The 144,179-nt window shown below is 46.4% G+C and overlaps 4 protein-coding genes, 1 long non-coding RNA gene and 2 pseudogenes across 6 annotated transcripts; 3 read left to right on the forward strand and 4 right to left on the reverse strand.

The window, feature by feature from the left end:
• Positions 1-23,564: 23,564 nt before the first annotated feature.
• On the reverse strand, positions 23,565-25,204 carry LOC120666284. 2 transcript variants are annotated; one of them, XR_005671644.1, is made up of 3 exons: positions 24,933-25,204; positions 24,302-24,557; positions 23,575-23,826 (listed from the first exon to the last, which is right to left on the reverse strand). It is a non-coding gene; the product is annotated as an uncharacterized LOC120666284 (long non-coding RNA). The 2 variants fall into 2 exon arrangements; XR_005671643.1 differs by lacking the exon at positions 24,933-25,204 and having other exon boundaries at positions 23,565-23,826; positions 24,302-24,920.
• Positions 25,205-45,167: 19,963 nt separating this feature from the next.
• LOC120663453 lies at positions 45,168-46,381 on the forward strand (annotated as a pseudogene).
• A 4,680-nt stretch (positions 46,382-51,061) lies between these two features.
• On the reverse strand, positions 51,062-51,952 carry LOC120663454 (zinc finger protein ZAT12-like). Its single transcript, XM_039942270.1, has one exon. It carries the CDS (start codon positions 51,674-51,676, stop codon positions 51,167-51,169), a length of 510 nt encoding a protein of 169 aa, XP_039798204.1. The 5' UTR covers positions 51,677-51,952; the 3' UTR covers positions 51,062-51,166.
• Positions 51,953-57,153: 5,201 nt separating this feature from the next.
• LOC120667927 lies at positions 57,154-59,828 on the reverse strand. The gene is made up of 2 exons (XM_039947907.1): positions 59,417-59,828; positions 57,154-57,260 (listed from the first exon to the last, which is right to left on the reverse strand). Exons 1-2 carry the CDS (start codon positions 59,826-59,828, stop codon positions 57,154-57,156), a joined length of 519 nt encoding a protein of 172 aa, XP_039803841.1.
• A 2,545-nt stretch (positions 59,829-62,373) lies between these two features.
• LOC120663462 lies at positions 62,374-74,340 on the forward strand (annotated as a pseudogene).
• Positions 74,341-98,873: 24,533 nt separating this feature from the next.
• Positions 98,874-99,617, reverse strand: LOC120667929 (disease resistance protein RGA5-like). Its single transcript, XM_039947909.1, has 2 exons — positions 99,052-99,617; positions 98,874-98,886 (listed from the first exon to the last, which is right to left on the reverse strand). Exons 1-2 carry the CDS (start codon positions 99,615-99,617, stop codon positions 98,874-98,876), a joined length of 579 nt encoding a protein of 192 aa, XP_039803843.1.
• Positions 99,618-112,512: 12,895 nt separating this feature from the next.
• LOC120666286 (xylanase inhibitor protein 1-like) lies at positions 112,513-113,567 on the forward strand. Its single transcript, XM_039946102.1, has one exon. The coding sequence runs from the start codon at positions 112,517-112,519 to the stop codon at positions 113,531-113,533; it is 1,017 nt and encodes a 338-aa protein (XP_039802036.1). The 5' UTR covers positions 112,513-112,516; the 3' UTR covers positions 113,534-113,567.
• The last annotated feature ends 30,612 nt before the right edge of the window (positions 113,568-144,179 follow it).

Consider the following 144,179-nt stretch of genomic DNA (forward strand, 5'->3'; position numbering starts at 1 on the left):
GAGGCTGCGCAGACGTTGCACCCTCCGTTTCTGTGACTTGGAGAGGCCGTCGGGGGCACCACTGTGGGAGGTGGCATTCTTCATGCTTCTTGGTGAGGTTCTTTCGCTGGTGCTCCTCGGGTGACACGTGGTGCTGACGAGGCGAGGATGGGCGCCTCGACCTCTGGAACACTGAGGGATGATGATCACTGTGACGCCTACCGGAGCATTCCGGACAATCCTCGGGGGTCGGGAGTCACTCCATCCCTTGACTCCAGCAATATTGGAAGAATGGGCACTCCCAGTGTGCCCGGAATTTCTCGCGATCAAGGATATTGTGCTCCTCGTCGCGTCGCCGTTCGCGGCGGAGGTACTCTTCTTGCTGATATCTTGGCTCACGGCGGCGTTCCTCGCCAGATGAGCGGTGGCGTGGGATGCGGCGATCTCTGCTTCTTCTGTCTAGGGTGTCACGCAGGTCATGACGATCCTCACGACGCCGACCTTTGCAATGCTGATTCTCGGGCCTTGCATATAGTCTGATCAGTGCCCCCGAGTTGGGGCGAGATCGGCAGTTGAACTCCACTTCCCTGGCCGACACGTGACATTCCGACCTAAACTTCAGGAGACGATCGTCGTTAGGATCGGCTTTTTCCTTCCCCTTGGCACTGCGTGATACTGACACCATGTTAATTGAAGGCAAGGAAAATGGACTGTGCTCACCGCGCATGCCCCTGGTAATGACGCGCCTTTGCTCAACAGCAGTCCGAATATGCTGGTGAGGGGTGGACGGTCTGCTCGGCGAAGAGTGATGCTGACCAGGTGCCACTTCCACCATGTTAACTTGCGGGAAGGGCGTCTTGTTGACTTTAATCTGGTTGCGCGTATAGACCAGACGCCCTTGCTCGTTGGCCTTCTGAATCTCCTGGTGCAGAGCATTATAGTTGACGGTATTGTGGGAGTCGACCGTGTTATGCCACTTGCAGTATTTGCACCCCTTGAGCTCGTTGGCCGAAGGAATCTGATGTCTGGTCGTCAGCTTGAGCTGCTTCTCCTTGAGGAGCAGGTCGAAGATCTGCTCCGTCTTGGTGACGTCGAAGTCGTACCCCAGCACCACCTCTGGTCGCTTGAGCCAGGAACACGACAGCGGTTCAGACGCCTTTGCCCACTGGACGACGGCGACCTCAGCCTCATCGACCATTTCTTCCTCGGACGCCTGCTCATAACCCGCAGGGTTTCGTGGCTTCTCTGCGTAGAGGTCAGGATGGAGGTGTTCATATACAGATACCTTCGACAACAAGTGGCCGATGGAGTTGAAATCCGTCAGCGCATAGATGCCCTTGGTGACTCGAGAGAGGCCACCGTACGCGAGTTCTGCCAAATTCCTCTCTGATAGGTGCAATGAATAGCATCTGTTCCGCGCCTCGCGAAAACGCTGAATGTACTGCTGCACAGTTTCGCCGCCGCGCTGGCGGAGAGCTATAAGATCTGATAGCGTAGCCTCATCAGAGCCGGAGAAAAATTGAGCGTGAAATTGCTCTTCCAGCTGTTTCCATGACGTGACGGACCCTGGCACCAGTGAGGTGTACCAGCCAAACGCCGGCCCGGTGAGCGTAAGAGAGAAAAGGCAAATCTTCATATGTTCGGCGGCGGCTGCTACGCCGAGCTGAGCGGTATATCGGCTTAAGTGCTCCACCGTGCTTGTATTATCATTGCCACTAAACTTCAAGAACTCTGGCACTTTGAATTTCAGCGGCAGTGGAAACTGATCGAATACCTCCGGATAAGGTTTCGAGTATATGATAGTGCCCCTTTTCGGGGTGATCCCGAACTGATTTTTCAGGATTTCGGCGAGTTGATCTTGGAAGTTTAGCACTCCTGCGCTGAGATATTGGGTGGCCTGATTATTTGAAATCGACCTAGTTCTGTACTGGCTCTGCCACGCCAGTAGCTCTTGGTCGACGGGTTTGCCCTTGCCAACAGCTTCATGAGCGCTTACGCCGGTCGCTTGGACCGGCTATTGACGCCGATAAGGCTCTTCTCCTGTACGCAGAGGTCTGTACCGGAATTCACATGTGTATCCCTCTGGTATGAACGCAGGCAGATCTTCGTAGCAAGTGGGTCTGTCATTCTAATCCTGCGGCACGTGGAGGATTAACTTAGCCTTTGTCCCTTCTGGAGCATTGATTTGTGGGACTTGTAGTGGCCGTGTATAGAATCTCTTTTCTCCCACGTGAGGGTTTATTGTTGGGCCGATGTCTTGGGTGAATTCACCGGCCAGTACATTCTTGACTACCCGAGCCACCACGTTGTCCATTGAGTTCAGGATGACTTCAATCTGCAGGAGAAGAGCGTGGTGGATCATGTAGTTGATTTCTTGTCGCAACGCTTGACTGTGCTCCTCCGATGGCACAGAGAGGTCGATTCCCTGAAGAGGCGATTCAGGATCGCCGATGTACCTGATCCCCCTGGAGCGAGTCTAGGTGTACTGCTGGAGAACTTGCGCTGCCAGTTCCTCCATGACTTGGTCATACTTGCACTTGTGCTCTGGCGTGAGATCTTGCAACGTCGACTGAGCAGTCTTCCCCTCAGGAAGGAAAGTGCTATCTTGGTCGCCGACTTTGGAAGTCGACGGCATGTTGATGTTTGCCTTCTCGTGTCCCACCGGGCATGCCAAAAATGTGTTGCCGCGGGAAATTGACGGACAAATATCCGGCAATCAACAAATCAATGAGCTGGGAGATCGCGCTGCTGCTACCCTCGTCTCTCCTCGTGCGGCTCATATTTGGCTACGGTGATGTTCAGGGCATGCCACCTGGCTTGACCTACAGCCAGGAAGGGGTGAGTTGTGTGACTTTGTCTCCTGCTTTTCCTGTATCAAACAAAGGTAACACATCAAATTCCTGCCGGATCGCTCGGATCGGCACCTATCAACCCCAGAGTCTTGCATCGGCAAAGATCAGCCGATCAGGGGGACGTTCTCAGTCATATCGGCACTTCTGCCGATTGCAGATGCATTTAATAAATAATAAATGAATGAAGCAGGAAAAGCATCAATAAGTAAACCTGTCCCGTAACATGATATAAGCAAATCTGTCCGTCCGGATCGGCTCTTGCTACACGCAACCTAGATCAATCTAAGCGCGCATGAACATAACCTAGGATCTCCAAAGAAATCCGTCCATACGAATAGATCTAACTTAAGACATATCGGGCAGGGTGCTCGGCACATGCTATTCTATCGGCAAGTCGCTTGCATGTGTTGCAGCGCACATCGTGGATTATAACAAACGGTTAGAAAACATATACCGGGCGGGTACATTGTAAGCAGACAAAACAACCTTGCCGATCGCACAGATCGGCATGACAAGGTATCGGCAAACAAGCCGATATTAAGTATATTACAAAAACTCGATAGGCAAAAAGAGACTCTCCTAATAAATGCACTAAATCAATCTATCAAGAAAGGATCAAATAAACATAAACCAATTTAGATCGAAGATTAAGTAAAAGGCCCAAATAAACAGCACGCGCGAATATAGGAACATCCTCAACGTAATCCACGAAGCAAATATGGAAGATGAACATGTGAGCGCCTTTTTTGATAAACCGATCTACTACACACTAGTTGACAAAAGATGTGCAGAGATAAACATCTTGCGAAAGTCTATTTGCCTATGACGTGTCAATCTACGCACTCGTATTGCATTAATCGTGAAGAGAAAACAAAACATACGAGGCAGGATACATGCGAACCGATCTATTAGATGAAGCACAGATACATAAAAGATCGATAAACATGTAGGATAACTAGTAAAACTCGCCAACAACAACGCTTAGTACGAGTTTTACCATTGATAAGAGCAAGTACCCTGATCGCTTGCATGATCTAGGCCTAACGGCACTTACTCGGGAAACCCTCGGAGGCTAGGGTTTGGCGATGCGCCAGGTTTGCTATGGTGGAGACACCCGCCGTGTGTAAACGAATGTCGTCTCTTTTATTCAGTGAAAATAGGTACATATTTATAGTCCATAGACTTGGTAAACAATCCATAGTAAAACCCTAATGCTAGACGCATAACACTAACTTATCTCTAATTAAACAGATAAATGAAGCCCATCGGCTTCAAATACGGACTGCAGTCACCACTTCCTTGGACGACCCAATCCAGCCCATAACACAATTTGGCCCACGTCCAATCTGGTCAAATTCTGGCGATAATAGGTCATAACACATTCTAATGAGGAAGATGCCTTAACCAAGACTTATATCTACACCTCAAGAGGACCGAGCTATACCCCATTAACGCACTCCCCTCTTGCCCTTTCGGTAAGACCATTACAAGCTAGAGTTTCTAATTAATTAGCCAAGACTAGAGCCATTATAGTACTGTGGTTGTACTATTTTCTTGGGTGGTTCTCCATGTTCCGATTAAACAAAGTATTCTTGTAAATAAGCATAGATAGAAGGATGGTTAGGGTCACTTGCCTTTCTCCAACAAAAAGCTACTCTTACTGTCGTTTAGCTCATGCTCACTTGGAAAACTTGATCTTCAAGCTTCGAACATCGATCCTTCTACTCGAAGCAATCATCGAGCAACCATACAAAGCAAACAACAAGTACAACTACGAACAATACACCAAAACAAAAGAAAGGTTTTAAAAAGTGTACTAATGGATAAGGCTCGATTCTATGGATTATGGGAACGTAAGAAACGCTAAGACGGAACTAACATTGAAAAGAAACAGCTATCGGAAGATTTGAATTATAAAACAAAATAAAAGAACTATAAGCTTCATTTATTTTATTTCTATTTGGGAAATAGATGTGAAAGACATTTAGAAGAAATATCCTGAATTATAGTTAACTCATATTATTTTTTTAATTTGCAAAGGCGAGGTTGAACTTAGTCCAGTGTTAGTTAATTATCTATGTACAAATTATACTAATTAAACAATTTATTTGTAACGAGCCGATCCCGGAGTCCGAAGGAGGTGATCAAGAAGCCCAGGTGAATGCCACTACACTGATTGAAGACCCGGACCAAAGTCCGGAAGAGCCCAAGGCTAATCTAGCTAGTGACTACCGAGAAGGAAAGCCCCGGACATAAACACAGTATTCCTAATTATGCACTTTATATACTACTTACTTCTGCATTTATAGTTCTTAGGATTTGAATTGAAACCCTAGATGCATGATCTTATGAACCTATGTACTGAACACTAGACTTGAGTTCGAGTAATTGCTAGGCTTATAGGACCGGTAAAAGTCGAGTGATTGCCTGTCACTCGCGAGCTTAATAGGAGTTGTTCGTTTTCCTTTATCTGCAATCACTATAAGGATGTTCGATATCATGACCTTGGGTGAGACCCCGTCTGTGTTGATGAATTCTGCTAAGGTTGCGGTGTGTGGTAGCAGTGGTTAAGTGTTTGAACGTACTAGCCACATGCTGTAAATATGGTACACGGTAAGCCTAGTAGCTGATCGGACCGGTGAGTGGATATACCTTTCACTCTCTCTTAGAGATAGGTTTTTATTTATGTTTATGTTGCGCAACACCACGGGTGCAGGAAGGAAGTTGGTGCCCTGTAGTCGGGGAGAGTAACCCTATCCACAAGCCGGAATGAAAGGTCAACGGTTGTTTGGGAACGACCCGACGGTGTTGCAAACGTGTGTGTTAGGTTTACCTTGCATGGTTGGAAAACCGATTCGAATCATCCGTCTCTCGCGGATATTGAGACTGCTTGATCCCTTTACCACACAGAGTAATAAGAGTAATGTTAGTATGATCAATCTTGATGTTTGACTAAAATTCTACCATGGTCGACTAGAATTAGTTGCTTACCTAGAATGGTTAATTAACTAGAATACTGCAAGCTAAAATGTGAAATTAAGGACCTACTCTTTATTGCTTTTCAGCAAAAGGAAAACTAGAGCCTTACAGAACTGTGCATAGTCTAGCTAAGTGGACTAAGTATATCCGTTGACGGTTAAGTCTTGCTGAGTATTAGTGTACTCAGCCTTGCTGTTGAATCCTATTTCAGGTATGAGTTTTGAGAACCAGATCGCTAGTCTGACCTGGTCCTGCTCTTTGCCCTCTGGCTAGTCCGTAGAGTGGGATCCATCTTCGGCCGGCAATGACCCCGACGAGTGATTCCTTGCTTGGGCTAGCTTGGTATCCTTTTGCGACGTGTTGTAGCCGTCGTGTTTTCTTTCCGCTGCTTAAACTCAGAACTTTAAACTTATGTCTTGTATAACGTTTTACTGAGTTTGGACCTGTAATAATGTTTTAAACTTGTTGTAATAACTGCTATGCCTGTGTTGTAAAATATATGGTTGTAATATCTTTGAACTCGCCTTCGTGCGGGGTATGCTTGTTCGATCTGAGATCCGGTGGTGGTATCGGGACATTACCCGACAGACCAAGAATTGTTCCGTTTGAAGTGCGGTTGAGTCGGTGTTGCCTTTATGGTGATGGCCAGCGCACTTGAGCCGGGATAATTCAGGTGGTTCTACCACAGCTGGTATTAGAGCTGCAAGTGTACACCAGAGGTGTTGGAACCTTAAAAATTGATTTCCATATAAAATTGGACCAACAAAGTATTTATAAAAGTACGTTGGTTTCGTTAAGGATTGTGCATAGAATGTAAAGCCCTAGGGAAATTTAAGGGAGTTACTAGGTGGCTATCTACTTATGGTTTATTTATATCTGACTTCCAGCACTTTACATTTCTGTCAAACTTTACTTTTGTGCACAATCAACCTTTTAAATTCTGTAACGACGCACCTATGCTAAGGTAAGAAGGTAAGGATCCTCAGTCAGCTGAGGGAATCTAACCTTCCCGTTGGTGATGCGAGCCGAACGTTGCCCTCAAGTAGTAGCTTACTTGAGATACTACCAATATACCAACTATTAGTTGACTATATTGGGAGTAAAGTTTACTCAGTCAGTTGAGGGAGTCTGACCTTCCCGTCGGCGATGCGAACCGAACGCTGTGCTCAAGTAGTGGCCTAGTTGAGCTACTGCCAATATACTGACCATCGGTCGATTATATTGGGAGTAAAAGTACTCCGTGAATACGTTGCTCCGGTAGTATATGAGCACTGTCCATGCAGTGCTGGACGCATGGATGCTGCTTCTATAGTGAGCGGTAATGTATGGGAACACTTTCATGAGTGCTGGCATGAAAGGTTTAATGCATATATATGTTCTGTCAATCTTCTGCAGGTACACTAACCGCGATTCGATAAGTTAAGAACGGTTAGAATTTATCGACTAGATATTATAGGGAGAGACGTATCTATGTTATGCCACCGTACTAACCGCGTAAGCCCGACAATAGTTGGCAATTGTTTATCTTGTGAGGGTGAATAGATCGTGCATGCATAGTTTGATGATGTTTGATTTGATTCCTAGAATTGGAATTTGTTACATAAGCCTTTTTAAGGAAATTCTAGCGTGGATCTTCATGAATATGTCTTAGTATGCTTAAAACAATAAGTTGAGTTATAACTTGATTTTAGGAGCATGTTTGTGGAAACACTTGGACTTTCTTGGAGGTAAAAGATGGAAATGAGTCATGCCTTCATACTTAGTCCCATCTTGATGTCATAATGATCTTTTCGTTCCATAGAATCTCAAAAGATGAACTAGTACCAATTGTAGTTTGTTTACTTCCTGAGTTTTGTGAAACCATATAATCTTTTGAATCAGAATCACATTTTTCTACAGTCTTCTTAAAAGCTTTATTTGAGAAGCCTTGAGATAATCATATAACTCACATTTGAATCTTTTTTATTCAAATGGCGGACCTTCCGAGTATCTTCTAGGATGATGATGGATATGGTCATACTGATTGCCTGTACTGGGAGGGCTTTCCTAGGATTTTGTGGGATACGCTTCGTATTTCCCACTACCCAGAACCACCTCGGTACAAGGGACGATAGTTTTTTGAGGATGGAGTACAGAAGTGTAGTGCCACCATGACCATTTCTCAGCACCCTACTTTTGCTTGGCCGCCTATTGAGATTGAGGTGGTTGGATATCGCCTTGTGGATGCTTTTGAGACAGCAACCCTCAAAGCTATTACCACCATCTGTGAGCACCATCCGAATGAAGTGGCCGCTTATCCTATTGGCTTGTTTCCGGCAGTCAATGTTGGCAGCGCAGAGTGGCTCTTCAGGACCACCCACTTTGGTCACTTATCTGGAGATGTGGCTGATGAGACTATCCAGGCGGTGATTAGGTATATGAATGCCCAGTACCGCTATCAGGTCCTTCAGCAGAGGTACATGGATCAGGTGATGGACTTGGCCCAGACTTTTTAGCGAGATATTAGCCTGAGAGACACTCAGATTCAGGGGCTTAATGAGGCTATTGCTGGTAGAGATAACGCCATTGCATAGTACGAGCTTCAGGTTCTGGAGCATGGTGCTGAAATAGTGCAGCGCAATATGGTGATTGCTTTTTTTCAGGAGCAGGTTCACGAGCTCCAAATGGAGCTGGGTGATGCTATAGGTCATATTGGTATGCTCCATGAGCAGCCAATACCCCCAGTTGTCCCAGCCGAGCCTGCAGTAGAAGAAGAAGACCCAGAGGAGATTGAGATAGTCTCAGAGATAGATTCCGAGCACGCGCCTGCCGAGCCTAACCCTCAGCCGGACGACTTTTCCTCTGGCAGTGCTTCCTCTATGGGCAACCTCGATGACTTCTAGGCATCTTAGGATTGTCCTAGATAGCATGTGATCTTCCTTGTTGTAGTATATGTAAATAGGAAATGAAATGTTGTAAAATAGCCCTAGGAAGGAGTACCACTTGTTGTAGCATATGTGGTAAGGAAGTGTGATGCTATGTTTGTAATATAAAGACTACCTTGGATGTAATATAAGTAGTGACTACCAGTTTGTAAATCATGACCTTTCTGCTTGCCGAATTTCTTATCTCTTCATTTGTGCATTTTTAGGCTGTTTGATGAATACCAAAGTTGTTGCAAATTTTATAACCTGGGTGTTCACCAAATTTTAGCCTATTTGGATCTGTGTGGCTATATTTATAGTCAAAACAATACCATGATCCCTGCTGAAAAACAGCGTAGCACAGAATGATGAAAAGTAAATTTTTAGGTTACCTTCCTTACTGATTTGCTTCTGGAGTTGAATACTGAAATGGTAGAGTATAAAGTTATCTAACAACTGACCAATTTTGAGCTATGTTGGTTGAGCAAATGTGTGTCATGCATATTGTGCTACACCACATTTTGTTAAATTCTACTGATTTTGTTTTGCTATCCAATGTATGATCATTGCACATACCATTGATTTTAGGAGCAAGGATAATGTCTCTAATGGATGTCTTCCATAATTACAGATGGTTGGTCATACCTGTGGATCGTCCGAAGGCTTCTGCCGTGAAACTGGCAGTGGATCTCAGCAGCCACCGCCACCACCGCCGAATCTGGCCGAGCTAATGGCCATGCAAACTAAATTGCTTCGTCAGCTGGTACAAGGGCAGCAGAATCCGCCACGCCAGCAGCAGCGTGGAGGACGTGATGAGCAACCAGCGGGTTACTAGGAATTCTTTGGTACCCAACCCCCACTTTTCAGCCGGACTGATGAACCATTGGACGCCAATGCTTGGCTCCTTACTATTGAGTCCAAGTTTGCCTTGCTAGCAGTACCTTGTGCTGATGCAAACCAGGCTCAGTTCGCAGCCCAGCAGCTTCGTGGCACCGCTCGCATTTGGTGGGATCACTATTGTGCTATGCAGACTGCTAGACATGTTATCTCTTGGGAGGAATTCCGGAATGCTTTTAGGACACATCATATTCCCGAGGGACTGATTGAGAGGAAATTGAATGAATTCTTGGCTTTGAATCAAGGGACCCGCACTGTTCTTCAGTATGCACAGGCCTTCAATCACCTGTGCCAGTACGCAGGCCATCATGCAGATACTGACGCAAAAAAGCACGACCATTTTCGTCGTGGCCTCAACACCAAGCTCAAGGAACGCCTGAACCTTATTCAGCCAGATACTTATAATGAGCTGGTCAACATGGTCATTACTCAAGAAGATTGTATCGCCGTGCACCGTGCCGAGAAAAAGCAAAAGGCACCAACGGGACCCTCGAGTGCTCAGCCACCAAAGTATCGTCTGGTGCAGAATACTCCACCAAGAGCTCCACAGAGAAATGCCCCAATGGGCAGGTTTGTTTTTAGACTGCCTCAGCAACAGGGAGGATTCAGACGTCCAGTCTTTCAGCAGCTGCAGCAGTTTGGCCCAAGGCCAAATGCCCCACAGTTCAATCGCGGGAATGGTGACAATCGATGTTTCAATTACGGCAGTACTTCCCATTTCGCCAAGAATTGCCCGCAACCCAAGAAGTCTTATCCAGGGCAGAACTCTAACTAGAACAACAAGGGCAAGGGCAAGAAGCAAATGGTGCAAGTCCGACAGGGGCGAGTTAATTTCACTACTCTTGCAGAGCTTCCCGAAGGAGCACCAGTCATGTCGGGTACTTTCTCTATCCACAATAAACCCGAGTCATATTATTTGATTCTGGTGCAACTCATAGTTTTATAAGTGCCAAATTTGGAGCAAGGATAGGATTGGATTTTTGTCATACCAAGAGATCTTATCTGATAGCAACCCCTGGTGGGAAGATAGCTTCCAATCAAATCATTAGACATGTGCCAATTAAGTTGGGTAGCAATTTGATAAAGACGGATTTGATATTGTTGAACTTAGAAGAAATGGATGTTATTTTGGGCATGGATTGGATGGCTAGACATAATGTACTGTTAGATATCTCTTCCTGAGCTATCAAGATAGATTCACCTTATCAAGGAGCCACCATACTCTATCTGCCACAACGAGAGTGCTTCAACTCTTGTGCCTATGCCATAAAAGAAATTAAAATTGAAGATATTCCTGTTGTGTGTGAGTATGCGGATGTATTTCCAGATGACTTACCTGGAATGCCCTCTAATAGAGATATTGAATTCGTTATCGAGCTTCAACCCGGTACCGCCCCTATTTCTAAGAGGTCGTACCGTATGCCTCCAAATGAGTTGGCAGAATTGAAAATTCAACTTCAAGACCTTCTTGACAAGGGTTTTATACGTCTGAGTGCTTCACCATGGGGATGTCCAGCCCTATTTGTGAAGAAGAAGGACAACAGTTTGAGGCTATGTGTTGACTATCGACCACTCAATGCGGTCACTATTAAAAACAAGTATCCACTTCCCCGCATTGATATCCTATTTGATCAGTTAGCTGGAGCCAAGATTTTCTCTAAGATCAATCTTCATTCTGGCTACCATCAAATAAAGATCAAGCCCTGTGATATTCTGAAAACAGCTTTCTCGACCAAATATGGACTCTATGAATATCTGGTTATGTATTTTGGTCTTACCAATGCCCCGGCATACTTTATGTACCTGATGAATTCAGTCTTCATGCCGGAGCTTGATAAATTCATCGTGGTGTTCATCGACGATATTTTGATCTACTCCAAGAATGAAGAAGATCATGCTCATCATTTACGCATCGTTCTTCAACAATTACGAGATCATCACCTTTACGCCAAATTCTCCAAGTTTGAATTTTGGCTGGATAGTGTGAAATTTTTGGGTCATACTATCTCCAGTGAAGGTATATCGGTTGATCCAACTAAAGTGCAAGAAGTGATGGATTGGAAAGCTCCTACTTCTGTCCATCAGATTCGCAGTTTTCTCGGTTTAGCTGGATACTATCATCGATTCATTCCTGATTTCTCCAGAATAGCCAAGCCTATGACGGAGTTATTAAAGAAAGGAGTGAAATTTGTTTGGGATAATAAATGTGAAGAAGCCTTTCAAACTCTCAAAGCGCGACTGACTACTGCTCCAGTGATGGCTACACCGGACAGTACCAAACCTTTTGACGTCTATTGTGATGCTTCTGGTATGGGACTTGGTCGTGTACTTATGCAAGACAACCAGGTGATCGCTTATGCATCAAGAGCTCTCCGGAATCATGAGAAGAACTATCCAACACATGATCTGGAGTTAGCAGCTGTCATACATGCTCTTAAGCTCTGGAGACATCATCTTATGGGAACTCATTGTAACATTTACACTGACCATAAGAGTCTTAAGTATATCTTCACCCAAACTGATATCAACATGAGACAGAGACGCTGGCTAGAATTAATAAAGGACTATGATCTAGAAGTGCACTATCATCCAGGAAAGGCTAATGTGGTTGCAGATGCACTCAGCTGCAAGTCATAATGCCATTGTCTATCTGTAGAGCCATTCAACGAAACTCTATGCCAGGAAATGATGAAATTAAACCTAGAAATGGTACCTCAAGGAAGTCTGAATCATATAGCTGTCGAGCCTACACTTCATGATAGAATCATCATGCCACAATTACATGATGAAGGTATCAAAATCATCAAGGAAAAGCTATCCCATGGAGAAGCAAAGTACAAATGTTTCCGTGTGGATCATAAAGAAGTCCTGTGGTTTGAATTTCGTTTTGTGGTACCCAAGAATCACCAGCTTAGAAAACAAATCCTTGATGAGGCACATCTATCGAAGTTTTCTATTCATCCCGGTAGTACCAAGATGTACCAGGATCTTAAATAGAATTCTGGTGGACTCGAATGAAAAGAGAGATCGCCAAATATGTTTCTGAGTGTGATGTCTGTCAAAGACTTAAGGCTAGTCATTTGAAAGTAGCTGGTACTCTCCAACCTTTACCCATTCCATCCTAGAAAAGGGAGGACATCAGTATGGATTTTATCGTTGGCTTACCCAACACTTCTCAGAAGCATAATTCTATTTGGGTAATCGTTGATAGACTCACCAAGACCGCTCATTTTATTCCTGTGAATACAACTTATTCTGCTAAGAAGTATGCAGAGATCTATCTCGACCAGATTGTCCGCCTGCATGGAGTTCCAAAGACGATCATTTTTTATCGTGGGGCGCAGTTCATTGCACGTTTCCGGGAATAATTGCAAGGATCCCTTGGAACCAAATTGATTCGTAGTTCAGCCTATCATCCACAAACAGATGGGCAAACTGAACGAATAAATCAAATCCTTGAAGATATGTTGAGAGAATGTGCTATTCAAAATGGCAAGAACTGGGATAAGTGCCTAGCACTGGTAGAGTTTTCATATAATAACAGTTACCAATCCAGCTTGCAAAAGGCACCATTTGAAGCGTTATACGGTCGAAGCTGTAGAACTCCTTTGAGTTGGTCACAAGCCGGGGAACACAATGTCTTTGGGCCAGATCTAGTCATTGAGGCAGAAGAGAAAGTCAAAGTTATCCAAACTAATCTTAAAGTAGCCCAATCAAGACAGAAAAGTTATGTAGACAAAAGAAGAGAACCTTTACAGTTCAAGGTAGGGGATTTCGTGTATCTGCGAGTATCTCCTACTAGAGGTGTTCAACGCTTCGGCACAAAAAGGAAATTGGCACACCGATACATCAAACCATTTGAAATCATCAAAACTTGTGGTCCAGTTGCGTACCGAATCCGTCTTCCTTCTCAGTTGGCTGCCATTCATGATGTCTTCTATATCTCTCAACTCAAGAAGTGCATCAAAGTGCCCACTGAGATCATTAAACCACAAGATATCGAAATTGAAACCGATCTATCTTATACTGAGTATCCAATCAGAGTTCTTGACACTAAAGAAAGAAATACTAGAAGGGAGAAAGTTAAAATGTACAACATCAAGTGGAATCAACATACTGAGGAAGAAGCCACATGGGAGACTGAAACTTATCGCCAAAGAAATTTTCCCGACTTTCTTAGAACAAATCTAGGTACCAAATCTTTCAGTCCTTAATCATCCTTTAATCTCGGGGCAAGATTCCTTTTAGGGGGGAAGGCTGTGACACCCTAGGTGTCTGCATAGTAGAGCTGCATTTATTTTATGCATCATGTGCTTAAATTGCTTGAACAAGGGTCTTATTTTAAAAATATAAGGCTAATTGTGTAAATATGATTTGATGCAAGGACCTTCCTATAATTTAATTTGAATAAGTTGGGTGAATATTGCTTTTGTGGAGAGTTTATTTGTAAAATTCAGTGTAATCATTACATGCAGGAAATCTTACTTTTTAGTCTGAAACTAAGGTGATTTTTCTTTGGAAAAGATGAAAGTCCATTAAATTCAAAACCCTTTCTATGTTTTCAAAATAACTCTTTAACCTTTGATCAAATCAATTTTTGCACAACACCAAAGTTGTAGATCTTGAAAAGTTGAACAACTTTCATGTTGGGAACTTTTTCATTTGAGCCCTAGTTTAGGAGTTATTTTTGTTTTACAGTAGGACCCCTAAACTTTTCTGAATTTGCAAACAAGTCCATCTCTCATCTTCCTCCTCTCTCCCTCTCTGCTTCCTCTGCCGCCGGCGCAGAGCGGCACCGCCGCCGCCGAGGGAGGGCCGGGAGGCCACCTCCTGCTATCCAGTGCCACACGCGGCACCCCCGCAACCCCCTGGCCCCACTCCCACCCGCACTGGAGCCTCCTTCCCTCGCCACGCCACCCCAGTCGAGCTCCGCGGCCGCCACCTCGCCGTCGCCGTGGCCAGCTCAGGGAAGAGCCCCAGCTCCCCATCTCTCGCGTGCTTCAGCACCAGTGGCAGCCCGGCAACCCAATCCCCTCGTTCTCTCACTAGTTCCCTGCCCCAAAACCCCAGAACGCCGCCACCGGCCACCCAAGCACCGGCGAGCTCGAGCTCACCGTCGACCCGCCATTCCAGACCTCCTCCGCCTGCGCAGACCCCATCCCTAGCTCCACATCGCTCTCGCGCAGCTCCCCGGCCGCTCCTCTCCTACCCTCGACCGCCGGAGCACCCTCGCCGCCGTTTCCCTTCGCCGCCGCGAACTGCTCCACCGCCGACAACACTGTTCCGACCATCCCCTCGGTCTCCCAAGCCCAGTCACAGGCGCGCCCTGACCTGGTGAACCTCTCTGGACCCTTAACCCATGCCGCCGGTGACGAGCCCTACCGGAATCGGCCGGTCAACACCCCCCCTCTGCTCTGACTCCGGCCAAGGGCCTATCTGCTAGGATTCAAAAACTTCCAAGGACCTATTTACAAGTTTTAAATCCTTTTCCTTTTGTTTCTAGGCTGAAATTTGAAAATACCTAGAAATTCGTACAACAATCAGAAAAATACAAATCCAAATGTTTTGGAATCCTTGTTACAGTACCTACAAATTTTATTACATACACATCTTCAGTTTTGGTTTACATGTTAATCAAAGAATAGAATATAATAAATATACTTTAATTTTTCTAGGAGTTGTACTCAGTAACTTCATGTGGTTTTTGGCTAGAATGTGTCTTGCAGTGTTACTAGTGCCTGGTAAAATTTTCAACACCTTTTGACATATTAACTAGGTCAAAGTTTCAAGATTCCTAGATCTACTAGTTTTGCTAATGTATTTATGCTGGTAAAAAAATTAAAGTTCTGAGTGTGAAACTTTTTTCAAGCTTGCATGTCACTAAAACCTTGCTGTTGCACAAGTTTGAGAAATTTTAGATCTGTTTAGCTATATATTTGATTTAATATTTGTTATGTAGGCTTTAATTGTAATAAATAGTTTACTTACTTAGAAGCATCTGGGAATATTTGTGGAACTCTATTTTGGTCATATTTTAATTAGTTTTACCATATGTGGTTTAATTTTTATCAAAATTATTACTTCTGTTTTATGCCTATATAAATTCTGAAAAATTTATAGGACGTTAATAAGCATATGAAGCCTGTTCTGAGAAATTTTGAGCTTCATGAGTGTTGTAGTTTATCCTATAGAAATTCATCTTTGTTTAAACATAATCTGTTTTGAGTATTTTTCATGTATTCATGCCTTACTGTTTTTAGCTAAACTTTTTATTGCAAGTTGCTGATTAGATGTGCTACCTTGTATAAATTTTGTAGCTACCGAATCTATTCTTAGATTATGAATTAAAATAGTCAAATTACTTCATGCATTTTATTTCGCTTTTAAAAAAACTGCCACCCAGTTCTTTTTATGAAGTAAAGTTAAGATTAGAACTACTCTATAAACGATTGCCCATATGCTAAGTTGTATTTACTAATTGTTACTCTACAACTTTATCACAAAGTGTGTATGTTTGTAATACCGTTTCTTGCATCAGATATAGATACGACTGTTCTAGCTGACGGAACGTACGAGCTTATCCCGGAGTCCGAAGGAGGTGATCAAGAAGCCCAGGTGAATGCCACTATACTGATTGAAGACCCGGACGAAAGTTCGGAAGAGCCCAAGGCTAATCTAGCTAGTGACTACCGCGAAGGCAAGCCCCGGACATAAACCCAGTATTTCAAATTATGCACTTTATATACTACTTACTTGTGCATTTACAGTTCTTAGGATTTGAATTGAAACCCTAGATGCATGATCTTAGGAACCTATGTACTGAACACTAGACTTGAGTTCGAGTAATTGCTAGGCTTATAGGACCGGTAAAAGTCGAGTGATTGCCTGTCACTCGCAAGCTTAATAGTTGTTGTTCGTTTTCCTTTATCTGCAATCACTATAAGGACGTTGGACGGGGTCATGTTCAATATCATGACCTTGGGTGAGACCCCGTCTGTGTTGATGAATTCTGCTAAGGTCGCGGTGTGTGGTAGCGCTGGTTATGTGTTTGAACGTACTAGCCACATGCCATAAATATGGTACGCGGTAAGCCTATTAGCTGATCAGACCGGTGAGTGGATATTCCTTTCACTCTCTCTTAGAGATAGGTTTTTATTTATGTTTATGTTGTGCAACACCACGGGTGCAGGGAGAAAGTTGGTGCCCTATAGTCGGGGAGAGTGACCCTATCCACAAGCCGAATGAAAGGTCAACGGTTGTTTCGGAACGACCCGACGGTGTTCCAAACGTGTGTGTTAGGTTTACCTTGCAAGGTTGGAAATCCGATTTGAATCGTCCGTCTCTCGCGGATATTGAGACTGCTTGATCCCTTTGCCACACAGAGTAATAAGAGTAATGTTAGTATGATCAATCTTGATGTTTGACTAAAGTTCTACCATGGTTGACTAGAATTAGTTGCTTACCTAGAATGGTTAATCAACTAGAATACTGCAAGCTAAAATGTGAAATTAAGGACCTACTCTTTGTTGCTTTTCAGCAAAAGGAAAACCTGAGCCTTACAGAACCCTTCATAGTCTAGCTAAGTGGACTAAGTATATCCGTTGATGGTTAAGTCTTGCTGAGTATTAATATACTCAGCCGTGCTGTTGAATCCTGTTTCATGTATGAGTTTTGAGGACCAGACTGCTTGTCTGACCTGGCCCATCTCTTTGCCCTCTGTCTGGTCCGTAGAGTGGGATTCGTCTTCGGCCGGCAATGACCCCGACGAGTGATACCTTGCTTGGGCTAGCTTGGTATCCTTTTGCGACGTGTTGTAGTCGTCGTGTTTTCTTTCCGCTGCTTAAACTCGGAACTTTAAACTTATGTCTTGTATAACGTTTTACTGCGTTTGGATCTGTAATAATGTTTTAAACTTGTTGTAATAACTGCTTTGCCTGTGTTGTAAAATATATGGTTGTAATATCTCTGAACTCGCCTTCGTGCGGGGTATGCTTGTTCAATCCGAGATCTGGTGGTTGTATCGGGACATTACCCGACAGACCAAAAATTGTTCCGCTTGAAGTGCGTTTGAGTCAGTGTTGCCTTTATGGTGATGGCCAGCGCACTTGAGCCGGGATAATTCAGGTGGTTCTGCCACAGCGGGGCTGCCGGACTTCACCGAAAATGGCCGTCCGGGGCTTGATTCGGCTTGATCTTGGCTAGGGAGCGAGCTAGCGCGATGGGGAACATGATGGCGGCGCTGGGTGCTCAAGTCGAGGGCCGAGCGAGGCGTGCAATGGCGAACGGCGGAACGGCGGCACCGGCGAGCGATTCCATGTGGGACAGAGGAAGAAAGAGAGGGGAAAAAGATGGGCGAGGTCGCTCACCACCATGCGAAGCCCTGGCGGGTGTCTAACTCGGCGAGGCGGCTGCAGAACGGCGGCGCGGTGGCAACTCCGAGCTCCAATGGCAGCGGCGGCTCTGGAACTAGGGTTCGCGAGTGCAGAGGCGGTGGCGGCTCAATGGAGGTCAACAGGGGGTCGCGGCGCTTTATATGGGAGCGGCCGAGGCCAACCTTGGCGTGTGGACTAGGGAAAGCGTCACGGCGCGGCGGCGCGTGCCCCGGCCGGACTCGGGCTTGAGTCCAAGTCTGGCACGGTGGAGGGGGCGGATCCGATAGGCGGGACCCGCTTGTCGGCGGAGCAGGAGAGGGGGCCACAGACTGGGCCGAAAAAGGGAGTTGGGCTGACAAGGCTGCTAGGCTTGGGCTGAAAAGGTTTTTCCAATTTCTTTTGCAATCAATTCAAACAAATTCAAATTGAACAACAAGCAATAAAAACAATGCAAAGCCGCATGAGTGCAAAACAAAACATCCTCATTTGGTTTTAGGAAAACAACCAATTATTATTTATTTTTACTAAATTCCCTGTGAAGAAAAATAAATGTTGCAAAAATTATAAAATTATGAGAAAATTGTTGCTTTATTTTTTTACCTTTAATCACATCTTGAAATTCAAAAATTTCAGGGTGTGACAGTAATTATACCTTCCCACACCCCTCCTTGGGTGTGTTGCTGCTCTTTTACACTTTCATACATTTCCGAAAGCCTTAACACTACTCTTTAAACTCCTCAACCATCTCTTTGTGAGAATCAGAGCCTCTAGTTCAAATTCTTTGTGTTGGGTGTGATCTTTGACTTCGTGAGAGTGTAGATGAGCACTATCTTCGCTTTGAACTCTGTAGACAAATTGTTTTATAGGCGGCACATTTGCTAGTTGAAAGGAACGATGTCAGGTGAATTAGGGATAGTAAAAACTTTAGCTCTCTATTTTCACTTAATAAAACCTATGCAGTAATCTATCTAGATGTGCCCTATGGTTTTGCTACATGTTTCTAACTCTACCGTAAAAAAAGACTTGCAACCTAAAATCCAATCCTAGAATATTTCTATTCTAGAAATGTAAGCACATAATTGCAAGTATCTAAATACAGAAGTTTAAATGCGTAAGGTAGAGAGAGGATTGGAGAAGCAAACTCCCGGATGTAGATGATGACGCGGTTAATTTATCCCGTGGTATCGGGAAGGCAACAACCTTCCCACTATTCCACATTGTTGAATCCTCTCGCAAGAGCCTTGTGCACTTGACCCCAGCAAGGATCAAGGCAACCTAGTTCATGCAAGGACTAGGAACTGTAGCTCGCGCAAGAGCTAGGCCAAGGTTGGTCTGCGCAAGGATCAAGCCTCCCGGCCGGGTAACTCCGTGATAGCCCTCGCAAGGGCCTCTCACCAGATGCTCCCCGGTCCATCTCCACTAAGGTGAGCTTCGGCCAAATCACTAAGATCAGCCCTCCCTCACACAAGGTGGCAACCACTCCACATGTTAGAAAGTCTTTCAAGACTACAAGCATGGTTTCTCTTGAGACACGCAGGTCTCGCTAATTTGCAACTAGAATAACTTGGTCGCAACAAAGTGAGAAAAGCTCTATATCCTAAGGATCACACTTGCAAGTGCTAGCCTATGCAAAGATGTTGAACTAAGCACTATGATGACTTATAGCCTTTATGGAATGTGTATCAACACTAGAGTGAAGTCTAAGGTCTCCAAACATATTGTAGAAGCTAGCCATGGGGGTATAAATAGGCCAAGCCCAAAAACTAGCCATTGGGAGGAAGCAGCTGAAATCTACATACTCACTGGACGGTCTGGTGATAGCACACCAGACGGTCCGGTGCATTTTAAACCTTCCAGTCGACCGTTAGACTTGACCGTTGAAATATAGCCGTTGAAACATCGGACCGTCAGGTGATAGTACACACCGGACGGTCCGGTGCATTGAAGTGCACCGGCCTTGAATATTTAAGCAAGTGTTGGCTTCTCGGTCTACTTGATCTAGTGATGCACCAGACGGTCCGGTGATGCTTCACAGGATGGTCCGGTGTTCATCATATTACGGTTTGGTGTGTAGAATACATCAGCCTCCAGCCTTCCTTCATCTTTGTATTCAACACTCATCGGACGCTCCGGTGAGTACAACTTGGCTCTAGAGTCCCCTCGGCCTACTTGGTCCTATGTGTTCACTGGACGGTTCGGTGAGCCTTGACGATCTCGTCCTCGAAAACTTCTAGCTGGCTGACCGGCATGAACAAGGGGCTCGGAGCACTCTTCCATGAATGTCTTGGGTCTTCTCTTGTGCTCTTGATCACTCCTTTGAGGTGTTTATTCTCCGCGTCAATGTCTTGCATCCCTGAGGCTAAGACAATTACTCAAACAACCATATTAGTCCTCAATAGCTCATGTTGTAAGGCCCAATGTTGTGGGCGCACCCAGAAGTTTGTATTACCCTTGATTGCTTGTGGTGGGAATTTTTAGTGAGATCCTTCACTTTGGATCCTTGGTGGTTGGTGAAAAGAGGATAAGGGTTGAAAGAGACCCGGCTCTTGGTGGGCCCCTCAACAACGAGGAAGTAGGGGCACCTTAGTGGTTTGACCACACCTCAGGATAAGTCTTGTGTCTCCCTTATGCTGAGCTTTGTGCTCTCACGTGTGCTTGTTTATGTTGCATTTAATTCACTATCCTTGCCTCTCTAGCTTGCGTTTCCGCTCGTGTGGGTGAGTTTGCCGTGCAGGTGGTTCTGGTGCTTTGTGAGCCAAGAACCAACATCATTACACCCATACCACACCTACGAAGCTAAGGACATAAGCTACAATCAATACTTGTGCATTTTGTGTATTAAAAGATTGGATTGTCCGGTATAGGCCGGACTGTTCGGGTACCCTAGCCAGACTTTCCGGCTTGTGGGCTGACAATTTTTTTGAGTGTTGATTTTTTAGGTTTTAGCCTATTTACCCCCTCCTCTCTAGGCAACATCTAGATCTTTTCAACTTAAAAGATGATTTTGAATTTGATTAGAACCATGTATCTGCAATCAATACTAGATGTGAAGTTGAACGAGTGACAAATGGAACGGAGCAACTCGATGGACAACATGTGTGTCATGTCCTGATATACATAAAAAAATATAAAATACTGTACGCTGATAACAAATTTCCGGAGTAACAGATTATATCAAAATAAAACTATGGAACTGTGCTGTATTCCAATCATATAGACATACACCAGTATCACACGAACTCCATCTAGCCGCAATTAGTTGTGGTTCGGACAAACCTGCATAGTTTATTTTGTGTTATAGGATCATTTTGTTCGGAACGACTACCTTTAGCCATTTGAGCAGTAGTACTCCCTCCAATTTCAAAATACTAGACATTTTGGTTTTGCGTTTAGTCAATATATTTTTGCTTTGATCATTAATGTCACTTCAAATATTTCATTTCACATTTTGAAAATTACATGGCTGGATTCTTCTTCAGTAGTAGTTTCAAAAGATTACACATTTCATATGTTTCGAATATATGTACTATTATTAATTTATAGTCAAAGTATTGTATTGGTGACAGTTTTGATGCCCAAAACATCTATTATCTCCACAACGGAGGGAGTACTTATTAATATTTGGATCTTTTCTAAAATAAATTGTATTAAGGACTACTAGAAGTACTGTCGGTGCTGCTCGGAGATTTCGTTAATGATAGTATATACGTAAAAGGAAAAAGAAAAGCAAATAAATGTAGGATCATTCAGCATCAGATCGAAATCTGGTGCACGTGGTTGTCAATCCGGCTGAGTTGGATTACTCCATCGCCCGATCTAAAATGGCAGACTTCAGATGTGAATCACAGATGCATGCTCCTCGTTTTCTAATTATTGTTAACAAAATCAGCACATCTGATTGTTGAAATGATTTAATATAAGTTAAAGAACTAATATTATATCATTGTATTGTAACCCGTGTTCACAATAAGTCCAGTGTTTGATTTAGATATATTTCCGGTATATTCGTATAGAGTTAACAAAATCCAGTCATTACAAATAAAAAAACTGACATCAGGCTTTTGAACCGATGCAAGCTGGAAGTGAGGAGTGCTCATAATTCAACAATACAAAACCCTGTGCAGCGCATGGGCCTGCAATTTAATAGAAAAGATAATATGAGTGGCCCAGGTGTGAAAATTTTACTTTTACACCGAAATGTTTCCTTCTCACATTTAAAATAAAAGTATTACTACTACTACTACTTAATTCCATAAATGTGCATTTTCTAATAAAGATTATGTTTATCTTTGCTCTTCGGTAGTAGAGTATCACAGAAATTATCTATGTAGTACAAAGGTGAAGCATTTGAAATTATCTTCGTTGCCAAAGTCCTATGCCTTAGTTCGAAGCATTGAATGGTTTTGATAGTTCGAAGAGCGGAGATACCTGGTTTCGTATTTTGATGGTCAAATCCGAACTCTGGCAGTAGTTTAGTGGTAAAATATATATTTCTTCCTTGGTTAGGTTAAGTTAGAATAGTTTTTTTTCAATTTTTTCTAAGAACATAGAAAACTTATTTCATGGTAAAGGCATGCGAGCAAAGTCATTTTGGTGGTTGTGTGCTGACAATGAAATATATTTTCTTAATACTTCACAATATTTTCACCAGTGGGTTTATTTTATTCGGCCCCAAGTACGTACTGAACCTGGCAAAACCGAAGGATGGTCAAAGCTGAACTATTTCCATAGTTTAATCCTCAAATCTAGACTTGGGTAGTAGTTTACTGGAAAAATATGGACTTATTTAGTTAGAATAGTTTTCTCATTTTTTCTTATTATGAACTTAAAAACTTTATTTCACCGCGAAGGCATGCGAATGAAATGACATCATTTCGACGGCTGTGTACTAACAATGAAATATATTTCCCCTAAGGGTTCACAATAATTTCCGTGTCCCATATGGGAATGTAGGGGCGACGGACATAAGTAGGGCCCTAATGCTGCTAAAGTAGGGTCTTTAATCTAATCCGCTTCTTTCTCATTTTAGGTGTCACCCCAAACACCTAAACATCTAATATCACTACAAAAAATCTGGTGACCATAACGATTAAATTTCGTCACATATCACTGAAAACTGTCATAAAACAGTATCTATGACGATCTCAAATAACGTCATGTATTGAGCGTCACAGATCACACCTCGTGACGTTTCTTAAATTTTCGTCATAGATTGCTTGATCCATGACATTTTAAAATCATCATGGAATGTCTCCGGGCCCCTGAAGCCCAACCCAAGCCCATTTTCTATGACGAAAATTAACGTCACGAACAATATAATTTTCGTCACAGATTCTATTGTCATGTCACACAGTGATGACATGGAGGATGATGTGGATGCTGATATGGTGATGACGTGGATGACAATGATGACGTGTAAATTGACGTGGACGATGACATGGCGGCTGACATGGAAAGTAGTGCTGATATGGCAGGTGACGTGGCGATTGACGTGGCAAGCGACGTGGCAACTGACATGGTAAGCGACGTGGCAGGTGACATCAGCAGCACAGGCCATGAATGGATGGGCCCAATTCAGAGTGGGGCCCTAAGTTGGGCCTAATTTCAGCCCAAAATTAATTATTAGTTATTCAGATTTAGCTTTATACACAACCCATTCAGGCCGAAATTGACATGAATAATATTTCCATCACATACATTTCCATCTATGAAAACTAATAGTAACATTCCAAGACCACATAGTTAACCAGAAACAACAAAAGGTGGATTTCATCAAGAATATGAACCAGCAGCAGCAAAGTTTGATTTGAAGTTCTACCAAAAGCTAACAGAACACCATTGCACCTGCACAGCAAAACTCAAAAAGATTAGAGTCACGGTACAAAGATGAGTAGATCAAAAGTGAGCTAGTTGTCAGGCAACATGAAACAAGCATCCTGGTAACATCTCAAATGCATGCCAGAGTACTAGCACAAGTGCAAAATGGAATTATTTCCAGTATAGTTTTTCAATACTCGCCATAGAAAACGAGTTCTAGTAATTTATTCTAAACATGTAAATAGAAAGCACTAGAATAGCTACAACTAGAGACCCAACAGTTTGACACATGACCAACAGAATAGCCTGGAGAAGATAATCATTAAATTAAAAACAAGCAATTTAATGTAGACTCAAATTTGAACAGGTTACAGTAATAACTTTACATGAAGAAAGTTACTTTTACCAGATCATGTTACTTTGACAAATAAGTAAACAAGCATGATACATTGTATAAGATAACATAAGCATGGTATATTGGAAAAGGCAATGCATCACTTACGGGATGTTGCAGCCCCAGGATGTAGGATTCGGTTCCACCAGCAACAGCACCTGCGCACCAAAAGTAAAGAAAGATCAGAGTCAGAGATTAGTACATCAGCAATGAGTAGTCAGATGTATAACTTCCTCTTGCTAGAAGCTAGAGAATATTGAGCCATATCAGAATTATAGCATATTAGATACAAAATCTCATGTTACAATCTTAGCACATGAAAATAGCTAGTTACATTCTTTTTTAGCTTGCATCCAATAATAACCTGCAATCAAAATAAAATTATGCATCAGCACATATAGTACTCTGGCTGCTATGAAATTTAATTCCATTCAAGTCATGCATGCATCGCATTGGACAGAAGAGTATACAGCACATACAGTAGTCATTGAAAACATGAAATGCTATCTCGAACCTTTGTATATGATGCTTCAATTATGTAGAGGTGCAAAGCACAAACAGCATATGGATCAAATCAAACCATAAATTGTTTTTCATCATAGATACTTGCAGAGTTGCAGGAACATGGAGTTCACACATGCATTCACTATACACAGGTCCCTTAAATGTATCACAAAGATATGGCATTCACTATGAGATTATTTCACCATATATCTCACAGATGGCACATTCACTATACCTGTGCAAGCTGCTGTTACCTAGGCACCTAGCTGCTGCTAGACCAACGATTCTGAACTGCACAGAAGAATAAAACAGGCAAGCAGAGTTAGCTAGTTAGAGATAAGTAGACTAGCACATATCAGATGCTTTAGTGAAAATATCATAAGTTCAGAGCTAACTCAAATTACATAGCAGACTAGCACATATCAGAACAAACATGGACTGCAGTTCACTCTAGAAGGGAACTAGTGAATATTTAAATGCATGACACAAATGGCAGGTAAAATATTCTAAGCATGCAGCACTAGAAACGGAGACAATTTATGTAGGCACATGTAAATAGTTGTTGAGCATTGAGGGATTAAATCAAACAGGTTATGTACATGCATGTCCTACTGAGCTTATGGGCATAGCAGATTTCAACTGAATACTTGCTTGCAAGAAAAACTAACCAGCAAGAAAAACTAACTTACGTATCAGGGAATACATAATTTGGGCGACAATAGTCAATGTAAGAATTCCACCGAGAAGCTAAGACAGCACACGCCAATGATTGCTTAATGTAGAGTGAAAGGGACACTTCTCATAACTGAAGTCCTGGTGCTAACATGCAAGAACTGAAGAAACAAGAAATAGAGCAATCTACAGCTGGAGAAGGAACCTAAAATATTCCCCTGAGGAAGTTGCCTCAAATCGTGCCACTGCAGTAATAGGCAAGTCACAGGAACGTGATGGCCTGCCACTCGTGGACCTGCAACACCGGCTTCTTCTTAGTGGTAATAACAAACTGAGAGGAAGGAGAGGGAAAGGGGAGCTTCTGGACCTGCAACAGCGCATCTCGCCTCCGGACCATCCGCATCTCGATCTGCCCCTCCGGCGCGAATGAGATCTTGCAGCGCCGCCCCGCGGCCCCGGCCGGTGCGGATGGGACCGGCGGCGCTTAGCCCGGCCGGCGCAAATGAAACGCAGAAAGAGCAGAAACTAGATTCAGTTTCTGTAAAGAAGTTGAAGAAAGAACTAACAGATCAGTAACGGCAATGGAAGTAGTGGTGGATTCGGACATAGAAGGTTAGACTTACTTCAGATCAGATCGGATGTGTTGAACTTTGGAGAAGGCGCCTTGTGCGGAGCCGCGAAGGTCAACCAGCGGAGGGAGTCAAGGATGGGCAGCTCCGACCTCCGGCGTTGATGTGGTGGTGGGATGGGCGGATTCCAGCCACCGGTGGAGGTGTGGCGGTGTGATACGCGGCTCCGACCTCTAGCGTTGGTGTGGCGGCGGGATGAGTGGCGACGCTACGTTGAGGGGAGGGAGGAGGAGGCCCTGGTCTGCGGCCTGCGGGGATTTTTCCCCTTTGCCTGACTGACCAAGAGGATAAGGCAGGCAGCGGCCGCGCGCACGAGGGGAATTTCGCACATCTTGAGCGGGAGGCGTGGTGGGTTCCATTTGTCGGTGAGAGAATCAGCGCGGGAGAGCGGGAGGTGTAGCTGCCAATTTTTGGTCCGGCGCGGTGGGTCCGCTATGTCGGTGGCAGAGCCTGCCATGGCCAATTTTTTGTCCTGGCGCCTTGGGTCCATCATGTTAGTGATAGTATTAGTAGTCTTAGGAATTCAAATAGATTTTTTAGGGTAATAAATGATTTCAAATGAAAAAGTCATGAATACCAAAGTTGTAGAACTCATCAAGATCTATAAACTTTATTTAGGACATTAATCCATGTGACAAAGTTTGAATAATCCAAATTTTGAATTTCAAAAATTGATAGCTAAAAGCAAGATTTTGGATCACTAAATGATTTGAGCCGAAAAAGTCGTGAATACCAAAGTTTCATAACCCATCAAGATCTACAATCTTTATTTAGATCATTTTTTTCATTTGAGAAAGTGGTAGTATACATTGGTCATTAATCCTAGATTCACTCACATAGTTTAAGAAACTATGTTTGAGACTTGTCAAATTTGTAATACATGTTATTATCACTTTTGAAAATGACAAAATGACCCGTCATGAGGGTTATCGTCATAGAAAGTTGGTTTTCTTGTAGTGAGGGAGAACGCTGCAAGAGAGGAGGCAGGAGGGGATGTGAGTGTGGAGTGTGGCCTGTAGAGCTAGGGTTTCTGCTTAATTTATACCATGGAGGAGCGATCCCAGCTGTTGGATCGGGAATGGACGGTCAAAATCAATTGGGCCACTTGGGCTGAACTGGGCCAGGTTTAATTAATAATTTTCTTTTTCCTTTATCATTTTATTGCACCATTGTGAAGTAACAAGTAAGAATATTTATCTTGTATGTACCAATATATTTTTTATATATAATAGACTACATATAAGTTGTTTTGTAGAAGTTTAAAAAAATTTTGAGCTCATTTACTATTTTTAATAATTTAAATGATTTTCTGCATGTTTATAGAAAATAATTACAATTTGAAATACTTCTATTTCAAATACTATTTAGAAAATTCCTAAAAATAAATTTTAAGTATGGTTGTTCAATTATAGCTCATATCATAAAAATAGATGAAAATTTGAAATGTTTGTTAGGGATAGTTCAAATTTCTACTCAAAACCTTATTATAAAATAATGATAATAATATTTAAAACCTTTTTGAAAATTATATAAATTGGCATAGAATTAGTTTATGCGTTTATAAGCTTAACATTAAAATTTCAAAAGATTTCATGAAGATTGAAGTATATATTGTTCATAGAATGGATAGACTCCTCACATTGTTTCATACAACTCAACTCAAACTTTGAGATTTATACATCCTACAGTATTTTCTTGCTCACATATACATCAACTTTGGGCACAATCTTACCTTCACTCTCCTATTAGCATTTGTCGATTTACATTAGCACTTGTGCAAAAAAAATGTTTACTCTATTTTCTATTTTGTGGAGAAAACAAGCCTTAGGAAAAAGATCCGATAGAATATAGTAAATAACTAAAAAAATGCCACTAAATGAAATATAATAATTTTAGAAAAAAACAAAAAAAAATCCTATCAAATTTGGAGTTATTCTGAGGGAGAAAAACCATCTGTAACTTTGAAATCCAAATTAAAAAGAGAAAGATGAACTATTCATGTGTTTTTCATCTCAATCCAGCAAGCATTAGAGAAAGTATAAAAATTACCCTTTACTAAACAAAACTTAACAGACGCATGGTGTACTGGAAAGGCCCGAGCTTGGAGAACCCAACAAGCCATGTTCGAACCCCCAACTGCGCACACTACCCGTTTTTTTTCTTAGCAGATCTATTTTCTTAGTGATTAGATAAAATGGAATAATACCTCATTTTGTCACAAACAGAGGCGCAGCATACTGGTAACACTTTCCTTTTGGAACCTCAAGACGCTGGTTCGAATCCTGGTGGCGCGGCTGGTACCGTTACTTTCCAAATTTATTCACCAACTGTGCCAGCCATATGTATAATTACAACACTACTCTACAACATAAATGTAGAAGTGGTGTCGTGGTATTTGCTCTCTTCTCCAAAGCCAGAGATGAAGGTTCGATTCCCTGTTTCCAGTTTTTTTTTAACAAGGATAGGGAGCAGAATAGGACTTAGTAGAATGTTGAAATTTGGTTTAAGGCTTTTAGTTTCCTTTTCATGTGTGCTGACTAGGCTGCCACATAAGTATCAAATAAGAGAAGCAAAAACTTGAATTGAAAATGAAAAATGTCAAAACATATAGTTAAAATAGCTATGACGATTTTTATGACATTAATGTTAAAACGTCATGTTTTGTGGGCTCAGTTATGACGAATTCAATAAAACGTCATATTTTGTGGACTCAATTATGACGAATTTAATAAAACGTCGTAAAGTTCTGGGCCTAGGGTCCATACATTCAAATTCGTCATAGATTGTGTGCAATTGTGACGCTCTATTAAAATATCATAAAATTTTCATCATAGATCACCACATTTCTTGTAGTGTTTACAACTTATTATGATAAAAATATTATCATACCAAAAGGAATATATAGAAAATTTTATATGTACTCCTTTATGTCAGGGCCACAAGGAGCCATCGATTTTTCCTCTACTTTTTGTAATGGACGGCAATCTATATGTACGATTTTGTCAAGGCTTACTTAATTTGCCGGCTTAATTTCGTTGATCTGGAGAGGAAAATGACCTAATATCAGTGGAAAATTCTTAATTTTGTCAGTTTTCAGTCTAGACATAATATGGTGTCACTGTCGTGGACCATGTGGCTCCAAAGATTTGTGATGCTTCTGCAGTTAGTTGTCAGATCAATGTTGGTTGGCAGCGTACGTACGGTTTACTTTCCGGCTTTCCCTTCGTCTTCCTGCCATCCTTCATGTGTTTTTCGTCGTTGGTACACATTGATTCGGCAGCATTCAACTATGTGTGCGCCTGTCTGCTACCTGTCATCCATTTTGCTGCCCAATCGCTTTATCGCTCGTGCTCGCGGAGTTGGAACCAGGTGGATTCATCCACCCTTGGAATTTAACACCCTCACATGTTCATCGGTCTATTGAAAGCCAGTTAGGTATTACAGTTTTCTTTCTTTCTTTGCCTCGTTTTTTCCATATAACCACATTTAGCGCGGTAGGGAGGTAGTTTAACTTGTATACAAGTTCAGGGATGAAAACTGCTTGTACAAGTTGGAGGAAGACAATCTGACTCTACTAATAGTTGAAGGAGCTAGAGTAGATTTTATCAACCAATGAAGACTGATTTCAGCCCTTTCACTTTTGAAACGGGTGAAATGAAAGTTCAGTAGGCAAAGTGTGTTTTACCTCCTCGAATTATTGGCATAGTATATTTCTTCTCCTCAAACTTCAATAGAATCTAATGAGGAGTGAATAATCTCAGAAAACCATGATAGTTTCGAGAGCAAAACAACTGGTACATAAATAGTTTCAAAAAATCATGGTAGCTTAGTTGGCAACAGGGTAAACAATATCCTTATAGCAACCCTAAAAATTTTGTCATGGAAATTCATTAGGGCTTAGTGTTTACTTATAAAGCTTCCACTCGCTTATGTCCATAGTAAACTCTTTGAGATTTCCCAAGTCTCAAGGTGACGAGTAGTAAATATTATATTTTCATGTAGAACTGAGATAACCTTCTGTTATCGCCATAAATTAACAGGGTTAATTTATGGCGATAACAGGGTTAATTTATGGGTCGAAAGCAAATTGGGATTAAAGCAGAAGATTTAAGAAGGCTTGTAAATCGGCTCCTGCGTGAGCATTTAGGCCACATGGGCCGTGTATCTTTAGATTTAGTTCAAGATTAGAGATAGAGTCCGATCGGGACAAGATAGAATTAGATTGTTTCCCAAGTCTCAGGAATATAAATATGTACCCTATGTTATTCATGAAAAAAAAGAACGTCATCACGTCTCGCAAATAACAACTCTCGGCGCATCGCCACCCCTAATTCTAGGGTTTCATCCAAGTAAGCGCCATGCTGCCCTGATCGCTTCTTGCGATCAGGGCAGCGTTGTTCTTGCTTTTACCTTGGTATTACTCGTACTGAAGCGTTTTTGATGGCGAGTAATGCTAGTTATCCTGATGTTCGTAGCATGGCTTTTAGTAGATTTATCGAGCTTTGTTGCTTATCATCTACGAATATCATGTTGTTCCTGTGCATTCACGTTTCTATCTTATGCTAATTTTTGTTGCGTAGAATTAGTTGCACAGAGACAACACCCTGCTTCTTTTCCATCTAATAGATCTAATTTGTTATAGTTTGCTCTTATTCTTAAGAGTTGGCGTAATATCTGCTAGGTTAGGCCCTGCAAACGGATTGGATGATCCGGTGTCGTGTTAGATGCTTTGCCATAGTCTTAATAGGGAATTGATCCGGGAATCGGCTCTTGCTAGTTCTTAGTCCTCTGTTTTTTGTTATGGTTTAGTTATTTATTACGTTCATTAGGCCCAATCACGCGTAGGATGTTCCGATCTAGCAGTGAAGCTTTTATCGTCGTGGATTAGATTAATTAGATTTAATTGAAGCAGCTTTACACTTATTTGCTTTATTTATCAATATTCGGATAGATGCAGATCCAATCTGACACTGGGACTCGATCGGCTCTTTAAAGCCGATGCAAGAGTCATCCCAGGGAGCCGACCACGGTTCAGACTTACGTTTCCACGTGTTTGTGTATGCAGGCAAATCGCTGCAAGCACGTTCACACCTTCCTGATCGGGTATAGGTCAGGTGGCATGCCCGACATTCTCCGGAATCTCTGGGCGCGTGACGGAATTGCGGGCCGTCGACGAGGGAGCAGTGCCTGCTAGCACCCCGGCAACCTCCCGTCTCTTCGTGTTGCCTGTCGCTACTCGCCGGTGGGTTTCAACTGACAACACATTCTGGCACGCCTGGTGGGACCCTCATCAGCAACAACGCCCACCGCAGAGATGACAGGAGCACAGGACCAAGTACCGGTTCCGCCGGTCACCAAACCTGTCACGTATGAAGAGCTGACTACAAAACACAAGCTAAAATATGATGAGGTCAAAGCTCAGTTTGAAGCCGATCTCATCGGCTCCTTCGAGAGGACCCGCAACCATGGCATCAGGTGGAAGGGGTTCTCACCAGAAGGTGCTCTCGACAATGTTGATCTGTCCGTGCCATCAGAGGAGCGCACCAGGGCCCTACGCCAGGAGATGAACTATATGGTGGCTCATACGCTTCATCGACACTCAGAAAGCCTGGTGAACGAACTTGGGCGCGTGGCACATCGCGTTGTCCGGGAGGTGATCAAGAACCAGTACTCCCCGTCGGGACCAGTCCTGGGGAGCCACAAGGGGGAAGCTGCACTGCAATCTAGGCCGCCAGTGTCCTTCTCGCTCGCGGCAGCAGGACAACAGAATTCGCCGATCTATGTCGTTCACAAGATCGGCGGTGATCCTGGAGAAGGCCAGTTCCTGACCGAGCCACCCAAGGAGATCCCGTACGGCTACACGTGCGCATACATCCCTGACAGCGTCAATCCAACATGCTCGGTGCAGCTGGTAAACCCATGAGCTTCTGGAGCAGATGCGGAGAAATAAGCGTGGCTGGCAAAGTACGCTACCGGGCCGAGTGCTGAGCCATCGGCCCCAGGAGTTCTTAGTGTGGAGCAGGTCAGTGCAATACTGAGAGACCAGTTTGGCATCCTGCCCAAGAGAAAAGCGATCGGCTATTCCAAGCCGTATCCAAGTGACTACGACTTGATCCCATTGCCACCAAAGTATCGGCTCCCTGAGTTCACCAAGTTCAACGGGTCAGAAGAAGCCAGCTCCATTGAGCATATGAGCCGATACTTAACGCAGCTTGGGATGATCTCAGTATCGGATCCGCTGAGGGTCCGTTTCTTCGGCCAATCTCTTACAGGCCCAGCTTTTGGATGGTACGCGTCATTGGCTCTAGACTCGATTCGAACTTGGAGGCAGTTGGAAGATCAGTTCCATATCCAGTATCACTCAGAGGCTACTGAAGCTGGGATTGCCGACCTTGCCCAAGTCAGGCAGAAGCGAGGAGAGACTGTGTCGGAATACATACAGCGCTTCAGAGAGGTCAAGAATCGATGCTACTCATCACGCATTACGGAGAAGGAGGCAGTCGATCTGGCAGTTCTGGGACTCGCTAAGCCAATCAAGGATATGGCTTTCTAGTTGGAGTTCGCATCTCTGGCGCACCTAGTGCAAAAGCTTACCACGTATGAGCTTTACCATCCTGAGCTGTACCAGGACAAGTTCAAGTGCCATGTGAACATGGCCCAAGCGGATGAATCTGATGACTCCGGCGTGGAACAAGAAGTGGCCGTGGTAGAGTGGACTCGGGGGGCAAACCCCGTCCCGTGCAAATGGATCAAACAGCAGGGGCTTGTGAAGGGCTTCGACTTCGACGTAGACAAAGCAGAGCAGATATTTGATCTGCTGCTCAAAGAAAAACAGCTAAAGCTCCCTGAGAATCACAAGCTGCCAACCGCACAAGAGTTGCAGGGGAGGCTATACTGTAAATGGCATCATTCGTTCACTCATGCCACGGGTGAATGCAAAGAGCTGCGTCGTCAGATTCAATCGGCTATCGAGCAAGGTCGATTAATCCTGGCTCAACATACGATGAAGGTCGACACGAAGCCCTTCCCACAAGCCAACGTGGTAGAGTTGTCAGACTTCACTCCTACGAGCCAGAATTTTTCATTCCAGATCAACATGGCGGGTGTAAGGATCACCGGGGTATCCGACCCTAGAGGGGGAGGGGGTGAATAGGGTCGCTAATCGCTTTTTAACCTAGGGCTCAAACTACTTGCATAAGATAAACATAACACGTCCTATACATGCTAGTTATGACTAAGGTTTATCTATACTACTCTCTACTTACCCCTAAAAGACTTGCAACCTAGCCAATCCTAATCAAACTAACTAGGAAAGTAAAGGTGCGCAAGATAGAGTAAATGCGGAAACGTAATGCGGTAAGTAAAGAGGTAAGTGCAAGAGGGATGCAAACTTCCGAGTAGACACGGTCATGTAACGTGGTTCGGCACAAACGCCTACGTCCACGGGACACCGAGGCTCTTCCGATCACCGTCTTGCACTACGCCACCAAGGCGATGCCGGCAAGCAAAGGCAAGTGCCCCTAAGACACCGAGTCTCGTGCACCGCCACCGTCTCTCTCGGTCACCCGGCCGTAATCCACTACGGAGCTTCTCCACCAAGGAGGGGGCCTCCTCTTCCCCCGCACAAAGTGTCATTGCCACTCCACACCAAGACGGAGGGTCACACGACGGATCACAAGTTGCTTGCCGCAGCAAGACTTCTCTTCAAGGGAGCTCTCGCAAGAACTAATCCCTATTACAAGCACTAAGCACTCTCACAAGTGTGCTTAAGCCTATATGATTTACAATGAAGCTCTATGGTGGTTGGAGATGATCTTTAGCTGTTGTTTACTTCCTTGAACTCCAGCTCCCTCAAATGACTCGGCCTTGGGGGTATATATAGGCAGCATAAGCAAATATAGCCGTTGGAGAAAAGCTGCCAGAAAACTGCGTAACACCGGTTAATCCGACGTACCCCAAAAGCCATCATCGGTTCAACCGGTGTATGTAAACTGCTAATTGAAAAACTAGTCGTTAGCAATCAACCGGTGTATCGCCGGTTTAACCGATGTAATCAACCGGTGTATGTAATATTAGCGTCGGTTTAACCGGTGAGTGTAACTTCTTCACGTTCCTCCAAAAACCACCTCTCTGGACAACTGAACCGATGCAATTGACCGATGCATCGTCGGTTCAACCGGTGTAGGTATTTTCCTCGGTCTTCATCTGCCAATGCACCGACGTATATAACTTCTGTAGCGTCGGTTCATCCGGTGTAAAACCCTAGCCCGCAGACCTTCTCTGTGATTGCACCGGTGAGTTCATTTTGCCCTACGTCGGTTTAACCGATGATAGCAAAATGCCTCAATTCTTGTCCCTTGGACCGAAGAGCTTTCAGGGCGCTGCCCTGAGACCCGCGAGGGGCGGCTCCCCTGTAGGGATGGCCCTTCGGGCCTTGCTACGCCTCTATTCTCTTTTGTCATCACTTGAACCTAAAAGCCTGAGAATAGTCATCTTAACAATCACATTAGTCCAAGTGTTGTGTGTGTCATCAATCGCCAAAATATTATAGTGAAATATGGCATGAGAGGCCATTTTCGCTTAAGGGGGGCCTGTACGCCGTCGTGACGAGCAAAGGAGAGAGGCCGTTTCTGGCAAACGGCCCCAGGATCAAAATAAGCCAGGGCGACAGCATATTACTGAAGAGCAAGTGCGTCACATCCGTAATCAGCTTCCAGCTTCTGATCGGCTTCTGGAAAAATATGAGTTTTAGCACAAGCTGCGTCGCCGATATCAATCAGAAGAAGAGGAGTACGAGTACCGCACAGGGAGGACGCTGGCAAGGCGCCAGGCTATACGCGACCACTGGCATTGTCTGTTCTTTAGGTACTGCTGGAATTCCGGCATGAGCCGATTGCCTACTATAGATGATTGTCTAGAGTGCAGGCCTCGGACACGCCAGTCAGGCGAGACATCGTTGTTCCGGCGCTTGGGGCCCAAAGTGCGTCACGACGAACATGTTGAGCGGCCGACCAAGGGTGATTTCGAGCCAGAACAAGAAGACAGGTACCATCACCCACAGTGGTGTCCTAACGGGCTTAATCGCTCGCAGAAGCGCAGAGTGCAGCGCTTGTGCAATCTAGAAGAGGCAGAAGCAAGATACCTTGACGTGCTGAGGAAGGCACGTCCGGATCTCGCAGAACAGGTCAGGCACCCGCGAAGGGTGGAAAGGCGCCCTCTAAGAAAAGAGTGGCGCCCCAAGCAGGCAAAAGCCGATGAGAAGTCATCGGCTGATGTGAACATGGTGTTCGTGCTCCCATCAGAGTTCCGGGCACCCCAACCGGAGGATTTGCCTATTGCACAGTTGGATCTTGGCCCCCAGCCGATCATCTTTGAGAAGCCAAAGGAAAAAAGCTACAAACATTTGAAGGGGCTGTATCTCAAGGGCTTCATCAATGGTAAACCCGTTAACAGGATGTTGGTTGACACCGGTGCTGCAGTCAACCTAATGCCATATTCAGTGCTGCACCGGTTGGGGCGTTCTTCTGCCGACCTCATCAAGACCAACGTGACGCTCAATGACTTCAACGGGCAACCATCAGAGGCAATGGAGGTTCTTAACATGGAGTTGACAGTGGGCCACAAGACGATCCCAACTTCATTCTTTATCGTCAATAGCAAGAGTACATACACGGTGTTGCTTGGGAGAGATTGGATTCACACCAACTGTTGTATCCCTTCCACAATGCATCAGTATCTTGTCCAATGGGATGACGATGAAGTAGAAGTGGTCCCTGCAGATGATTCCAGCGAGGTCTCGCTCGCAGATATGAACGCCTGGGACGCAGAAGGACAAGAGCCGATCTCAGGAATTTCACTGGAAGACTGTGATCGGATCGAGGCGACAAAAAACAGACTGAGGCTGGTCTTATCCACTGGCCTCACAGAGTAAACACGTCCTGGCATACTACGGTGTGTAATAGAGTTAGAGAGGCCGGTCCCAGCGACCGGCCCAAAAAAATAGAAAAATCCTATTTGGGGTCGGAATTGTTACATCATGTACATACGATGGCCTGCTCCGGCAGTTGGCTACTCATTGACTATTTGGTTTCGAATGATAATGGAAGTATAGAAACGGCCAGCCCATGCGGTTGGCCAAATAATTTTTCTTGTCATCTCCCTGTGTTTGCCGCTGATCTTGTGGATAACGAAGACTCGCCTGCGTTCGCAGCTGGTTTTTCAGACGACGTCAAGCTGAGATACGGGTTCACGTCAACTGATGATTTGGAAGAGGTTGACATCGGTCCTGGGGATAAGCCACGGCCGACATTTATCAGCAAAAAGTTGGATCCGGTCTTGCGTGAGGAGATGATTGCACTGCTGAAAGAGTACCGGGATTGTTTCGCATGGGACTACACTGAGATGCCCGGTCTAGACAGAAGCATCGTCGAGCATCGGCTCCCGCTCAAGAAAGGTTTCGGCCGTTTCAGCAACGAGCACATCAGATGAAGGCCGAAGTCCTAGAAGAAGTCAAGAAAGGGGTGGAGAAAATGTTGGATGCTGGGTTCATCAGGCCATGCCGGTATGCAGAATGGATCTCTAGTGTGGTACCGGTACAAAAGAAGGATGGCCGATGGCGTGTCTGCGTCGATTTTAGAGATCTCAACAGAGCGACACTAAAGGACGAATACCCGATGCCTATTGCAGAGACATTGATCAATGCAGCTGCGGGCCACAAAATGATGAGTTTTATGGACGGTAATGCCGGATACAACCAGATCTTCATGGCCTCAGAAGACATGAACAAGACCGCGTTCAGAGTCTTAGGTGCGGTCGGCTTGTTCGAGTACTTGGTTATGACCTTTGGATTGAAAAATGCCGGTGCAATGTACCAGCGTGCCATGAATTACATTTTTCATGATCTCATCGGCAAACTGGTAGAAATTTATATTGATGATGTTGTAGTCAAGTCCAAATCAGCTGGGGGGCATCTAGAAGATCTGCGTCAAGTCTTGGAGAGAACTCGGAAATTTGGGCTCAAAATGAACCCAAAGAAGTGCGCTTTTGGCGTATCGGCCGGTCAATTTTTGGGATTCCTGGTGCATGAACGGGGAATCGAGATCGGCCTGAAAAGTCAAGAACCTGTGAAGATGATGAAGCCACCTACTACGAAGAAGGAGTTGCAAAAGCTCATTGGTAAAATTAACTTTGTCAGACGATTTATTTCTAATCTGTCTGGGCGCATCGAACCGTTCATGGGTTTAGTGAAGATCAAATCCGATGATGAGTTTCGCTGGGGGGCAGAACAGCAGCAAGCTTTCGATAGATCAAATAATATTTATCAAAGCCTCCAGTGTTGGTTCCTCCTCAGCAAGATAGGCCATTCTATGTGTACCTATCCGTGGGTGACACTTCCATTGCTTCAGTATTAATCCAGAAGCACGACGGCCAGGAGAGGGTGGTTTTCTACCTCAGCAGGCGCATGTTAGACGCCGAGACCATGTATCCTGAAATCGAGAAGCTTTGCCTTTGCTTATTCTTTATATGTACAAAGCTTTGTCATATTTTGCTCTCGGCGGAAACAATTGTCATATGCAAATCGGATGTCATAAAGCACATGCTATCGGCTCCTGTCCTGAAAGGCCGGCTTGGAAAATGGATGTTTCCATTGTCAGAGTTCGATATTCGTTATCAACCTGCAAAAGTAGTCAAAGGACAGGCACTAGCGGATCTTGTTGCAGACAGGATCAGCACTGATATTGCTGCACTATTTATTCGTGTTTGGGCTATGTTTTTTGACGGATCGGCTTGTGATGATGGGTGCGGTGTGGGAATTCTGTTGGTGTCGTCTCGAGGGGTGACTTACTCCTTTTCCATTAGGATGACAACCCCATGCACCAATAATTTGGTGGAATATGAAGCCATTCGCAAAGGGATGGAACTGCTCCTCGAAGCTGGTGCAGAAGCGGTGGAAATATTTGGAGATTCGAAGCTGGTGATTTCTCAGCTCACGGAGGAATATAGATGTGAGAGCGAGGCTCTTTTTCCGATATGGATGCAGTGCCATGAGTTGATGTCACAATTCAGGTACATCAATTTCCACTGGATACGCAGGATTATGAACAATGAAGCCAATGATTTGGCACAGATGGCTTCTGGGTACAAGGAAACGGCCAACGGGGTCGACGTAGAGGTTCAGTTTCTAGAACCCGGAGACTGGAGAGCCGATATCTTCAATTACTCGAAGGATTCGGCTCAGGGGCACCCAGGAGGATAAGACTCAAGGCTATGAAGTATGTTCTGATAGGGGATGACATATTCTACAGGACCTTGGAAGGACTACTGCTTAAATGTCTGGGACCTTCAGAGTCAAATCGGCTCTTGCATGAGGTTCACGAGGGAACCTGTGGTACTCATCAATCGGCTCATAAGATGAAGTGGCTGATTAGGCGATCGGGTTATTACTAGCCCACTATGCTCGAGGATTGTTTTAAATATTAAAAGGGGTGTCAGGCATGTCAGAGATTCGGCAAGATTCAGATGGTTCCGGCTTCAGTAATGAATCCTATTATTAAGCCATGGCCGTTCAGGGGTTGGGCCATGGATATGATTGGCCAAATTAATCCACCATCTAGCAAAGGTCACCAGTGGGTCTTAGCTGCTACAGATTATTTCACAAAGTGGGTAGAGGCAGTTCCCATGAGGTCAGTAGCGTCAAAAGATGTGATCAGCTTTGTCAAAGAGCACATCATTCACAGATTTGGGATTCCTCAAACTATTACAATCGATGGAGGATCGGTCTTTATATCAGAGGAATTCAGGAAGTTCGCCGATGATATGAGAATTAAGCTGATTAGATCATCTCCATACTATGCCCAAGCTAATGGACAGGCTGAAGCATCCAACCAGAGCCTCATCAAGCTCATAAAGAGAAAGATTGATGAATATCCTAGGCGCTGGCATGAGGTGTTGTCAGAAGCTTTGTGGGCGTATCGTATTTCATGTCACGGGTCCACCAAGACATTGCCGTATCATTTAGTCTACGGCCAAGACGCTATGTTGCCATGGGAAATCACGGCTGGATCAAGGCGTGTCGAGTTCCAGAACGATCTGACAATTGAACAATATGCAGCCTTGATGAATGACAATGTGGAGGATCTGAGAGAGCTAAGACTTTGGTCATTGGAGAAGATTAAGGAGAACAAGGCTAAAGTTGCTCGTGCGTACAACAAGAAGGTCAAGCCAAAGAATTTCTAGGTTGGAGACTTGGTTTGGGAGGCAGTATTGCCATTGGGAACTAAAGATAAAAAATATGGTAAGTGGTCTCCAACTTGGCACGGGCCGTACAAGATTGATCAGGTTTTGCCTAGGAATGCATACATGCTCGAGGAATTGGACGGCGTCAAATTTCCTGTTGCTGTCAATGGACAACACCTCAAGAAGTATTTCCCGAGCATGTGGGAAAGCGAGTAACAAGAGCCGATCAGATCCATCTGGCTGTACCGAGAAAGGCCAACACGTTGAGTTGGCTAGTAAAAAAAAAGAGAAAGAGATAGGCCAACACGTTAAGTTGGCCGGCAAAAAAAATGAATGAAAGGCCAACACGTTGAGTTGGCTAGTAAAATACATATGAGAAGCAAGATAGCCGATGTCTAACCATCGACTTAAGGTGTTTTAAATGAGTACAAGTTTCAGGTTTAACAGGCAACATCAAATGTTTGCTGAATAGTTCTACTAGTTCAGGAATCTTTCTATGGCATGGATGGCTTCTGCATGTACAGCGTCAGCTCTTGCAATTATTTCTTCATTGTTCTTGTCATCGCCTGATATTATCTGTCGACTCAAAGTGCTTATCTCTGCAAACTCTGCCTGTATTTGTTCAATCATTTCTTGGGCTTTCTGCTTGGAGTTTGCGATCGAAGCTTTCTCCTCTTGGATTAGTCTTTGGGTATTGTGGACCTTTTCTTCAAGTTCCATCAGTTCCTTTTCCAAGAGGTTGAGTCGTCTTGTGCTCTCGGAGATATCAGCTTTAGCATCCAGAGTTGCCTTCTTTTGATTGAGTAGTTTGCACTTCTGGGTGATGTCGGCTTTCAGAGGGATTTGAGAATGACGCAGTTCTATCCTCCGTTGTGCTGCCTTCACCTCCACACGAAAGAAAGGAAGATGGCCGGCTGGCCAAAGTTTGACTCGAAGTGATACTGGAAGCTGGGATTCTATCTGTTCGAGAATTTCTTTTATCTTGCTGGAATCATCAACCAGAGCAGTGATCAGAGCACATAGTAGATCCTTGATGAGATGAAGTTGATTTGCCAAGTTAGCCGATTGCTGCAAAGATGGTGTTTTTGCTCCAGGGGCAGACAGACCCATTGATGCCGGGTCAAAGGAAAGCAAACTTGAAATGTCAAAGCCCTGTGGACATATCTGAAGTTAGAGCAAGGTGCATTTATGAAGCTATCAACTAGTTCAGAATTGGTCCTCATAAAAGTTACCTGTTCTGAACGAGAAGTGATGATTGGTTCAGGTGTAGCCGATTCGGTTGGATTGGAGGTGACAACAGGGGCTTCGACTATGTCAGTCTGTTCGTCATGCACGTCCGTCAGAGTATTGGAAGTTTCAGTTGCTCCAGTGTCAGCTTCATGAACGATGATTTCGTGTTGTACTGTGCTACTAGTGTCAAGGATGTCTTCAGTTGCGTCCTGGAAATAAAATTACAGTCAACCAGAGTGCATATGTACGCAATAAAGAAGTGGTTTCGGAAAAATAAGTTACCTGGTTGGTGTTAGACTCTGATGGACTCGGGGAAGCTTGTGCTGATTTCTTAATGACTCGCCTCGTGATCATCTTTCTTTTCTTAGTTGGGATTCGCGGGGCAGCACTTGCAGAAGTTTGTCTTCGTTTGGAAGCCGACTGGAGTAAGTCTGGCTGAACAACCATTATTACTTTCTTCATTGATGGTGATCCCTTGCAAAAGAGGACATCAGGAGCAGTTGGAAGAAAGTGGAATGGTTCCCTGTTACTGGTCATAGGTGCTAGACCATCTTGTCGCTGTAAGAGCAAAGTGAGTGAGGATTAGCCAAGAGAAAAGGATAGAGGACTCAGAAGGGATAAAGTGCACGGATTTAGTAACTCTTCCTCGGGGATTACATATTCAGGATCAATTTGCTGCAGTCGAGGACCTAGAGCTTTTCTGAAAACATGAGTTTTCCACATTCCCCACCAGGTGCAGAAGTCGATTGATGAGGAAGTGAAGAACAGATCGGCTGGTATTGGAATGTGAAGGTTGTCAAACATGCTGTAGCATCTTGAGCTGGTGAGACCATCAGGCAGATCGGCTCTACTCTCCACCAAGTGGTTAATATGGAAGTGGGGAGGGACTTGTCCTAAGCCAAATTGCCGAGCTGCTATGACTGGCTGATAGGTTTCATAACCTGGTTTGATAATTCTATTGGAAGTGCTCATGCCAACAGGGAGGAAACCAGGTCAAATCATCAGGGAATATAGATGCTGAGTGCTGTCGTCATCTGCAAAACTATCCAGTCTAAAGGCAGTTGGGTTCTCAAAGGATTCAGATTCAGTGAATGGGAAATAAAGAGGATTCTCAAAGGCTAGATAAAGCTTGGCCATAACTAGTACATCTAATTGGTTTGCCACTCTCATCAGGAAAGGAATTCTTGGTCAGGACTTGGAAGTTTGGAATCAGGTACTGAAAGTACAGTTGTGCCCACAACTGAATAAACCACCAAGGGCCTCCAGTTCTTAGTTTCTTTTGGTTAAGCAAGTTATATGTCATCAGATGGATATATCTGTAGGTTTCTCAAAGAAAAAGTTTGCCTAGGCCAGTGCGGTTGCCATGGGCCAGATGATAGGCCAAGGGAAGATAATTCTTAGTCGGAGCTAAAGAAGGACCACAGAAGATGAAATGTTCTAACCAAAGATTTAAAAAGGCTCTGTGTTCCTTTTCAATCACTGGACCTCTTGTTTTCATGTGCTGGTTCATGTAAGTGCCCCAGTTTGTGCAATTTGCCTTGGATGAGAGTTTAAAGGGGACTTCTGCCATTTTGTGGGCAGCTGGATTAGGAGATCCAATGTCTAGGCCAGTGATCATGGTGACATCTAGCAGAGTAGGGGTCATGGGACTGTGCCCAAAGAGGAAATAGTTCAGAGCATCAGACCAAAAATAGCCTATGGTTTTCAAAAGGATTTCATCTTTGTCAAGGGGTGATAATGATAAGCTAAGTGCATCGGCTATGTTCAATTCCTGCCACAAGGGCATATAAGCTTTTGCTACTCTGCTGTACCATGTAATCCATCTCTCAGGAGGGTTAGGCCAGGCTCCTTAAGCAGTTGGCCCAGAGGTTCAAATCAATGTTTTGACTCACGAAAGGGATCCTATTTGCTTCACAAGAGATTAAATCTGTGGGATTTTCGTAAGCTCGTGGGCCAAGACAGAAAGATTTTGGATTGGAAGGATGCGGCAGAAGGATGTCTAACACCTGAAATTCAGAGATTCAGAAATTTACATATGGTGTCATGTTTCAGAATTTAATTTGTTTAGAGGCTTAATAAGCTGAAGAAAGTTAAAAGGATTGGGCTGGATATTACCTTCAGGTCGCAGATTGCCGCATCATCGATTGCAGAATTTGTTGTCTGAGCTACAGAGTCTGCCATGGTTCAGATCTGTTGACTTAGGGTTTGGTTGCTGTGGGCTCTGATTCGAATTCCGGATGCTTGGAGAAGTTCTTGATCAAATTTGTAGAGCTGGGTTTTCGAATTATGCTCGGATTTGAGAGTCTATTTCGAGTTCAGTTCAAGGTGGAAGTGATACTCTACTCTTGTGCGGGTTGCTTCTAGTTTGAATTTTTTCGGTTCTTGGATATTTATAGAAGCCTGATGCGTTGCCATCGGCTTTTTGGAAAACAAATCAAACACGTAGAATTGAAGGAAATTGACTTCATTAAAAGGAAAGGTTTTTTATAGAGGAAAGCCGATTTGACAAAGGAATAATCCTTCGGCTTTACAATCCTACTCGTACAGTACTACTTCTACTGCTCGTAGGTACATAGTACCTACGGCGTTTGGGGCTCCGGGCCGGCGCATCTCCGCCGTCGTCGCTGTCGTCATCGTCAACGCTGCCGAATGCGCTGCTGCCGCCTTTAGACCCGAAGTCGCTGCTCCGACCACCGCCACCGCTGCTCTCTTCCTCGCTTTCCTCCTCGGAGGACCCGAGGAACCGGAAAGGCTTTCCGCCCATCAGTTCGTCGCTGGAGGAAGAGCCGATTTCCTCTTCCGAGGAAGAATCGGCTCCCTCCATGGAGTCTTCTTCATCGCTCTCCAACTCCTCCTGGAACAAGAGTTGGAGGTCTTCTCCCTCGGTTTCGGGCTCGTCCTCTTCGGAGACGGTCCCGAAGTCGAACTCCTCTGCATCCCAGTGCAGAGGAGCCAGCACCTCGTACGTTGCTGTCGGGTCCTACTCCGGCATTGGCTCCCGACTCTCTGGGATAGAGTCGATGGAAGAAGTGGAGAGGGAAGAAGAAGAAGGAGAAGAGGAGGAGGAAGAATCTCCGAAGGAGTTGGAGCCGGAGGAGGAAGAGATCGCCATGACTACTGGTTGCTGGAGGATTGGGGTTTTTCTGTGCTACTTGGCTTGGGAAGAAGATGAGTTTGCTGTGAAGAGAGCCGATTCGGGGTGAGATTAAATAGCAAAAAGGAGGAAGACGGATCGGCAATTTCACATTCTACGAGGAGCCATATTTATGGGCCGAAAGCAAGTTGGGCTTAGAGCAGAAGATTTAAGAAGGCTTGTAAATCGGCTCCTGCGTGAGCATTTAGGCCACATGGGCCGTGTATCTTTAGATTTAGTTCAAGATTAGAGATAGAGTCCGATCGGGACAAGATAGAATTAGATTGTTTCCCAAGTCTCCGGACTATAAATATGTACCCTATGCTATTCATGAAAAAAAAGAACGTCATCACGTCTCGCAAACAACAACTCTCGGCGTATCGCCACCCCTAATTCTAGGGTTTCATCCAAGTAAGCGCTATGCTGCCCTGATCACTTCTTGCGATCAGGGCAGCATTGTTCTTGCTTTTACCTTGGTATTACTCGTACGGAACCGTTTATTATGGCGAGTAATGCTAGTTATCCTGATGTTCGTAGCATGGCTTTTAGTAGATTTATCGAGCTTTGTTGCTTATCATCTACGAATATCATGTTGTTCCTGTGCATTCACATTTCAATCTTATGCTAATTCTTGTTGCGTAGAATTAGTTGCACAGAGACAACACCCTGCTTCTTTTCCATCTAATAGATCTAATATGTTATAGTTTGCTCTTATTCTTAAGAGTTGGCGTAATATCTGCTAGGTTAGGCCCTGCAAACGGATTGGATGATCCGGTGTCGTGTTAGATGCTTTGCCTTAATCTTAACAGAGAATTGATCCGGGAATCGGCTCTTGCTAGTTCTTAGGCCTCTGTTTTTTATTATGGTTTAGTTATTTATTACGTTCATTAGGCCCAATCACGCGTAGGATGTTCCGATCTAGCAGTGAAGCTTTTACCGTTGTGGATTAGATTAATTAGATTTAATTGAAGCAGCTTTACACTTATTTGCTTTATTTATCAATATCCGGATAGATGCAGATCCAATCTGACACTGTGACTCGATCGGCTCTTTAAAGCCGATGCAAGAGTCGTCCCAGGGAGCCGACCACGGCTCGGACTTACGTTTCCACGTGTTTGTGTATGCAGACAAATCGCTGCAAGCACGTTCACACCTTTCTGATCGGGTATAGGTCAGGTGGCACGCCCGACATTCTCCGGAATCTCCGGGCGCTTGACGGAATTGCGGGCCGTCGACGAGGGAGCAGTGCCTGCCAGCGCCCCGGCGACCTCCCGGCTCTTCGTGTTGCCTGTCGCTGCTCGCCGGTGGGTTTCGACCGACAACACCTTCATATAGCATATATACTACTCTAGGTAGTATACATTGTTTTCTCTGATGTAGGAAGTACTAAAGGTCCCTGTTCCCACCTACATACCCCTGCATCATGTTTGCTTTGCATATACACAGTAGCTCTCCAACACGTAAGCGGTAAGCTCCAGTACTATCCAGCCAAGCTGCACCATCATCTGATCTCTCTCAGTCTCTATATATATTTGCAACGATAACATGTCGAGAACCCATCTCACTACAGTCTGCATAATATACCAGAGCATTGCAATACCCATATGGAAAGCTCGGCGGCGCGCGTCATGGCGTTCCGACGCCGTTCATGGCTTCCACCCCTCACGCTGGCCATGGCTCTCCTCTCTTGCCTCGCTACCACGGCGGTGGGAAAGCGGACCGGCGAGCTGACCGTGTCCTGGGGACGGAACAAGGACGACGGCACCCTGCGAGAGGCCTGCGACACCGGCCTGTACAACATCGTCGCCATCTCCTTCTACAGCGTCTTGGGCCACGACCGGTACGGCGTGGAACTCTCTGGCCACATGCTCGACGACGTCGGCGCCGACATCACGCACTGCCAGTGCAAGGGCGTCCTGGCCTCCTCTCCATCGGTGGCGGCGGTGGCAGCGGCAACGAGGACTCCCTTCCGTCCACCGCGTCGGCGTCGGACGTCGCGGACCACCTCTGGAACGCGCACCTCGGCGGCGGCCGCAATGGCGTCTTGCGCCCCTTCGGCGACGCCGTGGTCGACGGCGTCGACTTCTACGTCGACCAGGTCGCGCCGGAGTATTACGAGGAGCTCGCACGACGCCTCGACGGCTACAACATCAACGCCGCCGGGAACCGGAAGCGGGTGCGGCTGACGGCGACGCCGCGGTGCATGTTCCCGGACCGGAGCCTAGAGCCGGCGCTGCAGACGGGTCTGTTCGAGCGCATCCACGTCCGCTTCTACGGCGACGACGGGTGCTCCTACAAGAACGGCGTCGTGGACCGGTGGGAGAAGTGGACGGCGAGGTATCCCGGGAGCCAGGTCTACCTGGGGCTCGCCGCGGCCGAGAGCGGCGTGCCGTAAGGGGCGCGGCCGCCCGTCGAGGTCTACCTCAAATATCTCTACTACGACCTGCTGCCCAAGGTGCAGAAGGCGCCCAACTATGGTGGCGTCATGGTCTGGGACAGGTTCACCGACAAGAAGACCGGATACAGCAGAGCCGTCAAAGGCTGGGCATCATGCAGCTATGCTGGCTGTGTTTAATCCGACTTGACTATACATGAATAATAGATAATAAAATGGAAGCAGTGTAGTTGCTTTCATGTTCTGGACTTGTAGTGAATGGAGTAACTAGGCAGAACCGAGTTTTTCTTTTTTTTATCAAACAATAACAGAGCCGATGTATATGTATGCTTGTATGCTCCGATGCATATCTATCGTTGGCATATCCATCTTATTACTTTTCATTTTAACTGATTTCTCTTTGCCAGATCTGCGATTTTGCTGGCTTCGTCAGGATATGAACTATATTACTATACAAGTGAAATGCATGCCAGGTCCTTAAACTTACCGGACGGTACCATCTAGGTCTATAAACTTCAAAAGTGATTATTTGAGTCCTTTAATTTTTCAAAGTAATCATCTAGGTCCATCAACTTTTCATTCTTATTCACCGAAGAGGTCCAAATCGTGGACCTAGATTTACACTAGAATGAAACTTAGAAAGTTGAAGGACCCAATGATAATTTTCAAAGTTTATGGACATGGATGATACCTCGGAATAAGTTTGAGGACTGGCCTGCATTTCACTCTCTATAGTTTTTGTCTTTAAATACAAGGATTTTTTTTGTCTATTTTCAATAAATAGAGCTATTTTTGGTCAAATTTTTGGGAAACAATTAGTAACATTCTTGATATCAAATCAATATGACTGTACTATGTATTATGATTTAAGAAATATATTTTTGCTTACATGCATTATGACACGTATTTAACCTAGATAGCTAGATTGCTCGTATTTCCATTAATCTTGTTGCTACCGAACCCAATCACTTGGATCCAACTCCTCCACCCCGTTTGTTGACTTGTGCAACCAAGTCACTAGTGGCTTCCTTCTTTACTCTCATTTCAACTCAAACCCATGCACATGGCACGCGTATAGTAGGCAGGCGAGGGAACGTGTCCAAGCACTTCCAAACTATATATGGTGCTCAACTGCGGATCGTAATAATGATGTTCCTTATGCTGCTGAAAAGGGTCTTTTATTTTATCAGTTTCTTCACATCTTAGGTTAATAGAGAAGTACACTCGCACACGTTAGAGATCTATTAAGTCATTATTTTATATAGTGCCCACTACAGGAAAGAAGGTAACTTCCGTCGGCCATATGCCGACGGAAATTAGCATTCCGAACATCTTTCTCCTCGGCTGCAGCCACGCTCACCGCCGAGGTGTTGCTGCCCCCGCCGATGTATGATTCTCCCTTGACGCCGACAACATGTTCGGCCCGTGCATCATGGCGCAGCTATCTGTTTGGTGCCGGCACTGGCATGTTGGAGTTGAATCACTCAACTATCTCACAATCTCTCTGATAGAGGCTCACGGATGAGAGGTCGAAGCAGAACTCACCCTTCTTACATGTCGACGCACAAACAAAGCACAAATGCACACGATGCTTTCTCCAACGCCACACCGTCTCGGCCAGCGTTCTTTTCTTTATATAAACTGAATGCAAAAAGATAGAACATGGGCTAACAACCTGACACTACCACTACACCGCGTACACCCACCAGCCCATGCGAGTTGCACGCGTCGTGGACGAGCAGGTCCTAATCTATTGGCCTCGATGCGAACACATCGCATCTCAGGCTAACTAACATGCATGTTATTAACCATGCATCACACATGGCTAATCCTCCACACTAAGTACATGCAGCCACTAATCACTAGTTCTCCGCATGCACCACAATTCAGTGCATGTGCTGCCTACGTGCTTGAACATATCACGCTGCCACATCACACAGCAACTGGCCTCGCGCCCTGCGTATATGCCGGCTCAAGTCAGGCGCTCACACGTCTCCAACGTTTTTCTGCCATGAACTTGATCTACCGGTGCACATCTCTAGCTACATGCATACATTTAAATAAAGCAAACATGAAAATGCAAATGACAAGATTAAATCCTAACATGGCATTGACCTTCATTGCGCATTGTCGTCACTCTCCTATCCTCATTCCATCCTCTTTGCGCTGGAGGCCCCCCCCCCCCCCCCCCCCGGGCATCGTAGAGCGCTTTGACAGTTAAATCCCAGTGGAGGAGGACTCCCTACCTGAGCCCGAGCCCGAGCCCGACCCCAGAGCCAACATCCCCAGCAGCTCGGCCAGGACGCGAGACTCCTACATGGACAAATTGAGGTGGAGGCACCACAGCCATTGACCAGGGAACTCACATGGATGGTGCGGCTATGGCTCCAGCGAGCTTGGGCGGGAGATGGGCCACCTTGGAGAGGACAGAGAGATGGGGACATGGAGGGGAGATCATCGCCCACAACTGCCATCTAATCGGGATCCGGTCAGTGAGAGATGTGGGAGAGGTCCAGCCGGGAGAGATAGATGAGAGAAAAGGGTGGAGAGGGAATACCTAGAGGTAAGATGGATATTTTTTGGTAAGAATCTAGTTTGAGATGACGATGGTCAAATTGAAGTTGACTCTAATGGAGATGTGCATACGAGGCCTGGCAAAATTCAATAAATGGTAGATATCGCGCAACGTCAGATGTGGATAAGAAAATTTTTTAATGGCACTGAAGAATTGTCACCTTATACTCGAGTACTAGAATTATGTTGTCACGTTATTAAGACAAGAAATACCTTGAGCCATACTTTTGAATACCCTGCTAGTGGCGAACTTCGATACTACCGAGCTAGACAAGAGGCAGGAAGAACAGCTAAATTAACATATGTCAATCCTAGCCTTGAGCAATGGGACCAAAAAGACAAAACAAAGAAAATATGTGGTCAAGTAGCAAGAAAATAAATATATTGCAATACGTACTATAGGTCACTAATAAAGAGTAAAAGATATAAGATCGAGCTCTGAGGCCTGCCACCAAGGTTCTCCCTATAAGGTTGCTAGTCGTAAGAATATCTCGCCGTGACTGGAGGAGGAGAAGCCGTGAACTGAACACACAGTAGTGTTTTCAAAGTGGAGGTCAAATAACAATTACTAGAACTGCGCTAACACGTACGGGAACACGCGCTGAAGAAGGTGGTGCTCTGATGAGTCTCCATCGATGGTAGGTCCGGGAGATCTGCAGCAGCTCGCCTCGCCAGTGCTGGCACACATTCCACCCAAATAATTGCTCTGTGATCTTGTGCTATTATCGGAGTCCATGCTGGAACGCCACTCCTCAGGCGGCCACAAGAACGCAGGCACGTCCGGCGGTGATGCCAACTTGGTGATGACCTGCACGGCTTCCACCATGCTCGGACGATTGGATGGGTTGGGGTTGGTACACGCCAACCCAAGGAGCAGTAGACGTTCAGCCTCGTCTGTAATGTAACAACGGCGGCCAGCTGATGCCTGTCCACGGCCTCGAGCAACTTCCCCTCCCCATAAAGCCGCCAGACCCATGATGATGTCCACTCTGTGCATGTCGCGCGTAATACGTAGTGGAAAGATCAATACCTACCTACGTGTTCTTGGTGAACATATAATATCCTGCCGATCATCGTAGAAGTTGCTCAGTCGGCACTGCATCGAAGAGTCTTGTCGTACTCGAAGCAACAAAAGTAGCTAACCATAGCCACCAGTCTGCTAGCTAGTTTCCTTCTTTTTTATAGTCCAACAAGTACCTCCGATCGAAGACTTGACTTGAGACATAGAGAATCAGCCTTGGCGTAGCATTAATTAATTCATCATGTGTGTGGCCTCCTCTAGTAGGTTGATAATTATAGCTAGACTTAATATCAAATCAACTGGCAATTAATTAAAAGCATGACATTAATTATCTAAAGTATCAATAATTACAAGCATATGAATACACACTGGACTATGTAGACAATGGTATCATTATTGACTTGGATTGACTAATATCTGATCACATGATTAAAACCCAAGAAAACAATGTCAATATATTCAACATTACAATTGATGCAAGCTCAAATTTCAGTTTCTTTTCCAATATATATATATTTTCCCTCTACCTAGTGAAATGCAAACTATTATCCTATTAAAAATATGAATTTAATTTGAAGCAAGAATTGCAAGAAAAGTCGACCGCTTCAACTAAGAGCATTCCTTGCATGAATGAAGAAGATGGGATTGCTCTTCAACCCCAAACTCAATCTATAGTCACCAACAACGATAACGGTGAGGCTTCATTTAATTTATCTGTGCAATAAATCTAATCCAACATAGAAGTTGCCTTGACCGTACTCATCTTGTTCATGACAATAAGTACTAGTGCAAGCCCTCGTACTATTGGGGAAACTACAACACATCTACCTTTTGATGATGATAGTAATTTCATTGATTCTTTCCTCTCTTCGGAAACCTCACTCATTATCCATACCACCGCCTCATTCGATCTCTATGATGCAACAGGGTGATGACAAGGGGATCATATTTCAAGAGGGCGAGGGGACTAGATCGCTAATCAAGGCACTTTGTGCCAGTCTTTCGTACATGATTTGTTAGTTTAAACACCTTCTTCCTCCTGGGAAACAATGGTATCAAATGTTTACAGTATAACCTGAGATAGTCTTCAACATTTATCCACTTCAGTTATGAATCTAAGCCAGGGAGTTGTTGCTTAGAAGTGGAAAACTACAATGTTGTTGAGCATATAATATATATGGGCACAGTAGGACTGCGTAGTTTTAAGTAATTTTTCGTCTTTATTCCAAGAACAGATAGAAGTAATACAATACCCTTTGCTTCTGATTTTTTTGCTTATGTTCAAATTTTGCCACATATTTGAGAGTTTGATAGCTAAAACTTGGTTGTGTGCCACATAGGCCAGATTAGAACTATGTATTTCCATTTTCTAATTATGTAAAATGTCACTATATATATATATATACATACATACCCACCCTACTATCAAGCTCAAATTATAATGAAAAATATATATATTCATACGGCTGCTATATATAGTATACACACATTATTTGTCACAACTGTGAACATTTTATTTTAGACTGAAAACCTACTAGTAGGTATATAATATATACAGGATTATTCTTTTTTGCTTGATCTACACGAACAGGTCGAGTAGCTGCAAGGAGGAGGAGGTCGAACTGGGCCTTTCCTTGAGCACGATGACCTGGGTGAGGTCCAAATCACCAGGACCCATAGCTGGACCAGCAGCCCATCGGTGCCTCCTCATGTGGCCACCAAGGGCCTGGCCCGTCGCGAAGCCCAGCCCACACGTGCCACACGCGTGCGCCACCACTCGCTTCGGCTTCGCCGGGGGTCGCCGGAGGTGGCTGGTCCGGTGGCCGCCCAGCGCCTGGAACGTTGCGAACTGCCGCCCGCACGTCGTGCAAGCGAACGCCTGCCCTCGCCGCCGCCGGTGACGGCGTGTTCGTGGTGGCGTGCTGCCTGCTGCTTCCCCGGAGGACGACGAGGAGGAGGAGGAGCCGCAGGATAGGGAGAGGAAGACGTCGTGGTGGAAGCTTGCCGCCGCCGCTCGGTGGCCGTCGTTGTGGCCGTCTTCGTCTTCTTCTATGAAACGGAGGTCATCTTGACGACGCTCCATGTCCATGGATGGATGACGCTAGCAGCTAGGTGCTGGCTGTGATTGATGGAGTAGTGTCTGTCGATGACGATGGAGTCGTCGAGAGCTGATGAGGTTGAGGTGAGGTGATGCATCCTTCTTGCTAGTTGTATATATAGTAGCTTGATTCTAGCTAGGTGCAGTAATTGACAGGCAAATTGAGGATGAGATGGAAAGAGAACATATCCTGAAGACATTCGTTTCAGACGACGTACAAATGCAAGCTATGCCGGCTACAAAGCGTTTCTCTCTTAGCTTGGTGCTTGCCGTGTCCGTGTAGTATTCGATGATTGAATCGTACGTACGTAGGGAAGGGGGATCCACACGCATGCATCATGCATGCAACTAGTGCTTTGTACGTAGCTATCCAGCTATTTTGGATTACAACTTAATTGCCAAGAAAATTTAAGTCCTAGTAGTACTGTAGTAAACCATGTGCCTTGCCCGTCGCGAAGCCCAGCCCACACGTGCCACACGCGTGCGCCACCACTCGCTTCGGCTTCGCCGTGGGTCGCCGGAGGTGGCTGGTCCGGTGGCCGCCCAGCGCCTGGAACGTTGCGAACTGCCGCCCGCACGTCGTGCAAGCGAACGCCTGCCCTCGCCGCCGCCGGCGACGGCGTGTTCGTGGTGGCGTGCTGCCTGCTGCTTCCCCGGAGGACGAGGAGGAGGAGGAGGAGCCGCAGGATAGGGAGAGGAAGACGTCGTGGTGGAAGCTTGCTGCCGCCGCTCGGTGGCCGTCGTTGTGGCCGTCTTCGTCTTCTTCTATGAAACGGAGGTCATCTTGACGACGCTCCATGTCCATGGATGGATGACGCTAGCAGCTAGGTGTGGCTGTGATTGATGGAGTAGTGTCTGTCGATGACGATGGAGTCGTCGAGAGCTGATGAGGTTGAGGTGAGGTGATGCATCCTTCTTGCTAGTTGTATATATAGTAGCTTGATTCTTGCTATGCAGTAATTGACAGGCAAATTGAGGATGAGATGGAAAGAGAACATATCCTGAAGACATTCGTTTCAGACGACGTACAAAATGCAAGCTATGCCGGCTACAAAGCGTTTCTCTCTTAGCTTGGTGCTTGCCGTGTCCGTGTAGTATTCGATGATTGAATCGTACGTACGTAGGGAAGGGGGATCCACACGCATGCATCATGCATGCAACTAGTGCTTTGTACGTAGCTAACCAGCTATTTTTGGATTACAACTTAATTGCCAAGGAAATTTAAGTCCTAGTAGTGTATGTAACCATGTGCTGGGGCCGATGGAACGAATACATATTGAGCTACTAATCTGCGTGCAAGCAATGCTATCTAGACCCATCTATCCATTCAACGCGTCAAGAGCTTATTAAGAAATGACAGGAATCGAATGAACGCGCTCTGTACCATATAACTAAAAACACGTCTTTGAATTGAAGTGAATTCAGCAGTGGCCTATATGGTATATAACAAAGGGCTACTCGTGAGTTTATTTTATGCAACATTTTTTTGATTTATTATACGTACTACCTCTGTTCGTGAATGTTTAACGTTGGCCAAGTCATTTTTGACTTGCTTGACGTCAAACAAAAAAGAATGCCGTATTATATTATACAAAACTTTTATTATTAGCAGATATATCTATGAAAACAAGAGTCCCGCTAGCTCGTGTAATTATTCACTAAAGACCTACTTGTATATATGAAAAGAATAATGTTTTTAGGAATCAAGGACCAGGTAGGGGGCTAGATAGATGTCCATGTCAAGAACCCAATATAATGCAAATAAAAGGCTAAGATAAGTATGCATCTGCTAAAGCTAGAAAGGTGCATATATATAGCTAGCTAGCTTAAGATCGACCTATCGTGCATATAGGTCAAGACGTCAACCTAGCCATAGTAGGAACAAAGGTATGAGTATGTACGTGTGTGGTTTAAGCATATCCCTTCGCACTATTCTAGACTAGCTGCTTGTTGGCACTTGGCAGGCATGCTTGCCGTAGTGGCGAAATATCAAGCTTTTAGGAAATTTCTCGGAATTTGGCTTTCCAGTACGTACTGTCACTGTACGTTCACTAGTAATGACACCGTACCGTACCTCTGAAGTTTCCAGGAAATTCACATCCAACCAACAGATAACGTCGATAACTCGCCACTTGCCTGCGGATCTACGATCTCCAACAGCCTCCTAAATACTCCTCTCAAGCACAGTTCCTAAAGATATCTCTCTCTTTTTTTTTTGGACATCATAAACTCCCCGCCTCCACTAAAATAAGGCAGGAATATAACTTCGCAATAATTAAGTGGTCATATTGGGGCTAGATTATTGGGATGCTAAACTTCTGATGGCTTCCAAAACCAAGAAATCATATTTGGCTGGGGTAGTATTTGTTCTCTATTTGAAGCACGCCAAAAAAATAATGGTCAGAGCTTTCCTTTTATCTAAAAAAGTGAGGCCATCCTAGGGAAAAACTAGGCGTTTTTTTAATAAGAAGGGATCGATAGACATCAAATACAAGCTAGACATGACTCAAACTTGGATGGATGAGTGCATAACTATACCTAGCTCCCACCCAACCATTTCAGTTAGGCTCACTTTTCTCTTTCCTTTGATCTTAAGGCGTGATTACTGTACTTCTTCATATTAGTAGAATATATGATGTATCAATCGTGTATTGCAGTTGTGGGGAAAAAATCATTTGAACATGCGAGCAACAGTAAAGTAAACTTTATTTACAGCTAATTGAAATTCTATCATTACATTCTCTTGAATATTAGCGCGAAGCGTCTCAGGATCGTGTTTTCATACACGTTGTTCGGTGAAGTCCTAGATAACTCCTCAGAGTCAGAGTTCAGAGGTTAGGGGTTTAAGTTCAGTGTCAACATTGGCCTTTAGTGGAAGGAGTGTAACTCCCTAATTCTCAAACATAGGAACCCAAATAAATTTAGCTGTTTTCTTTGCAGGGTCGTTAAGGCTTTATTTAATTCTTTTTGATTTTAGTGCATTGCTCGCAATTTTAAATAAATTACTCAGCCATAAAAATAAATATAAGGAAAAATAGGTACTTGTGCATTCATGCTGCCTTTGCATTGTTTCATTGTTTGTTGTTCAATTTGAATTTGAATTCCTAGAATTTGAATTTGAATTGAATTTATTTGAATCTTTTTGCAAAAGAGGCAGAAAAGGAGAAAAACCCCTGTGCCGGCGCAACCCTTTCCCTCCGCCGGCCCGGCCCAACCACTGCCTTTCCCCTTCCACAGCGGCCTAGCACCGCGCCTCCCCCAGCCCAATCGCGCGCACGCCGGATGTGATATCTCGGCCCCGAACTTACTTAATTCTGGAGCTTGACCCTCTGTGTTGTGTACTTGAGTGGTTCATGTCTCGATGTTATATTCCGGCCCAGGGCTGACCCTCTGTGCTGTGTGCTTGAGTGGTTCATGTCTCGATATGATATTCCAACCCAGGGCTTAATAGAATTAATAGGATACACATACCAACAAGTTGCAACTTCTTTTCCGGAAGCTGATCTACAAAGAACTTTGAGGTTAAGTGTGCTTAGCCTGGAGCAATTTGGGGATGGGTGACCGATCGGGAAGTCCTTCCCGGGTGCACATGAATGAAGACAAAGTGTGCAGAAAAGACTTATGTTGGGCTGTGAGGGCAGTTTATGTCCTATATAAGCTGCCAGATGTAAGCGGGCCTTGCCTTGGAGAGGCAGGACGTTACAGAATGGTATCAGAGCCGACTCTCGCGGTTTCACGGGCGCGTGCGGGTCAGGGGCGCGGGCATGGTGCACGGGCGCGTGGCGGGTCAGCGCGCGGGCATCTGGGATGTGCCGTAGGCACTGGACACACGGATGTGGCATATGCGCCGTTGGCACTGGACGCACGGACGTGGCCAAGAGAGGATGTTTCTGGCTTGGGGTTAACCGACGAGGATGTCGGTCTCCTAAGGTTGTGAGGATGTGATATCCCGGCCCCGGACTTACTTAATTCTGGAGCTTGACCCTCTGTGCTGTGTGCTTGAGTGGTTCATGTCTCGATGTGATATTCCGGCCAAGTTCTTAATAGAATTAATAGGATATTCATACCAACAAGTTGCAACTTCTTTTCTGGAAGCTGATCTGCAAAGAACTCTGAGGTTAAGCGTGCTTGGCCTGGAGCAATTTAGGGATCGGTGATCGATCGGGAAGTCCTTCCCGGGTGCGCATGAGTGAGGACAAAGTATGCAGAAAAGACTTGTGTTGGGTTGTAAGGGCAGTTTATGTCCTATATAAGCTGCCAGATCTAAGCGGGCCCGGCCTTGGAGAGGCACGGGTACGGCCTTGGAGAGGCAGGACGTTACACATGCCCATGCTGCAACCCTTCTCCTGCGCCGCTGACATGCGGGCCCCACCCGTTGGATCCGTCCCCTCCAACGTGTCAGGCTCAGACTCGAGCCCGAGTCCGGTCGGGGCACGCACCGCCGAGCCGCGCCGCTTTCCCGGGCCCGCACGCTAAGGCACCCTCGGCCGCCCTATTTAAGGCGCCGCCCCCTTTCCCTTGACTCCCATCGAGCCGCCGCCGTCGCCTTTGCCCGTGCAAAACCTCGCTGCGCCGCCATTGGAGCTCCGCTCGAGCTCGGGCCGCCGTCGCATCGCCGCCGCTCTTCGCGGGCTGAGTATTCCCGGAGCTTCGCGCCGCGATGAGGAACCCTATCGGCCACTTCCCCTTCTCGCTCTTGCTCCTGCGCGTGTCCGCTTGCTCGCCGGCGTCGCTGCTCCGCCACTCAACACCGCACGCTCTGCTCGAGCCTCGAACCTAGCGGCCAAAGTTGCCATCGCTTTCCCCGTCGCCCTAGCGCGCTCCCCGGCCCAATATTGAGTCAAATTGAGCTCCAGAGCACCGAAAACGGTGAAGTTCGGCGACCCGCCGCTGTGCGCTACCATCGCCCCGCCCTTTAAACCTTAGCCGTCAGATCTGGATCCAGCAGATCCGATCCGATCTAATCCAAAGCCGCCCGATTCCTATCCAATGGCCCAGATTAGATCTATCTCAAGTCAATCAAGCCCGTACCGGTCAACCATGGTGTTTTTCCAAAAGTGACCCTGCAGTTTTCTAAAATCAAACCACAGTCCATCGCAGTTCAAAAGTAATTGCGAATCAGCCCTTTATTTTCTGTTTTAGCCCCTGGACTTTTCTAAAATAGAACATGGCGTCCTTAGCTTGAGTTTTTACGTGCTAGCCCCTGCGTATAAGGTTTATTTATGTTTTAGTCCTCGGTTTCTTCACCCAGAGCCCTTTTTCCTTTAAATCTTCCGCAGTTTAGCCCCTGGAACCTTGTTTTAGCCATAACTTCTCCGTTTTAACTCCGTTTTCATCGGTTCTTGCGCTCTCGCGATCCTTGCAACGTATACAATAGTTTTATAATGTTGTTTTGTACTGTTTACATTGTTTGTTGTATTGTTTCTTATCTATTGCAATTGTTTGCTTGTATGTGCTTGTGTGATGCGTTAGACGGTGTGCCGTTCGACGAGCGTCAAGAGCAAGGTTTCGAGGAGGCCGAGCAGCAGCAGCAGTGCTTTGACGAAGGCAAGTGGTCCTTGATCATATTCCGGTCCTAATAACTCATAAATACACATTTACTTTATATGCATGCATGTGTCTATAATATGATGGATCCCAAACTAAGGATATGCCTAGTTTTGTTTATCCTTCCTTGATCAAACTTGGGTTATTTATTTATTGTTGGGTAGTATTGCTAGTTGCTTATACTTTTGGGTTATGGTTGGTTTAAGGCAAGGCAATTTCTATACTTGTTTTACTTCATGTTCGCGATGGTTTAATATTGTTAAGCAAGATCATATGTTTAATCGGAATATGGAGAACCACCCATGAAAACAGTGCAACCACAATACTACATGGCTCTAATCTTGGCTAATTAATTTGAAACCTTAGCTTGTAATGGTCTTACCGAAAGGGCAAGAGGGGAGTGCATTGATGGGCTATAGCTCATTCCTCTTGAGGTGTTGATATGTTCCTGGTTAAGGCGTCATCCTCATTAGGAAGTGTTATGACCACTGCGGCCTGAAACCTTAGCGGATCAGTGCAAGTTAGGGAATCTTTGTAAAGGCCTCATAGTGAATCCCTAGTCACTCACCAAAGGAAGTGTTTAAGAGGCTAGCTACCTCGGGCAATATGGGAAACACGAATTGTGGGTAAAATGTACAACCTCTGCAGAGTGTCAAACTGATATATCAGCCGTGCTCATGGTCACGAGCGGCTTGGACCCTCACATGATAATTGAACTTGAAAATGATTCTTACTTATGATTGTTACTGATGTTTACTTCATATATCTTATTTGTGGGTTAATGGTATAAACTTATACTTAGTTAATGCTTGCTAATAAAACTTGATCAACTAAAATTGCTTACTGCAGTCAAACCTGTCAGCTTTTCCTTAATTTTAGCCTTGCATGTATTATAGTTTTCCTCCCACTTGTTGAGTAGCAACCATAAGTGTACTCACCCGTGCATAACTGCTATTCAGAACAAGAGAATTGTCCGGAGTTTCCTGAATACTATGAAGAGTTCTAGGCGTATGTCTCCCAGTCAACTGCCTGTGAAGTTGAAGTCCGCTGCTAGTGTTAAACGTTTATTTATTCGCCTAAGATTAAGACTGTTGGTCATGTAATAAAGTACTGTGATACTCTTTTTCGATATGATATTGTTTCGGACATACATTTGACGTTTATCATAGTCTGGAACTTGATCCTGGCGTACATATGAGATGCTTTCAGTTTCTTTCTTAAACTGGGCGTGGCAAGGAGACAAGTTGCTTGGCAGCGTGGTGGGAAACAATTTCAGTTATTAGGGTAAATCTCTATAGCACTTGGGTATTTTGGACCTCCTCAGCATCCATATTATACTCGATCGACCCCCAAATCGAGGTCTAAGTCACTGAATTCAAGCATCCTAGGTTGACTTGCTCGAATCCTGGATAGATGTCTCCATCTTAGAGTTGTTGATGCAAAAAAATGGAGACATTTATAGCTTGCAAATTAGTTCTAGCTCAGAAAAAAACATGGTTTTGATGTGGATTGTTTATTTAAGCCCTTCTATGGCACGGTCGATGGAGGTTGTTTGGATTCGATTATTGAAGGAGTTATTATTTTTTTAATTTGAATATAAATAATGGAACTTTGATTGAGCTGTATGCCTATATGTAAAAGAGCGAATTGCATGCTAGGTCCTTAAACTTTTTCTGCAATACCATCTAGGTCCATGAACTTCGAAAGTTATCATTTGAGTCTTTTAACTTTTCATGTGGTTCATTCTAGTGTAAATGTAGGTCCACGATTGGACCTCTAGTGACTCAAAAATAAAAAGTTGATAGACCTAGATGATACCACGGTGAAAGTTTAAGGACCTTCCGTGCAGTTCACTCAAAACACACAATTCCCTGGATTTGGACCATCATTTATTCGATTTATGTTGAACAAAAAATGGCAGCATTATTCACGCTCAAACTGTGTATATTTTTTACTAGCTACGACGGTTATATAGTTCAACAAATTAAAATAAATAATCCTCTTGTGGCGTATTATTACATGCATATTAATTATTGGACGAAGAAACCACCCCGGCTGGCCAGGTTAACTAACGTTGATGACATATATATACTGATGGATCGTTCAATAATTCATATGAACTTGATGAACGACGTGGCGGTGGACAAGTGGCTCGCATCCTCATCCTCGATATCATCATCATGCCCTCTCCGTCATCAGACAAGGCGACGAACTTGATGGTCGCCGGCGGCGACCTGTGGCCGCCGAGCGCCTGTCCGGTGGAGAACACGACGCCGCACGTGTTGCACCGGTGGACGTCGCTGGCGGCGGCGCCCTTGCCGGGCCTCGCGCCGAACAGGAGGTCGAGGCCGTCGGCGCGCACCCGCGGGCGCTTGTGGCTGGTGCGGTGGCCTCCCAGCGCCTGGAACGTGGCGAACGCGCGGCCGCAGGTGTGGCACTGGAACTCGCCGGCGCCGGCGCCGTCCAGCCGCGTTGCCCTGCAGCCACCGCCCTGCCCTTGCTGCTTGGCGATCACCCTGCTCGCCGGCGATAGCGTCAGGAACAGCCGCAGTAAGTTGGTCGCCGGCGGCGTTGGTCGTGCGGTGGTGGTGGTCATGAATGGAAGCTTGATATGATGTAGCTTGGATGGATCAGGTATGACGTACTGTATATGTATGTATACTGCATAAAGTAGCACGTGCAGTGCAGTGCCTAGTTGCCTACGTAGTGCTAAGACAAAGCAAGCTATAGGTAATAGGTGCTGCTACCGAATGTTTTCATGCTCAGGCAAGGCACGTATTTATAGGAGTATGGCTTCCCTTTTTCCCAACACTAGTAGCCGTCGTCGATATGATGCGAGTCTCTTTGAATGGCCGTGCGTGTGCGCAATGGCTGATGCCGATGGCGTCCACCAACAACGCAGTAGTGCACTGAGCTAGATTATTTACTCCTATATAAGAATTGTGTCACTAGAAATGGGATAGACAGCATCTAACATAATCTAGCCTAGCGTAAGTATGGGATGGATGTGATGTGCTGGCTAATTGCTGTTATGGTTCCGGCCTGCTTGCATTGCCAGCCAATTGCAGAGGTTTCTTCAATTATTGCCTTGTCGCTCTGGCTGGTGAACAATACATACGCGCAACTCATCATCAAGACTGATGGAGACTGTGACGACTCACAATAGCAAGTCAGCAGCAAATTGCTGTAACAAATACAGTACAGAGCTAGCTAGCTAGTCGCTCGATGATCAACGCGCCAATGGTATTAGCGTGTCAGCTCAACAACTACTTAATATCCGGCCTGCTTCCTTGAGGGAGGAAACGCTTGCTGACATACACATGTTTGGTGAATAATCGCAAAGTTATTATGAGTACATCGTCAACGCTGATCTCGTCCTTCAAGTCTTCATACAAAATCAGTTGGGCTTCCCATCATCAGCACGCTGTATCATGACCCCAAAATTAAAGACTTGCACTTGGCTAATTTTATTTGTTATTAGCATAAACTAGCTAGGGGTTCACATCAATCCAGATCACAAAACAAAGTGACCTGACCTTGCATACATATAATCAGTCAGAAAGTCCAATATATATTTTAATCCGATTGGACTATTCCGGTAGACACCACGCACGCACGTTTGATACACACGGTTTAAGCCGCTTTTTTACATATCCTCATAACGACCGGTCATCGTGTTTCCAAATGCTGTCTCCATCCCTTGTTTTTCACTAGTCCATGTTCATATTCATGAATTAATGAATCTATTCAGGACTCAAAGATCCTTGTACTTTAGATCAGATGTAGTAGTAAAGCGGAAACGATCGAGGTTTAGCATTTGGAATAGTCTATGTTTTTCCAGGTGTGAAAGCTGCTCCCACTAGGGCCACATACTGAACGTACCAACACATTCTAGATAGATTAATAAAAAAATTACTTGCCATCGGCTAGAATTTTAACCAACAAAACAAGTAGAATGAGTTTCTAGATTATTTTATTCCCTAGCTATCACTATGTATTAATTAGTGGGAGACGTGTGTAATTTAGAAGTACATATATATAGACCTACTTTATATTTATCTAATTATTTTTATAGTAGCACATGTTAATAATTAGATGTAGATTTCAAAGCTAATTTTATGTATTTTCAAAGGTAGAGGTGAATAATTTACGGGCAAACTCAATGCATTATGTAGATTAACTATTATAGAAAAATGTGTATAACTTAGATTTAAGTTTATAAGGTTATATTAAGTTATTTCCATAATGGTAATAGCTGACTAATCTAAGAAAAAAATGATGTTATTTTAAATTACCTTTTATAATAGCGTACGTTGGTAATTTAAAATTAAATTTAGCAATTACTTTAAATCACATTTTATTATGCCATGCCATAGATGGGTAATTTACATAAAAAAGTTAGTGGTTTACTTTAAAATTCAATTATGTTTGTGCTATGGTATAATTTAAGTGTAAGTTATTTTAAATTATGTTTCATAGTGGTAAAGTGGGCAATTTAAGAAATATACTTGGCGCCTATTAATGTAGAAGGGACTATATGAATCGATATATGTTTCTAGTTTTTGTGATGATTTATATTTTTTTTGTCTTACCTTGTTTTCGAGAATGATCATGGAGTCATCAAAGCCTTCAATAAGTAATATATTAAAATGTATCTAAAGCACAGGCCGAATAAAATGTTAAAACGTTATAAATACGGACATGATCTGATTAGAGTAAAAGTGTAAAACATACCGCTCACCTATGTATTGTATCACTGATACTTCAAAACAGGTGTCGTATCGGCGCTTAGTCCTCAGTGCTCAATTTACCGCTGACAAGAGAAGATCAGACCAACTAATAAAAGGATACTGAAACCATTTTCCTTGGTACTGTACCGAGCATTCTGTTCATTCATCCAGAATCCGAGAGGACTGACAGAAGAAATAAATCCACAGAACCGAAGAACAGAACGGGGCAGCCAGAACTGAAAAAAGAAATAAATCCCCACGACAGGGGCAGCCTTATTAACATTTGAGCCTATATATCAGTTTCCGAATATCATCATGGCCTATATATCAGTTATATTGTTTTGTTACACATCATTTCAGCCTTCAACCCCCGTTTCATGTAAGTTATACTGGTGAGTAACTTATACTGGTGGGACGGCTTCTGCGCGCGGATGTCAGGTGCGTCTCCCTCCAGGGTTCACATTACCGCTACAGTGATTCCGGGATTCGTTTTTGACCAAAAAATTTGACTTTTAGATTTTTGAATTTGGAATCCGGGAAGCCAAAAACCCGGACCGGGAAATGAGTCCCGGACAGTTCCGGGAACGGGAAATTTTCCCGGAAACCGGACTTCCCGTCCGGGATTGTGAACCCTGTCTCCCCCTCCCTCACCGTCCCGCTCTGGCGACAGGTGCGTGCGTGCTACTGGTGGCCGTACGTCTGAACCAACTAAGATTTGGTGTGGATTGCGTTGCTCCCGAGCATCAGGTGGCGATTGATAGATCTAAGTTCCGTGACGAAGGGATTATGCCGCTGATCTTGTTGGTTTTGGGTTGCGGTAGGAAATATGCGTGATTAGCGTGGTGGTAATGCTGGAGCTGGAGCAATGCCACTGGCCTGATTCAGCCAGGGGTGGCTGTCGTCGTGTTCAGTCTTCAGTAGTGTTGCGCCGCGGTACATGAACAGTGAACACTCCAGTTAGTTTTAAGTGTCATTCGATTTTCTTATTTGAGGGACCGAAGTCGGCGACCAGAGAGGGGTGAATGGGAGCCGATCAAAATTTTTCTCGAAATCAATCCGTCGGCCTATATCCCAAAATCACCGCAAACCCTTCACCTAGGTTATATGAGAATAGCTATGGACGAGCTATCTCACAGCAGCATACCCTAGAAAACTTCACGGAAGCAAAACTGGAAAAAACCTCTCAAACAGCAGCACAGCTGAGTCAGACCGGTCTGACCGCTAGCACAGACCGGTAAGACCGGTCGGGCTGGAATTCAAAAAACCAGACCGGTCAGACCGGTTCCAGAGACCGGTTAGACCGGTCCCTTCCAGACAGAACGCAATCAAAGCTTCAAAAGGTAAATCTCGAGCAAACGAAGTCCAAAACCAGCGAAACTTGGAGGATAGGTTCTCATCTACCCCATGAACATATCCCCAAGAGATCTCACCCAAAAGATTAAAGGATCTCGAGAATGCGGGAAAAGATCAAAGTGAATTGGGGTTTTCTCAAGAACACAAAACCTTCAATTCGTGTGAACTCGCGATTTCAGGGGGTTTGGCACTAGGCTAGATGCATAGGAATCGTCACAAAGAGTCTGGCAAAACACGAATCCAAGGGCTCGATTCCTCTAAACACGAATCATCCAAAAGAGAGGAAATCAAGCCAAAAATGCAAGAGAGGAAGGGGAGGACGAGTACTCAGCACACATAGATGAACTCAACAAGATTTCATTAATAAGTTTCAGAGGAATGCACCTATAAAAAGCTAGAGCCATCCGCCCATCATCCTACCTACTAAAATTGAGAGATTAGCTAAACCCTAACCCTCTTTTGCATTGGAGTCCTTGGCCCTAACCTGGAGCAGAGGCAGGGAGAAGGAAAAACAAAGAGAAAACAAAAGACTCAAGAGCCTCAACCAGCCACGGGCTGGTGGGGGGTATTTATACCCGGCTGCTGCGGCCAGACCGGTGCGTGCGTGCTATTGGTGGCCGTACGTCTGAACCAACTAAGATTTGGTGTGGATTGCGTTGCTCCCGAGCATCAGGTGGCGATTGATAGATCTAAGTTCCGTGACGAAGGGATTATGCCGTTGATCATGTTGGTTTTGGGTTGCGGTAGGAAATATGCGTGATTAGCGTGGTGGTAATGCTGGAGCTGGAGCAATGCCACTGGCCCGATTCAGCCAGGGGTGGCTGTCGTCGTGTTCAGTCTTCAGTAGTGTTGCGCCGCGGTACATGAACAGTGAACACTCCAGTTAGTTTTAAGTGTCATTCGATTTTCTTATTTGAGGGATCGAAGCCGGCGACCAGAGGGGGGTGAATGGGAGCCGATCAAAATTTTTCTCGAAATCAATCCTGCAAGCGGTTTGGTTAGTATATCTGTGGTTTGCCTCTCTGAAGGGACATGGATCAAGTCTATGTGGCCTCTCTCATGATTGTCTCGCAGGAAATGGAATCTGATATCTATGTGTTTGGTTCTGGAGTGTAGGACAGGGTTCTTTGCAATGCTAATGGCTGACATATTGTCTATGAAAATAGGAACCTTATCATAACTTAGTCCATAATCCTGCAAGGTTTGTCTCATCCAAAGTATCTGGGAGCAGCAACTAGCAGCGGCAACATACTCAGATTCTGTGGAAAAAAGCGTTACGCTAGCCTGCTTGGGAGAGGACCAAGACACCAAAGATGTACCGAGAAATTGACAAGTGCCGGAAGTCGACTTGCGATCCAACCGACACCCACCGAAATCGGCATCGGAAAAGCCCACTAGAACCAGAGAAGAATCCGCAGAATACCAAAGACCAAATTTAGGGGTGAATTTCAGATACCTGAAGATGCGTTTCCCCACCTGTCTGTGGGAGGTGCGCGGAGAAGCCTGGTAGCGCGCACAGAGCCAGACCCCGAACTGAATGTCCGGTCGCGTCGCCGTCAGGTATAGGAGAGAGACAATCATTCTCCTGTACTCCTTCTGGTCCACCGCCTCGCCGTCCAAGTCCTCATCAAGCGCCGTCGAAGTGCTGATCGGAGTCGACTGAGTAGACAAGTCACTCATGTCGAACTTCCGCAGCAAGTCCCTGGTGTACTTGGCTTGATGGACGAACTTGCCCTGAGGAGTTTGCTTGATCTGCAGCCCGAGGAAGAACTGCAGCTCACCCATCATGCTCATCTCGAACTCCCTGGACATCTGCTCAGAAAACTTGGAGACAAGAGCGTGAGAAGAGCCACCAAAGATAATATCATCCACGTATATCTGAACTAATAGAAAGTCATTGCCAGACCGCATGAGGAACAAAGTTTTATCTACACATCCCATTTTAAAGCCCTGAGCCAGCAAAAAGGTTTTCAATCTATCATACCAAGCTCTAGGTGCCTGTTTCAAACCGTAAATAGCTTTTTGAAGTTTATAAACATGGTTTGGAAATTTGGGATTTTCAAAACCAGGGGGTTGTTTCAAATAAACCTCTTCTTCGATAAAACCATTCAAGAAGGCAGATTTCACATCCATTTGGAAAACTTTAAAACTCTTGGAAGCAGCAAATGCAAGAAAGATTCGAATAGCTTCCAAATGAGCAACAGGGGCAAAAGTCTCCTCAAAATCAATACCCTCTTTTTGGCAAAACCCCTGGGCAACAAGACGAGCCTTGTTTCGAACAACCAACCCATCCTCACCCTGCTTGTTTTTGAAAACCCACTTCGTTCCGATGGGATTACAAGCAGGTGGAGGCTCGACTAAAACCCAAACTTGGTTTCTTTCAAAATTTTCAAGTTCCTCATGCATGGCATTGACCCAATTAGAATAAAAAAAAACGTGTCCAATATCCTTGGGCTCAAAAGAGGCAACAAACGCTGAATGAGCAAAGCCAGCGATACTTGTTATCTTGGACCTGGTGACTCGCTCGTTGAGATCACCTAGCATCTGTTGAGGTGGATGACGACGCTGAATATGCCGCGGTGTTTCCCTTGACGAAGTCGTCTCCTCCTCAACCAAATCTGGTGTCTCCTCAGGTGCAGCTGGTGAAGCCTGGGTCACCTCCTCGATCGGCCCCCGTGAAGTAGACGTAGTCGGAACGGGACCGTCATCATCATCCGAGCTCGTGGCGGAGGCAACTGGGTCCACAGCACGCGTGGTAGCCACAGCCTCACCCTCCGCAGCTTCTTCCTCCTCATCTTCAAAGATGGAGGTGCCGAGCTCATCATCTCCTGCAACTTCAAAGACAGAAGAATTGCACGGTGCAGTCTCGTCGAAAGTGACTTCACAAGTCTCTCTGACGATGTTAGTATCAATAATCAGCACACGGTACGCTCTAGAGTGAGAAGCATAACCGAGAAAAATGCCGTCAGACGAGCGAGACTCAAACTTATCAAGATTTGCATCTTTTAGCACAAAGCACCGGCATCCGAAAACTCTGAGATGATCAACACGGGGCTGGCGTCCAAATCGCAACTCATAAGAAGTCCTGTGCATGAAAGCACGCAAGAAAATGCGGTTGGACACGTAACAAGTGGTGTTAACCGCCTCAGCCCAGTATTTGCGAGGAGTCCTATGCTCATCGAGCATCGTCCTCGCCATCTCAACCAGCGTCCGATTCTTCCGCTCTACTCCTCCATTCTGCTGTGGAGTGTAGGGAGAAGAATACTGGTGTTCAAGCCCTTGATCACTGCAAAAGGCGTCAAAACAAGCGTTTTTGAATTCTGTGCCATTATCACTGCGAATCGCTCGCATGGCCTGGGGTAGCTCGTTTTTCAACCTCAAGATCAAGTCTCGAACAAGCTCGAAAGCCTCATCCTTGGTTCTCATGAAAAAGACCCAAGAATAGCGAGAAAAGTCGTCCACAATCACAAGAACGTACCACTTCCCACCAACAGACATCACCCGAGAAGGACCTACTGTGTCCATGTGTAGAAATTCTCCAGGGTGAGCGGTCATCACCTGATTAACAGGCGGATGAGAAGCGGCAATCATCTTCCCGTGGCGACACAGATTGCAAACAAGGTCCTTTTCAAACTTCAATTTGTGCAATCCTCGGATCAGGCCAAGTGAGCTCAGTCTCGACAACAAATCGAAGCTCAAATGTCCAAGTCTCCTATGCCACTTCCACAAATCAGAAGAAGGACCAGCCGACAAGCAATGAGAAGGGCCAAAACGAGTTCCAGAGAAGTCAACCAAGAAAACCCGATCGCGAGGTGTAATCCGGCAAACCAAATCTCCCCTAGAATCCAAAACACGCGAACAGCCCTCCTTGAAGCGAACCTCAAACCCCTCATCAAGAAGTTGCGAAACAGAGAGCAAATTGAACCCAAGGTTCGAAACCAAAGCAACCTCTCTCAAGGTAAAGCGATTAGAAACTCGAACAGCGCCAAGTCCACGTACCTTTCCTCTTCCGTTATCCCCGAACACGATGTACTCCTTTGAACGCATCGGGGTGAGGCTGGAGAACCATTTATCATTCCCGGTCATATGGTGCGAACAACCGGAGTCCATGATCCACCTGTTCTCCAAGCCTCCGACCTGCACATCAGTAGTGAGACAAAGGTGAGCAAATGTCTCAACACTGGGGTTAGCAAAGTGAGAAGCAAACCAGTGTCGAGCCATTTGCTCTACAGAAGGGTTAGCAAAACCAGGCAAAGCGTATCCCATGTCCCGTCTACCGCGTGACTAACGAACACCCCCGCGAGGAAAGCGTGGAGCATCGAAACCTCCTCCAAAGCCTCGGTCCCGTGGTCCATAGCCGTACTGAAAACGACCAGGAGCACGTCCGACAAAGCGACCACCCGCTGGAGCACGGTAACCACCACCGTCTCCATTACCTCCACCTACACGGCGCGCCCTAGCATCTTGCCTACCAACACGCCGAGAAGGACCATGCACCCGAGCAGAGTACATGTCCGCGTTCCATCTCTCCTGCTCTCGCCTCACACCCCGCTTCCTCCTGAAGCAAAACTCCTCCAGGTGACCTTCCCTGTCACAGAACTCACAGTGGTACCTCACCTTACGCTTGGGAGGTGGAGGCCTAGCCTGCGAACGAGGAGGAGCAGCCCCCTTCTTCTGGGCAACCTGGGCTGTGGCAGCAGGGAGCGTGTCGAGGGAATTCCTCAGCTCATTGGGCTTTGGAACCCAAACCTGCTTCTGCAGAGGTGCTTTCGGTGGTTCTTTAAGCACACCGTCCGCGGGGTCAACAAGCGAAGGCTGCGTGGTCGTGCTAGCAGTGTTTCCAGTAGCATTGCCAATCTTACCATACAACCTGTCAAAGTCCGACTTCGTGTATGTGTAACCGACCCCAAACCCATCACCACGCTTGAATTGCTTAATCATCATGCCCAATTGCGGCTCACTGCTAGAAACCCAACTCAGAATCGCCCTAAAATAGGTATTCTCATTCTCAAGGTTGGCTTTCTCTACCGCAAGATTATCCAAATCAGAGATCAAACCAGGGCAAACAGAGCAGTCAATAGGTGGGCTAGACTCCACGACCTTAGTCTTCCCTATGGACTTAACCAAGGTGTTCTTCTCATCTAGCTCCAACCTAAGCGTGGGACAAAGCTTACATGCACCAAACAGAACTGGCCTAGACTTCATCTCCTCTAGCTCGCACACAACAGTAGCAAACTTGGACTGCAACAAAGCTAGATCGGACTTAAAGATAGGACACTCATCACATTCAAGCACATTGCTAACAATAGGAGCGTCCTTAACCAGTTCTAGTTCATGCTTGGCCTTAGCGAGCTCATGAGACACGTCAGCAAGCGAAGTCTTAGCAATATCTAAGTTCGCAACGTTCTCATCATGCTTGGCACGGAGAGCAACAAGATCGTTCATGTGAGATATGCAGCCAGTGCACTCATCCTCACTAGATTTCTCCCTAGCACAAGCCAGCTCAGCCCTAAGCTTTCTACGCTCTCTAGCTGCTTCCTTAAGCAGCCTCTTCTGGTTGTCGAGAGCGGCGTACAACTCCCTAACCTCTGTATCAAGAAGGTCGATCGTGGAGTTTACCTCTGAATCACTCTCGAATCCAGGAGAAGAGCCGGAGTGCGTTGGTGTAGCATGTCCACACGAAGACGCACGAGTACCATCGGCTTCGCCCGCCATGGTACAGAAGCTCTTGCGCCGACCGGCCGCCAAGCAAAGGCCGATGAAGCCGGTGGCTTCCTTGTCCTGCTTCTTCTTCTTCTTGTCGTCATCGTCGGAGGTCGGTGAAGAAGAGCGGTCAGTGTCGGAGCTCTTGTCGAGGTCGCTGAGCTGCCCCAGGAAGGCCTTCTCCCTCTTCTTGGCCTTGTACTAGAAGCGCTTCTTGAGCGACTCCTTGTTGAAGTGTCCTCCCTGGTCACGACTGCGTTTCTTGTGGCGCCGACGCTCCTTGTTGGAGCCTCCCTCGTCGCGGTCGCGGTAGTAGATGAGAGAGTTGTTCTGGCCATCGCCGGACTTCTTGGGGCAATCGGCGATGAAGTGGTTCAGATCGTCGCAGTTGTAGCACCTGGGGTTCTTCTTCCTCAGCCTGTTGTGGTAGACGCACTTGAACTTGCTGATGAGGAGGCCCATGTCGTCGTCGCCTAGCGTCTCCAGCTGCTCATCTGAAACAGAAGGCAAAGAGGCAAGAGAAAAGCCAAGAGCAGAGTTAGCGTTAGAGCTTGATCCACCTGGGCCAGTCACAAGAGCGACGCTCTTGGAAGGAGGGGCACCATTGAGCTTGGCTCGTGTCTGGTTATCCACCTCGGTGGCCTTGAGCTTGCTGAAAAGCTCGTTCACGGTCAGAGTCTCATAGCCTGCAGACTCAATGATCGTGTTCACCTTGAGATCCCACACAGAGCGGTCAAGTGCGCAGAGCAACTTGAGAGCCTTCTCGTGCTCTGTGTACTCAAGGGCACCAGCAGATCTGTTCGCATTCACTTTGTTCACAATCAACTGAAAATGACTGAACATCAAGTCAATGCTCTCACCCAGCTCCTGTGTGAAGTTCTCGTATTCACGCCGGTGAGTCTCGAACAGTCTGGCCTTCACCTGAGGTGTACCCTCGTGGTAGTTCTCAAGGCACGTACAAATCTTGTGAGCTTCCTGAAAACCCTGGACGCGTGAGAACTCTGCACGAGAAACGCCAGCGAACAAGGCATTGACGGCCTTGGCATTAGCCTCGTGCTGGGTCACCTGGAGAGGTGTGGTCCGAACAGCAAGCACCTCGTAAAGCTGGTTCGTGGTAATTTCCCAGACATCGGCTCCCATGCTCTGCAGGAAGGCTCTCATGCGAACCTTCCAGTAGGCATAATCCTCGCCGAAAAACACCGGGATCTTACCAAGACTCGCCATGGTCGCCGAGTGGTTTTCGAACCGGTTAAGGTACCGAAAACCTCAACCAAGCTCTGATACCAATTGAGGGACCGAAGTCGGCGACCAGAGAGGGGTGAATGGGAGCCGATCAAAATTTTTCTCGAAATCAATCCGTCGGCCTATATCCCAAAATCACCGCAAACCCTTCACCTAGGTTATATGAGAATAGCTATGGACGAGCTATCTCACAGCAGCATACCCTAGAAAACTTCACGGAAGCAAAACTGGAAAAAAACTTCTCAAACAGCAGCACAGCTGAGTCAGACCGGTCTGACCGCTAGCACAGACCGGTCAGACCGGTCGGGCTGGAATTCAAAAAACCAGACCGGTCAGACCGGTTTCAGAGACCGGTCCCTTCCAGACAGAACGCAATCAAGGCTTCAAAAGACAAATCTCGAGCAAACGAAGTCCAAATCCAGCGAAACTTGGAGGATAGGTTCTCATCTACCCCGTGAACATATCCCCAAGAGATCTCACCCAAAAGATTAAAGGATCTCGAGAATTCGGGAAAAGATCAAAGTGGATTGGGTTTTCTCAAGAACACAAAACCTTCAATTCGTGTGAACTCGCGATTCCAGGGGGTTTGGCACTAGGCTAGATGCATAGGAATCGTCACAAAGAGTCCGGCAAAACACGAATCCAAGAGCTCGATTCCTCTAAACACGAATCATCCAAAAGAGAGGAAATCAAGCCAAAAATGCAAGAGAGGAAGGGGAGGACGAGTACTCAGCACACATAGATGAACTCAACAAGATTTCATTCATATGTTTCAGAGGAATTCACCTATACAAAGCTAGAGCCATCCGCCCATCATCCTACCCACTAAAATTGAGAGATTAGCTAAACCCTAACCCTCTTTTGCGTTGGAGTCCTTGGCCCTAACCTGGAGCAGAGGCAGGGAGAAGGAAAAATGAAGAGAAAACAAAAGACTCATGAGCCTCAACCAGCCACGGGCTGGTGGGGGGTATTTATACCTGGCTGCTGCGGCCAGACCGGTCAGACCGGTCCAGGGGACCGGTCAGACCGGTCGGGTCAGCAACACCCCGCTGTACAGCCTCGATCGACGGCGGAGCTTCTTTCTTCGACTCAAAGTCTTTGCTGCGATGCCGCCACGTCAACGAAGATCCGGTCCACGGTTTTGGTGGGTCCGCGAAACCCGGGTAGGGGGCCGGTTTTAAGAAAACCGCCAAAACCTTACGCGCGGGAAGATTCCCGCCTCCACGCCGTGGCCCTAGACGCCGTTCCCGCCTCGGTCTCCTGACGGCCCTAGACGCCGCCCGACGCCCGTCACCTCCTTGCCCGCAGCGAGGCCCTAGATGCCGTCGACGCCCGTCGCCTCCGTCAGTCCCGAGACCGACGCTCGTGCCTCCACGGCTTGGCGTCTTCAACCGCCGTCCGCCTCCTTGGTTTTGTGGCGCAAACCAAGAAACCCGCCTTCCGTCGCCGCTTGCGCCCTCGATCCTGGAGTGGATGCCACAGCTGCCGCCCGGCCCGAGCTCCTCCGCGGCAACTCTCCGTCGACACTCGACGCCCGTGTACCTGCAATCCAAAGACCAAGCGCACGATCACACCGCACGGTTGACAATTCACTCATCACAAGCAGGATAGAGTACTCAACATTCCTCATTATTAATTAGGAGGGGTAGAAACCAGGTTGCTAAGATTGAGCTCTGAGTTCTTCAGCTCTGTTCTGATTACTAGGCTGGAAGTCTAAAAAAGTTCAGGTTTTTTTTCAAGTTCATGTGCCCTCACTAGCTGATTGGCTAAAATCGCAGTGTAGTCTGAAACTAACATCCCATTCCTTCCTTTAATTTGACTAAAGCAGTGCTCTTGATCAGTCAGTCCATAGGACTGATGGCTAGATGACAGCTATTCTTGCGCAGTTGCGCTAAGCACGGGGTAATAGCTAGCTGTGTGATTGAGTTCTGCATATGATGCAGCAGGATAGCACCACCAACATGAACCATTCTATGTTTGATTGATTGATTGCACAGTACATTGGACTTTCGTTTCGTTTTATTAATTTCTCAGAATTTGCAGGACTTCTCAAATCCTAATTTTGGTAAAGTAGAAAGGTAGCATGATGGAGATTGTACATAAAGGGTAGTGTTGCTCTTTCTGTGTAATTTTGAGAAAGGAGATAGAACAGTTCCTAACTAAGCGTGATCAGTTCCATAGCTTATTTCTGGGATATTATTCATAAGCTGTACTTCTCGTCCTAATGCACTTTCATAGGCCTTTTTACTCAACATTGGATTACTCTGCATGAATCTTACTTAGCATTTACGACTCGTATGATTATTATGAGTTTACGGCTTTCTGATTTGATGCATTCTAGCATGTTCAAAAATACCATAGGTTACTTTGTCTTGGATGCCAATTTTGCAGATTGCAATTTGATCTCCACTGGACAATACTTCTCTTCCAGTTTTAATAAAGCTGGACATAATGTTTGATGTAGTTCATTTGTGATTACTATGGTCACTTTAAACTCGATGCAAGAGAGCTCTTTCCTTACCAGTTATGGAAGCTATAACCAGCCCTATGTTTCCTTCTCAGGAACCTTATCTTCTACTGAGGATGCACACAGATTTGAGTCTGTATTCAAAATGCCAAGAAGAGCCTTTGACTATGTCTGTAACCTGGTGAAAGATGAAATGATGGTGAGGTCCAGCAGCTATACCTTTCTTGATGGGACGATGCTGTCTTTGGAAGATCGAGTGGCCATTGCTCTACGAAGGTTGAACTCTGGTGGGTCACTGGTGAGTGGTGACTGTGGGATCTTCTATTGGCGTGAACCACTCGACTGTCTCGCTGATAACTTGGAGGTTCATTGAGGCCATGGAGGAGCGAGCAAGCCACCACTTGCGCTGGACTGACTCTGGTGAAATGGAGAAGATCAAATCCAAATTTGAGAAGATTCATGGTCTTCCAAACTGCTGTGGGGTTGTGGATACAACACACATCACAATGTGTCTTTCGTCAGCTGAACCGAACTGCAAGATCTGGCTTGATCAGGAGAGGAATTACAGCATGGTATTGCAAGCTGTTGTTGATCAGGATACGAGATTTACAGACATTGTGACTGGGTGGCCTGGTAGCATGAAAGAGTTGAGCATTTTGCACAGCTCGGGCCTCTTCAAGCTTTGCGAGAAAGGTGAACGGCTGAATGGCAGCAAGCTAAAGGTATCAGATGGATCAGAGATTGGGGAATACTTGATCGGTGACTCAGGCTATCCACTTCTTCCCTAGCTCCTCACACCATGCCAAGAAAAGGACTTAACAGAGTCCAAAACAGAGTTCAACAGGAGGCACTCTAGATGCGAGAACTGTTGCTCCGAGGACACTGGCCAAGTTCAAGGACACGTGGAAGTTCCTGCAGGGGGAGATGTGGCGCCCTGACAAGCATAAGCTGCCCCGGATAATCCATGTCTTCTGCTTGTTACACAACATAATCATAGACCTCCAGGAGACAGCCGTGGATGAGCCTTGGGTGTCGTCAGGTGACCATGAAGCTAATTACAGGCAGCAGGTATGCCAGTTAGCGGATGAGAATGGCATGAGGGTGAGGGACAAACTGTCTGAGCACTTGATAAGCAGGTGACGGAGATGAGGGAAACTTGTAGGCGTATGAAATGAAAGAGAAGAGTGCCGTTGCACATTGTTTTTTTACCCTTTCAGGATGCACCGAATCTTTTTTTCATATTCAGTTTTGCAGAGTTGTAAATGAGGCAGATGAGGGCATCGGTTGTGACTAATCAAACTCACTGTAATCCACTTTAAAAGCTCTTGCAATCTGAAATCAACCTGGCTCCGTTGGTTTATCATGTTGGTCCCTTGGTGGTCCTAGAAATGGTGGGATTGCTCTTTTTTGCAAGTCTTTATGAAAATGAAATTGATATACAGGTAATGGTTGATGTCGTTTAAGCTAAACCTTGTGCCCTATAGATGCACATCTACTGCTTTTTGTTCTAGAAACTTGTACAAGGTGTAAGAGGTTCACGTTTGCTACCTTTCTAAGAAAAAACAGACTTTTAGTTGCCTTCCGATTTCAGCTGATTTTGTTGTTTTCTTGTAGCAATGTGTATTTTTGTTGTTTTTTTGTAGCAATGTGTATTATTGTGGCCTATATGACATATTTTTTTCCTGACGCTTCTATGTTTTGATGAACTTAGGTTGAATTTTTATTTTTTTTATGATGGTTCTTTTCCGTTTTCTATCTGTGATCTTTTTTTAAAATGTTTTAAATAAACTGTTTGGCTTGATGAGAAAATGTAAGTTCACAAGAAAATTATTCACAGTCATGTAACACCCGATTTACAAAAGATATAAACCGAGCAATCATATATGCGCCAGGAAGTCACGCATATATACAACAGAATCATCGAGATATCGCAACACATGTCACGTAAAATGAGATAATAAACGAATACGAATATTATTATTATAATAATGACAAAAATGTCTGATACAGCGGAAGCGTAAACATGATACGAAACTCTCTCTTGGAAGCAGGGTGCCACAGGGACGTCGACTAGGAGACGACCGCCTAGAAGTCCATGAAGTCCTGGATGTAGTCCTCCACGTCGCCGGGAACTGAGCAGCAGTAGAACGTATCCAAAGGAGAACAAAGAGGGTAGAGGAAGCAAAAGTGAGTACACAACTTGTACTAAACAAGTATAACACAAACTATGAGGCTCTAAGGTTGGCTGACTCAACTGCATTAGCTTTTAATATTGGTAAATTTTATTAAAGCTATTTACTACAAGTGGGTGAATTACCATGAACCCAAGTTACATAATAATTAATCAAAATTAATTATGGATCTACTGAGAACTAAGCCAAACCACCAAGGTGACCCCACTAATCAGACGGAGGATCTGGACCGCTCATGACCGTGAGCACGGCTAGTATATCAGTTTTACACTCTCGAGAGGTTGCACCTTTATCCACAAGTCGTGAGCTACACTAGTTGTAGTTGTTCATCACACTTCCTTAGATAAGATGACTAGCAAGCGCACTACGAGGCCGTTACAAAGACCACGTTGGTAAGGTGTAACCGCTAAAGATTCTGGACCAGCGACTATGGAGCAGGCCTCGAGGGGGTACAAGCACACAGCACAGACCAAGCCTCATAGCGCGAGGGCCGTAGAAGCTTACCACCCCTCTTGCTCCGCAGGTAAGTTACTCCCAAACTAAAATGACCTAATTAGTAAGCCAAGACCGTCCCATTCCAGTCTCGTGGTTGCGCGGTTGTTCCAGGTTGTCGCTCTATGAACCGATCCTTATGGAGAGTGGCCAACCAAGCACTAAGCACCGTGCTGGCCCCCTAAACCATGTTTCTATAAAAATATATTTTAAAGAGTCATGTACCACTTAAGCACACAGCACAGAGGGTCATGCTCAGAGATTATGTTGCATAAGATCATTAACAAAATTAATTAAAAGGACACTTATGTGTGAGAGCGCAGCACCTAGCACAACTAACCAAAATGCAACCCAAGGTATATGTATAAAGGATAAAGGTGGCTAGGAAATCCTTATAGGCATACAATATTAAAATGCAGTATGAAATTGTATTAAAAAGTGATAGGAATGTTCAAGTTATACTTGCCTTCCTCAAAGTTCTCTTGCTGCTGCTCAAAGGTCTCTGCAGGTAGCTCTTGGTACTCCTCCGGTGGCTCGATGTCTATTCACGATCGCAACGCCAAAACAAAGTCCAGCACATATACAAACATGCAAATAAAGGAAAAAGCTATGAAACAGTACAATATTACATAAAAATAGAGCATAAAACTGAGCCACAACTATTCTACGCGTTACAACGATCGCGTGAGCGCGAAAACCATCTAATACGGAGCTTGAACGTGAAAACTAGGGCTAAAACTAGGTCCAGGGACTAAACTGCGAGAAAACTTAAACTTCCAGGGGTACTACATGAAAACCAGGGACCTAAACATAATTAAAGGATAGATCTAGGGGCTAAGGCGTGAAAGCATGCGGACTGGACGGCGGGCACTATTTCAGGCAAGCTCAGGGGCCTAAACCTTAAAAACAGGGCTTAACTGTAATTACTTTTGAACTGCAGTGGACTGCGGGTTGATTCTGGAAAAGTCCAGGGGCTCTTTAGCAAAAAGGTCAGGCCGAACCGGTATCTACAGATCTGATCCGTTGGATCCCAATCTGGCGGCTCAGATTTAAAGGATCCTAGATCTAATCTGGAGCGTTCGTAATGGATCGGGCGGCTCAGGTGCGTTGCGGCCGACGGCGGTGGCGAGGGTCGCCGGAACTGGCCTTTCCGCGGCGGCGCCGTGCGTGGACTCGCTGGAGTTCATAGAATTCGATGCTCCGGGGGTCGAATCGATCCGTGCTTGGGTCTGTGATGGCCTACGCGTCATGCGTGATCCACCTGACGCCTAAGCGGGGCTCGGGGATGCTCGGAGTGGTGAGGGCGAGGGCGGCGGCGGCTCTGCGCGGCGGTGCTCACCGGCGCGCTCGTGTCCTCGCCATTCTAATCTTAAATCAGGGTGCAAAGGAGGTTGTGCGTGTGCGTGAGGCTAACGCAAAGGGAAACGGGGCTTGTGCAGTGCTTTGCAGCGAGGTCCGCCACGGTGGAGCAGTGGCGTGCGTGGTGGCGAGACGTCGGCGTGCGGTGTTTCGGGCTTGGACGTGGGCTACAGGCCTAGATATCCAGTGCAAAAGAATGGAGGGGCCGACGTGATGCTCACCGAGTACTGGGGTCGGGTGGTGTAGCCGTGAAGAGGTGCCGGCGTCGAGATCCTGCGGCGGTGCATGGCGGAGCTCGGGGTTGGGTCACTGGGGTGGAGCTCCGGGCTTCTGGGCTGCACAGATCGACCCGTGGAGGCGCTGTGAGCAGGACGGGGTCAGGGCGGCCTGGAGTTCACCGGCGCCGAGCAATTGCTCGGGGTCGGACTCACCTGCGGCGGCGGGTCCGGGGTGAATTCCGGCACGTGTAGGGTGGAGGCCGAGGGTCGCGGGCTCGGGGTTGATCTTGTGCCCAAGGCAGAGCTTCTTCGGCGGCCCTTGGTGGCTGTGGTGCGGTGGAGAAGCCGGCCACGGCGGCGTAAGGGCTCTGCTCCGGCGCAGGGAAGCGGAGGTGACGCTGGGGTGCAGAGGCGGCGGCGGTGTCAATTAAAGGAAAACCCGGGTCTCTTGGCGTGCGAGCCCGACGTTGACGTAGCGGGGATTGCGGCTGTGATCCGAGCGCGTGAGAAGCGGAACGCGCAAACAGCTCGGCGTGATCCGAGCTCGGGGGTGGAGCTTCTAGAAGGTGAGGGCGCGGGGCGTGGCTGGTCGGTGGGTCATGTGGGGTGGGGCGGTCCACAGGGCAGCGGGGTGCAGCGCGGGCGGAGGACCAGCGGGCAGCGAGCTCGGGCGCAGGGAGGAAGAAAGGAAGGAAGGAGAAGGACGCGCTGACGAGTGGGGCCGGGCGAGCAGAGAGAGAAGCGGGGCGCGGGCGAGCGCGCGGTGTCGGAGACGGGGCGCCGACATCTGGGGCCCGCCTGTCAGGGGGTGTTGGCGCGTTGCGGCGCTAAGACGCTGGGCTGAGCAGAGTGCGGGGCAAGCGGGAGCTGGGCCAGGGGCGTTGGGCCGATTGGGCTGGAGAGGGAGGCCGCGGGCCTGAGCTCGGGGGAAGGGAGTGGGCCGCCGGGAAAGGTTCTGGGCTGGATTTCCTGGGTTTTGGTTCCCTCTTTTCTTTTCCTTTTCTTTTTCAAATTCCACTCAAACTATTTGAATTCAAATTAAATTTGAATTCAAACCCCTATGCACTCAACCAAATAAAACTTATGCACCAGCATGAATGCACAAACATGTTTAAGGCTAGAAAAAACTTTAATTACTAGTGAAAGAAATTACATTTAAATGCAAGGCTAAGCAAATAAATTCTAGAAAATTAAATAAAGCAAATTAAATTTATTATAAAAGCTGAAATTTTACATCAGGGTGTTACAAGTCATTAGGAAATATTCCATATCACAAGAAAATTGTGCTGCTTTCAAAAGCAAATATCCTAAACTAAACAAGTGTTTAGCATTCACAAGAAAATTGCTCGGATTCACAAGATCTCGTAAGAAATGATTTAGCTTCATAAAAATGTTGTTTTAAAATGTTATCCAAATTTATTTAAGTGGCATCTAATTGTGAAGCTAGGAACATACGACAGACAATCGAAATTTGATTTGGTAGCGATAACTTTTAATGTATGATTTTGTGCGGGACACGCATGGAACAATTGTCGACTCACATGGAACAACAGTATGAAGTCATATTTAGGACAACAATTGTCAACTCTGAGTCCTATATAAAAATCAGGGAGGCAAAAGCACAACACATCAGATTATTGAAGTTATCTATACGACATCAAATTTCTAGTCAACCTAAGTTAACGAGAAGCCTTCCTGCACTGACCCCTGGCTTTTATTATAGACGAGTTTTCCCCCAATGGCTTTTATTGGGCTATTCATCACTTCAGCCCAATTCCAATAGGACCCCATGCCTCATTAGTCCATACCGTACCACAAAGAATACTTATGGTTAAAAGAGTAAACCCTAGATTAATGACATGATAAAATAATTAATTCTAAATAAAGTAAAAAAGAGACCTATATCATGATTTTCTAATTTTTTCTACATAGTAGTTGTTGGACCCCATTTCTGAGATCCACTGTGCTTACTGTATCAGTCCCTGGATCAGTAGCTGATACGCACAGGAACAGAGAATGATACAGAAACCACAAAACGATTATATTACATAGTACAGAGTCTTACACAAACATTATGTACAAACGAATTGTTGCGTTCCTTCCACGATGCACCAGTGTTTGGTCCAGTGGGATGGCGATGAAGTGGAGGTGGTCCGTGCAGATGATTCCAGCGAGGTTTCGCTTGTGGACATGAACGCCTGGGATGTGGAAGGGCAAGAGCCGATCTCAGGGATCGCGCTGGAAGATTGTGATCGGATCGAGGCGACAAAAAATGGACTGAGGCTGGTCTTATCCACTGGCCTCACAGAGTAGACACATCCTGGCAAGCTATGGAATCTAGCAAGGTTAGAGAGGCCGGTCCCAGCGACCGGCCCCAAAAAATGAGCAATATGTACTTGGGGTTACAATTGTTACATTATGTACAAACGATGGCCTTTGCTGAGCATTCAGTCTTGAATAATGACGGAAATGTGGGAACGGCCAGCCCATGCGGTTGGCCGGAAAATTTTTCTTGTCATCTCCCTGTGTTTGCTGTCGATGTCGATCTTTCAGACGGCGGCAAGTTGGGGTACGGGTTTACATCAGCTGACGATTTGGAGGAAATCGATATTGGTCCCGGGGATAAGCCGCGACCAACATTTATCAGCAAAAGGTTAGACCCAAGCCTGCGTGAGCCGATGGTTGCGCTCTTGAGGGAATACCGGGATTGTTTCGCATGGGATTATACTGAAATGCCTGGTCTGGATAGAAGCATCGTTGAACATCGGCTCCCGCTCAAGAAGGGATTTCGGCTGTTTCAGCAACTAGCACGGCAGATGAAGGCCGAAGTCCTAGAGGAGGTTAAGAAGGAGGTGCAAACGATGCTCGATGCAGGATTCATCAGGCCATGTCAGTATGCAGAGTGGATCTCCAACGTGGTCCCTGTACAAAAGATAGATGGCCGATGGCGAGTCTGCGTGGATTTCAGAGACCTTAACAGAGCAACGCCAAAAGATGAGTATCCGATGCCTGTTGTAGAAACATTGATCAACGCAGCAGCTGGCCATAAGATGATGAGTTTTATGGATAGTAATGCCGGCTACAATCAGATTTTTATGGCCCCAGAGGATGTACACAAGACCGCGTTCAGAGTACCAGGTGCCGTCGGCTTGTTCGAGTACTTGGTTATGACCTTTGGATTGAAAAATGCCGGCGCAACGTATCAACGCGCCATGAATTACATTTTTCATGATCTCATCGGCAAGTTGGTAGAGATCTACATTGATGATGTTGTGGTCAAGTCCACATCAGCTGGGGGACACCTGGAAGATTTGCGTCAGGTCCTGGAGCGGACTCGAAAGTTTGGGCTCAAAATGAACCCAAAGAAATGTGCTTTTGGCGTATCGGCCGGTCAATTTTTGGGGTTCCTGGTGCATGAACGGGGAATCGAGATCGGCTTGAAGAGTCAGGAAGCGGTAAAAACAATGAAATCGCCTACTACGAAGAAGGAACTACAGAAGCTCATTGGTAAAATTAACTTTGTCAGACGATTTATTTTTAATCTGTCTAGGCGCATCGAACCATTCATGGGTTTAGTGAAGATCAAATCTGATGATGAGTTTCGCTGGGGGGCAGAACAGCAGCAAGTTTTCGATGAAATCAAAGAATATTTATCAAAGCCTCCAGTGTTGGTTCCTCCTCAGCAAGATAGGCCGTTCTATGTGTACCTATCCGTGGGTGACACTTCCATTGCTTTGGTGTTAATCCAGAAGCACGACGGCTAGGAGAGGGTGGTCTTCTACCTCAGCAGGCGCATGCTAGACTCCGAGATCAGGTATCCTGAAATCGAGAAGCTTTGCCTTTGCTTATTCTTTACATGTACAAAGCTTCGTCATATTTTGCTCTCGGCGGAAACAATTGTCATATGCAAATCAGATGTCATAAAGCACATGTTGTCGGCTCCTGTTCTGAAAGGCCGGCTTGGAAAATGGATGTTTGCATTGTCAGAGTTCGATATTCGATATCAGCCTGCAAAAGTAGTCAAAGGACAGGCACTGGCGGATCTTGTTGCAGACAGGATCAGCACTGATATTGCTGCACTATTTATTCGTGCTTGGGCTATGTTTTTTGACGGATCGGCTTGTGATGATGGGTGCGGTGTGGGAATTCTGTTGGTGTCGCCTTGAGGGGCGACTTACTCCTTTTCCATCAGGATGACTGCCCCATGCACCAATAATTTGGTGGAATATGAAGCCGTTCGCAAAGGGATGGAACTGCTCCTCGAAGCTGGTGCAGAGTGGTGGAAATATTTGGAGATTCGAAGCTAGTGATTTCTCAGCTCACGAAAGAATATAAATGTGAGAGCGAGGCTCTTTTTCCGATATGGATGCAGTGCCGTGAGTTGATGTCACGATTTAGGTACATCAATTTCCACTGGATACGCAGGACTCTGAACAATGAAGCCAATGATTTGGCACAGATGGCTTCTGGGTACAAGGAAACAGCTGATGGAGTCGATGTAGAGGTTCAGTTTCTAGAACCTGGAGACTGGAGAGCCGATATCTTCAATTATTTGAAGGATTCGGCTCGGGGGGCACCCAGGAGGATAAGACTCAAGGCTATGAAGTATGTTCTGATAGGGGATGATATGTTTTACTGAAACTTGGAAGGACTACTGCTTAAATGTCTGGGACCTTCAGAGTCAAATCGGCTCTTGCATGAGGTTCATGAAGGAGCCTGCGGTACTCATCAATTGGCTCATAAGATGAAGTGGCTGATTAGGCGATCGGGATATTACTGGCCTACCATGCTTGAAGATTGCTTCAAATATTACAAGGGATGTCAGGCATGTCAGAAATTCGGCAAGATTCAGATGGTACCGGCTTCAGTAATGAATCCTATTATTAAGCCATGGCCATTCAGGGGTTGGGCCATGGATATGATTGGCCAGATTAACCCACCATCGAGCAAAGGTCACCAATGGGTGTTAGCTGTTACGGATTATTTCACAAAATGGGTAGAAGCGGTACCCATGAGGTCAGTGGCATCAAAAGATGTGATCAATTTTGTTAAAGAACACATCATTCATAGGTTTGGGATCCCTCAGACCATTACGACCGATGGAGGATCGGTCTTTATATCGGAAGAATTTAGAAAGTTCGCTGATGACACGGGGTTCAAGCTGATCAGATCATCTCCATATTATGCCCAGGCTAATGGACAAGCTGAAGCATCCAACCAGAGCCTGATCAAGCTGATCAAGAGGAAGATCGATGAATATCCTAGGCGCTGGCATGAGGTGTTGTCAGAGACTTTGTGGGCACATTGTATTTCGTGTCACGGATCTATCAAGACGTCACCATACCATCTGGTCTACGGTCAAGACACTGTGTTACCATGGGAGATCACGGCTGGATCAAGGCGTGTTGAGTTTGAGAATGATCTATCGGCTGAACAGTATGCAGCCCTGATGAATGACAATGTGGAGGATCTTACAGAGCTAAAACTTTGGTCGCTGGAGAAGATTAAGGAAAATAAGGCTAAAGTTGCTCGTGCATATAACAAAAAGGTCAGGCCGAAAGAATTCCAGGTTGGAGACTTAGTTTGGGAAGCAGTGTTACCATTGGGAACCAAAGATAGAAAATATGGCAAATGGTCTCCAACTTGGCACGGGCCGTACAAGGTTGATCAGGTTTTGCCTGGAAATGCCTACATGCTTGAGGAGTTGGATGGTGTCAAGTTTCCTATGGCTGTTAATGGCCAACACCTTAAGAGATATTTTCCGAGCATGTGGGAAGGCGATTAACAAGAGCCGATGAGATCCATCTGGCTGTAGTGTAAGAGGCCAACACGTTGAGTTGGCCAGTAAAAAAAAATCATGAGAGGCCAACACGTTGATTTTGCCAGTAAAAAAAAAGAGAGATAGGCCAACACGTTGAGTTGGCCGGTAAAAAAAAGAGAGATAGGCCAACACATTGAGTTGGCCGGTAAAAAAAATGATGAATGAGAGGCCAACACGTTGAGTTGGCTAGTAAAAATACATATGAAAAGCAAGATAGCAGATGTGTAACCATCGACTTAAGCTGTTTTAAATGAGTACAAGTTTCAGGTTTAACAAGCAATATCAAATGTTTTCTGAATAGTTCTACTAGTTCAGGGATCCTTCTATGGCATGGATGGCTTTTGCACGTACAACGTCAGCTCTTGCAATGATTTCTTCGTTGTCCTTGTCATCGCCTGATATTATCTATCGACTCAAGGTGCTTATCTCTGCAAACTCTGCCTGTATTTGTTCAGTCATTTCTTGGGCTTCCTGCTTGGAGTTTGCGATCGAAGCTTTCACCTCTTGGATTAGTCTTTGGGTATTGCGGACTTTTTCTTCAAGTTCCATCAGTTCCTTTACCAAGAGGTTGAGTCGTCTTGTGCTCTCGGAGATATCAGCTTTAACATCCAGAGTTGCCTTCTTTTGGTTGAGTAGTTTGCACTTCTGAGCGATGTCGGCTTTCGGAGGGGTTTGAGAATGACGCAATTCTATTCTCTGTTGTGCTACCTTCACCTCTGCCCGAAAGAAAGAAAGATGGCCGGCTGGCCAAAGTTGGACTCGAAGTGATTCTGGAAGCTGGGATTCTATCTGCTCAAGAATTTCTTTTATCTTGCTAGAATCATCAACCAGAGTAATGATCGGAGCAGATAGTAGATCCTTGATGAGTTGAAGCTGATTTGCCAAGTTAGCCGATTGCTGCAAAGATGGTGCTTTTGTTCCAGGGGCAGTCAGACCCATTGATGCCAGGTCAAAGGAAAGCAAATCTGAAATGTCAAAGTCCTATGGACATATCTGAAGTTAGAGCAAGGTGCATTTATGAGCTATCGGCTGGTTTAGAATTGGTTCTTGTAATGTTACATGTTCTGAAGAAGAAGCGTTGGGCGGTTCAAGAGCGATCGTCCTAATAGAGCTTGTGTCGACATCAAAAACATTGACTGTGTTAGCTTGCCCCTCGCTTGCCTCTATCAGTACATTAGGTTCTGCAGTCATCTCATGTTGTACTGGGCTTTCTGTATTGGGGATGTCTTCAGCCATGTCCTGAAAATAAAATTACGGTCAACCAGAATATATGTGCATAAGGAAGAAGTTTCAGAAAAGATGAATCACCTGGTTGGAGTTAGTATCTGATGGACTTGGGGAAGATTGGACAAATTTCTTAATGATCCTTTTTGTGATCATCTTCCTCTTTTTGGTTGGAACTCGGGGGGCAACAATTACAGAAGCTTGTCTTCGTTTGGAAGCCGACTGAAGTAAGTCTGGCTGAATAGTCATTATCACTTTCTTCATTGATGGTGATCCCTTGCAGAAGAGTACATCAGGGGCAGTTGGAAGAAAGTGGAATGGCTCCCCGTTGCTGGTCATAGGTTATGGACCATCTTGTTGCTGCAAACAGGGTGAGTAGGATTAGCCAAGAGAAGGGGATAAATGACTTAGAAAGAATGAATGCATAAATTCAGTACCTCTTCTTCGGGGATTACGTATTCAGGGTCAATTTGCTGCAGTCGAGGACCTAGAGCTTTTCTGAATACATGTGTTTTCCACATTCCCCACCATGTGCTAAAATCGATTGATGAAGGATCAAAAGATAGATCGGCTGGTATTGGAATGTGGAGATCATCGAATATGTTGTAGCATCTTGAGTTGGTGAGACCATCAGGCAGATCGGCTCTACTCTCCACCAAGTGGTGAATATGGAAGTGGGGAGGGACTTGTCTTAAGCCAAATTGCCGAGCTGCTATGACTGGTTGATAGGTTTCATAGCCTGGTTTGATAATTCTATTGGAAGTACTCATGCCAACAGGGAGGAAACCAGGTCGGATCATTAAAGAATAAAGGCAGTTGGGTTCTCAAAGGATTCAGATTCAGTAAATGGAAAATAGAGTGGATTGTCTAGTCCTTTGTAGAAAACTCTGAACCAGTTTGCTGCATCTGTTGGATTCAGTCTGCTGCCAGGAAGACTAAATAAAGCTTGGCCATAACTAGTACATCTAATCGGTTTGCCACTCTCATCAGGAAAGGAATTCTTGGTCAGGCCTTGGAAGTTTGGGATCTGGTGCTGAAAGTACAGTTGTGCCCACAACTGAATAAACCACCAAGGGCCTACAGTTCTCAGTTTCTTTTGGTTAAGCAGGTTAGATGTCATCAAATGGAGATATCTGTAGGTTTCTCCAAGGAAAAATTTACCTAGGCCAGTGCGGTTGTCATGGGCCAGATGATAGGCCAAGGGAAGGTAATTCTTAGTTGGAGCTAAAGAAGGGCCACAGAAGATAAAGTGCTCTAGCCAAAGATTTAAGAAGGCTGTGTGTTCCTTTTCAGTCACTGGACCCTTTGTTTTCATGTGCTGGTTCATGTAAGTGCCCAGTTTGTGCAGTTTGCCTTGGAAGAAAGTTTAAAGGGGACTTTTGCCATTTTGTGGGCAGCAGGATTAGGAGATCCAATGTCTAGGCCAGTGATCATGGTGACATCTAGCAGAGTAGGGGTCATGGGGCTGTGGCCAAAGAGGAAACAGTTCAGGGCATCAGACCAAAAATAGCCGATGGTTTTCAGAAGATTCTCATCTTTGTCAAGGGGTGATAATGATAAGCTAAGTGTATCGGCTATATTCAATTCCTATCACAAGGACATATAAGCTTTTGCTACTCTGTTGTACCATGTAGTCCAGCTCTCAGGAGGGTTAGGCCAGGCTCTTAAGCAGTCGGCCCAGAGGTTCAAATCAATGTTTTGACTCACGAAAGGGATCCTATTTGCTTCACAAGAGATTAAATCTGTGGGATTTTCATAAGTTCGTGGGCCAAGACAGAAAGATTTGGGATTGGAAGGATGCGGCAGAAGAATGTCTGACACCTGAAGTTTAGAAATTCAGAAGTATGCATATGGTGTCAGGTTTCAGAGTTTAATGTTTCAAAGGCTTAGTAAGCTGAGGAAAACCAAAAGAATTAGGCTGAATATTACCTTTAGACCGCAGATTGCCACATCATCGATTGCAGAATTTGTTGTTTGAGTTACAGAATCCGCCATGGTTCAGATCTGTTGGTTTAGGGTTTGGTTGCAATGAGTTCTGAATCGAATTCTAGATGCTTGGAGAATTCTTGCTCGAATTTGTAGAGCCGGGTTTTCGAATTACGCTCGGATTTGAGAGTTTGTTTTGAGTTCGGTTCAAGGTGGAAGTGATACTCTACTCTTGTGCGGGTTGCTTCTAGTTTGAATTCCGTCGGCTCTTAGATATTTATAGAAGCCTGATGCGTTGCCATAGGCTTTTTGGAAGATAAATCAAACATGCAGCAATTGAAGGAAATTAATTTCATTAAAAGATGGTTTTTACAGAGGAAAGCCGATTTGACAAAGGAATAATCCTTCGGCTTTACAATCCTACTCCTACAGTACTACACCTACCGCTCGTAGGTACCTAGTACCTACGGCGCTTGGGGCTTCGGGCCGGTGCATCCCCGCCGTCGCTGTTGTCGTCGTCGTCATCGTCGTCGCTGTCGTCGCTCCAGCCGCCGCCGCCGCCGCTCTCTTCCTCGCTGTCCTCCTCGGAGGAGCCGAGGAACCGGAAGGGCTTTCCGCCCATCGGCTCGTCGTCGCCGGAGAAGGAGTCGATCTCCTCTTCCGAGGAGGAGTCGACTCCGTCCCAAGAGAAGGCGTCATCGCTGCTACTCTCCAGTTCCTCCTGGAACAGGAACTGGAGGTCTTCTCCCTCGGTCTCGGGCTTGTCTTCCTCGGAGACGGTCCCGAAGTCGAACTCCTCTGCATCCCAATGCAGAGGAGCCAGCGCCTCGTACGCTGCTGTCGGGTCCCACTCGGGAGTAGGCTCTCGGCTCTCCGGGATGGAGTCGATGGAAGAAGCGGAGAGGGAAGAAGAAGAAGGAGGAGAGGAGGAGGAAGAATCTCCGAAGGAGTTGGAGCCTGAGGAGGAAGAAATCGCCATGGCTGCTGGAGGATTGGGGTTTTCTATGCTACTTGGCTTCGGAGGAAGATGAGTTTGCCGTGAAGAGAGCCGATTCGGGATGAGATTAAATAGTAAAAAGATGGAAGATGGATCGGCAGTTTTCACATTATACGAGGAGCCAGTTGCACAGACGTTGCGTCTTCCTTGGTGGTCGCAGTGTGTTTTAATGAGCATTAACGGGAAGATGAAGCGACGGAGTGGTTTTGGAATTATCATTGCCAAAACCAGGGGGGCATGTGTTATCGCCATAAATTAACAGGGTTAATTAATGGGCCGCGAGTGAGTTGGGCTTAATGAAGAGATTGAAGAAGGCTTACGAATCGGCTCCTGCGTGAGCATTTGGGCCACATGGGCCATGTATCTTTAGATTTAGTTCAAGATTAGAGATAGAGTCCGATTGGGACAAGATAGGATTAGATTGTTTCCCAAGTCTCCGGACTGTAAATATGTACCCTATGATTTTCATAAAGAGAGAACGTCATCACGTCTCACAACCAACAATTCTCGGCGCACCGCCACCCCTAATTCTAGGGTTTCATCCAAGTAAGCGTCATGCTGCCCTGATCGCTTCTTGCGATCAGGGCAGTGTTGTTCTTGCTTTTACCTTGGTATTACTCGTACCGAAGCGATTTTTATGGCAAGTAATGCTAGTTATCCTGATGTTCGTAGTATGGCTTTTAGTAGATTCATTGTGCTTTCATTGCCTACCATCTACTAATATCATGTTGTCTCTGTGTAGTCACGTTTCAATCTTATGCTAATTCTTGTTGCATAGAGTTAGTTGCACGGAAACAACACCCTGCTTCTTTTCTATCTAGTAGATCTAATCTGTTACGGTTTGATCTTATGTTTAAGAATTGGCGTAATATCTGTTAGATTAGGCCTTGCAAACGGGTTGGATGATCCGGTGATGTAGTAGATGTTTTATCTTAGCCTTGATAGGGATTGTTCCGGGAATCGGCTCTTGCTAATTCTTAGGCCTCTATTTTGGGTTATGGTTTAGTTATCTGTTACGTTCATTAGGCCCAATCACATGTAGGATGTTCTGATCTAGCAGTGAAGCTTTTACCATCGTGGATTAGATTAGCTAGATTTAATTGAAGCAGCTTTACAATTATTTGTTTTATTTATCAATATCCAGATGCAAACAGATCCAATCTGACACCGGGACTCGACCACGGCTCAGACTTATGTTTCCACGTGTTTGTGTATGCAGGCAAATCATTGCAAGCACGTTCGCACCTTCCTGATCGGGTATAGGTCAGGTGGCACGCCCTGCGTCTTCATAAGCCGCGGCGTGTGCTGGAATTGCGGGCCGTTGACGAGGGAGCAGTGCCTGCCAGCGCCCCGGTGACCTCCCGGCTCTTCGTGTTGCCTGTCGCTACTCGCCGGTGGGTTTTGACCGACAACAGTGGCTACATCCAATATCTTAATCGGTTGTTCCTGATAATGAAGGTCTGGTTATGGCTCCATGGCTTCAATTGGAACTTGTTCCTCAGGGACTCTTAGGCATTTCTTTAATTGCGAAACATGGAAGACGTTGTGTATTTCTAACATCTCCTCAGGTAGCTCGAGATGGTATGCTACGGCTCCTATTTTCTTCAATACCTTGAAGGGTCCAATGTATCGAGGTGCCAGTTTGCCTCGGACTCGGAACCTCCGAGTACCTCGTATTGGGGACACCTTCAAGTACACATAATCTCCTTCCTCGAAGTTTAGCTCTCATCTTCGAGTATCAGCATAGCTCTTCTGTCTGCTCTGGGCAGCTTTTAAATTCTCTCGAATCTTGGCCACTTGTTCCTCGGCTTCTTGTATGCACTCGGGTCCAAAATATGATCTTTCACCAACTTCGGACCACATGAGCGGCGTTCTGCACCTTCTTCCATAAAGGGCTTCTAGCAGGCGAGCCTGGTTAGCCAGGATGGCGACCAGATCGTTCATCGGAGGCTCTGGTAGTTCCTGTTCTCCGTCCTCCGGTTCCATCTCGACTTCTTCGCTTTCCTCTTCCTCTTCTGCTACATAGTCTTCATCCATGTCGTCCTCATTATAATTGGCTCCTTCGTTATAATCCAACTCCTGTTGGACTTCCTCTTCCTCCGCTCGGTGGCGTTGGGCATGAGCGGGTGCTACAAGTATATCCTCATTAGCCTTGGTTGCACGGTCGCGGCGCGCTAGGATGCTGGCAAAAGGGGCACGTGCCATCTAATTGAGAGGGTAGCATAAGGTAAGAGAAGAATCTCTAATAGGGGGTTTTAATAGGGGTTTTTAAAGGAATTAAAACAAGGCACACAAGGCAAGCATACACACAAACAACACTTCATCACATTACAAGCACAAACACATACAAAGTTTTCCTACATGTGACCCGTGGGTCGCATACATGTATATACATATCTAGAACGTAGTTTTGCGTCAACTAAGTTACGCATATATAGGACTCTGGGGGCAACTAACTAACTAACGGAGGCATTTGTTCAAGGTGATGCCACACTCGCCACTGACCTAACTTAGGTTCTAACTATGGTCCGACTTAGATGTCGTCCTCAAGGTCTATGAAGTCTACAAGTCCATGAGCGGGAACGTGCTCTCTGGTGGACTCGGCGGCCTCGTCACTATCATAGTAGACTCCTATCTCTAGATCCTCCTCCTCCTCCTCCACAACTGGCTAAGGCGGAGGTGGAACTCCGAGGGTGGCGGCTCCAGGCACGTAGTCGGTCTTCTTGATCCTATTATACCATGGTATGGTATAGGGTCTCCTACGTGCTACGTAGCATCGGCGAGATCCTCCATGTGCTCTCTGCAGTCCTGATATGCCTGGTTCAGTAGCCTCGCGTAGTCAGCCTGGAACTTCTCCCATGACTGCAGGATGGTCCGAATCCTGTCCTCGGTGGCTGCGAGCTGGGCTTTGGTTTGCTCCAACTCACTCCGTAGGGCTTGCTCCCGATTCTCGGCATCAACAACTCACTGCACTGCCTTTGACAGCAATGGGGTTAGGGATCCTAGGCTGGGGAAAGGGGAGGTCGCCTCGTCTTCATAACCTGCCATCTAAAATTTTGAAAAGAGATGAGTTAGTAGAGGTAAAAACAATTTTGCAAAAAGAAGGGAAGAAGTGGAGAATTCAGTAAGAGCAGAAGTTTTCAAAATTAATTTTTAGTAATTTAGATCCTATTTTAGGGGCCAAACCTAGGGTTTCGTCCTACGGCCAAACCTCGGCTCTGATACCACTCCTGTCGGATCCCATTTCTCAGTTCCACAGTGCTTACTGTATCAGTCCCTGGATCAGTAGCTGATACACATAGGAATAGTGAATGGTACAGAAACCACATAACGATTATATTACATAGAACAGAGTCTTACACAAACATTACAAAATGGCTCGCAGGCCTCTTATTTTATTACACAACGGAACTCCTACGTGGTCACCCAAGTTCACAGGCAATGGCTTGGGCGTTAAGGGAAACCCTATCTACGCTTCATCCTCGACGTCGAATTCGTATTCTGCTTCTCCCGCTGAAAAAATATAAGGGAGAGATGAGTACAAATAGTACTCAGTAAGTCCTATCCTTAAAGAAAAGTTATTTAAATGCATAGGGTATAAGTCAAGGATAGGCTTAGGGTTTAATTTTTGCGAAAAATGCTGGATTTTAAATGCAGGTGGAGAAATCCTCTAGGTTGTTTATTGAAAAAGGAGCGAAAGATAAGAACAACTTGATAGTCATAAAAGATAAGGGCTTGGGCCCTGGGGGAGATCCCATCAATCCCCATTTCACGGGTTCAACTCACCCAAAATCTCTCTTTATAAGCTACTGGAAATCCCAAACAATTGGGTTCCTATTATCACACCACGAAGGTTTCACACAGTTTCAACCATAACTCAAGGAAGAGAAACTCCCAAAATCACACACACAAAAGAACTCACGCTAAAACTAATAACTGTGACTCCACCGTAGCATGCCTAAGACTGCAGGCACGGCTATCCGGATAGATTATACCTCTGCAGAGTTTGTACACTTTCCCCACATGATATACTTGAGTTGCGTCAAGTATAACTGAATCCCGTACTCACAAAGCATATTGCCCACAACCACCTACGGAACCATCCAGGGGCCCAAAACAGCAATCCAATAGTCAAGGATATTTTTCTTTAAAGTCACGACATGGTACGCCACACAGGTCCCGTGCCGGGACCAGACTCTGGTATGCCACACAGGTCCCGGGTCCACTCCTGGTGTCCGTTGCACCCTGCCTCCAGGTGAGTTGCGGCTCTAAGCTTGTGGGGTATGAGATTAAGTCCATCTTAAGCCGGACGTGTGGCTGCACTTATACTATGCTAGGTGAGAATCCCAACGACAGGTCCGTATGTGGTTGCAAGAGTTCAAATACATGAAATATACTTTTGAAATAGTTTATTTAAAGGCGTAGCACTAAATCCTAAGCGTAATATATATATGTTCACCATTAGCAAAGCAAATGATGAACTATCCTGGGTTAAGCAAGGATTACGGTTTAACAAAAGTCAAGGTATGGCTTAAACAATATTGGGTGTAGCTAATCGGATGAAAATAGCTTTGTTTTCCAAAATAACATGCAATAGCAGGTTCTAGGTTGGGCAATTTTAATATTTGCAAAACTTGGGATCAACATGATCAAGGAGTCGATAGGACTTGCCTTCGGGCTCGTCGACGGGTCCTGCCTCGAAGTTTGGGTCCTCGGGGTCGTCGTTGATAGCCTCGTCGTCTAATCCTACTCGTAGAGCGATGAACTATAGTTACTAAGGGCATACGAGATCAACCAACAATACAAACAAATAATAAAAAATAAACACAATAAAATGTAGATGTTTAAGGGTGATGGATTTGGTATGGATGGATAGAGCTTGAATTTAGATAAAGTTTGGTGGTGGTTTCAAAATTTTTGGATGAAATTTGAGAGAGTCATGAGGGTTTAAAGATTGGAATTCTAGAAAAAGGAGGAGGGAATATTCCTAGCATATTCCCTTTCCAGGGGTATTTCTGCGAATTTATCGGTTTGTTGGGGGTTGTTTTGTAAAAGGCTTGGGATTTTTGAGGGGCTTCCTTGCAAATGTGAGGGCTTATTTGTGATTATTTTAAGCTGCAGGGGCTTTGATGAGAGATCCTAGGGGTTAGCTGGACGTCCAGGGACGGCGGACCCCATTTTACAAAAACTCAGGGGCTACAACATAAAAACTAGGGCCTATTAGTAACTACCTTTGAACTGCGCTGGACTACGGGTTGATTTCAAGAAACTACAGGGGCTCTTTAGCAAAAACTACATGGCTGATCGGTATTTACGGTCGATGGCCGTTGGATCTGGATCGGACGGTCCGGACCTGATCTGGAATCTGGATCGCCCGTTTACGATCGGACGTTCCGGACACGATCTGGAACTGTTCTAATCTGGATTGCCCGTTTACGATCAGACGTTCAGGAGCGGTTGGGCGCTCTTTTTGCAAACGGGGCTCCCTCTGGCTGACATGTGGGCTCGAAGCAGACTGGTTGACCCCCGTGCGTGTGAGCCCGGTCTTTGTGAACCAAAGAGAGAGGGAGGGGGAAACCGGCGTATGGTGGTCCGGCGGTGAAACCATGCGAGGTGCCTCGCCGGAGCAGCTCACCGGCGGCACAGTGGCTCGCTGTCGGGTCTATAGGTGTCCGATGGGGTAAAGAAGGTTACTGCGCGTGTGTGGGTGGTACCGGCCTCGACGTTGGCCCACGGGGTCAGCGGTGCGAGGCGGCCGGAGATGACAGCTCTCGGGTGAGGAATAGGGTGGGTGAGTGGGGATGGTTTCCGGGCCAAAAGAAGGTGCAGTGGATGTCAAGAACGTGTCGAGCGGATTGATTAGGCCGGAGAGATTCCTATGGTTGCCGGCGGCTCGAACGGGCGGCGGCGGAAAGAGGCTCTCGTGGAGGAGCTCGGTGGAGGCATGAGAAGTTCAATTGGGTGGTCGGGAAGCTTCATCGCAGCAGTGGGGTGCTCACCTTGCACACAGTCAAAGAATGTCGGCAGCTAGGGCTCGAATCGAGGGCGGCGGCTTTGGAGGGGCTTCGGAGGAGCAGTGAGCAGGGGAGAGGATTGCGGTGGTGGCCGGCTCAGCTTGTTGGCGATGCTGTCGTGGGGAGATCTACAGGGCTCGCTCCTATTTATACCCGCGCAAAGGCGGTGCTTCAATGGCGGTTCGTCGGAATACTCGAGAAGCCGGCGAAATTGCGGCGTGCGCTCGGGTACGGATGAAGACTCGCGGAAGAGGGAGGGTGCTGGGTGATGCGATAGAGTGAGAGGGGAAGGACAGTGGCGCCATTCCTCTACTGACGCGAGCCACATGGAGTTTCTTCCATTGTATGGGCAGGGGGCCCTGTCGCTCAGTCCTGTCGCGTCGGGAGGAAGGAGACGACGGCTGGTGCCGGGCTCGGGGGCGCCTCCCTGCAGCGAAGGCGGAAAATGGCGCGAGCGGAGGCGGCTTCTGGGCGTGGGCTGGAAGGCCGGAAGGCACGGAGCGGTGCTGGGCCGATGTCAGCTCATGCGGGAGAGGGAGGAAAGGAAGGGGAAGCGGGCTCGGCCCGACGGTAAGGAGTTGGGCTGTGGTATTGGAATTGAGGAAAGGCCGGCCCAAGACTAATTAAATGGTTCAAACATTTTTCAAGGGATATGGTTTGAATTCAAAAGAGTTTGAGTTCAACTCAAGGCACAACAAGAGCAAAATTAACTCAAATGAAAGAGAAGCACTCAAGTTTTGCAAAGGTTATTCTTTTCCTAAGAACAAATATCAACTACTAGCACTAACTATTGCCGATTTTAGTTGTAGTTCCAAAAGTTCAAATTTTTAATGAGACTTTTAAACTAGTTTTGAAAATAGGTCGTTACAGTAGTCTAAGCTTCTCAATGAAGATAATTAATTCGGTCGTTGAGGTCAGACTCTATTATGGATTCCTGACCACATTCTCCATAGGTCCCTCTTAGATCTTCTTTTTCCAATCTTGGATTAGGGAAGGTGTTATTCACGACAATTGGTGGTTTCATTATGGGGCAGCTCAGGATCTTCACATCGATCTATTATCTACCTCTGCATCTATTCTTTCTTAGATCAATGGTTGGATGATCCATCCAATTTGGTTATATCATAGACTCAAAAATCGGGGTTTGAGTGTGACTGAATCTCTCCCCCCTTTTGCCATTCTTGTTTTCTCTGTCCACCAAATTGTCATTTGTTTTCGCCGTGGTGTAGGCATTTTGGGTTTTTTCTTCCTTCTTTTCTTTTCTGATTTTCATTTTTATCTTACTTTATCTTGATGTTTTTTTATTATATTATTTTCCATAATAATAATTCGTTTGGAATATTATCCTCTTGAGTCGACAACTATTGTCTTCATTATAAATTTAGAGTTTTTGTAGGTAATGTTTTCACTATATTTGCAACATTAGCAAAGCTAGAATATTTTATTTGATTCTTTTAACCATAGAACATTTTTCACAAATCTAGAATGTTATTTTCTAAGTAAAAATAATTTTGAGCCATGAGCCATATAAACGAATTGTGACAAAAGACCTCATGCGGAAAGGAGGGGTGTGGACTGGTGGTTTCCACCCAACTAGGTGGACCTCAACAAAGCATCCTTGGGAATCCCAAAGATACATTTTTTTTAAAAAAAAAGAAGTCCTTTGATCCTTTATCTTTCCCGTCAATTCTATTTTCTCCTCTAATCTAGAAAATTTAAATTTTTTTGCTTCCCTCGTCTTTCAAAACTAGACATTTTCGCACCCCACGTGCTTTCCAAGGCGGGATTGGCTGACATGGCTCCACGTCATCTGTTTTACGTTGCACCATCTCAGCGATGAGGTGAAATTAAACAGTACTTGATAGTTTAAGGTGGATAAAACTAAATTTTATCAACATTCCCCTAAAAGATATCTATTTTCCCGTATAAAAGCCAGGGAGGCAAAAAGATGTGGGCGATTTACTCCCCTCGTTCAAAAAAGAATGCAATCAAGGTTCATAAGAGCACATTGGTCTTCTCACAAACTGCACAATTGCTGGTGGGTGTTTTATTGACCGCGAGAAAAAAAAATCTGCATGGAGATGTGGCGCAGGCGGCCGGATACAAGCACAAGCAGTCCAGGGTAGAATAATCCAAGTCTTCTGCTTCGTTCCTGCAGAACATAATGATAGATGACCTCCAGGAGAAAGGCATGGATGAGCGACCATGCACGGGCGTTGTGCTCAGGCGACCACAAAGCCAATTACAGGAAGTAGGTGTGCAAATATACAGCCAATGAGAATGGCGTCAGGGTGAGGGACACACTGTCCGATAACCTACCTGATCAGGAGGTGACCGGGCTAGAGGAGGGAAACTTGCATTGTGGGCGTATAAAACGGAAGAGAAGAGAGTCTTTCTGTTGTGGTGGTCTGTTTCAGGCAGCTCTGAATCGTTTTTGATGTTCAGTTTTGCACAGGTGTAAATGAGGGCGACAACGAGGGCATGTGTATTGTCATGTCACATACTGGATCGGAGACCGGGCATCCGTTTCCCATTGTTGTCCCAAAGAATGGCATGATTGTTTTTTTGATGCAAGCGAAAATGATATAAAGGTGACGATTAACCTTGTGTTTAAAATGAATTGGGTATGACTTTTTAGAGATTAAATCAATTTTATTACTGTTAAAAATTAAAAGCACTATTGAAACCACCAGGTAACCAAACATGTCTAGTTTTAACAGTTTGATGGTCGATGATATTTGGTTTTAGAATTCGGTGGTCCAATCTAGACTCGGTCAGTAGTTTGATTGTAAAAAATGGACTTAATCCAAAAAAGAAAAGTTGACGTCGCAGGGTTCATCGTTGTGGTAGCTTGCCCTTGATACCAATGAGGGCCATGAGGGAGAATGGGAGATCCGTGGAGGCGTCATCCATCTTTGTCTCGCTGTCCACCTCTAGAAGGTGGTGGTGGTCCAGAGCCACATGATAGACGGGATTTAGAGGGTGTAGGGGTAGGGGAAGAAAATGACTAGCTCTGATCACCAAGGTGATATGGCTTAAAATATCGAGAAACTTAACATTATAGAGTGATAATAAAGGGGAATTGAGGGAAGATTCACGAGTCTGCCCTCCAATCCGTAGAGGTAGAGACCCAGAGCTCTTACATAGCAGCCGGCTAACTAATTCCATATAACCAATCTAACTGCCAACAAATCTTGGCCAATACTCATATCGCGCTGTTCAGATGTTGGTGGGTACGGGGTACCCCAATCCTTATAAAATACCCACGCGTTGTAGCGACGGATTCCGACCAGGCGACCATCACAGCGTTGTGCATGCTGTTCAAGTGTGGCTTTGCAGTGCGCCTTCTACCATAGATCTGCCGAATGCCGCCGCCCGGCCCCTTGGACGTGTGTGTGCCGGATGGTGGATTACTGGTCATCGATGTATGCTGCTGCTGCTGCTGGAGATGGAAATTCATTAGGTGATAAATTAAGATGGTAATTAAGTGGACTTGCCAATGGAAAGTGGCATCGTACGTACCTCTTTCTTGTGGAATCATGCATGCATGCCACCATTTCTTCCTTGATAAAGCAACTTTCCCCGCCCTCCCGGAGAACCACCAACCAAAATGTGCAGAGCAGGACGGTTAGGATGATCATCGGCGGTGAGCTTGAGCAGTGCCTCCATTTTCCCCACCCTATCAAGGTACCACAGACCAACTTTGATTTCCCGGAGGGTCGAGAGGTAATCCAACCTGAGGTTCTGCAAGTAGCCACGGTCCCATGCTGCCTGCCAGTAGACTCGAAAATGAAGCTCTCGGAGGCTTGGCATGAAACGAGGTCCTGCTGCTGCTGTGCTTCTTCTGCCTTAATAAATGGGTTCCTCCTCATTTCCACCATTAGAGGCAGCAAAGGGCGGCATAGGCCTCTTCAGCTCATCAGGCACGGCTGCGATGTCGCTCTCTCCATCCCACAGGTGCAACGAAACCTTGTTCTTATTGTCTTCTCTGTTGGCTACAAACAAGACCATTGAATCCGGCAGTTTCAAGCACCTCAGCTTTGGGAAGTAGACTAGATTATTGCCATTATTAACATTGCTTATTGAGACTGAGCACCCTTTTAGTTTCAGCTTAAGAAAACGGAGCTCCGGCAGCCCGCTGAGGTTTTTCAGGTCCTGCTCATCCATGTCTTCTAGCATCAAGTCGAGGTGGCAGAGGTTAGGAAGGCCAGATGGGTTGACGCATGGTGGTAGCTTCAGGAATTTGATACCGTATACACCCAAATGTCGGAGTTGGCGTGGGAGCACAGGTTCCGCCACTTCCCAAGTGATTCTACCATCAACAGCTGTAGGTGTTAGATGATGGAGCTTGTCAAGATGGCTTACTGACTCAACAAAATCTCTGTTGCTCTCCTCACCATTATCCACAGAAATACCAGCAGTGAGCACCTTGAGCTGCTTCAATTTAAACATCCTAACAATTAACAGCTCCTCTAAGGATGTCAACCTCTCCAGCCCATTGACCCCAGCACCACTAGTGGAATCCTCGTCAAATGTAATACGGAGGCACACCATCTGTGTTGGCAATCTGCTGCTCGGTGGCATCTCTAAGATTTCAGATCCCGCCAAGTCTAGTGTCTGCAAGAACCGTAGAGCTAGCTCCTATTCCTTCCGGGATCCTATGGATTATTGTTCCACTTAGACTAAGATATCTCAAGTGGAGTAAATGTCTCACATGCTCAATACAGATTTGACAACTAACTCCCAGATCGCAGTTTTCTATAGCTAGCACACGTAAGAGTATGAAGCTACACAGTGGGACCCACGAATAAATATCACACCCTTGCGCAACAAATGACCTTACTCTCCACATGTCTGTAAAATTATTAGTTTGATGAGTGTGCCCAACGCTCCTATTATGGCAGGCTAACCTACGTACATGGCTCGGTAATGGTGTGCCTTGATCATTATCTAATGTTGTAAAAATTAATTCTTCACGTGACATGGAACGTATGAAATCAAGCACTATATATCATGAACACGACAACCATGGACGATGCCATCAAGGTAATCATCTTCTACTGCTTCGATCAAACTTCTATTTATGAGATCATTGAAGTATCCTTCACCAACTTCAAATAACCGTGTTCCTTGTTCCTCATGAACAAAACCCTCAGCTACCCACTTCCAAATCAAAGCATTTTTATTGATAACAAAATCTTCTGCAAATGCACTAAGATATAATAAGCATGCCCTTAGGTGTGAAGGCAGGTCAAAGTAGCTAAAGGACAATATAGTCGTAATAGTATTTTCTGATTCCTTTCTTTCTTTACGCCCAAAACCAATATTTTTATATAGCTCAGACCATTTGTCCCTTGGTTTACCCACCAATAAACTAGCCATCCTGATAATAGCCAATGGTATGCCACCACATCTTTTTAAAATAATGTCGGATATCTCATCTGGCTGATTATAATCACGGCTTAGTTGATCATCACTAGACATTCTTGTGTAGAATAACTCTCCAGAGCTATCATAAGGAAGTGGTTGTAGCTTGTAAACTTCACCGGCTTTTGTGGCAACTTCCAAGTTTCAGGTAGTTATGATTATTCTACCTCCACAATTATTTTCACCATCAATTGCCAATTTGATTGTATCCCAAGACTGGACCTCCCATATGTCATCAATAATGATGAAATACCTATCCCCACAAAAAGGACAAAAAGCCTTGAATTAATAATTAAGTTATGTACAGTTCACATCTATAGATGTAAGAATAATGCAAATTCTAGACACGGAAAATGACTACTTCCTCCTATTACAAATAATTAGCACATTAAACATAGGCATGGTCTGCAATATATAATTTGACTAGTACTCTCTATGAAACTACTATACCTTTAGAGAAATATATGCATTTATGTTCAGATACCATAACTGAATGCAAAATAAATAGAGTGTAATTAAAGACTTAATAAATGCTCAACTTGAGGCAACTATAAAAGGCACAAACTTATTCGTTACTCGAGGGAGATAGTATTGTTGATCATAGCACAGCAAATAGAAAAAACTAAACAAATTAGTGGCTTAGGTTATGCATACCTTTTCTTGTTGTCAATGAAGAATTTACGGATCTTGTTTATGAGCTGCCTTTCATCCAATATTGCCATGCTTAACTGTAGGTCTCGGTCACTATCAAGATCAATTAGAATGTCCTTGAGAACTTCCTTCAAGTCAGGATTTCTACCAACAGGAACAAATGCCTTGCAATCAAAATCATCTTTAAGCTTATCATAGACAGCTTTTGCAAGAGTGGTCTTGCCTAACCCACCAACTCCGACAACTGATACTATCTTCATCTTCACATTGGTAGCATCACCCCGCTGCAAGGGCTGCAGCATGGAGATGAGTTCACCACTTGACTTGCTGATGCCAACAAGGTTTTTCACTTTGCTGAACATAGCTGCAAGACGAGGATCAACCATCGATGCTGTGGCTGGCCTAGCCATGATATCGTCGACCTTGTACCTGAGACACCGCTCTGTCACCTCATTGACATGAGTCATGATGTCCTTGACACCGATGCTGATCTTGCGTCGCTCCTTGCTCTTCTTGACCAAGTTTGTCATCTTCCCAATGAGGCATTTGAGCAACCCCTCTTTCTTCATGGCTTCACGGCCTTGGATATGCCAAGGAAGGTGTCAAGGGAATCCTCCATGTCATACGATGACCCCTTCACCTCGTGTGCCCAGAGCTTGACGTGCTCATCGAGCTGGTTCCATGGCACCTGGTCCACCTTCCGTAGTGCGGCTTGTGCGCCCTCGAGCTCCAGGGTTAGGTACCTATCATGCTCCTTCACGCCAGCCTGCAGGTTGTACTCCTCCTTGAGCAGTTTACCAAGCTTGAGGATGATGCTGGGCATCGCGCCCATCACCAGGACTGCCATGCTTCAAGAGGTCGTTTCTATCTGTCTGCTTGGTGGAGGTGAGTGTGGAACTTCAGCGAGATGTCGAATCCAAGGGAGCAGAGCGTGGATATATAGCCATGCACTGTCCAATGAAAATGCAATGTAGTAGCATGCAGTGCCATTTGGCTATGTATTCTGCCCAGCATAATTTACGATGATCGCGTCAAGAACAATTTAGCAAGTTACCAACTTACCGTCTCCGTGACAGCTACATCCGTGCAATGTCCATATGCTTGGTCGTTGTTTGGTTATAAAATTGTAATGGCCTGCAGCCTGCTCTCATCATCAGTCATCAACCCAGAAAATTCACAAGTCCTAGTCCAACAATAACGACTCCTTACTCTGACCGTTATTCCACTGAAGCAACCACAACGTCATCTATCTGGGGATTCGCCAAATGTAATACAGATGAACGCATGCCAACTATGTAGCCAAGCTGCTGGTTGATGGCGTTTCTAAAATCTCAGATTTCCACAACTCCAACGTCTGCAACAACTTCACAGCTCATATATCTTATGGTATGGCAAATAACAGAGCAGCAAATACTATCTATAGGCTGTGCTGTAGCTGTACCGAGGGTGACACCATGAATTTTGCCATTCAAATGCAAGGACAAATTTATCTCTGGTAAGGACAAAAGCCAAAGTCGATCCCTATACGAATTTTAGGTGCCTCACGGCATCTTGATCTTGACATCTTCTCTGAGAGCTAGCAGTTAACTTGGACGAAGTAGACATTTGGTTGCTCTGTTTCTATTTCATGGTGTGGGCAAGTATATATATAGAGCATGGCTGATTCTTTTGGTACGGTTTAAGCCATCTTTAGAATTCTATAGGTAGATTGAGACACGATGAATCCAAATAAAATGATTCAATCTTATGACAAAATTTCAACAAACTTCCACTATTTAGGTGTAACTCGATCTCTTGCAAGAAATCGAATAAATTCATACAAAAATATGGAAAATCATCAATCTGACTTGTACTAACATTATATAATCCTTTCACTCATAAACACTAGATGCATGAAATCTAATATATAAAACCTATCCTGAAATTAGTCCTTTCATTTTGCACAGCTCTGGCCTTTTCAAGCTTTGCGAGAAAGGTGAACGGTTGAATGGCAGCTAGCTAAAGGTATCAGACGGCTCAGAGATTGGGGAACACTTGATCGGTGACTCAGGCTACCCCCTTCTTCCCTGTCTCCTCACACCATACCATGAAAAGGACCTGACAGAGTCCGAAATAGAGTTCAACAGGAGGCGCTCTTCAGCGAGAACTGTTGCTCCAAAGACAATGGCCAAGTTCCAGGACACGTGGAAGTTCCTGCAGGGGGAGATGTGGCGCCCTGACAAGCATAAGCTGCCCCGGATAATCCATGTCTGCTGCTTGTTGCACAACATAATCAAAGACATCCAGGAGACAGCTATGAACGAGCCATGGGTGACGTCAGGTGACCATGAAGCAGGTATGCCAGTTAGCGGATGAGAATGGGCTGAGGTTAAGGGACAAATTGTCCGAGCACTTGATAAGCAGGTGACCGAGATGAGGAAAACTTGTGGGCGTATGAAATTGAGGAATGAGCAGTACTCGCTCCTGGCTGTGATGAGTGAATTGTCAACCATGTGGTGTGATCGTGTGCTTGGTCTTTGATTGTAGGTACATGGGCATCAAGTGTCGACGGAGAGTTGCCGTGGAGGAGCTCAGGCCGGGCGGCAGCTGTGGCGTCCACTCCTGGATCGAGGGCGCAAGCAGCGACGGATGGCGGGTTTCTTGGTTTGCGCCACAAAACCAAGCTGGCGGACGGCGGTTGAAGACGCCAAGTCGTGGAGGCACGGGCGTTGGTCTTGGGACTGGCGGAGGTGACGGGCGTTGACGGCGTCTAGGGCCTCGTTGCTGGCGAGGAGGTGACGGGCTTCGAGTGGAAGAAAGAAACTCCGCCGTCGGATGAGATCTTGTACCCTGTCCGGTTTTGCCCCTACAGGCGTTTTAGTGTACGAGTCAGGGTGGAGGTCATTTCTGGGAAGGGACCGGTCTGACCGGTCTGTGAGACCGGTCTGACCGATCGCCCCCCCGAGGTCGTATAAATACATCTCACCTGCCCCCTTGGATAGGTGAGCCTCCAAGCCACGAGTCCCTTTCTGTTTTTCCTTGCTCCTCTCTCTGTTCTAGGGTTAGGCCGAAGTCTCCATGGAAATTGTGGTCTAGATTATAGCTAGGTCCACAAATTTGAGAGGGTGGATGAATGGGTGGAGGTCTAGGTCTTGTATAGGTGAATTCCTCTGTAAATCACGATGAATTTGAATGAAATCGAGGACCCTTTTGAGCAGCTCTCTTGTGTTCCTGTTCATCTTTTGTTCATGAATTGATTTCCTCTCTTTTGGTGGTTTTTGAGATTAAAGCTTTCTCTTGGTGGGTTTAGGGACTCCGTGATTTGCTTCTCGACCATCTAGCATAGAGCTAAACCCCCGAGAATCACGAGTCCCTCGGATTGAGGTTTTTGGAGTTTTTGGAATACCCTCTTTTACCTCTTTCCCCCACGAAATTTTTGTGATCCTTTGAGTTTTGGGTTGATTCCTTTTGTGGAGAGGTTCGTCTCTATCCCAGGAACCTCCCTGCAATTTTTGAGACCATTTGGTGATGATTTGAACGAGTAATCTTGAAATCACCTCGAGTTCGCGGGCTGAAATTCTGTTTTGAGTAGAAGCGGTCTGACCGGTCGCAGCAACCGGTCTGACCGGTCGGAGCAACCGGTCTGACCGGTCTGGAATTTCAAATCCTGCCCGATCGGTCTGACCACCAAGAGCTAGCGGTCTGACCGGTCCCTGACTGCTAGATCTGCAGTTTTTCTCGATCGCTTCCGTGCTTTCTCTTGCTCATTCCTAAGGGTGATTTGTGTTAGTTTAGCTCTTCTATAGCTACTCCACACCTCATCTAGGATTTGAGGTTTGTGGTGATTTTCGGGATATAGGCCGACGGATCGATTTCGAAAGAAATTTTGATCGGCTCCCATTCACCCCCCTCTGGTTGCCAGTTTTGGTCCCTCAATTGGTATCAGAGGTTAGTTGAGGTTTTCAGTACCTTGACCAGTTCGAAAACCACTTGACGACCATGGCGAGTCTTCATAAGATCCCAATGTTTTCCGGCGAGGACTATGCTTATTGGAAGGTTCGCATGTGTGCCTTCTTGCAAAGCATGAGAGCCGAGGTCTGGGATATCACCAAGAACCAGGTGTACAAGGTGCTTGCCGTTCAGACCACTCCTCTTCAAGTGTCCGAGCACGAGGCGAATGCCAAGGCTGTCAATGCCTTGTTCGCTGGCGTTTCTCGTGCGGAGTTCTCACGTGTCCAAGGTTTTTAAGAAGCCCACAAAGTCTGGACATGCCTTGAGAACTACCACGAGGGCACACCTCAGGTGAAGGTTAGACTGTTCGAGACTCACCGGCGTGAATATGAGAACTTCACACAGGGGCCGGGTGAGAGCATTGGCGACATGTTCAGTTGGTTTCAATCGATTGTGAACAAAGTTAGTGCGAATAGATCTGCTGATGCCCTTGACTACACAGAGCACGAGATGGCCCTCAAGTTGCTCTACGCACTTGACCGCTCTGTGTGGGACCCCAAGGTGAACACGATCATCGAGTCTGCAGGCTATGAGACTCTAACCGTGAATGAGCTTTTCAGCAAGCTTAAAGCCACGGAGGTGGATAACCAGACACGAGCCAAGCTCAATGGTGCTCCTCCTTCCAAGAGCATCGCTCTTGTGACTGGCCCAGGTGGATCGAGCTCTAACGCTAACTCTGCTCTTGGCTTTTCTCTTGCCTCTTTGCCTTCTGTTACAAATGAGCAGTTAGAGATGCTGGGCGACGACTACTTGTGCCTCCTCATCAACAAGTTCCAGCGTGTCTACCACAACAGGCAGAGGAAGAAGAACCCCGGGTGCTACCACTGCGGCGATATGAACCACTTCATTGCCGACTGCCCTAAGAAGTCCGGCGATGGCCAGAACAACAACTTCGACTACTACCGCCACCGCGACCGCGACGAGGGAGGCTCCAACAAGGAGCATCGGCGCCACAAGCACCGCAATCGTGACCGGGACAAGGGAGGACGCTTCGACAAGGAGTCGCTCAAGAAGCGCTTCCAGTACAAGGCCAAGAAGTGGGAGAAGGCTTTCCTAGCGCAGCTCAGCGATCTTGACAAGAGCTCCGACACCGACCGCTCTTCTTCACCGACCTCTGACGATGACGACAAGAAGAAGAAGTGGGACAAGGATGCCACCGGCTTCATCGGCCTTTGCTTGGCGGCCGGTCGGCGCAAGGGTTTCTACACCATGGCGGGTGAGGCCAATTGTGCTCGTGCGTCTCCAGGTGGACATGCTACACCGACGCACAACGGCTCTTCTCCTGGATCCGAGAGTGATTCAGAGGTAAACTCCACTATTGACCTACTTGATACTGAGGTTAGGGAGTTGTACGCCGCTCTCGACAACCAGAAGAGGCTGCTTAAGGAAGCAGCTAGAGAGCATAGAAAGCTTAGGGCTGAGCTGGCTTGTGCTAGAGAGAAATCTGGTGAGGATGAGTGCGCTAGCTGCATATCTCACATGAATGATCTTGTTGCTCTCCATGCGAAGCATGATGAGAACGTCGCGAACTTAGATGTTGCTAAGACTTCGCTTGCTGACATGTCTCACGAGCTAGCCAAGGCCAAGCATGAGCTTGAACTGGTCAAGGACGCTCCCATTGTTAGTGATGTGCTTGAATGTGATGAGTGTCCCATCTTTAAGTCTGATCTAGCCGCTTTGCAATCTAAATTCTCTACTGTTGTGTGCGAGCTAGAGGAGATGAAGTCTAGGCCAGTTTTGCTTGGTGCGTGTAAGCTTTGTCCCATACTTAGGTCAGAGCTAGATGAGAAGAACGCCTTGATTAAGTCTTTGGGGAAGACTAAGGTCGTGGAGTCTAGTCCACCTATTGATTGTCATGTTTGCCCTGGTCTGATTTTTTATTTTGATAATCTTGCGGTAGAGAAAGCCAACTTGGAGAATGAGAACACATATCTTAGGGCGATTCTGAGTTGGGTTTCTAGCAGTGAGCCGCAGTTCGGCATGATGATCAAGCAGTTTAAGCGTGGTGATGGTTTTAGGGTCAGTTACACATACACGAAGTCAGAATTTGACAAGTTGTATGGTAAGATCGGCAAGGCTGCTGGAGTTTCAAGTGCTCTAAACACTGCTAGCACGAGCACGCAGCCTTCGCTTGTTGACCCCATGGATGGTGTGCTAAAAGAACCACAAAAAGCACCTCCACAGAAGTAAGTTTGGGTTCCAAAGCCCAATGAGCAGAGGAATCTCCTCGATACGCTCCCTGCTGCCGCAGCCCAGGTCGCCCCGAAGAAGGGGGCCGCTCCTCCCCGTCCAAAGGCGGGGCCTCCACCTCCCAAGAGAGAGGTGAGGTACCACTGTGAGTTCTGTAACAGAGATGGTCACTTGGAGGAGTTTTGCTTCAGGAGGAAGTGGGCTGTGAGGCGTGAACAGGAGAGATGTAACTCGGACATGTACTCTGCTCGGGTGCATGGTCCTCCTTGGTGTGGTGGTAGGCAAGATGCTAGGGCGCGCCGTGTAGGTGGAGGACAGGAAGACGATGGTGGTTACCATGCTCCAGCGGGTGGTCGCTTTGCGGTCGTGCTCCTAGTCGTCCTCAGTACGGCTATGGACCACGGGACCGAGGCTTTGGAGGAGGTTACGATGCACCACGCTGTCCTCGCGATGGTGGTCGTCAGCCTCGCGGTAGACGGGACAGGGGATATGCTTTTACTGATTTTGCTAACCCTTCTGTAGAGCAAATGGCTCGACACTGGTTTGCTTCACACTTTGCTAACCCCAGTGTTGAGACATTTGCTCACCCTTTGTCTCACTACTGATGTGCAGGTTGGAGGCTTGGAGAACAGGTGGATCGTGGACTCCGGTTGTTCGCGCCATATGACCAGGAATGATAAATGGTTCTCCAGCCTCACCCCAACGCGCCACAAAGAATACATCATATTTGGGGATAATGGTTAGGTCAAGGTATGTGGTGTTGGCGCTGTCAGAGTTTCCGATCGCTTTACCCTGAGAGAAGTTGCTTTGGTTTCGAACCTTGGGTTCAATTTCCTCTCTGTTTCGCAACTTCTTGATGAGGGGTTTGAAGTTCGCTTCAAGGAGGGTTGTTCTCGAGTTTTGGATTAGAGAGGAGACCTGGTTTGCCGGATCGTTCCTCGTGACCGAGTTTTCTTGGTCGATTTCTCTGGAACTCCTTTTGGTCCTCCTTATTGCTTGTTGGCTGGTCCTTCTTCTGATCTGTGGAAGTGGCATAGGAGACTTGGACATTTGAGCTTTGACTTGTTGTCGAGACTTAGCTCACTTGGCCTGATCCGAGGATTGCCCAAATTGAAGTTTGAAAAGGATCTTGTTTGCCACCCGTGTCGCCACGGGAAGATGGTTGCCACCTCCCATCCGTCTGTTAATCAAGTGATGACCACTCACCCTGGAGAGTTGCTACATATGGACACAGTTGGTCCTTCTCGAGTGATGTCGGTTGGTGGGAAGTGGTACGTTCTTGTGATAGTGGATGACTTTTCTCGCTATTCTTGGGGCTTTTTCATGAGAACCAAGGATGAAGCTTTCGAGTTTGTTCAAGACTTGATCTTGAGGTTGAAAAATGAGCTACCCCAGGCCATAAGAACGATTCGCAGTGACAATGGCACAGAATTCAAAAATGCTCGTTTTAACACCTTTTGCAGTGATCAAGGTCTTGAACACTAGTATTCTTCTCCCTACACTCCACAGCAGAATGGGGTTGTAGAGCGGAAGAATCGGACGCTGGTGGAGATGGCTAGGACGATGCTCAATGAGCATAGGACTCCTAGAAAGTACTGGGCTGAGGCGGTTAACACCGCTTGTTATGTGTCCAACCGTATTTTCTTGCGTGCTTTCATGCACAAGACTTCTTGTGAGTTGTGATTTGGATGCCAGCCCCGTGTTGACCATCTCAGAGTTTTCGGTTGCCGGTGCTTTGTGCTGAAGGAAGGAAATCTTGATAAGTTTGAGTCTCGATCATTTTATGGTATTTTTATCGGTTATGCTTCTCACTCTAGAGCTTACCGTTTGCTGATTATTGATACTAACATCGTCAGAGAGACTTGTGAAGTCACTTTCGACGAGACTGTACCATGCAATTCTTCTATCTTTGAGGTTGCAGGAGATGATGAGCTCAGCACCCCCATCTTTGAAGATGAGGAGGAAGAAGCTGTGGAGGGTGATGCTGAGGCTACCACGTGTGCTGTGGACCCAGCCGCCTCCGCCACGAGCTCGGATGATGATGACGGCCACTATCCGACTACATCCACTTCCCGGGGGCCGATTGAGCAGGTGACTCAGCCTTCCCCAGCTGCACATGAGGAGACACTAGCTTAGGTTGAGGTGGAGGCGACTTCGACAAGGGAAGCACCGCGACACATTCAGCGTCATCACCCACCTCAACAGATGCTAGGTGACCTCAACGAGCGAGTCACACGATCCAAGGTAACAAGTATCACTGGCTTTGCTCATTCAGCATTTGTTGCCTCTTTTGAGCCCAAAGATGTTGGACACGCTCTTTCTGACTCCAATTGGGTCAATGCCATGCATGAGGAACTTGAAAATTTTGAAAGGAATCAGGTTTGGTTTTTAGTTGAGCCTCCGCCTGCTTGTAATCCCATTGGAACCAAATGGGTTTTCAAGAACAAGCAAGGTGAAGATGGGTTGGTAGTGCGGAACAAGGCTCGGCTTGTAGCCCAGGTAGCACGCTTGGAGGCGATTAGAATCTTTTTTGCATTTGCTGCTTCCAAGGGTTTTAAAGTTTTCCAAATGGATGTGAAATCTGCCTTCTTAAATGATTTTATTGAAGAGGAAGTTTATGTGAAACAACCTCCTGGTTTTGATAATCCCAAGTTTCCAAACCGAGTTTACAAACTCCAGAAAGCTCTTTACGGTTTGAAACAGGCGCCTAGAGCTTGGTACGATAGGTTTAAAAACTTCTTGCTTGCTCAAGGTTTTAAAATGGGATGTGTTAATAAAACTTTGTTCATCATGCGCTCTGGCTCTGACTTTTTGTTGGTTCAGATATACGTGGATGATATCATCTTTGGTGGCTCTTCTCACACTCTTGTTTCCAAGTTTTCTGAGCAGATGTCCAGGGAGTTCGAGATGAGCATGATGGGTGAGCTGCAGTTCTTCCTCGGGCTGCAGATCAAGCAAACTTCCCAGGGCACGTTCATCCATCAAGACAAGTACACGAGGGACTTGCTGCGGAAGTTCGACATGAGTGACTTGTCTCCTCAGCCGACTCCGATCAACACATCGATGGCGCTTGATGAGGACTTGGACGGTGAGGCGGTGGACCAGAAGGAGTACAGGAGCATGATCGGCTCTCTCCTGTACCTAACGGCGACCCGGCCGGACATTCAGTTCGGTGTCGGCCTTTGTGCGCGGTATCAGACTTCGCCGCGCACCTCCCACAGGCAGGTGGTGAAACGTATCTTTAGGTATCTGAAATTCACCCCTGAGTTTGGTCTCTGTTACTCTGCGGATTCTTCTCTGGTTTTGGTTGGCTTTTCTGATGCCGATTTCGGTGGGTGTCGGTTGGATCGCAAGTCGACATCCGGCACTTGTCAATTTCTCGGTACATCTTTGGTGTCTTGGTCCTCTCGCAAGCAGGCTAGCGTAGCGCTTTCTTCAACAGAAGCTGAGTATGTTGCCGCTGCTAGTTGTTGCTCCCAGATCCTTTGGATGAAATAGACCTTGCAGGATTATGGATTGAGTTTTGGTAGGGTTCTCATCTTTGTAGACAACATGTCCGCCATTAGCATTGCAAAGAACCCTATCCTACACTCCAGAACCAAACACATAGATATCCGGTTCCATTTCCTGCGAGATAACCATGAGAGAGGCCACATAGACTTGAACCATGTCCCTTCAGAGAGTCAAACTGCAGATATCCTCACCAAACCACTTGAGCAGGACACCTTTGCTCGCTTGCGAGGGGAGCTTGGGGTTTGTTACCCCTTTTGATTGCTGACTTTTCTTTGGTTAGTCTTTGTAGGACTTTGTTTTTGTTTCTCTTCGCTTTGTTAGGTTCTGATAGATGCATTTGCATTGTACATGCTTGCATTCTGCATTACTTCACTACACTGGCATTCTTGTATACACTGCTATGATTCTCTAGTGCTTGCTAGTGTAGTTTCTTAGACTTGATCATGTATAGCTTGCTCTACAGTATATGTCATATCATCTGAGTTAAGCTATTTTGATTTGAAAATCTGAAAACATGATCACCATGTCTTGGCTACTAGCATGTTAGGATGTATTGATATGCTTTGCTATCTTATTCATGCTAGTGTGGCTTTTGATCTTTGACATGAGCAAAATTTGTTAAATCTGTTCAAAATTTGTTTGAAATGGAATGAAAAGATCCAGGTGGGATTGCTTGTCGCACTGATCGAGCTTTCGGGATGGCTCACATAGCACTAGTGAGAACCTAGGCAAGACTGTGCATGACTGAAGCGAGTGCCTTAAGCTTCTGACTGCCTTTGGCATAGGCTTGGCCTCGCTGCTAAGTAAAGCATGACAAGCTTTCAACCCCTGGCAGAATCACTTACTTGATATAACTTGTTAAAATTCTCATGCAAGTTTTAAGATGCAGATTTGGTTCATGATAAAATATATTGGCTGCTTTGGATCACCTTGAATGAGTTTGGCTAGCACAGCTTTCTTTCTCCTACTTGCTGTTGCTAGATCATGGGTGATGCTTTTATTTTTGCTGAACTGAACTTGCTAGCTCTGGACTTGATTGATATACCCTGTTGAGCTAGATTCAGTTCCTGTTTATGAATCACACATGCCTGTCACTAGATGATCATATCTTTGTATGCTTGAATGTTTCACTTACACCCTCTGCACGACATTCATTGCATAGCATGATTTTAAGGGGAGGTTTAGACATTTTTTTAGGCTTGATGTGTGCATGTGCCAACAAGGGGGGGAATTTTGGGAGATAAGTGATCGAACAAGGGGGAGACTTGTTTGATTTTTGAAAAACTTGTTGCGCACAGGGCTTTGAGAGTGCATCATTTTGGGAGAGTTGCACTTGTGAGAGGGAAAGACTCTGCATGGGGAGTGTCTGCTTTGTTTTGGCTCCTGATCTTTCCTCGCTTTCCCTCCGCTTCTTGCATGACTACGTCGAGCTTTACCTCTGTCTTTGAGGAATCATGTTTTGGCTTTTGATCGACTGCATCGAGCCGTTGCCCTTGTCATAGGGAATCGATCTTTGCTTGAGTAAGTGACTATTCTTGCCTTTCTGAGCTTTTTGTCACTTGCTTGAGTTCTTCACTTTCTTCTTGCCACTTTTTATTTTTCACTTCTCTGGTTACAGGTGGTGTGTTGACAATGCACTCATCAAGGGGGAGATTGAGGAATGAGCAGTACTCACTCCTGGCTGTGATGAGTGAATTGTCAACCGTGCGGTGTGATCGTGTGCTTGGTCTTTGGTTGTAGGTACACGGGCGTCAAGTGTCGACGGAGAGTTGCCGTGGAGGAGCTCAGGCCGGGCGGCAGCTGTGGTGTCCACTCCTGGATCGAGGGCGCAAGCAGCGACGGATGGCGGGTTTCTTGGTTTGCGCCACAAAACCATGCTGGCAGACGGCGGTTGAAGACGCTAAGTCGTGGAGGCACGGGCATCGGTCTTGGGACTGGCGGAGGTGACGGGCATCGACGGCGTATAGGGCCTCGCTGCTGGCGAGGAGGTGACGGGCGTCGGGCGGCGTCTAGGGCCGTCAGAAGGCCGAGGCGGGAACGGCGTCCAGGGCCACGGCGTGGAGGCGGGAATCTTCCCGCGCGTAGAGTTTTGGCGGTTTTCTCAAAACCGGCCACCTCACCGGGTTTCGCGGACCCCTCAAAACCGCGGATCAGATCTGCATCGACGTGGCGGCATCGTGGAGAAAGCTTCGAGTCGAAGAAAGAAACTCCGCCATCGGATGAGATCTTGTACCCTTTCCGGTTTTGCCCCTACGGGCGTTTTAGTGTACGAGTTAGGGTGGAGGTCATTTCTGGGAAGGGACCGGTCTGACCGGTCTGTGGGACCGGTCTAACCGGTCTGTGAGACCGGTCTGACCGGTCGCCCCTGAGGTCATATAAATACATCTCACCTGCCCCTTGGACAGGTGAGCCTCCAAGCCATGAGTCCCTTTCTGTTTTTCCTTGCTCCTCTCTCTGTTCTAGGGTTAGGCCGAGGTCTCCATGGAAAACGTGGTCTAGATTATAACTACGTCCACAAATTTGAGAGGGTGGATGAATGGGTGGAGGTCTAGCTCTTGTATAGGTGAATTCCTCTGTAAATGGGTGGATGAATGGGTGGAGGTCTCCATGAATTTGAATGAAATTGAGGACCCTTTTGAGCAGCTCTCTTGTGTTCCCGTTCATCTTTTGTTCATGGATTGATTTCCTCTCTTTTGGTGGTTTTTGAGATTAAAGCTTTCTCTTGGTGGGTTTAGGGACTCCGTGATTTGCTTCTCGACCATCTAGCCTAAAGCTAAACCCCCGAGAATCACGTGTCCCTCGGATTGAGGTTTTTGGAATTTTTGGAAAACCCTCTTTTACCTCTTTCCCCCACGAAATTCTGGTGATCCTTTACGTTTTGGGTTGATTCCTTTTGTGGAGAGGTTCGTCTCTATCCCAGGAACCTCCCTGCCAATTTTGAGACCATTTGGTGATGATTTGAATGAGTAATCTTGAAATCACCTCGAGTTCACGGGCTGGAATTCTGTTCTGAGCAGAAGCGGTCTGACCAGTCGTAGCAACCGGTCTGACCGGTCGGAGCAACTGGTCTGACCGGTCTGGAATTTCAAATCCAGCCCGACCGGTCTGACCTCCCAGAGCTAGCGGTTTGACCGGTCCCTGACTGCTAGATCTGCAGTTTTTCTCGATCGCTTCCGTACTTTCTCTCGCTCGTTCCTAGGGGTGATTTGTGTTGGTTTAGCTCTTCTATAGCTACTCCACACCTTATCTAGGATTTGAGGGTTTGTGGTGATTTTCGGGATATAGGCCGACGGATCGATTTCGAAAGAAATTTTGATCGGCTCTCATTCACCCCCCTCTGGTCGCCAGTTTCGGTCCCTCAATTAGTATCAGAGGTTAGTTGAGGTTTTCAGTACCTTAATCGGTTCGAAACAAATGTTCGCATTCACAAGAAGATCGCTGGGCTTCACAAGATTTCATAAGAAATGACTTAACTTTAGAAAAATATTGTTTGAAATGATAAAAAAACAATTCACGTCTCTAGCTATGAGCACGGGCATTTGGATAAGAGGGCCGGTCAGCATGCATCCGTAGGAACGAACTTCCCCTGTTTTCCATGCTCCCAGCAGCCCCCTGTTTCTCAATCATTCCGTCGACGACACACAAGAAACGACCAAACACTTGCACGTAGCCCAATCCAACTCGTGCGCTGCAAGCGCCATCATCTATTCAAAGATTCCAAATCCCTCTCACAGTCTCGCTCTCTCTGTATATATATCTGTCCCTGCTGCAAGCAATGTCTATCTGCTATCGATCGAGAACAAGAACCATCTCACTGCAGTCTCATCTCATCATGGCGTTCCAACGCCACCGTTCATGGCTGCTCCTCCTCGCCCTCGCTTGCTTGTTGTACCTCGCTGCCACGGCCGCCGAGGCCAAGCGGACCGGCGAGCTGACGGTGTTCTGGGGCCGGAACAAGGACGAGGGCACCCTGCGCGAGGCCTGCGACACCGGGCTGTACAACACCGTGGTCATCTCCTTCCTCAGCGTCTTCGGCCACGGCAAATACTGGACCGACCTCTCGGGCCACCCGCTCAAAGGCATCGGCGCCGACATCAAGCACTGCCAGTCCAAGGGCATCCCGGTGTTCCTCTCCATCGGCGGCGGGGGCACCGACTACTCCCTCCCGTCCTCGGCGTCGCCGGAGGCCGTCGCGAACCACCTCTGGAACGCGTACCTCGGGGGCGGCAGCGGCGACGTGTTCCGCCCCTTCGGCGACGCGGCAGTCGACGGCGTCGACTTCTACATCGACCATGGCGCGCCGGATAACTACGACGAGCTCGCGCGCCGCCTCGACTACTTCAACAGCATGTACTACCACGCCACGGCCAAGCACGTGCGGCTCACGGCCACGCCGCGCTGCGCGTTCCCGGACCGCCGCCTCGAGCGCGCGCTGGAGACGGGGCTGTTCGAGCGCATCCACGTCCGCTTCTACGGCGACGAGGAGGAACGGTGCTCGTACAAGAATGGCGGGGTCGACGGCGTCGTGGAGGAGTGGGAGAAGTGGACGGCGAGGTACCCCGGGAGCCAGCTCTACGTGGGGCTCGCCGCGGCCGAGAGCGGCGTGCCGGATGGGGCGCCGCCGCCCGTCGAGGTGTACCTCAAGTACCTCTACTACGACCTGCTGCCCAAGGTGCAGAAGGCGGACAACTATGGCGGGATCATGATCTGGGACAGGTTCACCGACAACAGGACCGGATACAGCACCGCCGTCAAGGGCTGGGCGTCATGCTCTTATGGCGGCTGTGTTTAATTTATTTCACTATATATATATATATATATATATATATATATATATATATATATATATATATATATATATATATATATATATATATATATGCACCCATAATAGTATATTACTGTATGGACTGCAGTTGCTTTCATGTTCTGCGATTGCAGTTAATGGAAAAAGGAAGCAATAAAAAATCCACTAGCTGCCCAAATAAGGCTGATGAATTTTCATGGGAATCAGGAAAATTCGATAGCTAAAAGGAACCGTCAAATTTTTCAATGTCTTGGTCGGTGGCGACGAATTTATAAGTTCAATTTTATCATAGTTTGCTTCGTCAGCTTAATTTCATTTGTCGATCTATCTATTGACAAATATGACCTAACTTCGCCGAGATCTCAAGATTTTCGGCACCTATCGTGGATGGTTGCCTGTGTAAATACTTAGATGTTTGGTAAAAAAAGAAGTAGTGGTCAAACTTACTTTTTTAGACAACGGCCAAACTTATCTGGTGTACGTTGACATCCTTGCATTCAATGAAGACTACGTATCGTCAACGTTGGTTGGCCGAGTACGGTTGCCCTTTCTTCATCCATCACACACAAGGATGGTTTCGGTTACTCGGTAGCATGCAACTATATATATATGCGACTGCGTGAGCTGGCTGCCATATCCATTTTACTGCGGGATTACGCTACCAGCGTGGCCAAGTCACCGGTGCCGACAGTACTCGCGACTACATAATCTATTTATAAATGCACCATCCTTTTACTTTGAACAAAAAATAAGAAAATTTACGGACGGTTGGCCAAGTGGTTTGTCTCTTGTAATGGTTGATCTCTCGAGATGGACTATCAAGACGACCAACGGTTTCTACAAATCAATGTCTCTAGAAAATAGTGTCGTAAGAAAATTTTTATTATTTTTTTGTCATAGGAATTCGGATGAATACGAGCTTTATATAGAAATTATAGAGACCAATAATTATTTCCTAGGCAATATTTTCATTTGAAAATGTTAAGTGGTCCAAACATTTAATATAATTTTATGATTTGTATATTAATTTCTTAAATATATTTCAAATGGCGTTGGATGGATATATGATCCATGAAAATTCACCGTACACAGATGAGAACTATAATTTTAAGTTAAAAATATTTTTATATGAAATAATTTAGGAGCCAGATATGTATTATAGGTTTTAAGATTTGTAAATTCGAAATTTGTTTTTTCTAAATCACCTCGGATGGATACATAATCTATGGCAAAGTTCTAAATCTTGATGACCTCTATACAACTTTGTAATTATTTTTATTTGAACTCGTTTAAGGTGTCCAAATATTGATTTTAATTTTGTTGGAAATGTAAATTCAAACTCTTCGAATATTTCTAATGACCTGGATGGATACAAGATTTAAAACAAAGTTGTAGGGACCAACATGATATACTATCTCCGTCGCATGAATAGTACAAATCTTGCCTTTTTGTATATATTATGTGGCACCCGTGTGACACGCGTTGAATTTTCATGTATTAATGATAGCACTTCATCATTTCATGTAATCCATGTCTTTGATGAGAAGCAATAAGCTTAATCACCTACTTAAAAATGAGCAAAATTTTTAAATTTCACCATAAATAATTAAAATGTTCCTATTCTACACACTCCAGGTCAAATGCAATTGAGACAATACTGAATTCAAACACCCCCCCCCCCAAATTTTTTTTTGTAAGAACAGATTTATTAATAAGGACTTTGAAGACCTTTGGTTCATAGCCTTAAATATAAATATTTTATATATAAAGGGTGTTATGGACCCCTTCAAAAGGCTAGTCAACTCCTTATATGCAATACAATATACACAAACCCCGTACATAATGTAGGGTATGTGATTTGGCGTCCTGAACCTGTCTAAATCGTTGTGTTCATCGTTTTGTGTAACCTTTGTGATCTCATCATAGATCATCCCATGCAACTAAACCCATCTCGTGGTCTATCCCGTGGTGGGCTGCCGGTATAAAACACCGACGATATGTGGTGTATGAGACACTTTGCAACAAATATGTCGAGGCAGCAGAAGAAGGATGAGGTGATTTCAAAGCTTAAGCAACTTTGTTGTGCTAGGGAAGAGCGTTACTTTGAAGAGTAGCAAAAAGAGCTAAAGTTAACTCTTAATGAGGAGGCCAAGGCATGGTTGGATAGATAGATGGAGAAGAAGTAGAAATGAGCCCTTGCTTTCGATGACGGTGGTGCCGATATGGCATAGTGACCACCAATGGAACATAGTTATTGAACAATGTTTTCAAGTCAATATGTTTATGGAATTGTAATGTTTTCATATGAAAACTTCAACAACTATTTTGTTAACTGTTGGGCAATTGCAAAGCGCAGCTTAGACGATGGAGCTCGATGGGTGTCGGACCCCATTTCTGTGATCCACTGTGCTTACTGTATCAGTCTTTGGATCAGTAGCTGATACGCACAGGAACAGTGAATGGTACAGAAACCACATAACGATTACATCACATAGAACAGAGTCTTACACAACAATACAAGACGGCTCGCAGGCCTTTTATTTTATTACAGCGGAACTCCTACGTGGTCACCCAAGTTCATAGGCAAGGCTTGGGCGTAAGGGATACCCTATCTACTCGTCTTCCTCGGCGACGAAGTCGTAATCTGCTTCTCCCGCTGAAAAATGTAAGGGAGGGGTGAGTACAGACAGTACTCAGCAAGTCCTATCCTTAAAAGAAAGTTATTTACATGCATAGGGTATAAGTCAAGGATAGGCTCAGGGTTTAGTTTTGCGAAAACGCTGGATTTTAAATGCAAGTGATGAGATCCTCTAGGTTGTTTATTGAAAAGGAGCGAAAGATAAGAGCAACCTGATAGTTGTAAAAAGGTAAGGGCTCGGGCCCTGGGGGAGATCCTATCAATCCCACCAGTTGCCATTTCACGGGTTCAACTCACCCAAAATCTCTCTTTATGAGCTACGGGAAATCCCAAACCATTGGGTTCCCATGATCTTATCACACCACAAAGGTTTCTCACAGTTTCAAACCTTAACTCAAAGAAACTCCCAAAATCACACACACAAAAGAACTCATGCTAAAAACTAATCACTGTGACTCCACCGTAGCATGCCTGAGACCGCAGGCACGGCTATCCGGATAGATTATACCTCTGCAGAGTTTGTACACTTTCCCCACACGATATACTTGAGTTGTGTCAAGTATAACTCAATCCCGTACTCACAAAACATATTGCCCACAACCACCTACGGAACCACCTAGGGGCCCAAATTATTGTTGAGGATATTTCCTTTAAAGTCACGACACGGTACGCCACACAGGTCCCGTGCCGGGGCTAGACTTCGGTACGCCACATATGTCCCGGGTCCGGGGCCAGACACCGGTACGCCACACAGGTCCCAGGTCCGCTCCTGGTGTCCGTTGCACCCTGCCTCCAGGTGAGTTCCGGCTCTAAGCTTGTGGGGTATGAGATTAAGTCCATCTTAAGTCGGACGTGTGGCTGCACTTATACTATGCTAGGTGAAACACACAACGAACTGGTCCTTATACGGCTAGGGCAAACTCTCCTTAGCGCATGTACAAATAGGCACACGGCCATGTCTACCCCAGCACCAAAACCTTTTATTTGAAAAGAACCCAATAAACCTTAACACACCATTGAAACTCACACAAATCACGCAGTTTTCAAAACGGTTGCAAAGGTTCAAATAACATGAAACACCTTTTTGAAATAGTTTATTTAAAAGCACAGCATTAAATCCTAAGCATAATGCACATACGTTCATCATTAGCAAAGCTAATGACGAACTATCCTAGGTCGAGCAAGGATTGAGGTTTAACAATAGTCAAGGGATGGCTTAAACAGAATTGGGTGTAGCTAACAAAATAGTTTTATTTTCCAAAATGATATGCAAGAGCAGGTTTTAGGATGGTCAATTTTTATATTTGCAAAACTTGGGATCAACATGATCAAGGAGTCGATAGGACTTTCCTTCAGGCTTGTCGATGGGTCCTGCCTCGAAATCTGGATCCTCGGGGTCGTCGTCGATAGCCTCGTCGTCTAATCCTACTCGTAGATCGACGAATGATCGTTACTAATGGCGCGGACGAGCTCAACAAACAGATAAACAAAAATAAACACAATAAAAGAAAGATGTTTAAAAGTGATGAATTTGGTATGGACGGATAGAGTTTGAATTTAGATGATTTTTGGTGGTGGTCCCACAATTTTTGGATAAAAATTGAGGAAGTTGTGAGGGTTTAAAGATTAGGATTCTGGAAAAAGGAGAAGGGAATATTCCTAGCATATTCCCTTTCTAGGGGTATTTCTTCAAACTACAGCTTGTTGGGGGTTGTTTTGTAAAGGCTTGGGATCTGTGAGGGGCTTCCCTGCAAATGTAAGGGCTTATTTGCGATTATTTGAAACTGTAGGGGCTTCGGTGAGAGATTCCAGGGGTTAGCTGTGCGTCCCGGAACGACGGACCCCAAATTGTGAAAGATCAGGTGCTAGAACATAAAAACTAGGGCCTATACGCAATTACTTTTGCACTGTGCTGGACTGTGGGTTGATTTGCAGAAAACCTAGGGGCCCTTTAGCAACTATGCGCGGTGCTGAACGGTATCTACGGTCGATGGCCGTTGGATATGGATCGGACGGTTTCGACCCGATCTAGAAATTTGGATCGCCCGCCTACGATCGGATGGTCCAGACCTGATCTGGAGTCGTCTAAGTCTGGTTCGTCCGTTCACGATCGGACGTTTCGGACCTGATCTGGAATCGTTCTAATCTGGATCGTTCGTTCACGATCGGACGTTCTGGACCTGATCTGGAATCGTTCTAATATGGATCGCCCGTTTACGATCGGATGTCCAGGAGCGGTTGGGCTCGCGGGCGGTGGCGCTGAGTCGCCGGAGATGCGTGTCTGCGGCAGCGCGAGGTGGTGAATTCGTCGGAGCAACACATCTACGCGATTCCGACCTCGATTCAGCTCGAGCTTGGGTCCGGGAGCTAGAGCGCGGCATGAGTGATCTACTAGGGCATCTGTGTGGGCCTACAATGAGCTGAGCAGGGTGTGTACTCGGCGAGGCGGCACTGTGGCTATAGGGCTAGGCCGAACTCGGCCTTGTGCGGAAAAGGGGGGTAGAGAGTAGAGGAGAGGCCAAATTGATTGGGGGAATGGGAGGCAGCGCGTATTGTGTACTCACCAGGCAGCTCACGGGTGTAGAAGGCAGCCGGAGGCGAGCTCAATGCGGCAAGGGGCTGCGGTGTTTGGGGGAGTGCACAGGGAGAAAGACTGAGGGAGTGGGGAAGTGATTGAAAGGGCTATGAAGCTTGAGGCCAGTGTGGTGATGCTCAGCGAGCTCCAGGGAGAGGTATTTATAGGCTCGAGAAGCGCGTGCGAAGGGGTGAAGCTTCGGGAGCCGCCGTTCATGGTGGAGGCTCGGTGGGGGCCCGGTAGGGGCCTGGGCTGGGTGTGCGAGCGCGTGGGGTAGGGGCCAGCTTCAGCGCTGCGTGAGGTGGGGGAAAACGGGGCCGAGCGCTGCGGGGCGGAGGCTGCTCGACGCGTGGCATGTCGGAGTGTAGGGGACGGGTTCGAGGTAGAAGACGGTAGAGGCATTGGGGGTCGGGGGCTCCTTCGTGCGCAGGAGACGGAATGGAACGGGCTGAAGGTGGGTTTTGCGGGGAGTTGGGTCGGCCTAGGCCTCGGCCCGGGGAAAGGTGAAGCTGGGCCGCGGGCCCGAGAGGGAGAAGAAGAAAAAGGAAAGGGAATGGGTCGTGCAGAGAGAAGGGGAAAGGCTGGCCCAAGGTGAATACGAGCGTTTCACGGTTTTTCAGAGGAGTTTTGAAGGGATTCGATATGTTCAAATTTTTTAGCGAAACTTTTAAACTAGTTTTGATAATAGGTCATTACAAAACCTACCCCCCTTAAAAGAATCTCGTCCTCGAGATTCGAACTAACCTTCGAACGGATATGGGAATTCTTTTCTCAAGTCATCTTCTCGTTCCTAGGTGGCTTCAGCTTCCGAGTGGTTGCTCCATTGTACTCGGCAAAACCTGACAGTAGTCCTTCTTGTTTGCCGGGTGGCTACATCCAATATCTTAATCGGTTGTTCCTGATATTGGAGGTCTGGTTGTAGGTCCATGGCTTCAATTGGAACTTGTTCCTCAGGGACTCTTAGGCATTTCTTTAATTGCGAAACATGGAAGACGTTGTGTATATCTGACATCTCCTCAGGTAGCTCGAGACGGTATGCTACGGCTCCTATTTACTTCAATACCTTGAAGGGTCCAATGTATCTAGGTGCCAGTTTGCCTCGGACTCGGAACCTCCGAGTACCTCGTATTGTTGACACCTTCAAGTACACGTAATCTCCTTCTTCGAAGCTTAGCTCTCGTCTTCGAGTATCAGCATAGCTATTTTGTCTGCTTTGGGCAGCTTTTAAATTCTCTCGAATCTTGGCTATTTGTTCCTCGGCTTCTTATATGCACTCAGGTCCAAAATATGATCTTTCACCAACTTCGGACCACATGAGTGGCGTTCTGCACTTCCTGCCCTAAAGGGCTTCAAAAGGTGACATCTTCAAGCTAGCCTGGTAGCTGTTATTGTAGGAGAACTCTGCGAACGAGAGGCTTTTCTCCCAGTTGCTACCATAGGTTAGTACGCAAGCTCATAACATATCTTCCAGTACTTGATTCACCCTTTCCGTTTGACCATCTGTCTGAGGGTGATAAGCAGAGCTGAAATCTAGCTTAGTCCCCAAGGCTTCATGCAACTTCTTCCAAAACCTTGAAGTGAACTTGGCGTCATGATCGGATACGATCCTACTGGGCACTCCATGTAACCTGACAATCCGATCTATGTATAGCTGGGCCAATTTATCTCCCGTGTAGGTAATGTTCAAGGGTTTGAAGTGTGCCTCTTTGGTGAGTCTGTCAATGATCACCCATATGGCGTTGTGACCACATGGGGTACGAGGTAGCCCAACTACAAAGACCATCCCTACTTTATCAAACTTCCATACTGGGATATGCAGTGGTTGTAGTAGTCCGGTAGGTCTCTGGTGTTCTGCCTTAACCCTTCTGCATATGTCGCACTTGGCAATGAACTCTGCAATGTCTCTTTTCATTCCACGCCACCAGTACTTATTTTTTAAATCCATAAACATCTTCTTGGCTCCATGGTTGATGGAATATGCGGAGTTATGTGTCTCATCCATGATAACTTGGTGTAGATCGCCTTTCTTTGGCACACAAATGCGATCTTTATACCACAGGGTTCCTTTTTCATCAACTCGGAATCCTGGGGCCTTGCCACTTCCTGTATTCCTCTTCATGACGTTGAGATACCTATCCTCTTTTTGAGCTTGAGAAATCCATTCCTCTAGGGTAGATTGTATTCTCAACATATTCACTGTCCCATGATGGACGAGTTGTAAATTCAAATGTTTTAGCTCTTCGGCTAGCTCTGGTTCCAGTGGCTGCAACTTTATAGGGTTGCAATGAGCCTTACGGCTTAATGTATTCGCCACTACATTGGCTTTGCCTGGGTGGTATTGTGTTGGACCCCATTACCGAGACCCACTGTGCTTACCGTATCAGTCCCTGGATCAGTAGCTGATATGCATAGAGAACAGAAATGGTACAAAAGCCGTACATCGCATACATCACAAAGAACAGAGTCTTACACAAAACTTACATAAGGTCGTGGGATCGAACAAGCGACCAGAGGGGGGGTGAATGGGCGCAAATCCAAAATTTCTGTCTTTCTGCCTGGACCGGTCTGACCGGTGTGACGATCCGGTCTGATCGGTCGTGCCTGGCAGACCGGTCTGACCGGTGAGGCACACCGGTCTGGCCGGCCTGACCGGTCTGACCGGACTTGCCACACGGTCTGACCGGTGGCACCCAGAAAACCCCAAAAATCAAGATTCAAATGGTGAATCTAGATCAAACGACCTCCAAATCCAACAAAACTTGGAGGATACCTTCACGACTGACTCGTGAACATATCCTCAAGAGATCTCGTCCTAAATATCGACGAAACTCGAGAATTTAAGGAGAGATCAAAAAGGGTTGGTTTTTCCTTAGAACGTGAAAACCTCAAATTCGTGAAAGCTCGTGATTCCTAAGGATTCAGCACTAGGCTAGAAGTATTTGAATCACTACAAAGAGCTTGGGGAACCCCTATGATCTCATGCACCAAGAATCAAGAAAGCAAAAATGAAATTCATCACAAAAGTGCACAAGAAGAGTGAGATTGAAATAGATTCAAAAGCCCAGAGGGCACAAGGAGGAGAGGGCCTCCTTTCCCATTCAATCTCAATACAAGGTTCTCAACAATCCATGTCCAAAATCCTAACCCTAGAGATGAGAGGATAGGAACAAACCTGGAGACCTTGGCCGCGACCTGGAGTCGAGAGAGAGGGAAGGAAAAAATGAAAAGCCAAGTCTCCTTAAACCTAAGGCTGGTGAAGGGGTATTTACCCTGTCCACGCCCAGACGGGTCAGACCGGTTTGGGTGACCGGTCAGATCGGTTGAACACGCTGAGACCGGTCAGACCTGTTCAGGACACCGGACAGACCGGTTGGACCTAGTGAAAATACCCCGACTCTAACATAGAACCTAGAACGCCCGTAGGGGCAAAACCGAAAAGATACATTGAAGACCTTCCAACGGCTGTGACGACTTTGGAGATGTTCACATATTACAAGCACCTCTTCTAGGGTTTTGGCTTCCATGTTGCATACCATGGGCTTGGGTTTCGGTCCTTGTGGCTGGCATGCCACTTGCTTCCCTTGGTGGTTAACCAGGGTTATAGTTCGGTCACCACAGGATATGGTGCCTTTATGTTTGCTTAACCACTCCATTCCAAGGATCACGTCGATTCCTTCTGAATGGAGGACTACCAGGTCCGCTAGGTACTCTATCCCCTTTACCATAATTCTAACCTAGGGACTTCCCAAAAAGCACTTAATACTTGCCCCAGTTGAGTGGGTGACTAAGGGGGATTTTAGCAAAACTATTGGAATCCGGTGCTTGGCAACAAATCTCGATGCAACAAAGGAGTGGGAAGCTCCAGAGTCGAACAAAACCGTTGCAAGGGTGGAGTTTATGAGAAACTCACCGAGTACCATGTCCGGCGCTTCTTGCCCTTCCTGAGCGTCGATGTGATTGACGCGGCCTCGTCCGAAAGATTGTGTTAGCTTTTTCTGCGACCCTGAGACTTGTGGTCCGCCGCGTCCTGCTCCAAAGGCGGCGGTCCTTGCACTCATGTTGGAGTTTCCTTGGGCTGGTGCCTGGTTCTGGTTCTGCTTATAGGGGAAATTGGCAGCATAGTGGCCAAGTTCCCGGCAATTGAAGCATGTACGGTCATGGTTTGCCACTCTATTTGTTCCAACGTTGTTGCTTCTCTGCTAGTTTACGAAGCTCTTGCTCCGAAAAGTTTGAGCTGGGTGGGACGGCTGAGATCCAGAGGCTCTGAATTGTAGAGTGGGCTGGAATCTCAGCTTCTGTGAGTTATAGCCGAAGCGGGGCCTCTGCATCCTCTCTTGCTACTTCTGTTTTTGCGCATTGAAATTGTTCTTGCGATCGTTCTCCAGCTCCGATCGGGCATTTTCCAAAAGAATGGCCCGGTTCATAAGGGTGTTGAAATCTGGGTAGATATGAGTGACCAGTTGAGTCCTTAATGCCAGATTCAACCCCTTCCTGAAGCGGTCCTGCTTCTTTTTGTCAGTGTCGATGTCGTCCATAGCGTAGCAGGATAACTTCATGAATTTCCGGATATATTGAACGACGGTCATGGCTCCTTGTTTTAGGTTATGAAACTCTTCTACTTTCATTTCCATTATCCCTTACGGAATATGGTATTCGCGGAAGGCCTCCTGGGATTCCTTCCATATGATATTCTCGGGATTTTCCGATGCCTGGCTGTAATTATCCCACCACCCTCCAGCTATTCCGACAAGTAGGAGGGCTGCCAGGAGAACTCGGTCCCTTCCTCTGGCATTGATGATATCCAGTTTCTTATTAATCTCTCGAAGCCAATCATCTGCCTCGAGAGGGTCCTCGGAGCTGTCGAAGGTAGGGGGCCTAAATTTCATAAACTCCGAGAGTATGGAGTCGGGTCCACGGGCGTTCTCGCGGCGTCCCTGTCGGTCCTGGGCAAGGGCTTTCAGCAACCGAGTCTGTTGTGCCATGACGGCAACCAAATCATTCATCGGAGGTTCAGGTAGTTCTTGTTCCTCTTCCTTCGGTTCCAACTCAACTTCTTTGCTTTCTTCTTCTTCTTCGATCTCGTAATCTTCATCCATTTCCTTATCATCATAGTTGGCTCGTTCTCCATGAACCAACTCTTGTTGAACTTCCTCTTCTTCCAGTCGATGATTTGCGCATGCGGGGGCATGTAGCGGATTCCTTTGGTTGATTACCCTGGCATGATTTGGTCGTGCCACCTGTCTTTCTGCTACTACCGCATTGTCTTGAGCGACACGCTCGCGGCGGGCTTGGATGCGGGCTGAGGAAGCACGCGGCATCTGTGTCCGGTGACAGCATGAGGTAAGAAGAGAGGTTCTATGGGGGGGGGGGGTTCTAACTTAGAGAAACTTTTGGAAACAGGCAAGGCCCACAAGGCAAACATACACACACAAAAGGCACTTCATTACATCAAGCACAAACACATACATAGTTTTTCCTACACGTGACCCACGGGTCACTCACATATATATACATAGCTAGAACATAGTTTGCGTTGACTAAGATACGCATATATATGTGGCTCAGGGTTTACTAACTAACTAACGGAGGCATTTGTTCAAGGCGATGCCACACTCGCCACTATCTAGACCTACTCTAGCAGAGGGCCGACTCAAGCGTCGTCCTCAAAGTCTGCAACTCTAAGGGCTGGGGTGTGCTCTCCGAAAGACTTTGGTGCGGTGTCGCTATTGTAGTAGATCCGCATCTCTAGATCCTCTTCCTCCTCCTCAGGTGCTGGCTAAGGCGGAGGTGGCACTCTGGCGTCGACGTCTCTAGGGGCCTAGTCGGTCTTCTTCACCATGCTGCCCCACGGGTAGGAGTAGACTGTCTTGCGGGCGACATAGCGGCGACGCGGTCCTCCATGAGCTCGGTGGCAACTCTGGTAAACCTAGTCGAGAACCTTGCCGAGGCTCTCCTTGGACTTCTCCCATGCCTTCATGACGGCGTGATAGCAATCATTTGCTGCTGCGAGCTGGGCTCTAGTCTGCTCCAACTCGAACCGAAGGGCTCGCTCTCGGTCCTCAGCGTCTGCTGCTCTCTGAACAGCCTCGGTCAGCAAAGCAGAAAGGTGTCCTAGGCTAGGGAAAGGGGAGGTCATCTCGTCCTCGTATCCTACTATCTGCGAAAATTTTGAAAAGATAAGTTAGTAGAGATAAAATAATTTTTATGCAAAAGGAGAAAAGGTGAGACTATAAGCACTTTTCGGAAATAGTTTTTAGTAAATTAGATCGTTAAACTAGCGGCCAATCCTAGGGTCTCGTCCTATGGCCAAACCTCGGCTCTGATACCACCTCTGTCGGACCCCGTTTCTAGGTTCCACTGTGCTTACCGTATCAGTCCCTGGATCAGTAGCTGATACACACAGATAACAGAAATGGTACAGAAAGCCAGGCGTCGCTTACATTACATATCACAGAGTCTTATACAAAACCTTTAGGAAGGTTCTTACATAACGGCTCACAGGCCGCACCCTCAAACACACAATGGAAACACAGCGCAGCAACCCATTCCACAGGCATGGTTCGGGTGCAGGCGAAACCCTAGCTACTCGTCTTCACCTACGACGAAATCGCCTTCTGCGTCTTCTGCTAAAAAACCACAATGTTGCAAGGGTGAGTACGTAATGTATTCAGCAAGTCCCATCTTTACAAAGTTGATTTACAATGCATAGGGTAAGGCAAGGAAAGGTTTAGGGTTTGATTTTGTGGAAATGCTGAGTTTAAATGCAAAGAGTGTGATCTGTTGTTTTTCCTTTTGAAAGGGGTGGAGACACGAGGATAAATCCTTTCGGAGTATTGGTTTGGCCCTAGGGGAGATCCTTCAATCCCGCCAATTCCCGTGCTTAGAGGTCTAAGCACACTTATAATCAATTATTTTTCCACACTATAACACCCAACTCTTGGGTTTACCGAAACCGAGAATCTTTTCCAAAACACGCAAACAAAAAACTCACACCAAAAATCTAATCACTGTGACTTCACTCTAGCATGCCTGAGACCGTAGGCACGGCTATCTGGATAGATTGTACCTCTGCTGTAACACCCTATTTTCAAATCCTTCTTAAAATTGTGAAAATAAAATTTTTCGTATTTTCAAAATTTAAACAAAACCCGTTTTGTTCAGAAAGGTAGAATTTTAAATCCCTTTCAAAATAAACGCTTTTCGAAAATTTTCAAAACCTTTGAGTATATCTGTGTGTTGTTTAGTTTTTAATGAAGTGTTTGAGCCCTTTTTAGCTTTTGAACCTTTTGAATTCAACCCAAATTCTAATTTAAACTCATTTGAAAATTGCTTAAAGCTTTAACCCTAAACGGGCCGCCTTTTCTTTTTCTTCCAACGCGGTCAAACCCGGCATGCCTCCTCTCCCCGGCCTGGCCCGCTCCCCCTCCACTCTTGGGCCACCGCGCGGCCCAGCCTCGCGCGCACTGCGCGGCCCGCGCCCGAGCGCACGCGCGCCTAGTCCGCTCGCTCCGAAGCCGCCACCGTTGCGCGCCGTTTCCGCCTTCCCCTGCACGCCTGCGCCCCCGAGCCGAGCGCCACCGCCGCGCTCGTCTTCCTCCTCCAGCTCGCCGGCCCCTACACCCGCCCGCGCCACGCGGCCCTCGCACGTGAGCTCGCCCCGCCCCCTTGCTCGGCCTAGCACCCCTCTAACCAGCCCCCACCTCTGCAGCGCCACGCCCCTCCCCTTTTTCCCCTCTACACGCGTGCCCGGCCCCTACCGCCACCGCCATTGAAGCGCCAGGAAGCTTCCTGAGCTTCCCCGCCACCACACCGACCTCGAGCCGCTTATAAAACGAACCCTGGCGCCCCTGTGCTTTGTTTCGCGAACCCTCAAGCATCCTTCCACCCCCAACCGAGGTCCAGCGCCCACACCGCCGCATACCGCTGCGTCGGCCACCACAGACCTCCGCTCCGCCCAAATTGAAGCACCAGTGAGCCTCGTCCCGACTCCGTCTACCTTCTGCGCTAGGATCTAGGGCCCGTAGGCCACCCCCGAGACCAAAACGCCGCGCGACTGGCGTTCCGCCGCCGCGCAGGTGCCACCTGCCATGGCAAGCTCCCTGCAGTGCAGCCCGAGCCCCGCCTAGGCGTGCTTTGGCCTTGCGCACACATGCAGAGCCCCAACGCACCAAACCCAAGCCCAAAACGGCTTGAACACGCGCTCGCCGCCGAGCGCCGCCACTCTCACTGCCCCGAGCCACCTCGAGCCCAGCCAAGGCCACGAGAGGATTACGCATGCCGCGTAGACCCTCCCCGGCCAAAACCCCGGTCGAATTGACCGCCGGAGCACCGAAAATGGTGAACTCCGGTGAGCCCCGACACCGCGCCGCTGCGAAAATGGGACGCCGGCGACTGCGCCGCCGCCCCGCGTGCCCAAATGCCCTAAGCCGTCCGATCCCGAGCCAACGTACACGATTAGATCCCGAGCTGATCAGACCCGAGCCGTCCAATCTCGATCCGACGGATCTGATCCCAAGATACTGGTTCGCCCATTATTCTTGTAAAAGAGCCCCTGGACTTTTTAGAAATCAACCTGCACTCTAGCCTAGTTCAAAAATAATTACAAACCAACCCCTATTTTTACGTTTTAAACCCTAAACTTTTGAAAAATTGAACCCGCCATCCCCGGGCGCATTTTTCTTCTTTACCCTCGGGAAGTTTTAGATAATTACATTTAAGCCTCTAGTTTTGCAGAAAAACCCCTTCCAGAGATCAGTTTTTCTCAGAATAGCCCCTAGACCACCTTTTCTAGCCATTCAAACTTCCACAAGCCATAACTTCTTCATATTTCATCCAAATTTGACGATTCTTGTTCCTAAAATTTTCTAAACTCAAGATCTACCCAACCATACTAAATTCACCTAATTTAAATTGTATTTCCATGAATTGTTTGCTTGTGATCGTATTTGCCGTAGTAACGTACTCGATGTTTATCGCGTAGGTTTAGACCACGACGCTTTTAGCGACTATCTGTTCGACAGACTTCTACGAGAAGCTGTTATCAGTCAAAACCCACCGACGAGTAGCGACAGGCAACACGAAGAGCCGGGAGGTCACCGGGGCGCTGGTAGGCACTGCTCCCTCATCAACGGCCCGCAATTCCAGCGCACGCCGCGGCTTTGGAAGACGCAGGGCATGCCACCTGACCTATACCCGATCAGGAAGGTGCGAACGTGCTTGCAACGATTTGCCTGCATACACAAACACGTGGAAACATAAGTCCGGGTCGTGGTCAGCTCCCCGGGACGACTCTTGCATCGGCTTTAAAGAGCCGATCAAGTCCCGGTGTCAGATTGGATCTGCGTGTATCCAGATATTGATAAATAAAGCAAATAACTGTAAAGCTGCTTCAATTAAATCTAACTAATCTAATCCATGACGGTAACGGCTTCACTGCTAGATCGGAACATCCTACACGTAATTGGGCCTAATGAACATAATAAATAACTAAACCTTAACCAAAATAGAGGCCTAAGAACAAGCTAAAGCCGATTCCCGGATCAATTCCCTGTTAAGACTAAGGCAAAGCATCTAATACATCACCGAATCATCCAACCCGTTTGCAAGGCCTAACCTAGCAGATATTAGGCCAATTCTTAAGTATAAGAACAAACTGTAACAGATCAGATCTACTAGATAGAAAAGGAGCAGGGTGTTGTTCCCGTGCAACTAATTGTACGCAACAAGAATTAGCAGAAGATTGAAACGTGACTGCACAGAAACAACATGATATTCGTAGATGATAGGCAATAAAAGCACGATAAATCTACTAAAAGCCATGCTATGAACATCAGGATAACTAGCATTACTCGCCATCAAAAATGCTTCAGTACGAGTAATACCAAGGTAAAATCAAGAACAACGCTGCCCTGATCGCAAGAAGCGATCAGGGCAGCATGACGCTTACTTGGATGAAACCCTAAAATTAGGGGTGGTGGTGCGCCGAGAGTTGTTGTTTGGAAAACGTGATGACGTCTTCTTTCTTACGAATATCATAGGGTACATATTTATAGTCCGGAGACTTGGGAAACAATATAAACTAATGTGTCCATATCGGACTCTATCTCTAACTCCATCTGAACTAAATCTAATGATACACGGCCCAAATGGCCCAAATGCTCACGCAGGAGCCGATTCGTAAGCTTCCTTCAATCTCTTCATTAAGCCCAACTCACTTGCGGCCCATTAATTAACCCTGTTAATTTATGGCGATAACACATGCCCCCCTGGTTTTGGCAATGATAATTCCAAAACCACTCTGTCGCTTCATCTCCCCGTTAATGCTCATTAAAAGCCGCTGCAACCACCAAGGAAGACGCAACGTCTCTACAACTGGCTCCTCGTACAATGTGAAACTGCCGATCCGTCTTCCATCCTTTTGCTATTTAATCCCATCCCGAATCGGCTCTCTTCACGGCAAACTCATCTTCCTCCAGAGCCAAGTAGCACAGAAAACCCCAATCCTCCAGCAGCCAGTAGCCATGGCAATCTCCTCCTCTTCCGGCTCCAACACCATTGATGACTCTTCGTCCTCTTCTTCTTCAACCCTCTCTGCCTCCTCCCTCGACTCCATCCCCGAGAGCCAAGAGCCAACACCGAAGTACGATCCGATAGCAGCGTACGAGGCGCTCGCTCCTCTGCATTGGGATGCAGAGGAGTTCGACTTCGGGACCGTCTCCGAGGAGGACGAGCCTGAGACCGAGGGGGAAGACCTCCAGTTCCTGTTCCAGGAGGAACTGGAGAGCAGCAGCAACGACAAGTTCTCCTGGGACGGAGTCGATTCCTCCTCAGAAGAGGAGATCGACTCCTCCTCCGGCGTCGATGAGCCAATGGGCGGAAAGCTCTTCCGGTTCCTCGGGTCCTCAGAGGAGGACAGCGAGGAAGAGACCGGCGGCGGCGGCGGCTGGAGCGACGACGTCGAGACGGACGGCGGCAGCAGCACCTTCGACGGCACCAGCGATGACGACGACGACAGCGACGGTGGAGATGCGCCGGTCCGAAGCCCCAAGCGCCGTAGGTACTATGTACCTACGAGCAGCAGACGTAGTACTGTAGGAGTAGGATTGTAAAGCCAAAGGATTATTCCTTTGTCAAATCGGCTTTCCTCTATAAAAAACCATCTTTTAATGAAATTCATTGTCTTTCAATTCTATGTGTTTGGATTATTCCAAAAAAAGAAAGCCGATGGCATCGCATCAGGCTCTACTAATGTCCTAGAGCCGACGGAATTCAAAATTGGAAGCAACTCGTATAAGAACAGAACACCACCTCCACTTCTGAATCCAATTCGAACTAAACACTCCAAACCCGAGCATAATTCGAGAATCCCGATCCATAAATTCGAGCAAAGACTTGCAAGCATCCGGAGTTCGAACCAGAACCCGCCAAATCAACCAAACCCTAAGTCAGCAGATCTGAACCATGGCGGACTCTGCAGCTCAGACAACAAATTTTGCGATTGATGATGCGGCAATCTGCGGCCTGAAGGTAATATTCAGTCTACCCTTTTAACACTTTTCAGTTCATTACACCTCTGAACAAATCAAACTCTGAATCATGACACCAAATGTAAATTTCTGAATCTCTGAACTTCAGGTGTCAGACATTCTTCTGCCGCATCCTTCCAATCCCAAATCCTTCTGTCTTGGCCCACGAACTTATGAAAATCCCACAGATTTAATCTCTTGTGAAGCAAATAGGATCCCTTTCGTAAGTCAAAATATTGATTTGAACCTCTGGGCCGACTGCTTAAGAGTCTGGCCTAACCCCCCTGAGAGCTGGACTACATGGTACAGCAGAGTAGCAAAAACTTATATGCCCTTGTGGCAGGAATTGAACATAGCCGATGCACTTAGCTTATCATTATCACCCCTTGACAAAGATGAGAACCTTCTGAAAACCATCGGCTATTTTTGGTCTGATGCCCTGAACTGTTTCCTCTTTGGCCACAGTCCCATGACCCCTACTCTACTAGATGTCACCATGATCACTGGCCTAGACATTGGATCTCCTAATCCTGCTGCCCACAAAATGGCAGAAGTTCCCTTTAAACTTTCATCCAAGGTTAACTGCACAAACTGGGGCACTTATATGAACCAGCACATGAAAACAAAAGGTCCAGTGACTGAAAAGGAACACACAGCCTTTTTAAATCTTTGGTTAGAACATTTCATCTTCTGTGGTCCTTCCTTAGCTCCAACTAAGAATTACCTTCCTTTGGCCTACCACCTGGCCCATGGCAACCGCACCGGCCTAGGCAAACTTTTCCTTGGAGAAACATACAAATATCTCCACCTGATGATAACCAATCTGCTCAACCAAAGGAAACTCAGAACTGGAGGCCCTTGGTGGTTCATTCAGTTATGGGCACAACTTTACTTTCAGCACCGATCCCAAACTTTCAAAGCCTAACCAAGAACTCCTTTCCCGACGAAAACGGCAAGCCAATTAGATGCACTAGCTATGACCAAGCTCTATTCAGCCTCCCTGGCAGTAGACTAAATCCAACAGATGCAGCAAACTGGTTCAGAGTTTTCTACAAAGGACTAGACAATCCACTCTATTTTCCATTCACTGAATCTGAATCCTTTGAGAACCCAACTGCCTTTAGACTGGATAGTTTTGCCGATGACGACAGCACTCGGCATCTATATTCCCTGATGATTCGACCTGGCTTTCTTCCTGTTGGCATGAGTACTTCCAATAGAATTATCAAACCAGGCTATGAAACCTATCAACCAGTCATAGCAGCTCGGCAATTTGGCTTAGGGCAAGTCCCTCCCCACTTCCATATTAACCACTTGGTGGAGAGTAGAGCCGATCTGCCTGATGGTCTCACCAGCTCAAGATGCTACAGCATGTTTGACAACCTCCACATTCCAATACCAGCCGATCTGTCCTTCACCTCCTCATCAATCGACTTTAACACTTGGTGGGAAATGTGGAAAACTCACATTTTCAGAAGAGCTTTAGGCCCTCTACTGCAGCAAATTGATCTTGAATATGCAATCCCAGAGGAAGAGGTACTGAATCCGTGCTTTTATTCTTTCTAAATCCTCTATCCCTTTGCTTGACTAATCCTGCTCACCCTGCTTACAGCAACAAGATGATCCAGAACCCATAGCCGGAAACGGGGAACCATTCCACTTTCTTCCAACTGCTCCTGATGTCCCCTTTTGCAAAGGATCTCCATCAATGAAGAAAGTAATAATGGCCGCTCAGCCAGACTTACTCCAGTCGGTTTCTAAACGAAGACAAACCTCTGCAAGTGTTGCCCCCCCCCCCCGAGTCTCAACTAAAAAAAGGAAGATGATCACAAGGCGAGTCATCAAGAAATCAGCACAAGCTTCCCCGAGTCCATCAGAGTCTAACACCAACCAGGCAACTCATCTTTCTAAGACTTCTTCTTTATTGCGTATACATATATTCTGGTTGACTGTAATTCTATTTCCAGGACGTAGCTGAAGACAACCTTAATACTAGTAGCTCAGTACAACAGAAAGTCATCATTCATGAAGCTGACACTGGAGCAACTGAAACCTCCAACGCTTTGACAGATGTGCATGATGAACAAGCTGACATAATTGAAGTCCCTGTTGTCACTTCCAAACCAACTGGATCAGCTACACTTGAACCGATCATCACTTCTTGTTCAGCACAGGTAACTTTATGAGCCGATTTTAAATCAGCTGATTACCCCATTAATCTTCATCATATCGGCAGGGCTTCAATATTTCAGACCTGCTCTCCTTTGATCCAGCATCAATGGGTTTGAATGCACCAAATGCAGAAACGCAGCCACAACAGCAGCCGATTACAATTACAAATCAGCTTCAGAATATCAAGGACCTGCTCTCTGCTCCAATTACTGCTCTAGTTGGTGATTCCAGCGAAATAAAGAACATCTTCGAGCAAATAGAATCCCAACTCCCTGAGCCATTGCAAATCAAGCTCTGGCCAGCCAGCAATCTTCCATTCTTCCGGGTAGAAGTAAATAGAGCACAACAAAGAATAGAAGCACGTTGTTCTCAAGTTTCTCTGAAAGCTGACATTGCCCAAAAGTGCAAGGCCCTCAACCAGAAGAAGGCAACTCTAGATATCAAGGCTGACGTGTCAGCCAACATGAATCGACTCAACCTCCTGAAGAAAGAATTGATAGAACTCGAAGAAATGGTTCGCACCACCAAGAAACTCATCCAGGTCGAGGAAGCTTCTATTGCAAACTCCAAGCAAGAAACCCAGGAAATAGCCGAGCAGATACAAGCAGAGTTTACAGAGATAAGCACCTTAAGTCGGCAGATAGTAACAGGCGATGACAAAGCTGACGAAGCAATCATAGCACGAGCAGACGCTGTCCGCACAGAAGCCATCCATGCCATAGAAGAATTCCTGAACCAATAGATAGGCTCAAGAAACTTTTAGTATTGCCTGTTAACCTGAAACTTGTAACTGTTTAAAACATCTTAAGTCGATGGTCACACATCGGCTGTCTCGCTTCTCATATATTATCTCTTTTCTTTTCTTTTTTTTATTGGCCAACTCAACGTGTTGGCCTCTCGTGATTGATTTTTTTTACAGGCCAACTCAACGTGTTGGCCTCTCATGATTTTTTTTACAGGCCAACTCAACGTGTTGGCCTCTCATGATTTTTTTTTACAGGCCAACTCAACGTGTTGGCCTCTCATGATACAGCCAGATGAATTTCATCGACTTTTGTCATTCACCCTCCCACATGCTCGGGAAATATTTCTTGAGGTGTTGGCCATTAACCGCGACAGGAAACTTGACACCATCCAACTCTTCAAGCATGTAAGCATTTCCAGGCAAAACCTGATCAACCTTGTATGGCCCATGCCAAGTTGGAGACCATTTGCCATATTTTCTATCTTTGGTTCCCAATGGTAACACTGCTTCCCAAACTAAATCTTCAACCTGGAATTCTTTCGGCCTGACCTTTTTATTGTAAGCACGAGCAACTTTAGCCTTATTTTCCTTAATCTTCTCCAGCGACCAAAGTCTTAGCTCTGTAAGATCCTCCACATTATCGCTCATCAAGGCTGCATACTGTTCAGCCGATAGATCATTCTGAAACTCAACACATCTCGATCCGGCCGTAATCTCCCATGGTAACATAGCATCTTGGCTGTAGACCAAATGGTAGGGTGACGTCTTGATGGATCCGTGACACGAAATACGATATGCCCACAAAGCCTCTGACAACACCTCATGCCAGCGCCTAGGATATTCATCGATCTTTTTTTGTATCATCTTGATAAGGCTCTGGTTGGATGCTTCAGCCTGTCCATTAGCCTGGGCATAATATGGAGATGATCTGATCAGCTTGAACCCCGTGTCATCGGCAAACTTTCTGAATTCCTCCGATATAAAGACCGATCCTCCATCGGTCATAATGGTCTGAGGGATCCCAAACCTATGAATGATGTGTTCTTTAACAAAATTAATCACATCTTTTGATGCCACCGACCTCATGGGTACTGCCTCCACCCATTTTGTGAAATAATCCGTGACAGCTAGCACCTATTGGTGACCTTTGCTAGATGGTGGGTTAATCTGGCCAATCATGTCCATGGCCCAACCCCTGAACGGCCATGGCTTAATAATAGGATTCATTACTGAAGCCGGCACTATCTGAATCTTGCCGAATCTCTGACATGCCTGACATCCCTTGTAATATTTAAAACAATCCTCAAGCATGGTAGGCCAGCAATATCCCAATCGCCTAATCAGCCATTTCATCTTATGAGCCAATTGATGAGTACCGCAGGCTCCTTCATGAACGTCATGCAAGAGCCGATTCGACTCTGCAAGTCCTAGACATTTAAGAAGCAGCCCTTCGAAAGTCCTGTAGAACATATCATCCCCTTTCAGAACATACTTCATATCTTTGAGCCTTATCCTTCTGGGTGCCCCCCGAGCCGAAGCCATATGTGCCAAATCATTGGCTTCACTATTCAAAGTCCTCCGTATTCAGTGGAAATTAATGTACCTGAATTGTGACATCAACTCACAGCATTGCATCCATATCGGAAAAAGAGCCTCGCTCTCACATTTATATTCTTCCGTGAGCTGAGAAATCACAAGCTTCTAATCCCCAAATATTTCCACTGCTTCTGCACCAGCCTCCAAGAGTAATTCCATTCCCTTACGAACGGCTTCATACTCTACTAAATTATTGGTGCATAGAGTAGCCATTCTGATGGAAAAAGAATATGTCGCCCAACGAGGCGATACTAACAGAATTCCCACGCCGCACCCGTCATCACAAGCCGATCCGTCAAAGAACATGGCCCAGGCACGTACAAAAAGTGCGGACACGTCAGTGTTGACCCTGACTGCAATGAGATCCGCCAATGCCTGCCCCTTGACTGCCTTTGCAGGTTGATATCAGATATCGAATTCTGACAATGCAAACATCCACTTTCCTAGTCGGCATTTCAGAATAGGAGCCGACAACATATGCTTGATGTCATCCGATTTACATATGACAATTGTTTCCGCCGAGAGCAAAATATGTCGAAGGTTTGTACATGTAAACAATAAACAAAGACAAAACTTTTCGATCTAAGGATACCTGGTCTCGGCGTCCAACATGCGCCTGCTGAGGTAGAAGACAACCCTCTCTTGGTCATCATGCTTCTGTATCAGAACCGAGGCGATGGAAGTGTCGCCCACGGACAAGTACACGTAGAAAGGCCTATCTTGCCGTGGAGGAACCAAGACTGGAGGCTTCAACAAATATTTCTTGATTTCGTCGAAAGCTTGCTGCTGCTCTGCCCCCCAGTGAAATTCATCATCGGACTTGATCTTCACCAGACCCATGAACGGCTTGATGCGCCCAGACAGATTGGATATAAATCGTGTGACAAAGTTGATTTTGCCGATGAACTTCTGTAGTTCCTTCTTCGTAGTAGGCGGCTTCATTGTCTTTACCGCCTCCTGACTCTTCAAGCCGATCTCGATTCCCCGCTCATGCACCAGGAATCCGAAGAACTGACCGGCTGACACGCCAAAGGCACATTTCTTTTGGTTCATTTTGAGCCCAAACTTCCGAGTTCGCTCCAAAACCTTACACAGATCTTCCAGATGCTCCCCAGCTGACATGGACTTGACCACGACATCATCAATGTAGATTTCTACCAGCTTGCCGATGAGATCATGAAAAATGTAATTCATGGTGCGTTGATACGTTGCACCGGCATTTTTCAATCCAAAGTTCATAACCAAGTACCCAAACAAGCCGACCGCGCCTGGTACTCCGAACGCAGTCTTGCTTATGTCTTCTAGGGCCATGAAGATTTGGTTGTAGCCGGCGTTGCCGTCCATAAAGCTCAGCATTTTGTGACCAGCAGCGGCGTTGATCAATGTTTCTGCCACGGGCATCGGATATTCGTCCTTTGGCGTTGCTCTGTTGAGATCTCTGAAGTCCACGCAGACTCTCCATTGGCCATCCTTCTTCTGTACAGGGACCACACTAGAGATCCATTCTGCGTACCTGCATGGCCTGATGAACCCTGCATCCAACATCTTTTGCACCTCTTTCTTGACCTCCTCCAGGACTTCAGCCTTCATCTGCCTAGCTCGTTTTTGAAACGGCCGAAATCCTTTCTTAAGCGGGAGCCGATGTTCAACGATTCTTCTATCCAGACCAGGCATTTCAGTATAATCCCACGCGAAACAATCCCGGTATTCCCTCAAGAGTGCAATCATCGGCTCACGTAGATTCGGGTCTAGCTTCTTGCTGATAAATGTTGGTTGCGGCTTATCCCCGGGACCAATATCGACTTCCTCCAAATCGTCAGCTGATGTAAACCCGTACCCCAACTTGCCATCTCCTGTTAATTCGACTGTGGACGCATGTGACTCGTCATCATCTGCCAGGTCGACAGCAAACATGGGGAGATGACAAAAGAAAATTTTCGGCCGACCGCATGGGCCGGCCTCTTCTATATTACTCCTTGATGCTGAATGCACATTAACTGGCCAGCTACCGGAGCAGGCCATTGTTTGTACATAATGTAACAACTTTAACTCCAAACATAATATCATAGGGTACATATTTATAGTCCGGAGACTTGGGAAACAATCTAAACTAATGTGTCCATATCGGACTCTATCTCTAATTCAATCTGAACTAAATCTAATGATACACGGCCCACATGGCCCAAATGCTAACACAGGAGCCGATTCGTAAGCTTCCTTCAATCTCTTCATTAAGCCCAACTCACTCGCGGCCCATTAATTAACCCTGTTAATTTATGGCGATAACAGAAGCGAAGGACGTGGAAGAGCCAGTCAAAGAAGTTAGAGAAGGCAAGTCCTACCTTTTCCTTGATGCATGTTGAACCCAGTTTTTTAAATATTAAAAATTGACCAACCAAGAACCTGTTACTGCATGTTATTTTGAGAAATAAAGCCATTTGTTACACCCCATTTTGTTTAAGACATTCCTTGACTTTGGCTAAGCCTTATTCCTTGCTTAACCCAGAATGGTTCATCATTAGCTTCGCTAATGATGAACGTTCATGCATTACGCTTAGGATTTAGCGCTACGCCTTTAAGTAAACTATTTCAAAAAGGGTGTTTTCATGTCTTTTGAACTTTTGCAACGGATTTGAAAAAAAAAACTATGTGGTTTGTGTGAGTTTTAATGAGGTTATTGGGTTCTTTTCAAAACAAAATGTTTTAAGGACTGGGATAAGCATGGCCGTGTGCCTACTTTGTACACGTGCTAAAGAGATCTTATCTTGGCCGATTAAGGACCGGTTCGTTGAATGCGGCTCACCTAGTGCTACCGTACAACCACATGTCTGGTATGGGACAGACTTGGATTCACACCCATTGTCCTAGCACGGCAATCCACCTGGAGGCAGGGTGCAACGGGCGCCAGGAGCCGACACGTGATCTGGTGGGATCCGTGGTCTGGCTCGGCTCGGGAGATGCGCATGTACCGTGTTACTAAGTTGAGGGGCAGTATCAATAAGACCCCAATCATGGCCGAAATGTGTTTACGAGCCCCTAGTGTCCTGTGGTGGTTGCTGGTGTGAAGGAAGTGGGTACGGATCCTCGTTATACATGATTCAACTCAAGTATATCATGTGGGGAAAGTGTACAACCTTTGTAGAGGATATAATCTATTCGGATAGCCGTGCCTACGGTTAAAGGCATCACTATGATGAAGTTTCAATGATTAGACCTTGGCGTGAGTAACCTTTGGTGTGAGTTTCTTAAAAACCATTTTCGGATAAAATCTGGGATTGGTTTATTCTTAGTGGGAGATTGGTTTGGCCTGTGTGGCAACAAGAAGGAAGTTCTTCACATGAGATTGCTCCATATCCTTTAAGTGGGTTGAGGTGTGTGTTTAGGTTTTCTATGTGAGTTTTTGGTGCGAGTGTTTTGGAAAAGATTCTCGGTTTTGGTAAACCCAAGAGCTGGGTGTTGAAGTGTGGAAAAACAATTGATTATAAGTGTGTGCTTAGACCTCTAAGCATGGGAACTGGCGGGATTGAAGTATCTCCCCCAGGACCCAAACCTTTACCTTTGATATTTATCAAAGTGCTTTTACTCTTATCATCTTTTCAATAAACAACCTAGAGGATATCACCACTTGCATACAAAATCCCGCATTTTCGCAAGACTAAACCCTAAGCCTTCCCTTGATCCTACCCTCTGCATATAACTACTTTGCAGTAGTGGTAGGGCTTGCTGAGTACCTTATGTACTCATGGTTCTATTCTCGGTAGTTTTCCAGAAGAAGGATGCGAGTATGACTTCAATGCCGAGTTCGACGTGTAGGCTAGGTTTTCATCTACGCCCAAGCTTGCCTATGGCGCTTGGGACTGCTACGTAGGCATGGTTGCAATGCTCTGTAAGGCCTATGTGCCCTGGTAAGAACCTATATTATTAATTCCCTTTTTCTTGCGAGGTATGGTTATGGTACCTTCTCCGTTAACCGTGCGTGTCAGCTACTGATCCAGGGACTGACACGGTATGCACGGAGGGTCCCGGAAATGGGGTCCGACATCTGCAAAGTTTGTATACTTTACCCACATGATGTACTTGAGTTGCGTTAAGCACAACTTGATCCCGTACACATAGGGCATACAGCCAACAACCACCACAGAACAACCAGGGGCCCAATTAGCACACAACTAGTTGAGGATATTGTGCTCTCGACATGCTACGCCACACAGTTCCTGTGCCGAGGCCACAAATTTTACGACATGGTACGCCACACAGTTCCCATGCCGGGGCCAGACCACGGTACGCCACACAGTTCCCGAGTCCGCTCTTGGTGTCCGTTGCACCCTGCCTCCAGGTGAATTGCGGCTCTAAGCCTATGGGTATGCGACCAAGTCCGTCCTAGGTCGAACGTGTGGTTGCACTTAAAATATGCTAGGTGATAACCACAACGATAGTCCTTATATGCTAGGGCAGACTCTCCTTAGCGTATGCACAAAAGTAGGTGCATAGCCATGTCTACCCTGGCTTAGAATAGTTTTAACACATTCACCCGGAGTAACTTACTCCACACACCACACAGAAAATAAATGATGTTCTTGTCTTAGGGTTAACAAGGAATCAGGGTATTCAAAGGTCAAGGATAGGGTCTAATATCAAATTAGGTATGTACTAACCTAGAGAAAATATTTATTTTATTTTTTTCAAAATATCACACCATGCATTTATTAAAAAGTCAAATTTATTTGTTGGTCAAGTTTTACTTCTGAAAAACTGGGTTCAACATGATCAAGGAGGGGGCGATAGGACTTGCCTTTAGGCTCGTCGAGGAGTTCTTCATAATCTGAGTACTCGGGGTTGTCGTACGCGTCGTCGTTCAAACCTACCGTACGATCATCGAGTACGTTACTAACGGCAAACACACTTTCAAACAATCAAACAAACAACGTATAGAAAATATTTTTTTAGTTGGGTAAATTTGGTATGGCGGGGTAGTTCTTGAATTTAGAAGAATTTAGGAACAAGAATCATTGAATTTGGATGTGAAATGAGGAAGTTATGGCTTGTGGAAGTTTGTTTTGCTAGAAAAGGTGATCTAGGGGCTTATTTGTGAAAAAAGTGCTATGGAGGGGTCTTTCTGCAAAAACTAGGGGCTTAAATGTAATTAAACTAAATTTCTAGGGGGCTGCGGGTGAAAAACTCATCCTTGGATGGCGGATTTTGTTATTCAAAAGTTTAGGGTTTAAAACATAAAATCAAGAGATGTTTCGTAATTATTTTTGAACTGGGCTGGACTGCGGGTTGATTCTAACTAAACCTAGGGGCTCTTTTACAAAAGTACCGGGCGAACCGGTATCTTGCGATCTAATCTCGTTGGATCCAGATCGGGCGGCTCGGGTTTGAAGGGCTCAGGATCTAATCACAGTTGTCGGCTCGGAATCGGACGGCTGGGACGCGTTGGGCGCGCGAGGGCGGCAGCGCGAGCGCCGGCGACCAGTTTCCGTGACGGCGCGGCGTCGGGGCTCGCCGGAGTTCATCGCTTACGTTGCTCCGGGGGTCAAATCGACCGGGGTTTTGGCCGGGCAAGATCTAAGCGGCATGCGTAATCCACCTGCGGCCTTGGCTGGGCTCGGGGAGGATCGGGGCGGCGTGCACGGCTGCGGAGGCGGCTCTGCGCGGCGGAGCTCGCCGGTGAGCATGTGTTCGGCCAGTTCTGGGCTCGGGTTTGGGGTGTTGGGGCTTAGTGCGCATGCACAAGGCTAAAGCATGCCTAGGCAGGGCTCAGGCTGCACTGCAGCATGCCCGCCACGGCGGGGCTGCGGCTGCGCGGTGGCGGAGCGGCGGTCGCACCGTGTTCCAGCCGCAGGGGTGGCTTACGGGTTCTAGGATCTAGCGCAGGCGGTGGCTAAGGTACGGCAGTGCTCACCTAGCGTGGAATTGGGCGGAGCGGCGGTCTGCAGTGGGCAATGGCGCGGCGGCGGTGTTGCTCGGGTATGCGTGCGCTGGAGCTCGTTTGCAGGCAGCGGGGTGCTTGGGTGTGGGCGAAACGGATGACCGGAGTGCGGGTGCTCCTTTTATAGGCGGCGAGGTCGGTGCGGGGCGGGGCGGAAGCTCGGGAAACTTCCCGGGCGTCAATGGCGGTCGGTGGGGGCCGGTGCGCGCGCGGAGCAGAGGGGAGGGGCGCGGCACGGGGCTATGGGGTAGGGTAGGGGCCGGGGGTGTGCGCGGGGAGTAGGGTAGGGGCGAGGGTCGGGCGAGCTCGGGCGAGGGCCACGTGGCATGGCGGGGTGTAGGGGCCGGCATCGGCAGGAGGAAGACGAGCGCGCGGCGGTGGCGCCCGGGCGAGCGGCGAAGGCGGAAAGCGGCGCTGGGCTAGGCGTCGCGCGCGCGTGTGCGGGAGCGGACTGGCGCGGGTGCGCTGCTGGGCCGGGGGCGCGGGGCGGCGGCCCAGGGAGGGAGCGGGGAGGCGGCTCGTGGAGGGAAAACGGGGAACGGGCCGGGCTGGGCCATGCGGGGAAAAGGAGAGGGGCGGCCCAGTATGGTATAAAAGCTTCAAACATTTTTCAAATGGCTTTGAGTTTGAATTTAGGTTGAATTTAAAAGGTTTAAAAGCACAAAAGGGCTAAGACACTTCCTTAAAAACTAAGGGGGTGTTTTGGAATAGGGACTTAAAAAAAGTCCCAGGGACATTTTAGTATTTAGAAGTATTAAATAAATGTTAATTATAAAACTAACTGCAGAACCCTGGGGGCTAAACTGCGAGACGAATCTAATGAGGTATCTTAATCCATGATTAGCGAATGGTTACTGTAGCATCACTGTAGTAAATTATGATTTAATTAGGCTCATTAGATTCGTCTCGTGAAAAAGCACTCAGCTGTCAAAAAACATTTATAAACAGATTTTATTTAATACTATAAAATAGTAAGATTCCTTTGTGTTGAGATGGTGTAAAACGAATCTAATCTACTAAAAGTGACAAACACCGAAGGTAGCAAGAGAAAGTTAGAGATAACCAATCTAGATCACCTAGATCATGCACATGTTGTAGTTCAAAGCTAGATGTAGTGAAGCAAGATAGATGTGAATCTCAATGAAAAGCATCTTTAAACCAAAATCTCCAATCCAATACTTCGATAACCCATCATGCCCTGTCACGACGCCCCCTTTTGGACTAAGCTACCCCGAAGCATGATAAACAAGTCGAACCCCCTTTGGTAGTTCCGCCACGAACCTCTAGCCACCACGACTACAAGATCATGCTAAGCGATCTATCTCGATAATAGATCTAGGATGAAGCAAACCCAAAGAAAAGAACGAAATCGAAAGAGAGAACATGGTCGCTAAAGATTCGGAATCACAAGTAACTTCACCATGAATGATTGTACATCACAAGATCACCACCGGGGCCATACCTTGATCTTGATGATCCTAGCTCCAGAACTCCGACGTGGTCTTTCTTGCAAGGTTCCCACGTCAGCTAGGGAAGCCCCTAGACAACTAGCACGACCCTCGGCTATCCGAAAGGTGTTTCTCTATCTTCTCTGCTCCTTGGCGTCGTCTCCAGAATGACTTGATGCATGAGCCTCGGTGAGGGGGCTTTAAATAGCCCCAAGAAACCCTAGGTCGAAGGGGAGGACGAGGCGCCTTGGAAAGGCCCTAGGCCGGCCGGCTTAATGGGCCCAGGCTGACCGGCCTGGCCCATTCCTTCGCTGCCTCGCGTTCTCCTTTCTCCCCAAGTCTTCTGGAGTCTTCTGGAGTTTATCCCATTCATGGTTGCACCCCATTGGACATCGTTATCTTCGAGATATCTTCGAGGGAAAGGATAGGATGGAGAATCCTTCCTTAAATCTCTATTTGCTTTCACTACAGTAAACGGTGGATTCACCGTCGGCCGTAAAGGCGTCGGTTCTGAACAGTAGCTGACGTTTTTAACTTAAAAGCGTCGGTGGACCGACGGTTTTATCCGTCGGAACTATTTCGACGCCTTTAACCCAGTAAAGCTGTCGGTACCGACGGTTTTATGAATTAAAGCCGTCGGGGGCACGAGCCGACGCCTTTAATGCGGGGACCGCCCCGTATAGCTGTCGGCTGACAACCGACGCCTTTAACACGTTACAACCGTCGGCCTGGCCCACCACCGACGCCTTTAACCTTTAAACCCGTCGGCCCAGCCAAAGTCACCGACGCCTTTAAATTTTTAAAGGCGTCGGCCTGGCCGACCACCGACGCCTTTAGACTTTAAAGCCGTCGGCCCCATATTCGTGAACCGACAGTTTTAAATTATTTTTTTTACCGCCCCTGTTTTCTTTCTCTCCCTCCCCGGCTGGGAAGCCTCCGATCCATACAGAACACACACCCTCCGATCCATACAGAACAATAGACACAGCCTCCGATCCATACAGAACAATAGACACAAGCATAACCTCCGATCAACAGCAATAAACACAAGCATAACCTCCGATCCATACAGTCAACAGCAATAAACACAAGCATAACCTCCTCAACAGTAATACATGTCCAAAATCCACATAAACACAAGCATAATATCTCACATAAACATGTTCAAAGTCTTCTAAGGTGACAAATTCAAGTGTCCCCGCAAGGTGATCAATCCATCGCCATGTCGTGGTTCGAACCTCCGCCACTCGCACCTCCGCCACTCGCACCTCCACCGCTCAAATTGAGAAATATGTCGCCATCAGGCGTTCCTTGACGGGAACCCTACGAGAAGCAAATACAACCGTTTAAGCCTTGGGGTAAGCAAATTTCCTATAGTAGATAGGAAAATGTACATATCCTGTTGCATTTGGCAGGCAAAGATTTTATCAAGGCAAAACGGGAATGGATTTATCGATAGCAAAACAGTGGCTACTGAGTCAATCATCTTGGTAATGTAAATATGTTGGGGGCTAGTTTATCAGGCCCTCTGCAACTTTGCATTAGTTCCAGGGTAAATCACTAATTAAAGCTCCAAGGGTAGTGTTATTTCTGTTCTGGGTGACTAGTATGGGTAACAATTGCTGAGCTAGTTGAGACGGAACCATATATCTTGGATCACAGCTCAGTACTAGTAGTTGAGGTAAAATTAATGAGAAGATCGAAACGTTGAGCTGAGGTACTAATCACAGAAGTGAAGAAAGCGGCTAGCTATTGTCATACCGCTGCTGGTGGAGGAAATGGTGCTGGCGGAGTCTGCCACCACGGACCGAACGGCGGCATTTGTGGGAGAACACCTGTAGAAGCTTGGCCTCCAGACCGAGATGCGCCCAACATCGCCATGAATCCCTGAGGTGGTGGAATATATGCTTGGCCACTCTCGGAACCTTGTGATTGCTGCGGCATACCGAACTGAGATCCGGTGCTACCCCCAGCCAAGAACTGCATACGTAAATTATTGA

This window comes from Panicum virgatum, chromosome 3N, assembly GCF_016808335.1.
Source record: "Panicum virgatum strain AP13 chromosome 3N, P.virgatum_v5, whole genome shotgun sequence".
Lineage (NCBI taxonomy): Eukaryota > Viridiplantae > Streptophyta > Magnoliopsida > Poales > Poaceae > Panicum > Panicum virgatum.

What these genes read in the sequence shown, in the direction of transcription:
- LOC120667927 (XM_039947907.1), bottom strand. Translation starts at nt 59,828, where the DNA reads ATGACCACCACCACCGCACGACCAACGCCGCCGGCGACCAACTTACTG. An exon ending in CTTGTCTGATGACGGAGAGG is followed by an intron (nt 57,261 to 59,416) that starts GCATGATGATGA and finishes ATGAGTTATTAG; the next exon opens with GACCGGAATATGATCAAGGA.
- LOC120667929 (XM_039947909.1), bottom strand. Translation starts at nt 99,617, where the DNA reads ATGAAGAAAGAGGGGTTGCTCAAATGCCTCATTGGGAAGATGACAAAC.
- LOC120666286 (XM_039946102.1), top strand. Translation starts at nt 112,517, where the DNA reads ATGTCTATCTGCTATCGATCGAGAACAAGAACCATCTCACTGCAGTCT.
- LOC120663454 (XM_039942270.1), bottom strand. Translation starts at nt 51,676, where the DNA reads ATGGACATGGAGCGTCGTCAAGATGACCTCCGTTTCATAGAAGAAGAC.